Source organism: Cololabis saira, chromosome 10, assembly GCF_033807715.1.
Source record: "Cololabis saira isolate AMF1-May2022 chromosome 10, fColSai1.1, whole genome shotgun sequence".
Classification (NCBI taxonomy): domain Eukaryota; kingdom Metazoa; phylum Chordata; class Actinopteri; order Beloniformes; family Belonidae; genus Cololabis; species Cololabis saira.
In genome coordinates, this window is record NC_084596.1 from 44,353,313 (window position 1) to 44,482,722 (window position 129,410).

General features: G+C 40.0%; 2 protein-coding genes across 2 annotated transcripts; both read left to right on the top strand.

The window, feature by feature from the left end:
• The first annotated feature begins 2,306 nt into the window (after window positions 1-2,306).
• dis3l2 (DIS3 like 3'-5' exoribonuclease 2) lies at window positions 2,307-38,807 on the top strand. Its single transcript, XM_061732996.1, has 21 exons — window positions 2,307-2,376; window positions 4,084-4,787; window positions 13,831-13,961; window positions 16,393-16,446; window positions 16,527-16,628; window positions 17,173-17,338; window positions 18,139-18,203; window positions 19,094-19,323; window positions 20,613-20,786; window positions 20,897-20,976; window positions 23,242-23,354; window positions 23,471-23,578; window positions 25,319-25,552; window positions 27,992-28,071; window positions 28,192-28,375; window positions 29,301-29,387; window positions 30,970-31,117; window positions 31,983-32,113; window positions 32,835-32,939; window positions 34,894-34,998; window positions 37,906-38,807. Exons 2-21 carry the CDS (start codon window positions 4,109-4,111, stop codon window positions 38,005-38,007), a joined length of 3,078 nt encoding a protein of 1,025 aa, XP_061588980.1. The 5' UTR covers window positions 2,307-2,376; window positions 4,084-4,108; the 3' UTR covers window positions 38,008-38,807.
• A 7,833-nt stretch (window positions 38,808-46,640) lies between these two features.
• Window positions 46,641-107,795, top strand: LOC133453121 (unconventional myosin-VIIa-like). The gene is made up of 50 exons (XM_061732999.1): window positions 46,641-46,928; window positions 47,022-47,057; window positions 47,824-47,925; window positions 48,017-48,169; window positions 50,887-50,955; window positions 52,149-52,264; window positions 52,358-52,485; window positions 52,566-52,708; window positions 53,725-53,838; window positions 57,257-57,410; window positions 58,269-58,345; window positions 58,426-58,545; window positions 59,605-59,747; window positions 59,851-60,061; window positions 62,992-63,127; window positions 63,201-63,370; window positions 64,056-64,199; window positions 66,480-66,638; window positions 66,788-66,880; window positions 66,981-67,075; window positions 68,530-68,611; window positions 68,722-68,823; window positions 71,571-71,909; window positions 71,993-72,184; window positions 73,399-73,650; window positions 75,059-75,214; window positions 75,770-75,832; window positions 75,922-76,046; window positions 77,491-77,617; window positions 80,165-80,284; window positions 80,398-80,571; window positions 82,811-83,038; window positions 83,944-84,111; window positions 85,621-85,738; window positions 85,885-86,011; window positions 88,054-88,214; window positions 88,301-88,482; window positions 89,349-89,455; window positions 91,463-91,602; window positions 96,872-97,025; window positions 98,586-98,741; window positions 99,623-99,728; window positions 100,823-100,939; window positions 101,140-101,227; window positions 102,740-102,846; window positions 102,932-103,117; window positions 104,909-105,025; window positions 105,112-105,195; window positions 105,279-105,398; window positions 107,247-107,795. Exons 2-50 carry the CDS (start codon window positions 47,046-47,048, stop codon window positions 107,364-107,366), a joined length of 6,657 nt encoding a protein of 2,218 aa, XP_061588983.1. The 5' UTR covers window positions 46,641-46,928; window positions 47,022-47,045; the 3' UTR covers window positions 107,367-107,795.
• Window positions 107,796-129,410: the final 21,615 nt, after the last annotated feature.

The window sequence follows — 129,410 nt, forward strand, 5'->3', positions numbered from 1 at the left end:
ACAATAAAGGCGTTCTATTCTATTGTATAATAAGTATTTGCTGCCATCTGGAGGTTGGATCTTTATCCAGTGCCTCAGTTGAGGTGAGGATGAGGATGACACCATCACTGACACACGCAGGCCCCAGTTTAGACTAAATTCTTTAACAAAAATCTGAGCCGTTTACAGTTTAGGGTTGGTTTTTTATTTAGTTTTTTGGGGGGAGTCTTACAACAGTGCTCAAGGTTAGCCTGTCTGTTATTACCAAATACAGCAGGTGAAGGATATGGTGGCACCAATCCTTTTTACATGATATGTCAGACATGAGATGTTGGGATGTTTCTTTATTTTGGATTCCTGTCCATTTAGGTGAGCGTAATGAGGACGTTGAAATACACAAACAGTGAATGACTTGGATTGAGCGAATTACAATGAATTTGATTGAACTGAATTGCCTCTAATTGGACTGCATGCCTCACATCAAGAAAGACTCCCAGCAGGGCCCTTTTTGTGTGGAGTTTGCACTCTCAGATTATAAATTATTATTATGTTAGGATTTTATGAAATTGTTAAAAGTATGAGGTTTTTTTTCTATAAGATTGTACACTGATGGTTGCTCTCAGCGCAGAACCACCTCCTGTTTTCATGACCAGACTGATAAGCTGAGTTCTTCTTCAGGTGAGGACGGTGCAGAGGAACGGATGTTTAAGATTGATGGATCCCCTCCTGTTTTTCTCTGGGTTTTGGTTGTCATAGATCTTTGCTGGGTTGTCATGTCGGATGAGAGATTGACAACAGAAAATACATGGCTGAAAGTGTGACATGTTTAAGTTTCTTTCCCTGCAGTTTACCTGCAGATAAGGTTCAACAGATAAGGCTCCTATAATGTACAACACCTCCCTTTTTCAGTATAAATGTGACTGGATTGATGACCACAGTGTGCATTTCTCTCCTGGTTTGACAAAAGTGTACCCCCGGCTGGAAAACATTGTGCATGATATGATAAAAGCTTGTATTAACTTTGATTCTGTTCACTGGTTTTCTTATGGTGCACCAGACAAACGAACACGAGGATCTTTCAATTATTATTATTATTATTATTATTATTATTATTATTATTATTATTATTATTATTATTAATAATAATAATAATAATGATAATAATAATAATAATAATAATAATTATTATTATTATTATTATTATAAAATATAAATTTATTTTACTTTACTTTACTTATTTTCTTATCATTTTATTTATTATTTTACCTCCTTTTCTCATAATTTTATTTACTATACGTCTTGCTGCATTTAATGTCGATGTAAAGCACCTTGAATAACCTTGTGTTGAATTGTGCTATACAAATAAACTTGCCTTGCCTTGCCTTACCTATAATAATTATCATACATTGAAATTCATGCCGTTTAATAAAAGATGGGTAATAGGATTTAATCATTTTAAAAATAATGTTGACAGATAAGCAGGTGGGACACTATTTCAAAGCAATGAACACAAAATAAAATAAAAGAACAGACCTGGAATACAAAATGATGGGAGTATGTAAAAGGGACTAACTAAATCAGTGGTCTTCATTCCTGGTTTCTCGAGAGCTGTTGTGCTGCATATCTTAGATGTGTCCCTGCTCCAGTAAACCCTGATACAGATGACTAGTCACCGACAGAACTGTGCAGACCAGTTGGTGATGACCACTAATTAGAATCAGGTGTGTTGATGCAGGGAGACATCAAAAACATGCAGGACAGCGGCTCTCGAGGACCAGGAGTGAGGACCACTGCACTGCTGCGTTCCATTTACCTCGGAAGTCTGAACTCGGAACTGGGAATTACGTCACAGCCGAGTTATCAGCGTTCCAGTTACAAAGTAGGTAAACAAGTTTGTAGTTCGCATATACCACATTAAAAATGTAAATTACACTATAGCAGCATATATATGCCAAACAATACTTGTATACGACTGATTTATTGTGACCAAAACTAGAATGAAGTGCTACGGATTTTTACAGAGCTCTCTTCTACTGTTTACAACCGGGGCAGCCATCTTGGAATGTGAACTCGGGGGTGGTGAAGCTTCTCCCACTTTCCCAGTCGGAAATCCTACTTCGAGGGGCGTTCCAGTTGAAAATTCCGACTGGGAACTGGGAAATCCCCACTTCCGAGGACAAATGGAACGCGGCATAATATGCCGCGTTCCATTTGTCCTCGGAAATGGGGATTTCGCTGATTTGTTGTTGAATTGGCCGCGGTGCGCCGCTCTCCCCAGCAGGGGGCGGTAATGCTAATACTCGCTGTTTAGCGGCTGCAGAAAGAGTCAACCAGAAGAAGAGCGAGCAGGAAAACAGGAAAGTTAGCTTTTACACAACTCACGCCGCACTGGAATAGGTAACGTTTTTGTCCTTGGGAGTTTTTACAATGTGTTTTTACCTATTTAACACAAACGAGCGCAGTGTTTGTAAGAATGTGTGTTCCATTAATCCTGGTCGTCGGGTGTTTGTGGCTGCTGTTAGCAGCTGTTGTAGCGGCTGAATCATGTAACCATGAAATCAACGGTCGTTAGAAGAAAAACGGCTGTTAAAATCATGGGATCATTATTATTAATCGGTAACGACCAGTACTCGAGTTGTAAAATAAAAATCAGGGGGGATGGTGGATTTTATCATATGGGGACAGATAATTTGTGCTGATTACAAATAATATAATATATTACAAATAATAGCACTGACCAAAACACCTGCAGAAATACTGCAGGAATGACATAGCAGCAGTTAAATGCAGCCTTCTGTAAGCTTTAAATATCCACTGGGCTTACATTAAATACATCAAAACACAACAATAAAAAACACTTTTCTGAACTTATCAATATGACTCTGTCCTTCACAGGATAAGTAAAATGGATCACTGCAAAAACTCACAATCTTAACAAGAATATTTGTCTTATTTCTAGTTAAAATGTCTCATTTTAGTAAAAAAATCTAATTACACTTAAAACAAGACTCATCACTGGAAAAAACAACAATTTTCACCTGTTTCAAGTAGATTTTCACTTGAAATAAGTAGAAAGATCTGCCAGTGGAACAAGATTTTTTTGCTTGTAATGAGAAGATAAATCTTGTCCCATTGGCAGATTTTTCTACTTATTTCAAGTGAAAATTTACTTGAAACAGGTGAAAATTGTCAAATAAGTTATTCTTCTGGTGTTATTTTTCTGGTGATGACTCTAAATGTTGAAATAGCAGTAAAACCACATTCATTGATGAAATGACATAAGGGATGGAAAGGAGGGATGGAAGTTTTACAGGGGGGATGATTTGGACCGTTTTTATTTCAGGTGGGGATTCCATCCCCCCTCATCCCCCCCCTCAACTCCAGTACTGGTTACGCCCAATGCAGAGACTCAAAGATGCTGAGCTGTTGGGTGTTTATAAAATAAGATAAGATAAGATTATCCTTTATTTCTCCCTCAATGGGGAAATTCATTCTGTGCAGCAGCAGTTCTATTTTAACATGTAATGGTTAAGTTTGACTATCCAGAATTAACATAGCAGATATCTACAACTGCATTTTGACTAGTCGTAATGTCATTTTGACTAGTCAAAACTCTAATTCAAGATATCTGTAATTACATTTTGACTAGGCAGAATGGAAGTTGAAGATATCTCCAATTTGAGATTTCTCTAATTAAAATTCACTTCAAGATATCTATAACTTGTTTATAGATATCTAAAATTAAATTATGACTATTCGTAATTCCAGTTTGAGATATCTACAACGTCATTTTGACTAGTCATAATTCCAGTTCAAGAACCTTGTTATTGCTTTTTTACGTCTTGTGTCAAATTTCCCAAATAAAGTATCTTACAAGATTTGGGAATCTCGTATCCTATTATTTTTCTTAAACTCCGCCATATTTTATCCCAATATTATAATAAATTGTTATAAGCCTTATATATTATTACAGTAGTGTTCAGATTAACTATATCTTGCAATTTAAGTGTATTGTTTTGAATGAAAAGTTACATACAGTTTCCTTCCTAATTTGACTCCTGCTTAAACTGCAAACTCACAGTGTTTATTTTTTTGCCTCTACAGGGGCAGAACCCTGAACGGTTGCCTTATGGATCCTCCTCGACAGCCCAAGAACGCTCATCTGAACCGAGAGCCAAAGCGCAGCCAGAATCCGTCAGCCGCTCCCCCTCAGAAAGACGCGTACGCCAGGCTTCTTAGCCAGCACAATAGCAGCAAGTTTCATTTGTTCGTAGAACAATTTGCAAAGAACCCGCCCTTGCAGAGGGAGGGATGTGGTCCCGGCCCGATGCTGGAAGCCCAGAGCGACAGGCTGCACATACCGCCGCGGAAAAGGGACCAAGTGCTTAACGATGTCTCAGCTTCGTGTGATTTCTCCCCATCCTTCATGAAAAACAAAGACGAGAGCTCAGCAAGCGCCCCGCAAGAGGGTGAAAAGAGGCAAAGCACATCCGTGCAGCGACACGGGCAGAGAAGGGACACCGCCACCAGTCAGGATGGAGACATCGAATCTGGGGAGGAGCTCGGCTCTTTAATACCTAATCATTCCAAGAGGCATCAGAGGAAGAACAAGGAGTCCTGTAAAGAGACTGAAGCCACAGCTGGGCATCTGAAATCCCCAAAGAAAGTCAATGCTAGTGTGCAGGAGCAAGTCAAAATGAAGATGAAGAAAAAGGTCTCTCCGAAGCATCCGAAAGAGGAGAACCACAGAGAGGAAATGTTACAATCAGCAGTTGAATCTCAGATGTCAAAACCCAAATCCTCACCTGGTAAGAAAAAAGCAACACTGCAAAAACTCAAAATTTTAACAAGAATATTTGTCTTTTTTCTAGTTAAAATGTCTAATTTTTAGTAAAAAAAAATCTAATTACACTTAAAACAAGACTCATCACTGGAAAAAACAACAATTTTCACCTGTTTCAAGTAGATTTTCCCTTAAAATAAGTAGAAAATCTGCCAGTGGAACAAGATTTTTTTGCTTGTAATGAGAAGATAAATCTTGTCCCACTGGCAGATTTTCCTACTTATTTCAAGTGAAAATCTACTTGAAACAGGTGAAAATGACTCTTGTTTTAAGGGTAATGAGATTTTTTTGACTAAAAATGAGACATTTAACTAGAAATAAGACAAATATTCCTGGTTAGATTTTGAGTATTTGCAGTGAAGGTGTTGATAGCTTTGGGCCCCTTTACACTGCAGGGCCCCAGTGACCCAGTTCCATTGTTTTTTTTCTCAAGTGTCACGGCTGAGGTGTGGCCCGTGGCCACGTCAGCAGGTCAGGTTTTTCCCTTTAACGGGACTCAGATATTCCTTAAAATGCAGAGGCGAAGTAAACTACAGAGGGTTCAATAGAGGGAATGCACATGACGTCACAGATGCAACTTCACAGCGGGTTACAAACACTGAGTGTCAGAAAGACTGAGTGACAGCGTAAACTTTCAGTTTGAGCAACTCTAAAACATCTAAAATGGGAAAGAGCTGTTGTGCGATCGACTGTACTCATAGATTTAGCAAGAAATCTGAGTTATCGTTTTACAGACTGCCGAAAAATAAGCTTAAGAGAGACAAATGGATCTCTGCAATTCACAGAAACAACTGGATTCCAGACACCGAAACGTGGATTTGTGGTTCCCATTTTGTATCAGGTAATGTTGGATTTTTGGGTAGCTAACGTTAAACTGTCAAATCATAAAGTTCGGTGTCCTCATCACTTTAATTTCACCAACAAATCCTGCCTTGAAGTCGGACCAAGCTTCAAGACGTTTGTAAGCCTTCAAGCTTTGCTTCGTGTATTTCCCCAGCGTAGAAATTAAGTACATATAAATATCAGGAAACTGGATTTGTGGCCAAATATTAATGTCCATGGACCACTGGTTCTTGGTAACTGTACCAAATATTAATGTCCATGGACCACTGGTTCTTGGTAACTGTACCAAATATGAATGTCCATGGACCACTGGTTCTTGGTAACTGTACCAAATATGAATGTCCATGGACCACTGGTTCTTGGTAACTGTACCAAATATTAATGTCCATGGACCACTGGTTCTTGGTAACTGTACCAAATATTAATGTCCATGGACCACTGGTTCTTGGTAACTGTACCAAATATTAATGTCCATGGACCACTGGTTCTTGGTAACTGTACCAAATATTAATGTCCATGGACCACTGGTTCTTGGGGTAACTGTACGGGTCACTGTCAAGTCCAACTGACACTAATTTAAGCCGATAATTGGCTGTTATCCCGTCTTCTCCACTAGTTGCAGCTGTTTCTGCTGATGTTTTTCCACTGGGCTGGTCCAGTGGGGAAGTGACGTCAATGCAGACACTATTGTTACAGTACCAGTGGGTTGTTGAAATGTTTTCAAATTGACATCAGATAAAGATAAAGATAAAGTCTATTACTTAAAGAGCCGTTTCAGGGCTGTATTCCAGCCTGGGGAACGGTACCCCCGTCTCCGGATGACCGTTACGCAGTGAAACCCAACATTTAATGAGCGTGAATGCAGATATCAGAAGTGTGTTGCTGTTAATGATGATGTAACAGCTGTTAGGTTTAAACACAGCATTACATAAATTCATAATGAGAAAAGACACAGAGACTACCTTGGAATGGGTTTTAGCGAACTCCTGCAGGAGGGGGGAGAGCAGAGGAGTGCAGAGCAACTGCCCTCATTGAGAACTCCTGAGCTTCCCCAAGATCCTCCCTCTAGAAGATGCTTTTATTAAGAAACTTTGACAGGAATTGATCATATGGACAATGCATAGTAAACAGTAGACAGTAGACATTGGGTAGTGGACAATGGGTGGAAGTGATAACGTTTGATTGAGTCCTGACACTACAGTGGTGACCTGTCACAGGACAGTTCAAAATCTAGTAGATCAGGAAGTGGCTGATGTGGCTTCTGTTAGCCACTCATGTGACAGTTTCAAAATGACAAAACAAGTTCAAAGGTTGATTTTACCTCACATTTCCCTACTCTTGTCAATTTGAAACTTCAACTAAAATCCGTCCATTAGGCTTAGAATAATAGCCTCATAAACATTTAAGGTCAAACATTTGAGAAATAGCTAGGGCTTATCGCGTAATTATATGTCAAGGGAGAGGCGAAAACCCGATTATATGGGGCAAAATTCCTCTCCGACCCTCCTAGTGAGCAATCACTCTGGCCAAGACACATAAAAGCTTAAAACATTTCACAGTAAACAAAATGAAACAATCTATACTCCAGTGTTATCATAAACAGGTTGTCCTTAGTTAGAGTTTGATGGAGTTGTTGGCAATACTGGACTAACTTCCTTAGTCCAGTGGATGGTTGGATGGTTCTTTGGATCATTGCACTTAGACACAGAATGATACACACAGAACAGTACAATGACAGTAATAATCGAAATCATAATCTAGCCATTATGTCAGTCCAGGGGCCGGAAGTCAGCCTGGACCCAAAAGTGGTCTCCTGCTGAGCGTCTGTCTTCTGACACAACTTTGGCTAACTGACATAATTCGGCTATAGCTTTGGTAACATTCAGCTTCAGTTTATGAACGTACATCAGTGTAATCATATTACAACACAGCAATGCAAGTAAAGAGTTTAAGGAACAATTCCTAACATGTCAGCATGAGTCATTAGTGGAAAAGTTTCTTTCATCTCTCGGACTCCTCTCAAGTCTGTTGTCGGAAGTCAGTTTGGGCTAGTCATCTTCAGGCTAGCTTTCACTGCAACTGGTGGACGCATGTAGATCGTTCAGCCATCTTTACTGCTGTCGGTGTCCTGATCTAGACCACAAAGGGGCCATCCTGACGGGGTGATGACCATGTTTTTTCGTCTCACCAATCAAGATCTGGATCTGGTTTCAGCAGTTCCTGCTTAGAAGAGAGAGAGAGAGAGAGAGAGAGCAGAAACCAGCAGCCCACAAGAAGACGATTCTTATGTACAGTTCGACTAATGGCCGTCATTCAGGCCATGGCTTTCCTGAGCCTTAATTTAACAGGCCATTAGTTCACTCCAAGAACGAAATCCATATGAACAACTTCAAATGGATAGGTCCTTTCACGACACTGACCTCTCTTAGGCCTCATATTGCCTTGCATATTGTATCTGCAACATGTCGGAAAGACCCTACAAAAAATTTTTTAAAGGGTATTTAGTATTTAATTCTTTGTGTACTATACTATTCATCCCTGCTGTTTGAGCTATGGGACTTCCCATGGCTCAATTTATCCACCAGGGGGAACAGGTTTTCGTGTCACCTAGAATTTGAGTTGTATTGTCAACAGAGGTGGGGGTCTCGTTGTCATCGCTGCCGAGTCCTGACTTCTTCCCAGATAAGTAAGTGGTTCTCCCACTTCTTGACCTATGCACCCTGGCAAGTCGGCAAGTCTGACTTAATGATTGTTCTAGGGACGGTTATCTCTACGTCCCAGAGAGATCCCCCAGATCCCCTTAGATTAGAAGGGGGCAAAACCTGTTAAATTCTGTCTCCTATCTCAAGGACCACAGAACTCTCCTATTTCAAAATGTTCTCATTGCAATCCAAGTGGGTTATGGTTTAATGAAAGTAACACCACACAAAAACTGTCAGTGCAGCAACTCTCCTGCAACGTAAAAAAGTAGTCTTCAGTGAACTTATATATATATATATAAACAATAAGTCATTGTCACAAAACGTTTGATTAAAAGGAACCATTCTATCAAATAATGCCTTCTCAACTGTTGTTGAGCTCTATTGTAGCACGCCCAAAAGGAATACCAGAAAATTGTCTCCAGATTAATCATATAGTCTTCAGGAGATACTTAATCTTCTGTTTGCATGCTGTAATGCAAATGCATGCTCTTCTATGAAAACTTATAGAAGTCTTAAGAATTTTGTGGGATAAATTCTGATGTGTAAACTAAGCAGACAAAAACCCACTGAACTTTAAACACAAACTTCAGATCATCTGCATGTGGGTTTTGTGTATTAGTGCATATGTGGAAATTACTTCTCCTCAAACTACACTAAGCAAACTTAATTGGTGCATTTCAGATGAACTCCAAACCTAAATGGTAGCAACACTGATCACAAATGTACACATTTTCAGTGTGAATAGGCTAGTATGCACTCAGAGTTCTTCTTTTCTAAAAAGATTGTTCAACGGGTTTGTTTTTTCTCCACACACTCCTTTCCGTGTAAAATGTCACTGACTGGCAAATGACAATAGGCTCATGAACACGCCTCACTCCACTGTATCAAAACACAGCGGCGCCCATTTTACGGGACGAAACTAGGGCTGAAACGATTCATCGAATAATTCGAGTAATTCGATTATAAAAGATGATCGAGGAATTTTCTCTGCCTCGAGGAATCGTTTAATTTCACCATCTCAAAGCCTCGTATTAGATGTCACTGATGCACCAGACTGATACCGAGGCCCTTCACCATCAGCCGAACCTGACAATTTACCCTCTTGAATTAAGCTTAGCTTTCTATGCTGCAATTCCAACTTATCCCTCTCAGTCTTTTGCCTCATCTCTTCCAAAGCCAGTTCTAGCTGCCATTCATGTTTTTGCTTTAACAACAAAAGTTCCTTTTGTTGCTCAAAACTCAAAACAGTATCTGCAGAAACTGAAGAACGAGTCCCCACACCAGGTTTAAGAATTCCTTTCTCCAACAAAACTGCCTTCACACTTTAACAGACTCCTTTAATTTTCTATCTGCTACTTCAAGCTCATACTTCTCAGCAATTAGCAGCAACTGGTCCTTAGTACACTGATCTAATAGTGCTGCTGACAGTGAATCAACAAATTCATCCACTACAGATGCCATGCTACACTATCTACACAAAGTGACAAAGAAAAAATAAATAAATCAATACTTTAAGTGTTGGAACCACAAACAAAGCCTGGGGGAAGAAATAAACAAGGAAAAAAGGTAAACCCAAAAGTAAAGAACCAAAAGGAGATGGAGATCCCGGCCAAAAAGAACAAAAGAGGGGTAAGCACAGGGCCAGCCGCGCAATGGGCCGTCGGACCATGCACTTTCCCCACTAAAGAAAAACCAGGTAAATCTATAACCTTAAACAAAACCGATAACAGGACTACCGGCAATCTCCAACTCAAACTAAAATAAGAAAACTCTGCCAATATGGACAGAGGAAAACACACCTTCCCCAAGACCAGTCTCAAAGTTCCAACCCTCACCTTATTTATTGCAACCAAAGCATTACAAACCACAAAAACAAAACTTAAGGACAAATGCTCTACTACTCCCAAACTCCACCGACCAAAAACCTCCTTCAAAACTGAAAATCTGGAAGAGAAGAATCACATGTGGAACTCCCAACACTGGCACCTAACTAATTGGCTTCAACAGGTGCTACCAATAAGATAAGATAAGATAAGATAAGATAAACCTTTAAATAACTTCAAATACAACTACGGCCAAACTAAAATTCCTAACAGGAACACAAACCTCAAACATCAAAAACCAATAGTCAGACCAAAGGGCGAGCCCCCATTTTGTCACACACTGGGCCAGTTAGTGACAAAGAGGGAGTCCACACATGAGTCACCAAATTCAAAAATGTAATTTATTAAAGTAAAAATTAAATCAAAACAAACCAAAAGTATATGTAGGTTTAAATGTAGAGTGTCAGTCATGTATGCTGTGTGTGGGTGAATGAAGTATGCTGAGTGCAAGTATTGTGCAGGAGGAAAGAATACTTAGTTCCCCATTGGCAGGTGGAAACCCAGAACCAGCCCCTAAATACCCTGGCTCCCACACACACACACACACACACACAGGTGAGGCCAATTGGGATGACGACCTGCACCAACTTCCATCCAGGAAGCAGAATGGCCAATCAGGAGGGAGAGGGGCAGGCCGTCACAGGCCCCGACTACATTTAATGCAACACAACATGCTGACGCTGCGTAAAGGGGGGAGAGCTTAAAGGGGGAAGAAAGAGGCGGCAGGCATGTTTGATTTTTATAACATGCCATGCTCAGGCAGTCTGTAATGGCCCTGACGGGAGACACATGTAGCTCAGCGTTTAACTTTTATTTTTAATCCACGCTATATTCTTCTGGTCTCTTCTCCTATGTCCCCCCTCTAAAGCCAAAATCATTGTCCCGCATTAAATCGACCCAGAGCCTACGCCGCAGCCTACGCCGCTCTCTGGCAAGGGCGGAGAGCGCCGGTCCGGCTGGCGGTGCTGCGCTGCCATGCAGGCTCTGTTGCCACGGCTACGCAGCGATGCGCCCCATTCTACGTTGTTGTAACGTGGAACCATAGATCAGCCCTTACCCGGTACATAGACCTCTGTTCCCGCTACAGTTTTAATTAAAAGAAAAGGCAGAAAATGTCAGACAAATAAAAACGTAATAAAGCTAAACTGGGTAGTTTTCAATTTTAGCTCTGTAATCATTCATGGATAAAACAATTAGCGCTGGTGCCTAATGTGCTCCAATACAGCAGGTCTCATAATTTTATTTTGAACACTGCCAATACTCTCACTTAAAACTTAACTAGAACATAAAATTAGCTTGACACAAATGAAAGTTCAATTGAAACACGTGGAAAAAACACCCAACCTTTTAAGTTATGTGTGACACCAGGTGCAATGGCATTTCTAGGTTAGAAACAAGGACATTTCTTGATAAGATCCACAGCCCTTTGAGTGAAGGCAGTGAACCCAGTCAACGTGTCAAGTTCAGGGTCTTCAAATGCACAGCCATGAACCCACTGTACCACATAACTTAGTCTTAGTGATGTCAACTAACATGTAACAGCTTATGTATATTTATAATTTTTCTTTAACTAAACAAAAATATGTTTTATCCGATTACTCGATTAATCAATGGAATTCTCAGTAGAATACTTGATTACTAAAATATTCGATAGCTGCAGCCCTAGACGAAAACACATCCTGATGAAGCTTTGAATCATCAGTATGTGACTTCAAGACAGACAAAGTAAAGACAAATTATTGATTTGTTTCACACTCATGTCACAGTCACCTTTCCATACGATTAAAACATACAAAGACCAAAAACAGTATTACAAAAGTGATCTGCAATCATTCAACAGTGAATTAACCCCATTTGACAATTCTACATCACTACACCTTCATTCAGGGCTTAGAATGATAGAAAACTATATTACTCAATTTCTCTGCCTCCTCAAGAGGGGAGTTTCTCACTTGAAACACTAAACAAAACACCCTCTGAAGCTCTTGTGTTGTCCAGCTTACAAAAAGTCTCCTTTTGCAGACACAGATCCAAATACAGTTATTTGTATCATTTCAACAAAAACTTCCCCATAGAAAATTTAACACTCACCAGTCTCCAAATGAGAAGACACTCCCTCTGGATCCACCAAGCCTCATCCCATGCAGCTTCTCGTAGCACTTCTTACACAAACAATCTGATCTGCAGCTGATTACACACAGACACTGACCTTTGGCCTTCTGCAGCCTTTTGCAGCAGGCTCTCTCATCAACTTCCCAATTTCCCATCAAATCACATTTCTTATACCATTCTTTTTCACAACTTTCATAATTGTATTCTTTTTCTCTTGCTTGCATTTTGAACATTTTGATCAGTTTTTTCTTTTAGCCTTAAATTAATTGATTTTCAATCTTTTAAAGTTCCCTTATATTATTTTGCACAATATTTTGTCACAAGTTTTTATTTCCTAGTTTTTTAGGGACGTCCCGTAGACTAAGCATTTTTTAGAAATTATTTTAGGCATAAGTTTCAGTTTAACCACGCATCTGCTATTTTAGCCAGCTATTTTTCTTAACTTTAAGTTTCTTTTAGCTCATAAGTTTCCCTTTTTGACAGTTTTGCACTGATCTTTTCAGTAAACAATTGAAACTTGACTTCACAATTTTAGAAACCACAACATTGTCCATAAACAGTTTCAGTCATGAACATTAAACAAGAACATTGAACAAAACACACATTGGCCAAAACAAACATACACAAAAAACCTAAAACCCCATTCCAATAGAAACCTCCTCTCGTTGGGTCCCCAGACCCGTGGGTGTTGGTGAAGTCCATGACTTCTCCACAGTGGTCCAAGACCACAGGCTAACCCCATTAGCCCCATAACCCCATCTATTAAAGTAACACATTTAAATACCCCAGGTATTTATCGAGAGGAGCATTTCTTACCCAGTCCCAGTGCCCCTCCCTGGCTCGAGGAACCCCGTCACCGGGCATCGTCCTGACGCCTCAGATGTAGAGGTCTCGGGTTTCGGGCACCAAAAATGTTAGGTTTAAACACAGCATTACATAAATTCATAATGAGAAAAGACACAGAGACTACCTTGGAATGGGTTTTAGCGAACTCCTGCAGGAGGGGGGAGAGCAGAGGAGTGCAGAGCAACTGCCCTCATTGAGAACTCCTGAGCTTCCCCAAGATCCTCCCTCTAGAAGATGCTTTTATTAAGAAACTTTGACAGGAATTGATCATATGGACAATGCATAGTAAACAGTAGACAGTAGACATTGGGTAGTGGACAATGGGTGGAAGTGATAACGTTTGATTGAGTCCTGACATTACAGTGGTGACCTGTCACAGGACAGTTCAAAATCTAGTAGATCAGGAAGTGGCTGATGTGGCTTCTGTTAGCCACTCATGTGACAGTTTCAAAATGACAAAACAAGTTCAAAGGTTGATTTTACCTCACACAGCTCATGGAAAACTTAACACATGGACAATGAGTTAGACCTGCAGTGTAAAAGCTCCGATCCTCCAAGAAACTACAGCGAGGTACTTTAATACTTTACATAGAGTCCTTATTCACTGAATGATCTTTTTCAGCTCCGATCTTCAACTCACACGCTGACGCGGCTAAGAACAAAGCCGGCAGGGGATCGAAGAAACAAGTCTTTGAACCTTACATGACCTTGGAGGAGGTTTCCCACGGCCTCAAAAGAGGAGAGCTTATTCAGGTAGGAGCTCCACGCTTTCACATGAGGCTGCAATTTTATCATCTACAATCATTGTGTAAGAGGGTCCTGTTATTTGTAATTAAAAAAAACACATTTTCATGTTGAAATTAGACTTATAACATCTGCAGCGAAACATAATCATAAAGTTGAGCTGTTAAACTGTCTGGGAACTGGAAGCAGTGCTTGCAATAATCCCGCTGGGACAGAGCGGCTGACGTTGTTTTGTTTTGTCAAAACCGGATAGCTGCTGCAAGAATATTGTCATTTTTAGGGCTGGCAAACGATTCAAATGTCAAGAATCGATTCGATTCCGATTCTTAAGATTCAGAATCGATTATCAAGATTTGATTTGATTCCAATATCAATTTGTGTTAGTGTTATTAAAACTGTTTTTTGAACTGTTGTACGAATTATATGACTGTAGTTCTGCAACATATTAATACTAGTATTATATTGAGATTCAACAGCAAGTATTGCAGCTAATGATGCTGTAAGGACCAATCAGCTCCCAGAATGCTGATAGAACTGCTTTCAGAAACATTTTTAAACTTTAAACTTTATTTATTTATATAGCACTTTTCATACAGGTAGAGTGCAACACAAAGTGCTTTACATTAAGTAAAAATCTTGTGGGTCAGAATTATCAAACAGATCCAGGGCAGCAAACAGGACGAATGAAATCGGTTTTATTTTTTCCCACATTCCGTTTTAATTCTTTCCATTTTCTGTCTTTTTCGGTTTTTAATTTTTGAGAATTTGTTTTAGCATTTTATGAAAATGTAACCCCAAGAGAGTATATAAAGCAATGATAACTGAAAACTTTAATGTTTTCATACTTTTAAACATATTTAAAGGCAAAAACATGGCACCAGTTATTCTGGTGTCCAACAAAACATCCTTTTTTGTGCATAAACAAAAAAATTCCAAAAAGTTATTTGTATGAAATAAATAACTAAGAAGTAAATAACTCAAATATGCCTTTCAATATCCATTTAAAGGAGCTGTATGTAAGAGCAATAATAAAACGAATCATAAAATGACCCCGATATGTCAACAGACATTTAAAAATCATGTTCATTTCAAATACTTATGTCACTGACAACAGCACTCAAGCCAGGATATTCCAGTTTAAAAAGAGGAGTTGCAGCCCTCAACTGATGTTTATGTTGTCATTTTTTGTTTTGGCCTGAAGCTCCACCCTCCACCTATCTCCCAATCACCAAGTCAGTATTGTTTCTGAAGCTCCACCCTCCACCTATCTCCCAATCACCAAGTCAGTATTGTTTCTGAAGCTCCACCCTCCACCTATCTCCCAATCACCAAGTCAGTATTGTTTCTGAAGCTCCACCCTCCACCTATCTCCCAATCACCAAGTCAGTATTGTTTCTGAAGCTCCACCCTCCACCTATCTCCCAATCACCAAGTCAGTATTGTTTCTGAAGCTCCACCCTCCACCTATCTCCCAATCACCAAGTCAGTATTGTTTCTGAAGCTCCACCCTCCACCTATCTCCCAATCACCAAGTCAGTATTGTTTCGGCATCCGGGTTACCAGCTCGGCTCTAATTATCACAGACATGGCAGCCTACGTTCCTGCTGCATTCTGCAGCCTACCTGGCAACCTCTGGTCGGGGGGAGGAGGGGGAGGGTACACGCCGCTCAACAATATTTTGAAAGTAACTGCAGTACCAGTTTTGGACATTTCTTACAGACAGCTCCTTTAAAGTGCAAAAAAAGAAAGAAATTGCAACAGCTCAACAGCGCATGTCTGAATGAAATGACTTGACCACTGGGTTAAAGTTCATCGGGCGAAAATGTAAAGGCTGAAATACGCTTCTGCGTCAAACTCACGCAGAGCACACGCCGCAGCCGTGACGCCGTGCTGAACCCTTCGGACTTCTCCGTCTCTCCATTTGGTCGCGGTGCAGTACCCCCCCGCGACCACTAGTTAGCGATCTTTTTCTGAATGGTTTATCCGACTTTTTCCGGTCACAGTAAATCAAAGAAATAAGGACAACTATTGTGCAAAAAACAAAAAAAATCACACATAAACGAAGAAAAGAGCGCTGAAAGTTCACTACTGATTAGAACTGGAAACCGGAAATGCTTCGCTTCCAAGCGAACCAATCACAGCCCTCTCGGTCTGCGTGTGGTCTGCGTCTCCTCGACGCGTAGTTACAATTTTCGGGAGGTGCACGTCAGTGACGGCGCAGGTGACGGCGTGTCCTCTGCGTCGATCCAAACCACACGCCGTAGGCACGGCGCCATTTTGACGCAGAAGCATAATTCAGCCTTATTAATGAAAAAAATCGATCTTTAGACATACAAATCGATTTTTAGGAATTATGAGAATTATTATATTCAGAATGGGGAAAATCCTTTTTTTCAACACAGGCCTATTCATTTTAAACTCATACGTATTTCCGCCACAGGGACAACTAAGGATCAACCCCAAGAAGTACCACGAGGCTTTCATCCCCTCTCCTGTAAGTTGGTAAATCCTGGTTTCTGTCAGTAAAACAAATGAAGTTTGCTTGTGAAGAACACATGTGTTTCATGCTCGCAGGACGACACGTGGGATATATTTTTGGATGGGATTGTCGCTCGCAACAGAGGGCTGAACGGAGACATAGTCGTGGTGCAAATACTCCCTCAGGAGCAGTGGAAGGTAAACGCTTGTCTGCCCGCACTTCAACACTCAAAATACTGAAATGCATCTCAGCCAGCATAAAACAAAACACACATAACAGTGTATTTTATTTTTTTTTATTTTTTTTTTGCATATTTACGATAGATTTACTGCATAATTACGACAGAGAATTAAGGCCAAACTAAGACAAGAATAAAAATTGGAAATTACGAGAATAAAGTCGTAAAATTACGAGAATAAAGTCGTAAAATTACGAGAATAAAGTCGTAATATTTAATTTAATATATAATATATATAATATATTTAATATATAATATATATCATATATATTTTAATATATCATGTATATTTATTTTATTAATATATTTTATTAAAAAAAAAATATATATGTATATATATATATATATATATATATATATATATATATATATATATATATATATATATATATATATATATATATATATATATATTATTATTATAACAGTGTATTTGAGGTAATTCCAGAGAATGAGCCTCTGCTCGTGAGAGTACCAGAGTGTGACTGATGGTTTGTCTGCAGGTTGTGAAGTCTGATACTGATTGTGAAGGTGCCAGCGAGTCGGACACCCAGGCTGAGCTAAGAGCTCAGAAAAAGTCCCAGCGGCCCGACGTCATGGCGGAGAAGCGGCGTGGAGACCTGAGTGAACTCATCAGCAAATGTCAGAAGACCTCCCTCTCCGACCCGGGTACTGTGAACATCATAGAACTGCAACTTAGAAAGCACAGAATGAATGAAGCTTTTGAAACTCTGAGCAGATTAACAGTTCACAGAGACAGAAACGGTCCAAAAGGTTGTTGGGTAAATGTTTCATTTCATTTCATTTTTATTCTTTATTTCATTCATTAAAAGAAAAACAAAACAGTTCAATATAATTACAACAGATCTCTTTCCTTGAATGAAAGGGAACAGAAAGAAGACGAAGCTTATTTTATCTGTCCCTTTTTCCTAAGAAATCAAATTTCAATTAATGTAATAATAAAAAAACAAATTTCAAATTATCCAATTAAAATAGCTGTCGTCAAACACAGATAGTCGTATTCTTTTTTTGATTCAAAGAAAAAAAAATGACAATGATGCCAAAAAGAGAGAGAAAAAAGAAAACCCACCTAACTTAACAATTATCATGATATTTCTTCATAAAACTGGCTTTTATTATTCTTTTGAATGTAATGTTTGATTTGCATTATTTGGCTTCTGTATCCAGATTGTTCCATAAACTGATACCTTTTACAGAAACACAACGTTCCATTAATTTTGTCCTGAATTTAGTTTTTTTAAAGATCTCTGTTCCTTTTAAGTTATATTTATTTTCTCTTTTTTCAAAATTTTTCTGTATATTTATTGGCAATATTTTCTTATGAGCTTTCCACATAATTTGCAGAATTCTGTGGCCCACTAATTCAAGAAATGTCAACAGTTTTAACTGAAGGAATAATGAATTTGAAGGATGTAAATGTTAATGTTGACACTGTCTGGTGGCATTAGGGGAACGTCTGGAAGGTTGCTCAACATCCCAGAGCAGCGAGGGAATTCTCCAGAAGACCGCTAAAGTGAGATCTTCATCTTTCTTTGCACAGTTTTTTCTTCACATGACCAAAAGGTTGCTTAAAGCTCGATGTTTATTTTTGTGTAATTCAAGAACGGACATTTTCTCTGCAAAGGGAATGTAAATCTTTTTTGAATCCAACCAAGTGATGACGGGATCCCAAGATCATGTGTACGGAAGAGTATTAGGGCCAGGCAGGAGAAAAATAAAAATGATATTATAGAGGAGGAAGATTTTTTTTTTTTTCATTATGCACTTCAAGAAAAAAGTGGAAATGTTGAGATTAATGTTGAAGTACAGTTTTGATAAAAAAAAGTCGAAATGTTGAGAAAAAAGTCGAAATGCCGAGAATAATGTTGAAGTACAATTTTGAGAAAAAAGTCAAAATGTTCAGGAAAAAAGTCAAAATTTCGTGAATAAAGTTGAAATGTTGAGAAAAGGGCGACATTTCGAGAATAAAGTACAAACAAACAAGGTATAATATTGTAGAGGAGGAAGATTTTTTTTTTCATTATGCAATTCGAGAAAAAAGTCGAAATGTCGAGGAAAAAGTCGAAATGTCGAGATAAATGTTGAAGTAGAATTTTGAGAAAAAAGTCAAAATTTCATGAATAATGTTGAAATGTTGAGTAAAAAGGCGAAATTTCGACTTTATTCATGAAATTTCGACTTTATTCTTGAAATTGTATTTCAAAATGAATCTCGACATTTCAACTTTTTTCTCAAAGTGCACAATAAAAAAAATCTTCCCCTCTCAAATATTTTTTCTCCTGCATGGCCCTAATACTCTTCCGTACATGTGGTCTGCTTCATTTCACGTGTTCTTAAGAATTTGTGGCATTTCTGGTGAGGATTCCAGCGGTCCTAACCCTCCGTTACCGGTTCCCTCCCCAGGTCGTCTACATCGTGGAGAGGAAACACTCCCGAGCCGTGACGGGCTTCCTGAAGTTCTTACAGGACAAGCCCTTCGCCATGTTCTCCCCCGTGGACCACCGGGTTCCCCGGGTGAACGTTCCCCTGCGTGACTGCCCCGCAGACTTCTGCTCCCGGCCCGGGGACTTCCTCAGCACCCTGTTCATCTGCAGGATCACAGACTGGCCGGCCGACAGCAACTACGCCGAAGGGTCAGTGTGCATTTTGTAATAAACGTCCAAAATGTAATAACTTTTTCATTTCATTTTGTAATAAAGCCGCATTTTGCAATAAACTGCCCCATTTTGTAATAAATTTTGTTATTGCATTTTGAGAAGATTATTACAAAATGCACTTGCAACTTTTTTATTTTCTAGGAAATGTAATAACATGGTGCATTATGTAATAATACCTATTATTATTGTTGTTTGTTTATCAATTAATTTATACAGGAGTGGCTTTTGTTGTTTTTTATGCAATTTCCCTTAGAGCTATGTAGCCCAATACATCTATGTATAATACTCCAAATATGACTTTAGTTGCCTATTTGAAGTTTGGAATTATATAGGCCAATAACAAACAAATAAACTATGTTTTAGAATTGTTGTTACATTTTCTAGAGAATAAAATTTGCAAGTGCATTTTGTAATAATCTTCTCAAAATGTAATAACTTATTACATACTGCGGCAAAATCTATTACAAAATGCGTTGGGGTAGTTTATTACAAAATGCGGCAGTTTATTACAAAATGAAACGAAAAAGTTATTACATTTTGGACGTTTATTACAAAATGCACCCTTGTTACAAAATGTGGCTCAACAGGGCTGCTTACTTTTAGATTTAGATTTATTTATTTGCACATTTTTGAAAGAATAAAAAAAAAAAAAAACAATATAAAAGAAAATGTGCTGGAGAGGTCAGAAACCTGAGAGGCTTATCGAGTGTCCTCCCCTCTATGATTCACTTCAGACAGTAAAACAAGAAATACTGAATATTGGATTTTATACAGAAGTATTGTTGGAAGTGGAGTGGTAGTGATGGGCTTAAATACAGAATGTTGTAAATAAAAATAGAGATTTGCATTTTATTGATGTCAAAAATATTCATAATCTTGAGTTTAGACAAAAGGGGAACAGATGGGGCCTGGAAATCTGACCTTGTGACTGTTCTAACAAATCTTTTTTGAAGTAAATAAAGTTTGTGGAGATATGTGTGACGGCTGCCGCCCAGACAACATTACAATACAGAGATACGGATAAACAAGACTGGAATACAGAGTTATCAGGCAGGATCTATTGAGAACAAGGCTGATTTTCTTAATGATTCCTATCGACTTCGACACCTTTCTGACCACAGAGTCATATGATCTTTCCAACAATATTTTTCGTCAACAATTATGAGTATAAAATGAAATTAGTTTTTTTTTTATATTAAGAGATAATTTCCTCAGTTGGAACTAGTTTGAAATGGCTGAAAGACTGTCCCGATTGTTTTCCGCAGCCGCCTTGAGAAGAGTCTGGGCCAGGCTGGAGAAATCGAGCCGGAGACTGAGGGAATCCTGACCGAGTACGACATCGATTGTTCCGACTTCCAAGACGACGTCTTGGACTGCCTTCCCAGGAACCTCCCCTGGACTATCCCGCCAGAAGAGATGAACAAGAGGAGAGACCTTCGGTGAGACTCGGGACCCTTCTTTGTGGGAACATGCAGCATCCCGTTTGAATATTGCACCTCTGTCATTTCTGTTCAGTGGTTTTTCACACCGTGCTGTTTATGACGTTTAGGAAGGAGTGCATCTTCACCATCGACCCGGCGACTGCCAGGGATCTGGACGACGCCCTGTCCTGTAAACCACTAGCAGATGGTAAGCTGGTCCCTCAAAGATGCTGCTCACGGTTACAAACACGGGTTGAATCAGGGGTCGGCAACCCAAAATGTTGAAAGAGCCGTATTGGACCAAAAACACAAAAAACAAATATGTCTGGAGCCGCAAAAAATGAAAAGTCTTGTATAAGCCTTAAAATGCAACACATGCTGCAATATATTTGTATATTAGCTATATTAGCTATTTTTCATTATGCACATCGAGAAAAAAGTCGAAAAGTCGAAATGTTGAGAAAAAAGTCGAAATTTCGAGTAAAAAGTCGAAATGTCGAGATTAATGTTGAAGTACAATCTCAAGAAAAAAGTCGAAATGTAGAGAAAAAAGTCGAAATGTCGAGATTAAAAAGGAAAAAGGGAAAAAAGGAAAAAAGAAGAAAAAAAAAGGTCAAACATTTTTGAAAAAGCTCCAGGGAGCCACTAGAGTGGTGCTAAAGAGCCGCGGGTTGCCGACCCCCGGGTTAAATGGAAGTACAAACTGATCGCTAACCGTTTGCCATATATTAGTGAGGCTGACCTTTAATTCTCTGTCAAAATAAGTTTAATTTGCACTCAAGTGCCACGGCTTTCACTATGTTTTAAATTTGATCATATTCTACTTTGCTCTAAACTAAAATATGTACATTATTCTAGCTTAACATACCGTATTTTCACGACCATTCGGCGCGCCGTGTGGAAAGGCGCACCCTCAGTTTTGTGTGTCACTCTGACCTGGACACACTGGGTTCATGAACGGAGTTTGAGTGGTCAGATGTTTGCAGGCAAGGAAAGTTTATTTGTAGAGGACAATTCAACACAAGGTCATTCAAAGTGCTTTACATCAACATTAAAAGCGGAAAGACACAATTAAACAGTAAATAACAAATAAAATTATAAGAAAAGAGGTCAAATAGTAAAAAGCACAAGTTGTTAAAAGTAAGGGCAGTAGATCCAGCAGGTACATCTCATTCTTACAATGGCAAGAATTACGTTTCTATACGGTTAAAACATAGAAAGACCGGGTCAAATACAGTACTACTAAAGTAATCTGTGCCGATTCGTGTGGTGAATCAAATCAATTTGACAATTCTACGTCACAATGCCTGCATTCAGGACTTATCCATACCTTCACGCGGTTTTAAAAAATGTATTTAAAAAAGTATTTAATTTAAGAGTACGCTTAAATAACAAATAAAATGAAATAAAACGATGAGAAAAGAGGTAAAATAATAAAAAGCACAAATTGTTAAAAGTAAGGGCAGTAGAGTCCAGCAGGTAAGTATTTAATTTAAGAGTAGCTTCAGTAAACAGTCATGTTTTTAGGCCTGATTTATTTTTTTATTTTTTATTTGCATTTTTTTGAAAATAAAAGGACAACAACAGAATAAAATAAACAACAAAACACACACACGAAAAAAAAAAAAAAAATCTATCAAACAAAATTAAAAACATTATACATTAGGGGTGTGCAAACAAGGGTACCTCACGATTCGATTCGATTTCGATTATTGGAGCTTCGATTCTTCCATTCTTCGATTATAACGATTGTCGATTTGATTTGATTATTGGTGCCACGATTCTTCGATTATTGTGATTCTTAATGCTTCTTTCCATACAAGATTGATTTTGTCTTCATCTGTGGCTACATTTGTAAATAAATAGCCAATCAATTAACTCAGTTCCTCTAACAACACTCATTAAGTAAATAACAAGGTTTTTTCAAAGACACAAAATAATTTATTTTATGACTATGTAAACATTTGCTCTTTGACTTACTTAACTTTGACCAGAGAAAGCTGCACTTGCATGAGAGCGCCCTCTATTGGCGGAAAACACTGAAAACCCTGGATTTAATTAATAGTTAAAGAGTTCATTAACTCAAGTAAACAAGATACAGTATGTACTTCCATCAAATTTATTTAGTGTAAACATATCTGCCATATTTCAAGTGAACAATAAGAAATGTGCATTCTTGAAAATGATATTCAGCAGCTTATTCAGTCTGGAATCTGGATAGGATAACTTAAAAAAAAAGATTTTTTTTTTTTTTAATTAATCGATTCCAAATCGTCACGTGACGCATCGCGATGCATCGACACATCGATGAATTGCACCCACCTCTATTATACATACTGTATATATCATTTTGTCAATACATATAAGATTTTGTTCAGAGGCCTGATTTAAAGAAGACTTGATGGATTAACAACAACCAAACTCTGGTTGCAGTCATGAAAGTGTTAACTCTGACGGCGTGTTCTGAACGCAGGCAACTTTGAGGTGGGCGTGCACATCGCTGACGTGAGTTACTTTGTGGAGGAGGACAACGCTCTGGACGGGGTGGCCCGCCAACGAGCCACCAGCGTGTACCTGGTTCAGAAGGTGAGCTCTCTTCCAGATTGGAACTCTAATGTTCCTGCATATCTTTTAGTTTCTCTGTCAACAAACCCTTCATGTGTTGAGTGGTGTCTCTCCGTCTGTGCCCTGCCCCCCCCCAGATGGTTCCCATGCTGCCCAGGCTGCTGTGTGAGGAGCTGTGCAGCCTGAACCCTCTCACCGACAGACTCACCTTCTCTGTCATGTGGAAGATCACTCCTGAGGGGAAGGTAGGACCCCTCTAAGTTCACTCTGACGGGGATTGTTGTTCAGATGAAGTTTCCTGTAGATCCCTCTTTTTTCTTTTTTTTTTTTTTTTTGATATGTCATTGGCCACAGTTACATGATGTTTTTTAATTCGGAATTATTTTCTGGACTATAAGCCGCAACTGCATATAAACCGCATCCGCTCTATTTTTAAAAAATAATAAAAAAAAGATATACAAGCCGCACCTGCATACAAGCCACATCCGCTATATTTAACCCATATTTATGTTGTTAGATTAGATATTTACTACATGTACAGAACAATTTTGAACTGTCAATGATATACCGTATTTTCCGCACTATAAGGTGCACCTTCAATGAATGACGTATTTTAAAACTTTTTCCATATATAAGGCGCACCACATTATAAGGCGCTACAGTAGAGCTGGGGTTAGTTCTGCATCCATTAGACCAAGGGTCTCAACCCGCGGCTCTGGAGCTGCATCCGGCTCTTTCATCCTTATAATGCGCCTCAATATTTATATATCCATATCTAAGGTGCACCGAGATTATAGGCTTTTAGGTGCGCCTTATAATGCGGAAAATATGGAACATGTTTGTACCTACCGTATTTTCTGGACTATAAGCCGCTACTTTCTTCATAGGTTTTCAACCGTGCAGCTTATACAAAGGTGCAGCTATTCTTCCACCGCTACTCTTCCACCGCTCAGGGCGCTCTAACCGGAATTAGAATCAAAACTAAGACAAAATAAATGCAAAGAAGAATATGCTACTTCTTCTTTAGCAGATAGAAGTAGGTGGAAGCAGATTTCAAATAGATAAATAAATACCAGTTATTTTCTCTTGGTTCTGTCCCGTTTTAATCAGCAAAGTTGCTGCCGTGTTAAAGGACACTGTTAGGAAAGATCTATTTAGGTACAAACATGTACATCATTTACAGTTCAAAATCCTTCTGTACATGTAGTAAATATCTAATCTAACAACAGAAATATCTGCGGCTAAATATCTTTTTTTTTTTTTTTAAATAGAGCGGATGCGGCTTGTATACAGGTGCGGCTTGTATGTCTTTTTTTTATTATTTTTTAAAAAATAGGGCGGATGCGGCTTATATACAGGTGCGGCTTATAGTCCAGAAAATATGGTAAATAGATTCTTTCCTAACAGTGTCTTTTAACACGGCAGCAACTTTGCTGATTAAAACGGGACAGAACCAAGAGAAAATAACCGGTATTTATTTATCTGTTTGAAATCTGCTTCTACCTACTAGTGGAGCGGCTAAGAGTGGATTTTAGGCAGAATCGTGCATTTGGTGATACAAGCATGAAAATTGGCATGAGCAGTCTTCATGGGTCACTTGACAAGAAAATTGTCCGGGCCACTTGAAATTTCAAGTTGGCGGCCATTTTTCAAGATGGCCGCCCCCTTGGTCGATTAATTAAGTGATGTAATTGTTTGGTTGGTGATAGAAAGTGTTTTTTTTAAATTGCGTAATTTGTCTTTTGTTTTTTTATTATTACATTAATTGAAATTTGATTTCTTAGGAAAAAGGGACGGATAAAATAGGCTTCTTTCTATTCCCTTTCATTCAAGGAAAGAGATTTGTTGCAATTATATTGAACTGTTTTGTTTTTCTTATATAACATATTTATGAACTTATATTACAATGTTATTTCTGAATATATATTCCCACTGTGATTTGAACCAAGTATTAACTAATAGTTTTAATCGTGTCCGTGTGTCAGATCCTGAGCGAGTGGTTCGGCCGCTCGGTCATCCGCTCCTGCGTGAAGCTGAGTTACGACCACGCCCAGAGCATGATCGACCAACCACAGCGGTTATTCTCCGCCGAGGAGCTGCCGCCCGTGGACCCCGAGCACCCGATCGACGAGATCCACCGAGCCGTACTCGACCTCCACTCCATCGCCAAAAACCTGCGGGCTCAGCGCTTCTCCGGAGGAGCCCTCAGGCTGGACCAGGTCGGTACCGGCACCTGTGACCAGTACAAGCGAGTGATTATGTACATTCACTAAGTGAATATTATGAAAGTAAAATATATATTTCTCGCTAGAAATGTAATCAAAACACATTTTTATGCAGAAACTAACTCAAATTAAAGCTGCAAGCAGCGATGAAAGGGCCCTCGCACCCCTGTGCACATTCAGGCTGCAGTGGAAGCTTGTATGACTTCCATGTAGATTCTTCAGAACTGGACATTTAGCAGATGAAATCACCCACGACTAGGGCTGAAACGATTCCTCGAATAATTAGAGTAATTCGATTACAAAAAATGATCGAGGAATTTTCTCTGCCTCGAGGAATCGTTTAATTTATTTATTTATTTTTTTTCGTTTAATTTCACCAGCTCAAAGCCTCATATTACGCCCGGACCACATTTAATGCGACACAACGCGCTGACGCTGCGGCATACATCCATGCGCTGCGCACGTTAAAGGGGGGAGAAAGAGGCGGCGGGTATGTTTGGTTTTAGTAACATGCCATGCTCAGGCAGTCTGCAATGGCCCAGACGGGAGACTAATGTAGTTCAGTGCTTAACTTTTATTTTTAATCCACGCTATATTCTTCTGGTCCGTTCTCCTACGTTCCCCCTCAAAGCCAAAATTATTGTTCCGCGTTAAATCGACGCAGAGCCTACGCCGCTCTCCGGCGAGGGCGGAGAGCGCCGGTCCGGCTGGCGTTGCCACGGCTACGCCGTAGCATACGGCGTAGGGTACGCAGCGACGCGCACCATTCTGCGTTGTTGTAACGCGGAACCATAAATCAGCCTTTACCCGGTATTTAAACCTCTGTTCCCGCTACAGTTTTAACTAAAAGAAAAGGCAGAAAATGTCATAAAAATAAAAACGTAATAAAGCTAACTGGCTAGTTTTCATTTAATTTTATCTCTGTAGTCATTCATGGATAAAACAAGCAGCACTGGTGCCTAATGTGCTCCAATACAGCAGGTCTCATAATTTTATTTTGAACATTGCCAAAACTTAAAACTTAACTACAACTTAAAATTTGCTTGACACAAATGAAAGTTCAATTGAAACACGTGGGAAAACACCTAACATTTTAAGTTATGTGTGATATCAGGTGTAATGGCATTTTTAGGTTAGAAATAAGAACATTTCTTGGTAAGATCCTTAGTTTTTTGAGTGAAGGCAGTGAATTTGGTCAAGTGGTGTAAGTTCAGGGTTTTTAAATGCACAGCCATGAACCTACTGTATTATATAATTTAGTCTTTAGTCAATTAACATCTAACATCTTATGTATATTTATAATTGCTCTTTAACTAAACAAATATATGTTTTATCCAATTACTCGATTAATCGATGGAATTTTCAGTAGAATACTCGATTACTAAAATATTCGATAGCTGCAGCCCTACCCACGACTCTATATCAAACCATTCAAAAGTTATGGAAGAAAGTAGGAATTATCAAATATGACCAATCAGATGAAGTGTGGTGCGCTTTTTGGCGCCTAACGTCGCCACAGTAACGCTTTTGATTGGGAAAAGTAATGCGCGTCGTCGCAGGATGGAGACGCACATTTTGATGTATAACACACCTGGGTGCACGTTACAGTTCGGGCGAAGAAGCACGTTTAATTCAAAATGGCCGACTTCCTGTTCGGTTTCGGCCATGGCACCAATAGACTTTTCTTTAAGTTGTGACATGATACAGGTGTGTACCGATTTTCGTGCATGTACGTCAAACCGTATTGTGGGGCTTGAGGCACAAAGTTTTCTAGGGGGCGCTGTTGAGCCATTAGGCCACGCCCATTAATGCAAACCATTAAATATCACATTTATCACCAGACCTGGCTTGGTGCAAAATTTGGTGACTTTTGGGGCACGTTTAGGGGGAAAAAAGGCCCTCATTTCGTCTGAAGAAAGAAAGAAAAATTCCTACAGATACAACACTGTAAGTGCTCGGGCCCTAAATATTGATTTTATTCACAAAAAAATGAGAAATGTCCGCCATGTTATTTTGTTTGATTCAGTCTGCAAATGATGACGTAAAACATTCTGGGAAATTTTCTCAGGCCCTCGGTCAGCGAGTCAGCATCTGAAATCCCTCGCTGTGAAGGGCTAGATTCATACACACTAGCCCTCGTTATGTCCACTAGCCCTCGTTATGTCCACTAGCCCTCGTTATGTCCACTAGCCCTCGTTATGTCCACTAGCCCTACATGCAGAGAGGAATTGGGACACCACTACCCTCAAGGGAACGCGCAAAATTTAGGGGTAGTGCTGAAAAGTAGGACTAGGGGGGGATTGGGACTGGCCCTAAGTCAGCCTTCATGGGTTATACAGTTCCCAGATTAATGGAAGGAATCTAAGGGTTTTTATATAGACCTACTTCTTATTGTATTTTATTTTTTGCACATAACAATTTTTGTTTTCTCAGATTAAACTTTCTTTCAGCCTGGACAAGGAGACGATGATGCCTCAAGGCTGCTACATTTACCAGTACAAAGACAGTAACAAGTGCGTAGCCTCACCCTCTCTGCTTTTATTCACCTGACAGATTTACACAACTTTAATAACACGAGCTGTTGAATTTCTCTAGACTGCTTAAAAACCTCCCGTTCTTAAACTGTTCCTCAGATTGGTGGAGGAGTTCATGCTGCTGGCTAACATTGCCACGGCGCACCATATTTATCGCAAATTCCCCAAGTTGGCGATGCTGCGATGCCACCCTCCCCCCAAGGCCAAGCTGGTGGAGAAGCTGCAGGAGCTGTGCAGCCAGCTGGGCATCCACGTGGACCTGTCGTCTGCTGGGGCCCTGCATGTCAGTAGCTATGGTGACGGGTGTGAATTGACTGTGTGAAAGCGCTGAGATGTTCTTCAACAGTCTGAACGCTCCATCACACAGATATGTACGGAAGAGTATTAGGGCCATGCAGGAGAAAAAATATTTGAAAGGGGAAGATTTTTTTTTTTATTGTGCACTTCGAGAAAAAAGTCGAAATTTTGAGAAAAAAGTGGAAATGTCATGAATAAAGTTCAAATTTCGAATATAAAGTTGAAATACATTTCAACTTTATTTTCGAAAATTGTACTTCAACATTATTCTCGACATTTCGACTTTTTTTTCGTCATTTCGACTTTTTTCTCAAGATTGTACTTCAACATTAATCTCGACATTCTGACTTTTTTCTCAAAATTTTTACTTTTTTCTCGACATTTCGACTTTTTTCTCGACATTTCGGCTTTTTTCTCGAAGTGCATATATTTTTTTTTTTTTTTTTTTTTTACATTTTTTATTTTTATTTTTAAAGTCGAAATGTCGAGAAAAAAGTCTAAATGTTGAGAATTAATGTTGAAATACAATTTCGAGAAAAAAGTCGAAATGTTGTGAATAAAGTCGAAATTTCGAGAATAAAGTTGAAATACATTTCAAATTGTATATACAAATTGCATATACAAATACAATTTTTGGAGAAAAAAAGTCAAAATGTTGAGATTAATGTTGAAATACAATTTCAAGAATAAAGTAGAAATTTCATGAATAAAGTCGAAATTTCACCTTTTTTCTCAATATTTCAACGTTATTCACGAAATTTTGACTTTTTTCTCGGAGTGCATAATGGAAAAAATAATCTTCCTCTAAAATAGGATTTTTATTTTTCTCCTGCCTGGCCCTAATACTCTTCTGTAGATATGTGTCTTCCTCTGAGACTAAAATCTCCTTTCCTCACATCTCCTACCAACAGAAGAGTCTGAACACGGTGCTTGGTGATGATGAGTACACCAGCGCTCGGAGAGAGGTCCTGACCCACATGTGCTCCAGACCCATGCAGGTCAGAACTCTGGCTTTTACATTTCTTTACGGCTGCTACTAACGTTTATTTTCTTGTCAATTAATCTGTCGATTATTTTTTTTTTTTTAGATTCATTTTATGGTGATTTTTAAAAATAAATAAATATATATATATGTATATGTAACAATTCGTACGGTGAATTAAACCAATTTGACAATTCTACGTCACAATGGCTGCATTCAGGACTTATCCATAACTTTGCGCGGTTTTCAAAAATCATGAGTATTTAATTAAAGAGTACGCTTAAATAACAAATAAAATAAATAAAATGATAAAAAAAGAGGTAAAATAATAAAAAGCACAAGTTGTTAAAAAGTAAGGGCAGTAGAGTACAGCAGGTAAGTATTTAATTTAGGAGTAGGTTTCAGTAAACAGTAATGTTTTTAGGCCTGATTTAAAGGAGCTGATGGTTTGAGCAGACCTCAGGTCTACAGGAAGTTTGTTAGAGGAAGAAGTTTAATTCGATGAATGTCCACCACTTGTACTGGCCGTTGTCCGGGTGTCGGGTGTTGATGTGATGCCTGATGTGACCAGCAGAGGGCAGCACCTCGTCACATGACTCCGCTGTGCGTTGGGAGGCCCGAGATGAACAAGAGCAGCTACAGGCCAGCTTTTCTGGAAGCTGTTCGTTCGTACATTAAAGTTTGAGCACCAGCTCATCGTGGATTAAAACTAGGGTTTCCAACCGTCCTTTGAAAAACAGAATGGTCCCGTATCTATAAACTAAAGTACGCGTCCCGTATGGAGCTGAAAAGGGACACACTTTGTCCCGTATTACTGTAAGAGTCAGAAAATAGTCATAAAATGCCAATGGAAAATGGCATTGAGCTGTTGAGTTCATAAGTTATTTTGTTCTGTTTTACTCCAACTGTAGCTACAGTCATGGCCTTTGAGGCACAAATATGTTTACAAGTTTTCTACACACTTTCTGTTTGCACTAAAAATGTGCACTATTACAGAATGGATGTTCTGCTTTCTTTCTATTGTTTTATATTAATTTATACAATTTTAAGTTAAGCAGGACAGGTTTCTGTTTAAGAAAGATACTTATTTTATTCAGTTCATTTTATTATTTTGTATTAAAGTGAATTACTGGATAATAATTTGTTTTCCATGTGTTCATGGCATTCAAAAATATGCATCTAATTCAATTCAGGTTTGAGTCAAATAGTTAAAAAAATTGTTTCACTCACAAGAAAAGGGGGTAAAAAAATTCACCACACCAGGAAGGGTGAAGGTAATCGGGTTGGCTGGCCCTGCAGATGAGGGGTCCCTTATTTATTTTTCAGGGAGTTGGCAACCCTGATTAAAACCAAGTGTAATCCTTTAAAACTCAAACAACACATTATGTACACGCGGTATGCAACTCATCGACGCACTCGACGCACGCCACGTAATCAATGGCGTTGCAACTCTACATTTCATACATGTTTTGACTTATTTCCAACATGAGCTCTCACTGCCGTGTTCTGATGGAACATTTAAACTAATAAAGGATGAATGAAGGGATGGATAAATGCTTGTTCAGGTTTAACACAGGAGATTCTCATGTGTTTCCCAGATGGCCTTGTACTTCTGTTCCGGTGCAGTGAAGGAGGAACAGTTTTTTAAGCACTACGCGCTCAACGTTCCTCTCTACACGCACTTCACCTCGCCCATCAGGCGCTACGCTGACATCATCGTGCACCGGCTGTTGGCGTCTTCACTGAGTATGTATATTTTCTTTAAAGATCACATAATACAGTAATCCCTCGTTTTTCGCGGGGGTTACGTTCCAAAAAGAAACGTGATAGGTGGTAACCTTTTATTATTTATTTTTTTACAATTATTATACAAGGCTTCATACGGAATAGTATTAGGGCCAGGCAGGAGAAAAATAAAAATAATATTTTAGAGAAGGAATATTTTTTTTTCATTATGCACTTCGGGAAAAAAGTCGAAATGTCGAGAAAAAAGTCGAAATGCCGAGAATAATGTTGAAGTACAATTTTGAGAAAAAAGTAAAATCAGCCTTCTGATACTATAACAAACAAACAAGGTTCAGAATACAAGAATTGGCTTTACGATATTGATTTGAAACACATATCACACAAATGCAGTTGCATAACTTCAGAAACTTAACGTTCCACTCCAAGTACAGGATGTTAGTTAGTTAGTTAGTTAGTTAGTTAGTTAGTTAGTTAGTTAGTTAGTTAGTTACGGCTGCTGCTACAGAGCTGTCAGTCACTCTGCTTAATGGATTTGATGGAAAGGAGACATTTCAACTTTACTCACGAAATTGTATTTCAACTTTATTCACAAAATTTCAACTTTATTCTTGAAATTGTATTTAAACATTAATCTCAACATTTCAACTTTTTTCTCGACATTTCAACTAGTGCAAAATAAAAAAAAAATCTTCCCCTCTCAAATATTTTTTCTCCTGCATGGCCCTAATACTCTTCTGTAGCTTCATATCGCAGAGATCAGTGCCATTGTGTCTGCATTTTCTCCTCCCACGTTGAAGGAACGTGTGTGTGAAGGATGGACTGTTTGGGTTCATGCTGACATTCCTGTGTGTGTGTTTGCTCTCAGACTGCGGGCCTCATCTAGGGCTGTCCACGGAGGAGATAAGGAAACAGGCGTCTCATTGTAATGACAAGAAGACAGCGTCCAAGAGAGCCCATGAACTCAGCACCGACCTCTTCTTTGGGGTGTTTGTGAAGGTGGGGATCTCCTTTACAGCAAACCATGAAGTTAGATACAGATGTACCGCATTGGCCCCAATATAAGACCACCCTGATTATGAGACGACCCCCCTCTTTTTCAAGACTCCAGTTTGAAAAAAGACTTTTTGAACACCAAATTCAATTTTTATACAGAAAATAATTACAGTACATCTGAAACAAATGATTATAACAACATATTGGAGACAAAAAGCATGTTATTTTCATTCAAATCATCATCTTGAAGTTTGCATCATAACTTCTCCTCAGCTGCCGGTTAACCTGCCGATCTTCCACCCACTTTTCTCCTGATTGTCGCTACGTTTCTCCATTTTCTGTTATCTCTTCTCCTATTTTCTTCTCTTTTCTTTCTTACCGCTATTTTTCTTCTTCGTGATAGGGGTTGGCTTTGGCCTTTAAAGATATCTGGCACCATCTAGCGTTGTGGATGAGTATAATGTCTAGACCCCGAATGTAAGACCGCCCCCACTTTTTCAGTCTTATTTCAATGCAAAAAAACACCCTCTTATATTCGGGCAAATACGGTACTTCAAATTAAATATATGTGTTGCTCTTTTACGCCTTGTTGCTGTCAGGCCCTCATGGTTAGACGAAGTTAAAGAGTTGATTGATTTAATGACTTGAAGTGCAAAGTGTGCCATGTTTATTCCTAAAAAATGTGTCTCTCCAAGCCGTTGCTAAGTACCGGTCTGCTCCACAGGAGTGTGGCCCGCTGGAGTCGGTCGCCATGGTGATGGGGGTGCTGGACCAGTCCTTCGATGTGCTGGTTCACCAGTACGGGGTGCAGAAGCGCATCTACTGCAAGGTCAGATCTAAACGCTCCTCTGAAACATGTTTAGTTTTCAAAAGTATTCACACCTCCTATTTGGTTTATCTGGAATCTGAAACAAGTTTAGTGATTGATTGTTACGGACCTGCAGGTAGTTGTCCTCATTGATCAAAATGAGATTCAAATTCTAAAAAGTAAGCTTCAACAAGCAAAAGAAAAGCACTACATGATTGAATACCTGGTAGTGTTGAAGTGCTAAAATCTCATCTGATCATGGCTCTGGTCATTAATCAAATCATATTTAAAATATTTAAAAGAATGGCAGTGCAAGAGGCAAGGCAAGTTTATTGTATAGCACGATTCAACACAAGGTAATCCAAAGTGCTTTACATCAACATTAAAAGCAGCAAGACACAATTAAACAGTAAATAACAAATAAAATGAGATGAAATGATAAGAAAAGAGGTCAAATAGAAGAAGCACAAGTTGTTAAACAGTAAAGGCAGTAGAGTCCAGCAGGTAAGTATTTAATTTAAGAGTACGCTTCAGTAAAAATGTTTTTATCCTGATTTAAAGGATCTACAGTTGCAGCAGACCTCAGGTCTACAGGAAGTTTGTTCCACCGGTGAGGAGCAGAATAACTGAACGCTGCTGAACCTTGCTTGGTTCTGGTTCTGGAACCACAACAAACCAGATCCAGATGAAGCTCAGGGGTCTGGGAGCTTCATAGGAACTAACAGATCCAGATGAAGCTCAGGGGTCTGGGAGCTTCATAGGAACTAACAGATCCAGATGAACCTCAGGGGTCTGGGAGCTTCATAGGAACTAACAGATCCAGCATGGATTTCTGTCCAAGACCATTCAGGTCTTTGTAGACCAGCAGTAGGATTGTAAACTCTATCCTTGGACTCACTGGAAGCCAGTGGAGTGATTTCATGACCTCCAGACTGCTCCACATGTATTTTGAGCTGCAGAGGACGGCCAGCCCACCAGAACTCTCCGTCCAGAGCAGCAAGGAGACTGAGCAGAATCCCCAATGAGCTGCAGAGCTCTGCAGACCAGTCTGGCCATGTGACCACTGAGATTGGGGGAAGGTGGAGCAGTCTGGAGGTTTCTAGCAACATTTCGTTTGTTGGCGCCAGACATTAGTTTCATTTCAGACTCTTTTGTCACTTTTCCCCTGTTACCTACTCAGCTCTACTCATTTCGGCTCGACTCAACTTGGCCAAGTTTCTTTTCCATAACAATTCAGCATCTGGATCAGAAGTAGGAGGTTGGAGCGAAGCTGCTGCTGCTTGTGTTCGAAATCAAGTTAAAAAACAAGAGTGAGAGAAGCTTCAAGCGGCGACGCTTTTTAATGGTTTTTAGTTTGTCTCTGCGCTGCTGAAAAGTCAGCTGGAGTCGTGAGCAGCTATGAAGAGAGAGAGCTCCTGGTAGATCTGGTCGTTCCTTATCTCCCGTCTAGATCCCTTTTTAATTCTCTCCTCAGCACCAGGTTTATGAACATCTGACCCTCAGAGTTGGATCATGAAACAGACTTTTGCTGCCGTTGCTGGTTGAATAAAATGAACCAGAATCCGTCAGAGTCTCTTTCTCTGATTTCCTCCTCCTGACTCAGACGTCTGACTCCAACCCCCCGACCAATCAGTGGCCTGTAGTGTGATGATGTCAGATACAGCCGACTCAGCAGCTTAGAACCTCGGCAGAATAGTTACAGAAAATTATCTACTCGGCACGTTAGACCCCTGGTGGAAAAGAACCAAACTGAGTGGAGTCGAGTCGGGCTGAGTAGGTACTAGTGGAAAAGCGCCATTTGTTTCCGATGTAATTGTGACTGGAAACAGTCATTTATCCTATAAAGCCTGAAAAACTCTTTGAGAAGGACTGAAGGAGATGGTGGGAGGAGTGGGAGGAGTGGTGGCGTGGCGGTGCAGGTGAAGCGAGTCTGGGATTGTTCTGACTCTCTCCAACGTTCTGTGTCCCCCTGTAGTCCGTGGACGGCCTGCTGTCCTTCCAGCACCGGAAGGTGGGGATGAGGTCGGAGATCACCCTGGTCTGGGCCCCGGAGGACCTCGAGGACCCCCCGGTGGAGCAGGTGAGGACCTCAGACTGTCCCCTTCACAGTACAAGCACCTCAGACCGTCCCGTCGGGGGTGTCCTCTGTACCCCGTCCGCCATCCACCCCCTGCCGTGTTTCCACGGAGGACGCCTCGCCGTCGGGCTGTCCCGTCTGTCTCGTCCGTCTCGTCCGTGTCCCATCTGTCTGTATGTCCGTCCGTGTCCCATCTGTGTCCTGTCTGTGCCATCTGCCGTTTCCGTCTCCGTCCCCGCCCCGCCCCGTCCCGTCTCAATTCAATTCAATTGTATTTATGTAGCGTCTATTACAACAAAAGTTGTCTCTAAGATCTTTCCAGAGACCCAGAACATGAACCCCCGAGCAATTATTACATAAACAATGGCAGGTAAAAACTCCTCTAGTGGGAGAAACAGCTTAAGCCAAACAGTGGCAAGAAAAACTCCCCTTTAGGAGGAAGAAACCTGGACCAGGACCTGGATCATAAGGAGAAACCTGGACCAGGACCTGGATCATAAGGGGGGACCTCCTGCTGGAGGCCAGACTGGGGGGTCGGGCACGTCAACAGCACACAGCAGGCAGGTGGAAGCAGCAGTGGGATGATCAGAGGGGGGACTGCAGGTCAGCATGCAGCTCCTGAAGCTCCGGCCTGCAAACTACACAAAAGAGGCAAAAAAGTGGCCAGCACAAAAAACTACAGGAACGATGGACAGAAATGATGGCTATGAGATAGTTAAAATAAATAAAAATGGTAATGGAGAAGAGAGGAAGGAAAGAGGAGAAGAGAAGAAGGGTGAGAGGCACCGCCCAGCGGATCATGTCGGTGCCCCCCTGCAGCATAGGCCTATAGCAGCATATCTACCACCAAGCTATATTTGAGACTAACTATTATAGTCTTGTTCTATAGCTGCAACTATGACTACTGACTCTAACACACTAGAGTTTACACTAACTAGAGGTTTATTAAACACTAACTAGAGGTTTACTAACACTAACTAGAGGTTTACTAACACTAACTAGAGGTTTACTAACACTAACTAGAGGTTTACCTAACACTAACTAGAAGTTTACTAAACAGAAATGTTTTAAGTTTAGTTTTAAAGGTGGAGGTGGTGTCAGCCTCCTTAACCCAGATTGGAAGTTGGTTCCATAGTAATGGTGCCTGATAGCAGAACGCCCGCCCTCCAAATCTACATTTAGATACTCTAGGAACTACGAGTAAACCTGCACTCTGAGAGCGGAGAGCTCTGCCAGGAACATAAGGCACTATCAGGTCTTGCAAATAATGCAGAGCTAAGCCGTTTTGGGCTTTATACGCAAATAATAAAATTATGAATTGGATTCTGAATTTTACGGGTAGCCAATGGAGCGACGCTAACACTGGAGAGACGTGGTCTCTCCTGCTAATTCCTGTCAGTACTCGTGCTGCTGCATTTTGGATCAGCTGGAGCCTATTCAGCAAATTACTTGGACATCCTGCTAACAACACATTACAGTAATCTAGTCTAGAAGATACAAACGCATGAATTAGTTTTTCTGCATCACTCTGCGAGAGGATTTTCCTAATCTTTGCAATATTACGGAAATGGAAAAACGCTATTTTACAAACCTGATTAACATATGGTTTAAACGACAAATCCTGATGGAAAACAACACCAAGGTTTCTCACAGTTGCACTGGAAGCCATCGCAACACCATCTAATCCCTTCCTAAGATGCTCTGGACCAAGAATGATAACCTCTGTTTTATCTGAATTTAGAAGCAAGAAATGTCTGGACATCCAGTCCTTGATGTCCCTAAGACATGCCTGAAGTTTAACTAACGGTTCTGTTTCATCCGGCTTCATAGACAAATAGAGCTGCGTATCATCAGCATAACAATGAAAGTGTATGCCGTGATTCTGGATTATACTTCCCAAGGGCTGCATGTATAAACTGAACAAGACTGGCCCTAGCACTGAACCTGCGGAACACCATAACAGACCCTTGACTGTTCTGAAGAAACCTCATGTACATGAACAAACTGGAACCTGTCAGATAGATATGATTTAAACCAACGTAGAGCTGTCCCTTTAATCCCAACAACATGCTCTAACCTGTGCAGTAAAATGCCATGATCTATAGTGTCAAAAGCAGCACTGAGGTCCGGTAGAACCAGTATGGAAACTAATCCCTTATCTGAGGTCCAGTAGAACCAGTATGGACACTAATCCCTTATCTGAGGTCCAGTAGAACCAGTATGGACACTAATCCCTTATCTGAGGTCCAGTAGAACCAGTATGGACACTAATCCCTTATCTGAGGCCATAAGAAGGTCATTCGTAACTCGAACAAGTGCTGTCTCTGTGCTATGATGCATTCTGAACCCTGACTGAAAGACTTCAAACTGATCATTTCTATACAAATAGTCACATAACTGGCTTGAAACTGCCTTTTCCAGAATTTTAGATACAAATGGAAGGTTGGAAATTGGTCTATAATTAGCTAAGGTGTCTGGGCCAAGAGAAGGTTTTTTAAGTAAAGGTTTGATTACTGCCACTTTGAAAACCTGTGGTACATGTCTTAAGTTTATGGATGAGTTGACTTGGCTCTATTGATAACTGGAAGTCAGCTCAGGGAGGTCTATAGGATCAAAACAGTCTAGAGTCAAGTCAGAGCCTAGGGAAGTCGCTAAAGCTGAAGAAACGACCACAACCGGCTGGTTGATTTCTTCTCTAATTCTCGTGATTTTACCGTTAAAGAAGCTCATAAAGTCTTCACTACTGAGAGCTGCAAGTCCCAGTTTCCGTCCCCTCTCCGTCCCCACCATGTCCCCTCTCCGTCCCCACCATGTCCCCTCTCCGTCCCCACCATGTCCCCTCTCCGTCCCCGCCCCGGTCTCTGTCCCGTCTGAACAAGCGTGAGCAGACGTCTCCGTCTCTGTCCGCAGGTCATCTCCATCTTCTCCCTGGTGGACGTGCAGCTGAAGGCGGACGCTGCTCCTCTGAAGTACAAGGCCGTGCTCAAGAGGCCCGAGGACGTCCCCTCCTAGAGGACGTCCCCTCCTAGAGGACGTCCCCTCCTAGAGCACGCACACGTGCACAGAAACGGACGTTTGGAGTTGCACTTTTTCTTTTCTTTTTATTGTTACTTTTCAGAAATGAAACCCGACTTGACAGGCAGCCCGAGGGCGGGCAGCGGAGCCGCCGCGGCTCTAGCCGCCGCGCTAGCCGCTGCACAGGCGCAGAGATTCCAGTGAATGTAGACCTTTCCGTTTACACTTTGCCCCAACACACGTTACATGACAGGGTTTCATACACACTTCCTCTCATTTCTGAAACATGTCCAGGTTTACAGACGGCCCCCGCCAACCGCTGACGGTGTCCCGTCTGTGCAGGTTGCTGCTTTCTTTCAGAAATATGTAGTGTACCGCGTCACGGCTGCCCCTGCAGCGTCCTGCGTACTGACAGCTTGAGTAGTGCAATATTTCTGTGATTGGGTAGGGAGTTCTGGCTCAGGTGTAAAGGTGAAGAACCGAGGCAGCAATGGCTTTGATTTTGCTGTTGATTTATTGACCCAATGAGGTCCGTTTTGATGTGATATAATTGTTCCACACAGTCTGTGCGTGAAAACTGATTTTTAAACTTTCTTTTTAGCTTAGTATAGGTTATATATATATATATAGATGACCGGCTTCCTCAGATTGGACTGAGGAGGCGGCCACGTTTCTGTTTTATTCGCTCCAAAAACTCAAAATCTTACCAGGAATATTTGTCTTATTTCTAGTTAAAATGTCTATCTCATTACACTTAAAACAAGAGTCATTACCAGAAAAATTACTTATTTGACAATTTTCACCTGTTTTCAAGTAAATTTTCACTTGAAATAAGTAGAAAATCTGCCAGTGGGACAAGATTTATCTTGTTCCACTGGCAGATTTTTCTACTTATTTCAAGTGAAAATTTAATTGAAACAGGTGAAAATTGTCAAATAACGAGTTATTTTTCCAGTGATGAGTCTTGTTTTAAGTGTAATGAGATTTTCTTTGACTTTAACTAGAAATAAGACAAATATTCTTGTTAAGATTTAGAGTTTTAGCAGTGTTGCTTTTACGATGCGTGAGGGGCCCTGGTTCCTGTCAGGGGAAACTCTTTCCACTCTCAACAAGTAGTAGCACCAGGACACCAGCGCCCCCCTTCCTCACATCTATTTCTTCCTTCTTCTGAGCTCATAAGCTGAAGTGAACGATGTTCAAGAAGCAAGAAATCCCGCTGCTTTCTACTTTTACTAAGCATATACATTAACACACTGCAAAAACTCAAAATCTTAACACGAATATTTGTCTTATTTCTTGTTAAAATGTCTCATTTTAGTAAAAAAAAAATCTCATTACACTTAAAACAAGAGTCATCACTGGATAAATAACTTATTTGACAATTTTCACCTGTTTCAAGTAAATTTTCACTTAAAATAAGTAGAAAAATCTGACAGTGGAACAAGATTTTTTTGCTTGTAATGAGAAGATAAATCTTGTTCCACTGGCCGATTTTTCTACTTATTTCAAATGAAAATTTACTTGAAACAGGTGAAAATTGTCAAATAACCAGTTATTTTTCTGGTAATGACTCTTGTTTTAAGTGTAATGAGATTTTTTTGACTAAAAATGAGACATTTTAACTAGAAATAAGACAAATATTCCTGGTAAGATTTAGAGTTTTTGCAGTGCATTCACATAAAAAAAGAGTATTAGCTGCTTCTTGTTTTTGTTTACATGTCAAACTGGTTTAAAGGTGCAGCTCGCAGGACTTTTCTTTGATTTAAACTCTTCAGAGTGGGATGTTGATGAATTCTTGCATTTTTAACAAGGCTACATGTTTATGTTTAGTGTATTTAATGTGCGAGTTCTTCTCAACTCATTCTTTGGACTGTAACATGGGGGGGGCTTGAAAGGGAACTGCTGCTCAACCGTGGCCTTGAGCTCCTCATGAATTTTATTATTTTACATTTGCTTCCAGTGTCTAGTTTGCTATTTGCTCTTATTTGATTTGTGCTGACTCATGACTTAATGGACCTCAACGATATCAAACGTGAATGTCGGTTGACATGTGGTGCCACATTAGCTCCAACCATCAGCGTCACCGGGTGGAGTCGTGCCATGCCAAACACGGCCCGAGTGCCGTGTTTGCTCTTAAGTTTTACTCTTTTTTTTTTTTTTTTTTTAAAGGTCTTGTCACACTCATACCACACGATCTTAAGCCGAGTTTTAAACATGACATAATCCTGCACTGCAAAAACTCAAAATCATAACAAGAATATTTCTTATTTCTAGTTATAATGTCTCATTTTTAGTCAAAAAAAATCTCATTACACTTAAAACAAGACTCATCACTGGAAAAAACCACAATTTTCACCTGTTTCAAGTAGATTTTCACTTAAAATAAGTAGAAAAATCTGCCAGTGGAACAAGATGTTTTTGCTTGTAATGAGAAGATAAATCTTGTCCCACTGGCAGATTTTTCTACTTATTTCAAGTAAAAAAAATTAACTTGAAACAGGTGAAATTGTCAAATAACATTTCTGGTGATGAGTCTTGTTTTAAGTGTAATTAGATTTTTTTGACTAAAAATGAGACATTTTAACTAGAAATAAGACACATATTCCTGGTAAGATTGAGTTTTTGCAGTGTGGAACTAGCCTGTCGTGACGTGTGTCTCTGTGATTGATGATGGAAGAATTTGTCTCTGTCCTTAAGCAAATACACACAGTACCCCAGAGTGTGCGTGTGCGTGTTTTTATTGTTGTTCTCTCCCTCCGTGACCACTTCCTGTTGGGAGGCACTGCCTTGGAAGTGGAATTAAAGTCAAAGTCTAATCAAACACTGGTGATTAATTGCCCTCATAATGAACTTTGTTGGCTTTATCCGTTTCTGTTTAGTTTCTGTAGCGAGTAAACAGATAAGCTCTGCTTATTGCCTGGGAGTGTCAGCGATAACCAGAAGCAGCAGCTCCACACACGAGACCACACTTCTGCACAATACACTTACCTAAGGGACTTATCTGTCCAGCAGGCCTGGGGATCCATTCAAATGTCCAAAATAGATTCCATTCCCATTCTTTACATTCAGAATCCATTTATCAGGATTCGATTCCGATATTGATTTGGATTAGTGTTATTAAAACTGTTTTTGTATTCTGGCATAATGTTATCCAAACAATGGAGGAAATTCTAAATCTAAGAATACCTAAAAAACCCATGCACTGTATATCTGGGACTTATCCCTTCTGATGTAATTGAAAAGAGAGACATCTAACTCTTCAAAATATTGACGGTTGCTGCTAAGAAGGCCCTGACAAGACTGTGGATGAGAACAGTCCCCCAGCACTGAGACAATGGCTAGATATTGTTGAAGAAATACGCCATGGAAAAATGGACTTTTTGCTTCAGAATTAGAAGAAGGGATTTTGCTCAAAAGTGGCAAAAATGGTCTACATTTAAGGTAAAATCCCAGCCATGCTCTTAAAGAAGGGAAAGAAAACAATGGCAAAATATTACATCTCCCCCAGGAAGTTTTGATGTTATAATTGTTACTATCATTTTTTATTTTTTATTTTTTATTTTTTTTTAATTATTTTTTATTTCTTTTCTGTGAAACTTGAAAAAGACAAAATAAAAAGTATAAAAAAAGACAAACTGTTTTTGGAGCTTGTTGCATGAATTATATGACTGTAGTTCTGCAACATATTAATACTAGTATTATATTGAGATTCAACAGCAAGTATTGGCAGCTAATGATGCTGTAAGGACCAATCAGCTCCCAGAATGCTGATAGAACTGCTTTAGGAAACATCGTGGGTCAGAATTACCAAACAGATCCAGGGAGGAAACAGAGGACGAATGAAATCGATTTTATTACGTTTTTATTTTTTCCTTTTTCTGTTTTTAATTTTTGAGAATTTGGTTTTTAGAATTTTATGCAAATGTAACCCCAAGAAAGTATATAAAGTATTGAAATATAGACAATTTATGCAATTATAACTGAAAACTTGTTGTTTTCATGCTTTTAAACAGATTCGAAGGCAAAAACATGGCACCATTTATTCTGGTGTCCAACAAAACATTCCTTTTTTGGGCAAAAACGAAAAAAATCAAAAAGTGTATGAAATTAGTAAATAAGAAATAAATAACTCAAATATGCCTTTCAATATCCATTAAAAGTGCAAAAAAAGAAATTGCAACAGCTCAACAGCACATGTGTGAATTAAATGACTACTGGGTTAAAGTTCACCGGGCCAAAATGTAATAATGAAAAGAAATTAATCTTTAGACATACGAATCGATTTTTAGGAATTAATATGAGAATCGATTCAGAAATCCATTTTTTTCAACACAGGCCTACTGTCTCTTCAGCCGCTTCAAACCACAACGCCTTTAAAAGTACGCTGCTGTGGCTGCGTCTTGCGTTACTTTTTTATTATTTATTTAACCTTTATTTAACCAGGAAGTCCCTTGAGATTAAAATCTTTTTTTCGAGGGAGACCTGGCCAAGATAGCACACCATTACAGAGTTACAAAAATTAAAAACAGACAAAGAACAACAGACGCATACAACAAAATCCAGATTAGAAATAGCAATTGCACTCTTCAGTTCCAGTTTTTTATCAGAGCTTTGAACTCTCCCAGGGAGAGCAGATCATTAAGCTGTAATGTTCTGAAGATTGTTCCATGACCAGGGCGTAAAATAGGAGAAGCTTCTCAAGCTCTGTGCAAATCCTTGGTACCTGGCAGAGCGGCTATCTAGGTGAACGGAAACTATTACAGCTGTTGGTGAGTGATACTGTAGGAACAGAAGAGTATTAGGGCCAGGCAGGAGAAAAATATAAATAATATTTTAGAGGAAGATTTTCTTTTCATTATGCACTTAAAGAAAAAAAAGTCGAAATGTCGAGAATAATGTTGAAGTACAATTTCGAGAAAAAAGTCTGAACATATTTCAACTTTATTCACGAAATTTCAACTTTATTCTTGAAATTGTACTTCAACATTAATCTCGACATTTTGACTTTTTTCTAGAAGTGCACAATCAAAAAAAAATCTCCCCCTCTCAAGTAATATTTTTTCTCCTGCATGGCCCTGATACTCTTTCGTAGATACATGTAGGAGATTACAGAGATATGAAGGAAGTTTACCCAGTATGGCTTTGTACATAAAAACACACCAATGCTGCTTAATGAAGGCCAGGAAACCAAATCATAAAGTACACAGTGATGTGTCTGGGACACTGAGTTGGAAATAAAACGTAAAGCACTGTGATACACAGTCTAGGGAGCGAGGTGTAGAGGAGGCAACATCCATGTAAATAATATCCCCATTGTCTAGGACACTTAAGAATGAAGCCTGTATAAGTGTTTTCCTAACTGCTAAATTAAAGCAGGCCCTATTTCAATAATACGTGTTACTTGATTTGAAATTGAAATTTTATTTCGGACATGAAACAGTAGTAAAAACAAAACAAAACAATAATAGTCAATAATAAATAAATGTAAATAAGAAAAAAGAAAGACAAATATAAATAAAAACATGCATCCATCATAATTAACATGCTCGAAAAGGAGTGAGAAGAAGTAAAAACGTATTAAATCCTAACCCCTAAACTCTTATTTCATTATAATCAAAATTAATTTAATTTCTTGAGGGCAATAAAATAAAAAAATAAGATTGACAATAGAAATATCAATATTTCCCCCCTTTTTTTTACCTTTCATAACAGTAATTAAACAAAAAAGAAATAATAATAATAATAATAGAAAAAAATAGAGAATAAATAAATAAATATAAATGAATAAATAAATAAATACAACAACACACCCCTCTCCCCTTCCCTCCCTCATATGGTCAATAGATGACATCATTCAAAATCATTTAGCTTCTTTTCACATATACATATCAATATACATATCAATACTGGAACAAATGAATAATAAAGTAAATAATCAAGTCCTGCAAAAACACATTCATTAATGCAGTAGATGATTCAGATCATTAGCTATGTATAGTCCAAAAGGGTCCCCAAATAAGGTCAAAGTCTCTAGGTTATACAGTATTTTTTCTGGAGTGCTACAGTATATGATACAAGTTCACTGATCCACTGATGCTGGGGGTTTTTCTGATTTCCAGTTTTTTTAAAATACAGTTTTTTGCCGCGAGCAGGATGAAGTACTTTTTATGATAAGTCATATTATTATATTTGTATAATGAGAGATGCTGTCACTGGGCTGCGGTCCAAGGCCATAAAAGTGTTTGTTAGTGAATCAGAGCAGGGCGTGAAGGTTTCCTCCCTGCAGGGCCTCAGCACCGCAGCACGTGCAGCCGGAGTGGGGCAGGGCTGCAGGCTCCACTTTGACCACTTTACAGGGAATTCCTTATCAGACATGCACGCACTGACGTCAGAGAATAATCAGCAGCGTGGCCGGGGCCCTCCCGGCCACGCCAGGACTGGGATTTAACAGCAGACGCTTCCTTGATGCTTTGCCTGGAGGATTCGGGCTTGAGAGTCAATTCAATTTCAAATCAATTTTCTTTATATTAGATTAGATTATCCTTTATTTTCTCCCTCAATGAGGAAACTCACTTTGTTCAGCAGCAGTACACTTACAGTAACACACACATGCAGGGGAGGGGTAAAAAAGTAAAAAAATATATAATTACGATAGACAGTATATACATTGGAATGAAAATAAAAGTAGTGTGAAAAAACTGCAAAAAAAAGCAGGTAGGATGTGTGTGAGGTAGACGGACAGATATTGCATAGATTGCACATATGGTTATTGCACATTTTGTGTGTGTATATATATATACAGCATCTACTACAACAGAAGTTGTCTCTAGGATCTTTCCAGAGATCCAGAACATAAACCCCCGAGCAATTATTACATAAACAATGGCAGGTAAAAACTCCCCTAGTGGGAGAAAAGCCTTAAGCCAAACAGTGGCAAGAAAAACTCCCCTAGTGGGGGAAAAGAAACCTTGACCAGGACCTGGATCATAAGGGGGGACCCTTATGATCCAGGTCCTGGTCCAGGTAATTCACACCAGGTATACCCAAGGTATTAGCACAAATAGTAGTAGTAGTAGTTTATTTTGGTCATTTACATTGAAGATATTTGCCTATACACACTGTATATGTATGCACACAGGTATATACTGTATATATATATATATATATATATATATATATATATATATATATATACATATATACACACACACATTTCTTTTTTTTTTTAGACCAAAAAGGTATAGGCTGAAGCCTCATTACTTATTTTGCCTATCCTTTAAAAAAAAAAAGCAGACGACAGAAAAGGAACTAAAAAAGAAACTAATAAAAAGAAAACGAAACGAACGAACAAAACAGACAATGAGCAAAGAATAAAAGAAAATAAATGTGGTCACTCACGATGAAGATAATTTATATTAGTCTTCTATATTTATCTATTATTTTAGATTTATAATTTTTTTTAAATTTGTAAATTGAGCTACTTTTTTTTTTAGTTCCTCATCCAGGCGTCACAATATGTCTGTGTGAATTATCAACAAGGGTCAAGGAGCAACATATAGTGTCTATTACAACACAAGTTGTCTCTAGGATCTTTCCAGAGACCAGAACCTGAACCCCTGAGCAATAATTACATAAATATAAAATAAACAGTGGCAGGTAAAAACTGTGGCAAGAAAACCTCCCCTTTAGGAGGAAGAAACCTGGAAAGTTGTCTCTACACTGCAAAAACTCTCTTAACAAGAATATTTGTCTTATTTCTAGTTAAAATGTCTCATTTTTAGTCCAAAAAATCTCATTACAATTAAAAACAAGACTCATCAAAAAACAACAATTTTCACCTGTTTCAAGTAGATTTTCCCTTAAATAAGTAGAAAAATCTGCCAGTGGAACACGATTTTTTTTTGCTTGTTATGAGAAGATGAATCTTGTTCCACTGGCAGATTTTTCTACTTATTTCAAGTGAATATTTACTTGAAACAGGTGAAAATTGTCAAATAACAAGTAATTTTTCTAGTAATGACTCTTGTTTTAAGTGTAATGAGATGTTATGACTAAAAATGAGACATTTTAACTAGAAATAAGACGAATATTCCTGGTAAGATTTTGAGTTTTTGCAGTGTAGGATCTTTCCAGAGACCAGAACATAAACCCCCGAGCAATTATTACACAAACAATGGCAGGTAAAAACTCCCCTTTAGGAGGAAGAAACCTGGACCAGGACCTGGATCATAAGGAGAAACCTGGACCAGGACCTGGATCATAAGGAGAAACCTGGACCAGGACCTGGATCATAAGGGGGTAGAAACCTGGACCAGGACCTGGATCATAAGGAGAAACCTGGACCAGGACCTGGATCATACGGGGGGACCAGAGTCGGGGCAGCAGCTCCGTCACCGACGACCCACACGGAACCAGAACTTTCCAACAATACAGCCACACAATAAACCCTTAGTGAGGAAAAAAGAACGTGTTTATTGCAGTGACAGTAAGGCCTCAGCTGAGCCTCACAGTTACGCTGTCACGGTCCAAAGGCTGCACATAAACTCATCACCACTCTGACCCTGACACGGAAACACTGCTTTATAGCCCCGTGCACAGATCTGTGAGGATCTGAGCTGGCTAACAGGTTTACAGGAGAGAGCTGCAGACCAGGGGGTCCCATCAACACACATATTTCTGCTAAATCTTCCTTTCAGCTGGAGGACACTCCCCTGAAGGGGTGAGAAGGGAAGGTAAGACGTGATTCAGGCTCCAAGTGAGTTTCACTTCCTTGGCGTCACAGTCGGTCCAAAGTCGAAGAGGCCGTAAAACCTGGGCCAGCCTTACAGTTTTCTCCTTCCTCATACCGAGTCGGACTCCGAGCCACATCCAGACCGGTCCCAGGGCTTGAAGAGGACCACGGATGAAACGATCGTGAGGTCAATCCCTTCCTTACTCTGTTTATGCTGCAAATAATGGGGTTTTTTTTAAAGCAAAAGTTGGTCAACCGCCTTTATTTGTTTTTTTTATAGGCATCAGGAAAAAAACGGATCGAAATGCTGAGAAAAGTACGTTTCTCATGTCGAATTAGTTTTGATGTTTGTTGCCTGTTTTTTTCTTTATTATAAATCAGAGGTCGGCAACCCAAAATGTTGAAAGAGCCATATTGGACCAAAAACACCAAAAACAAATATGTCTGGAGCCGCAAAAAATGAAAAGTCTTGTATCAGCCTTAGAATGAAGGCAACACATGCTGCATGAATCTATATTAGTTAGAACTGGGGGAAGATTTATTTTTTCATTATGCACTTCGAGAAAAGTCGAAAAAGTCGAAGTTTTGAGAAAAAAGTCGAAATGTCAAGATTAATGACAATCTTGAGAAAAAAGTCAAAATGTTTAGAAAAAAGTCAAAATGTTGAAAAAAAAGTCAAAATGTCAAGATTAATGTTGAAGCATAATCTTGAGAAAAAGTCGAAATGTCGAGAAAAAAATCAAAATGTCGAGATTAAAAAGGAAAGGACAAAGGAAGAAAAGATGAAAAAAAGAGAAAAAAAGGAAAAAAGATAGAAAAAAGGGAAAAAAAGAAGAAAAAAAAACAAAGGACAAAGAAAAAAGGGAAAAAAGAAAAAAATGAAGAAAAAAAAAACAAGAAAAAAAGGAAAAAAAAATGTCAAACATTTTTGAAAAAGCTCCAGGCTCTAGAGCCGCGGGTTGCCGACACCTGTTTTAAATTAAAGCTTTGAAACAAATCTGTAACTTTTGAGCTCCGAGGTTAATGTTAAAAGAAACAGTTTGATTGATTTTCTTTCTCTCGGCTGCTGCTCGTGTCCTCAGGGGGAGTGGGTGTGGGCCGACTCGGACCTCGGGGTGCCCATCGGCGCCAGGGTCAGGGAGACGTCCAGGGGTCACCGGCTGCTGGTGGACGACGATGGAAACGTAAACGCTCTCCGCCGCTGGAAGGAAAGGCCGGATTGGTTGCTGGCTCCAGCTCCAACTGTGATTGGTTGTGCTCTTCTCCTCTGCCCAGGAGCGGAGTCTGACCCCGGAGATGGAGCCCACCCTCAGGGTCATGCACCCCACGTCCGTGGAGGGCGTGGACGACATGATCAAGCTGGGGGACATGACGGAGGCCGGCCTGCTCCGGAACCTGCTGCTCAGACACAAGCGGAGCCTGATCTACGTAAGCCCTGCAGGATCACCCCGGGAACTAGTGCTGCCACGGCCCCAAAGATCCAATTCAGTTACATTTTATTCATTTAGCGTCTATTACAACAGAAGTTGTCTCTAGGATCTTTCCAGAGGCCAGAACATAAACCCCCGAGTAATAGAGGGAATGCATTAACGTCACTTCCCCACTGGACCACGGCCCCTTACTGCACTGAGTGGTAAAAATGGAACTAGTGGAGAAGACGGGATAACAGCTGATTATCAGCTTAAATTAAAGGCAGTTGGACTTGACAGTGACCCGTACAGTTACCCCAAGAACCAGTGGTCCATGGACATTAATATTTGGTACAGTTACCAAGAACCATTGGTCCATGGACATTAATATTTGGTACAGTTACCAAGAACCAGTGGTCCATGGACATTAATATTTGGTACAGTTACCAAGAACCATTGGTCCATGGACATTAATATTTGGTACAGTTACCAAGAACCAGTGGTCCATGGACATTAATATTTGGTACAGTTACCAAGAACCAGTGGTCCATGGACATTAATATTTGGTACAGTTACCAAGAACCAGTGGTCCGTGGACATTAATATTTGGTACAGTTACCAAGAACCAGTGGTCCATGGACATTAATATTTGGTACAGTTACCAAGAACCAGTGGTCCATGGACATTAATATTTGGTACAGTTACCAAGAACCAGTGGTCCATGGACATTAATATTTGGCCACGAATCCAGTTTCCTGATATTTATATGTACTTAATTTCTACATCGGGGAAATACACGAAGCAAAGCTTGAAGGCTTACAAAAGTCTTGACGCTTGGTCCGACTTCAAGGCAGGATTTGTTGTAGAAATTAAAGTGATGAGGACACCGAACTTTATGATTTGACCTTTTAACGTTAGCTACCCAAAAATCCAACATTACCTGATACAAAATGGGAACCACAAATCCACGTTTCGGTGCCTGGAATCCAGTTGTTTCTGTGAATTGCAGCGATCCATTTGTCTCTCTTAAGCTTATTTTTCGGCAGTCTGTAAAACGATAACTCCGATTTCTTGCTAAATAGTACAGTCTATTGCACAACAGCTCTTTCCCATTTTAGATGTTTTCCAGTTGCTCAAACTTAAAGTTTACGCTGCCACTCAGTCTTTCTGACACTCAGTCTTTCTGACACTCAGTCTTTCTGACACTCAGTCTTTCTGACACTCAGTCTTTCTGACACTCAGTCTTTCTGACACTCAGTCTTTCTGACACTCAGTCTTTCTGACACTCAGTCTTTCTGACACTCAGTCTTTCTGACACTCAGTGGGCGTAACCCGCTGTGAAGTCGCATCTGTGACGTCATGCGCATTCCCTCTATTATTACATAAACAATGGCAGGTAAAAACTCCCCTAGTGGGAGAAAAACCTTAAGCCAAACAGTGGCAAGAAAAACTCCCCTTTATTCAGGAAGAAACCTGGACCAGGACCTGGATCATAAGGGGGTAGAAACCTGGACCAGGACCTGGACCATAAGGGGGGACCTCCTGCTGGACAGAGCAGGAAAAGAGAGAACAGCCAGAGAAGAGAGAAGTCCTACAGCTCCCTGTCAGGCTCACTACTGTATCAGGGCATAATAGGAAATATCTTGTGGACCTTTGCAGCCTCAGATAAACAGCCACACGTGACATGAAGCGCAGTGTCAGTGTTTACGTCACACACCTAGGCGGCAGCGTGGATGTTCCACTCCGGGTTCACCCGGGTCCACAGGGGCTGCTGGTCACGTGCACGGGGATTCCTGCTCACTATTACGGAAGAGTATCAGGGCCATGCAGGAGAAAAGATAGTTGAGATGGGAAAAAAAAAATGTTATTGTGCACTTCGAGAAAAAAGTCGAAATGTCGAGAAAAAAGTCGAAATGTTGAGATTAATGTTGAAATGCAATTTCAAGAATAAAGTCGAAATTTCGTGAATAAAGTCGAAATTTTCCCTTTTTTCTCAACATTTCAACTTTATTCACGAAATTTTGACTTTTTCTCAACATTTCGATTTTTTTCTCAACATTTCGACTTTTTTCTCGAAGTGCATAATGAAAAGAAAATCTTCCTCCTCTATATTATTTTTATTTTTCTCCTGCCTGGCCCTATTACTCTTCCGTACATTACTAAGTCTAAGCACCTCTAGAAAAGCAAGTACTTTGCTAGTACTGAGCGGTGGGATGTGCTAACACAACGCCAAAGAGGAAAGACATCGGCAGGCCTGACCAACAGCAGATTTATGAAGCCATTTTGAAACTATTTTAAGTTTATGTTTTTACAATTACTATTATTATTATTTAGACAGGTAAAAACTCCTCCACAAAAATGTGAGGGATGAAAACATCAAACTTTCATCAAACAACTGCTGAAAGAGCTTCGAGACAGAGGGGGACACGTACTTTCACACACTAGTTCTGCGTGTTTTGTTTTGTTCTAGCTTGTAATCAGTTGATATTGACAGATAATCTTCTGTGGTCATATTGACCCAATATTACAACCCTTTTATGACCAGAAGATATCTATTGTGTCCTGGTACATAAAACCCTCAAAGTTGTACTTCCTTTTCCCCTTGGCTGTATTTCAGCTGTTTATTTCCTCTGTTTTTGATCTCATAATGGGTCTGAGTTGAATTCAGCCTGTTGTAAAAGACTACAGACTGAAGTTGTGTGTGTGTAAGTGTCTCCTCCTGTTCTGACCCTGCAGACCTACGTGGGCTCAGTGCTGGTGGCAGTCAACCCGTACCAGGATTTCCCCATCTATTCGGAGGAAAAGGTGCGTTTCTGGACACGTCTTAACTAAGGTTGGGGATTCAAATGTCAAGAATCGATTCGAATCCGATTTGATTCCGATATTGATTTGGGTTAGTGTTATTAAACTGTTTCTTGAGCTGTTGCATGAATTATATGACTGTAGTTCTGCAACATATTAATACTAGTATTATATTGAGATTCAACAGCAAGTATTGCAGCTAATGATGCTGTAAGGACCAATCAGCTCCCAGAATGCTGATAGAACTGCTTTCAGAAACATCGTGGGTCAGAATTACCAAACAGATCCAGGGAAGAAACAGAGACGGAGGAAATCGCTTTTATTTTTTCCAGTTTTTGAGAATTTGGTTTTTAGCATTTTTTGCTAATGTAACCACAAGACAGTATATGAAGCAAAGAAATATAGACAATTTATGCAATTATAACTGAAAACTTTAATGTTTTCATACTTTTAAACAGATTCAAAGGTAAAAACATGGCACCAGTTATTCTGTTGTCCAACAAAACATTCCTTTTTTGGGCAAAAAACAAAAAAATTAAAAAAGTTATTTGTATGAAATAAATAACTAAGAAATAAATAACTCAAATATGCCTTTCAATATCCATTTAAAGCGCAAAAAAAGAAAGAAATTGCAACAGCTCAACAGCGCATGTGTGAATTAAATGACGTGACTACTGGGATTAAAGTTCACCGGGCGAAAATGTAATTATGAAAAAAATATCGATCTTTAGACATACGAATCGATTTTTGGGAAATTAATATGAGAATCGATTCAGAATCGGAAAATTTATTTTTTTCAACACAGGCCTACTGTCTCTTCAGCCGCTTAAAACCACAACGCCTTTAAAAGTACGCTGCTGTGGCTGCGTCTTGCGTTATTTTTTTATTTTTTTTATTTAACCTTTATTTAACCAGAAAGTCCCTTGAGATTAAAATGTTCATATGTTCATATTTAAAGGCAAAAACATGGCACTAGTTATGCTAGTGTCCAACAAAACATTACTTTTTAGGGCATAAACAAAAAATACCAAAAGTTGTAATGTAATGATGGAGAAAAAAAAAATCGATCTTTAGACATACGAATCGATTTTTAGGAATTAATATGAGAATTGATTTAGAATCGGAAAATCGTTTTTTTTCAACACAGGCCTAGTCTTAACTGATGTGCTCCATGCGTGCGTGCTCTTGTTCCTCAGGTGAAGTTGTACCACGGCCGGAAGCTCGGGGAGCTCCCCCCGCACATCTTCGCCATCGCCGAGTCCTGCTACTTTAACATGACCCGTCATCTCAGAAACCAGTGCTGCATCATCAGGTCAGACTCAGCCGCCCGTTTGACTCGGACGCAGTCGGTGGTTTGTGCTGTGCAGTCGTTCAGGGATCCGTCTCCTCTGTCTCTGTCTCTCAGTGGGGAGTCCGGTGCCGGGAAGACAGAGAGTACCAAGCTGATCCTGCAGTACTTGGCAGCGGTCAGCGGGGAGCTGTCCCAGCAGCAGATCGAGCAGCAGATCCTGGAGTCCAACCCCATTCTGGAAGGTAACGCATCAGCACAGCAAGTACACAAGTGCATGGCATCATTTCTGGGGGAAAGGGACCAACTTTGGTGTCTTTGGCAGCTTTTGGAAATGCCAAAACAATCCGTAACGACAACTCCAGTCGCTTTGGGAAGTACCTGGAGATTTTCTTCAACAAGGATGGAGTGATTGAAGGCGCTCGCGTGGAGCAGTATCTCCTGGAGAAGTCTCGCGTCTGCCACCAGGTGAGGACTCTGTCTAGCCCGAACCCCGCTCTCTGTCATTTTCCCTCAGAATAGAGGGAATACGCATGACGTCACAGATGCGACTTCACAGCGGGTTACACCCACTGAGTGGCAGAAAGACTGAGTGTCAGAAAGACTGAGTGTCAGAAAGACTGAGTGTCAGAAAGACTGAGTGTCAGAAAGACTGAGTGTCAGAAAGACTGTCAAGACTTTTCAAGCTTTGCTTCGTGTATTTCCCCGGAGTGGAAATTAAGTACATATATATATCAGGAAACTGGATTGGTGGCCAAATATTAATGTCCATGGACCACTGGTTCTTGGGGTAACTGTACCAAATATTAATGTCCATGGACCACTGGTTCTTGGTAACTGTACCAAATATTAATGTCCATGGACCACTGGTTCTTGGTAACTGTACCAAATATTAATGTCCATGGACCACTGGTTCTTGGGGTAACTGTACGGGTCACTGTCAAGTCCAACTGACGCTAATTTAAGCCCATAATCAGCTGTTATCCCGTCTTCTCCACTAGTTGCAGCTGTTTTTGCTGATGTTTTACCACTCAGTGTGAGTAAGGAGGCTGGTCCAGTGGGGAAGTGACGTCAATGCAGACCCTCTATACAAAAAGAAAAGTCCTATCCGATTTGGTCTAAATGGACTGAGTACATTAAGCCTGTAAGATCTGACTTCATTTGAATCTGTGTTTTTTGTGATGACCTGCTCTCTGTTCCCAATTTCATTGGGAACAGGTGGTTGAACTTTGGAGAAAGACATTGCAATGGTCCAAGGAGTGAATGTAATACAGTATATGGAAACAATTGCTTTTTCAAATGAATAGAAAATAAAAAAAACAAACCCCGCTCTCGTCTCTGACGTGTAAAATCTTCACATCCCAGAATGTCATCTTTTCCAAGTGTGTTTAACATGCCGTGTTTTAACATGCCGTCAGTCATTCAGTGTTTTTGTCATGTGGAGCATCTTGGGTTCATCTTTTGATGTTTTCCCTCGTCCCCAGGCCTCAGAAGAGCGAAACTACCACATATTTTACTGCATGCTGGCAGGAATCACAGCAGAGGAGAAGAAAACGCTGAGGCTGGGGACTCCTGAGCAGTACACGTTCCTCACCAAGGTGAACTGATCCACCCTCTACACACACCACTACATACACCACTACATACACCACTACACACACCACTACATACACCAGCTCATACACCACTACACACACCACTACATACACCAGCTCACACACCACTACACACACCACTACATACACCAGCTCACACACCAACACACACACTACTACACACACCACTACATACACCAGCTCACACACCACTACACACACCACTACATACACCAGCTCACACACCAACACACACACCACTACATACACCTCTACACACACCACTACATACACCTCTACATACACCAGCTCACACACCAACACACACACCACTACATACACCTCTACACACACCACTACATACACCTCTACACACACCACTACATACACCAGCTCACACACCAACACACACACCACTACATACACCTCTACACACACCACTACATACACCACTACATACACCAGCTCACACACCACTACACACACCACTACATACACCAGCTCACACACCAACACACACACCACTACATACACCAGCTCACACACCAACACACACACCACTACATACACCTCTACACACACCACTACATACACCAGCTCACACACCAACACACACACCACTACATACACCTCTACACACACCACTACATACACCACTACATACACCAGCTCACACACCACTACATACACCACTACATACACCAGCTCACACACCACTACACACACCACTACATACACCAGCTCACACACCAACACACAGAACAGACTCTAAATCAAATCAAATTAAATCAAAGTTTATTTAGACGGGACAATGCATATTAATGAACACTACATTGAGCAGTGTAAATACACCGGATTTTAGCAGAAATGCTGGTTTCCACCCGCAGTCCCCACAGAAAACATAAAAACAATTCAGTCAAACAAGACAATCAAACGAGGGAACAAACATAAAACATACATAGTAGCAAAAATAGATTTAGCAGCATTTAAAAGCAGTATGGATTGTATCTAAAGTGACTTGAGTTTAAAGTGACTTGAGCAAAAAATGCAATTACAATAATGAAATACCAGCGATGGTAATATTATGGTACTGAGAGTATCCAAGTTGTGTGACATACGAAGTGCGTGTTGCATTGTACATTGCCCTAGTACGTACAAATTAAAACACATAATTAACATTAAGACAAATTACACAAGTTTAAGCCTGGTTGTGATAACAGTGTTGTTCCTCCAATAGCCAGGATTTCAAATGTTTGGTGAAAGAGGTCAGAGTGGGAAGTTCACTCTAATGTTTTATTAGACAGTATCTTTTAGCTTTGTTCCAGGAATTATTATTGTTGTAGCATCAATTAAACAGGCTTCATCAAAACAGCAATATTTATTTTCATGCAGCGTTTCACTCAAAGATCTTTTGTTGATGATCTGGCTCAACACCTGGGTCATGAGTTCTCCGGGGCAGGTCAAAGGTCTGGACTCTGTCGTGGTCGAGTGTCTGAGTGTGAAAGTGATGTCTTTGGTGTCCTGCACCGCTGTTGCTCTATCAGGCCCGGAGGATCCGGATTCCGTGATGTTGGAACATGCAAGCAAACAAACTATTGATGGAAAAGCCTGCTCACTCAGGAATCAGGCCGTCAGCTGACCTCATTGTTGGGAACATTTTCAGACACAGCTGAATCCACCCCGCTGGCGCCGTCGCTGCGCCGTCGCTGCGCCGTCGCTGCGCCGTCGCTGCGCCATCGTTGTATCAGTTGGGATTGTGTTGTTTTACTTCCTTTTAACACTCACTGATTTGTGGCTTTCTTCAAGCCTCGTCACGATTTAATCACATGACCTGGAGTTCTCTCTTAAGCAGTTTGTGAGTTTGTGAGCAGGAGATTTTGAGCGTGACTTTTTGAGCGGGAGTTTTTGAGCGGGAGTTTGTGAGCGGGAGTTTGTGAGCGGGAGTTGGTGAGCGGGAGTTGGTGAGGGGGAGTTTGTGAGCGGGAGTTTGTGAGCAGGAGTTTGTGAGCGGGAGTTTGTGAGGGGGAGTTTGTGAGCGGGAGTTTGTGAGCGGGAGTTTTTGATGGTGACTTTTTGAGCGTGACTTTTTGAGTGGCAGTTTTTGAGCGGGAGTTTGTGAGCGGGAGTTGGTGAGCGGGAGTTGGTGAGGGGGAGTTTGTGAGCGGGAGTTTGTGAGCAGGAGTTTGTGAGCGGGAGTTTGTGAGTGGGAGTTTGTGAGCGGGAGTTTGTGAGCGGGAGTTTGTGAGCGGGAGTTTGTGAGGGGGAGTTTGTGAGCGGGACTTTTTGAGCGGGAGTTTGTGAGCGGGAGTTTGTGAGCGGGAGTTTGTGAGCGGGAGTTTGTGAGCGGGAGTTTGTGAGCGGGAGTTTGTGAGTGGGAGTTTGTGAGCGGGACTTTTTGAGCGGGAGTTTGTGAGCGGGAGTTTGTGAGCAGGAGTTTGTGAGCGGGAGTTTGTGAGTGGGAGTTTGTGAGCGGGAGTTTGTGAGCGGGAGTTTTTGATGGTGACTTTTTGAGCGTGACTTTTTGAGTGGCAGTTTTTGAGCGGGAGTTTGTGAGCGGGAGTTGGTGAGCGGGAGTTGGTGAGGGGGAGTTTGTGAGCGGGAGTTTGTGAGCGGGAGTTTGTGAGCGGGAGTTTGTGAGCGGGAGTTTGTGAGCGGGAGTTTGTGAGCGGGAGTTTGTGAGCGGGAGTTGGTGAGCGGGAGTTTGTGAGCGGGAGTTTGTGAGCAGGAGTTTGTGAGCGGGACTTTTTGAGCGGGAGTTTGTGAGCGGGAGTTTGTGAGCGGGAGTTTGTGAGCGGGACCTTTTGAGCGGGAGTTTGTGAGCGGGAGTTTGTGAGCGGGAGTTGGTGAGCGGGAGTTGGTGAGGGGGAGTTTGTGAGCGGGAGTTTGTGAGCGGGACTTTGTGAGCGGGAGTTTGTGAGGGGGACTTTGTGAGCGGGAGTTTGTGAGCGGGACTTTGTGAGCGGGAGTTTGTGAGCGGGACCTTTTGAGCGGGACTTTGTGAGCGGGAGTTCGTGAGCGGGAGTTTGTGAGCGGGAGTTTGTGAGCGGGACTTTGTGAGCGGGAGTTCGTGAGCGGGAGTTTGTGAGCGGGAGTTTGTGAGCGGGACCTTTTGAGCGGGACTTTGTGAGCGGGAGTTCGTGAGCGGGAGTTTGTGAGCGGGACTTTGTGAGCGGGAGTTTGTGAGCGGGAGTTTGTGAGCGGGAGTTCGTGAGCGGGAGTTTTTGCAGAGCTTCTGCGGAGTTTCTCCTCAAGATGTTGAGTATCCTTGATGCAGACCAAGAACCTGACCTTCCTGAAACGGAGGAGCATCTTCTCACAACCGTAGGAAGTCTCTTTCAGGACTGAGCAGCTCCCCACACACCCATGGGAAACTTCACATGCACGTTAATACTGGTTCTTCTTTGTCTTCTGTGTGCTTTAGGGGGACTGCATTGAGTGTGACAGCCGGAACGATGCCGGAGACTTCACCCGCATCCGCTCAGCTATGAAAATCCTGACTTTCTCAGAAGACCAGTTTCAGGAAATCCTCAAGCTGCTGGCAGCTATTTTACACCTGGGAAACGTCTGCTTCCAGGGTACGCCGCTTGCTTCACAGATCCACTAAATGTGACGGATTACAGAATCATTTTCTGTTCACTGAGTGTATTTTAGATATTTATTGTCGTTCCCTCAGATCTGTGAAAAGTCAGAGACAGAAACGGAGGGAAAGAGTCAGAACCAAAGGAGAGGAAGGCAGAGAGAACCCTTTAAGATTTAAGATTTAATTTCTTTATTTCATTCATTAAAAGAAAAACAAAACAGTTCAATATAATTACAACAAATCTCTTTCCTTGAATGAAAGGGAACAGAAAGAAGACTAAGCTTATTTTATCTGTCCCTTTTCCTAAGAAATCAAATTTCAATTAATGTAATAATAAAAACACAAAAAACAAATTACACAATTAAAAAAAAAATCACTTTCCAATAAATGTAATAAAAAAAAAAAAGCTACAACAAAGTTATAAAATAACACAAAATAGCTGATGTCAAACACAGATAGTCGTATTCTTTTTTGATTCAAAGTAAAATTACACTTAAAACAAGACTCATCACTGGAAAAAAGTGAAAATTTATTTGAAACAGGTGAAAATTGTCAAATAACAAGTTATTTATGTGGTGATGACTCTTGTTTTAAGTGTAATGAGATTTTCTCCAGGATTCTGATTGGCTAGCATGACTTTATCTTCTCGTTACACTGCCCCCTGTAGGTTTGGATGCTCATAGCACCTTAACAGTGTATTTATGCGGGTTCGTGTAAATGATGGTATTTTTCAAAACGTAGAGCGGGAAATATCAGTTTTTGTAAATACCCGGCTATGTGGAAACGTGGCCTAAATACATCCTTAACTAACTTCATGGCTGCTGTTCTTTGTTCTGTTTGTTGTCCAAATCAGCCTCCACCCAGAATAACATGGAGACGAGTGGCGTCAGCAAATCCGAGGACTTCTCCGTTTCTGCGTCCCTGCTGGAGGTTTGGCGTCCTTCACCTTCCCAGATTAGACGAGCTTCAGTCGGACGCGTGGCCCACATCCCTTTGTTGGTGTGTTGCAGGTGCAGAAGTCGTCTCTGGCCAAGAGTTTGACCCAGCGGTCTTTCCTGACCAACAAGGAGCGGGTGACCAAACCCCTGGACGCGGAGCAGGCGGCCGACTGCAGAGACGCCTTCGTGAAGGTAGCGGGGCGGGCGGGGCGGCCCAGCCGTATCTATGTCTAGTTCTTCCCACAATGATTAACGGCATCCTGGAAACGAGGAAGAAGTGTCTCCGTCAGCTCATATCACTCGGAGCATGACGTCAGGGCAGCCTTTGATTTTAGAGAACATCATTTAGAGCCTGCACTGATGATATATATATTGGGCCTGTTATATCATATTTTTTTCATAATTACATTTTCGCCCGGTGAACTTTAATCCCAGTAGTCACATCATTTAATTCACACATGCACTGTTGAGCTGTTGCAATTTCTTTCTTTTTTTGCACTTTAATGGATATTGAAAGGCATATTTGAGTTGAGTAGTTATTTATTTCATACAAATAACTTTTTGAATTTATTTTTTTTTGCCCAAACAAGGAATGTTTTGTTTGACACCAGAATAACTGGTGCCATTTTTCTGCCTTTGAATATATTTAAAAGTATGAAAACATTAATATTTTCAGTTATAATTGCATACATTGTCTATGTTTCATTTCTTTATATACTTTCTTGGGGTTATATTTGCATAAAATGCTAAAAACCAAATTCTCAAAAATTTAAAACCGAAAAAAAACACAGAAAATGGAAAAAATAAAATAGGAATGTGTTAAAAAATAAAAGCGATTTCATTCGTCCTCCGTTTCCTCCCTGGATCTGTTTGGTAATTCTGCCCCACGATGTTTCTGAAAGCAGTTCTATCAGCATTCTGGGAGCTGATTGGTCCTTACAGCATCATTAGCTGCAATACTTGCTGTTTAATCTCAATATAATACTAGTATTCATATGTTGCAGAACTACAGTCATATCATTCATGCAACAGCTCAAAAAACAGTTTTAATAACACTAACCCAAATCAATATTGGAATCAAATCGGATCAAATCAAATCCTGATAGTTGATTCTGAATCTTAAGAATCGGAATCGAATTGATTCTTGACATTTGAATCGATCCCCAGCCCTAATATATTTGGTTCTCCGTGTTTTTACTTTAATTTTGTGCTCATGAAACTAAACTGCAACTATAAACTCAATCTTCTCAGGCAATCTACAACAAGCTGTTTGCGTGGATCGTTGAGAAGATCAACGGCGTCATCTACAAGAAGATGGCCGGCAGCCCCAAGTCGTCCTTCCTGTCCATCGGCCTGCTCGACATCTTCGGTTTTGAGAACTTCGGTACTAACAGGTGGGAGGGTTTCTCTGCACGAGCTCTACGTTAATCCTGTCACCAGACAGATGCACCAGATCCGGGGGGATGCGTGTCATTTTATTCCTTGTTTGTTTCACAGTTTTGAGCAGCTTTGCATCAATTTTGCCAATGAAAAGCTGCAGCAGTTCTTCGTGGGCCACATCTTCAAGCTGGAGCAGGAAGAATACCTGAAAGAGGACATCGTGTGGAGTAACATCAGTTTCAGCGACAATCAGGGAATCCTGGACCTTCTGGCTGAGAAGCCGTGTAACCTGCTGGCCCTGATCGACGAGGAGAGCAACTTTCCAAAGGTAAGGATTGTTGCACCCTATAATGTAATCATTTCCTATAATGTAATCATTTCCTGAAAATGTAATAACGCCTGAAAATGTAATAAAATTTGCACTTAGCTCAATCGAAAATGTAATAAAATCCAATAATGTAATAACTTCACCAATAATGTAATAAAATATCCTGACTGATATTGTAATAACATTTTTACTGATAATGTAATACCTTATTACATTATTGGGAATTTATTACATTTTGAGATGGGTCTTTTTTTTTTCTCCAAAACTGATAATGTAATACTTGACAAATAATGTAATATATATGTTTTGTTTTTTTATATGATTTTCAGTCCAGAGTTCTACATTTTGTGTTTTAAGAATCTAAGAATGTTATATACACTGGATTTGAAACACCAGAATGACTATTGGGTTAAATTGCAGACTTTGAGTAACATGTAATAAATTCCCAATAATGTAATAAGGTATTACATTATCGGTAAAAATGTTATTACAATATAAGTCAGGATATTTTATTACATTATTGGGGAAGTTATTACATTATTGGATTTTATTACCTTTTCGATTGAGTTAAGTGCAAATTTTATTACATTTTCAGGCGTTATTACATTTTCAGGAAATTATTACATTATAGGGTGCAACATGGATCCATAGAAGCTGTGCCTCCTGATTGATTATTATTATTTAGTCCCTGTCCTGCTGTTATAGCAGAACATAACCTGCTGCTATAGAGTTCAATTCAATTCAATTCAATTTTATTTATATAGCGTCTAATACAACAGAGTTGTCTCTAGACGCTTTACAGAGACCCATACCCAGAACATGACCCCCGAGCAGTTATTACATAAACAATGGCAGGTAAAAACTCCCCTAGTGGGAGAAAAACCTTAAGCCAAACAGTGGCAAGGAAAAACTCCCCTTTAGGAGGGAAGAAACCTTGAGCAGGACCAGGCTCATAAGGGGGGACCCTCCTGCCGAGGGCCAGACTGGTGGGTCAGGGACGGCAACAGCACAGCAGGCAGGTGGAAGCAGCAACGGGATGACCAGGGGTGGGGACCGCAGGCCAGCACGCAGCTCCCGAAGCTCCGGCCCAATCAGCAAGTCCCAGGTTGGGGTGCAGGGTCAGGGAAAGACTTGTGCTCCGTAATGCAAGCTACAAGCCACCCACGACCACCTGCAGGACAAAAGAGAGAAAAGGGAGGAGAAGGGGGGGCCAGCAACGGGATGACCAGGGGTGGGGACCGCAGGCCAGCACGCAGCTCCCGAAGCTCCGGCCCAATCAGCAAGTCCCAGGTTGGGGTGCAGGGTCGGGGAAAGACTTGTGCTCCGTAATGCAAGCTACAAGCCACCCACAACCACCTGCAGGACAAAAGAGAGAAAAGGGAGGAGAAGGGGGGGCCAGCAACGGGATGACCAGGGGTGGGGACCGCAGGCCAGCATGCAGCTCCCGAAGCTCCGGCCCAATCAGCAAGTCCCAGTTTGGGGTGCAGGGTCAGGGAAAGACTTGTGCTCCGTAATGCAAGCTACAAGCCACCCACGACCACCTGCAGGTTCCGGGGTCCGCCAAAGGATGCTGCAACATGGACAAAAGAGAGAAAAGGGAGGAGAAGGGGGGGCCAGCACAAGAAACTACAGGAGCGACTCTGACACACTAAAGTTTACACTACCTAGAGATTTACCAACACCAGCTAGAGGTTACTAAACACTAACTATAGGCTTTACTAAACAGAAATGTTTTAATATTAGTTTTAAAGGTGGAGGTGGTGTCAGCCTCCTTAACCCAGATTGGAAGTTGGTTCCATAGTAGTGGCGCCTGATAGCAGAACGCCCGCCCTCCAAATCTACATTTAGATACTCTAGGAACTACGAGTAAACCTGCACTCTGAGAACGGAGAGCTCTGACAGGAACATAAGGCACTATCAGGTCTTGCAAATAATGCGGAGCTAAGCCGTTTTGGGCTTTATACGCAAGTAATAGAATTTTAAACTGGATTCCGAATTTTACGGGTAACCAATGGAGCGACGCTAACACTGGAGAGACGTGGTCTCTCCTGCTAATTCCTGTCAGTACTCGTGCTGCTGCATTTTGGATCAGCTGGAGCCTATTCAGCAAATTACTTGGACATCCTGCTAACAACACATTACAGTAATCTAGTCTAGAAGATACAAACGCATGAACTAGTTTTTCTGCATCACTCTGCGAGAGGATTTTCCTAATCTTTGCAATATTACGGAGAGTAAGAGTTGCGGCCCTTATTTTTTAACAACTTGTGCTTTTTATCATTTTACCTCTTTTCTTATCATTTTATTAAATTTTATTTGTTATTTAAGCGTACTCTTAAATTAAATACTTTTTGAAAACCGCGCAGTTATGGATAAGCCCTGAATGCAGACATTGTGACGTAGAATTGTCAAATTGGTTTAATTCACCGCACGAATCGGCACAGATTACTTTGTAATACTGTATTTGACCTGGTCTTTGTATGTTTTGAACGTATAGAAACATAATTCTCGTCAGTTGTTTGAAATAAGACCTGGAAACAGGCATTGTGGCATAGAATTATCAAATTGGTTTGATTCACCGTAAGAATTGTTACAGATTACTTTGTAAAACTGTATTTGACCCGGTCTTTGTACGTTTTGACCGTATAGAAACGTAATTCTTGCCATTGTAAGAATGAGATGTACCTGCTGGATCTACTGCCCTTACTTTTTAACAACTTGTGCTTTTTATTATTTTACCTCTTTACTTATCATTTTATTTCATCTGTTATTTACTATTTGATTGTGTCTTGCCGCTTTTAATGTTGATGTAAAGCACTTTGAATTACCTTGTGTTGAATTGTGCTGTACAAATACGTAAACTTGCCCTGCCTTATATTATATTATAGATATGAGTTTTTTCATGTTAAAATCTCTCTGTCCCGTATAAGGGTTCAGACATCACCATGCTGAGGAAGATGAACGCGCAGCACAGTAAGAACAAGGCTTACCTCGCCTCCATGAGTGAACACGACACAGACTTTGGGATCTGCCACTACGCGGGCGTGGTTCACTACGACACCAGTGGTACGGAAACCTCCGGGGGTCGTCTGGGGCGCGGGGTGAGCCAGGGAACTCACGACATTGTGTTTCCGTTCAGGATTCCTTGAGAAGAACAGAGATGCTGTCAGCTTTGACATCCTGAAGATGATCGGCACGTCCAAGAACAAACTCCTGGAGGAGATCTTCAAAAGTGAGCTTTCAAACAAAGCACCGACGATGGCCAAAAACAACAAAATCATCATGACGCCCCACAGCTCCATTAAATCGGTAAATCCTCCATTCATTTTAACAATCCACTAGCCAGACACCAGATCAACCTGATCTCACAAAAATCTGTGAAATGCCCACGACCTCTCACCACTATTTTCTGTGGCACCAACTCGGAAATGGTAAAATCCGTGTGTGCACCACGGATATTGTACCTATACGAAGTCAATGGGATCCGTTGTCGTGATATATACACGGATTATTACATTATTATTATGCATATATTATTCTTTATTATAGTGGCTAAGTTATGAGTTTTCAACGCGCAAGTTACTGTTTGTTACTGTCAGTTTGTAAAAGCATGTTTTTAACGCTGTTTTTACAGTGTTTAAATGGTGTTTTGATGATTTTTAACAGTATTTTGACGGCCAGTATTTAACCGTGTTTTCTAGTATTTAACGTAAATTCGAGTATTTAACCATGTTGTTTGCTGTCGCCATGACGACGGAGGTGGCGTAAGTGATGTGAAATTATTATTTTTAGCAAAAACCACAAGCGTTTCCTACTTCTAACCAATCATAAGTGGTGCATTAACCTAACCAGACCTTAACCAGAGCGTCGTCCAGCCACAAAATATCATTTTTAATTGATTTTGAACCAGCGTAAGGTGGCTGCTATGCCGTATCTAAGTGAGCACAATTCTAAGAGTCGGTTTCTAAAACGAGGCGTCTCGTCTCTTTCTCAGCAGACGAAGGGTGAGACGCGGAGACACATGCCGACGCTGAGCGGCCAGTTCCGCCTGTCTCTGGATTTGCTCATGAAGGCTCTGTCCGCCTGCCAGCCTTTCTTCATCCGCTGCTTCAAACCCAACAATGACAAGCAGTCCCAGGTGAGCAGCCCGGGTCGCCACGGCAGCACAGTGGAGGTTAACGCCACGCAATAAACGCTGCTGTCGTTGGAAATGCTGAACAGAATAAAAACATTTCCTTTGAATCCTGTTGGTCTCGGTGTAACCAGGACGTCAGCTTCCCTTTCTGCAAATGTTTCTTGCATTATTTCAATTCAATTCAATTCAATTCAGTTTTATTTATATAGCGTCTACTACAACAGAAGTTGTCTCTAGGATCTTTCCAGAGACCAGAACATAAACCCCCGAGCAATTATTACATAAACAATGGCAGGTAAAAACTCCCCTAGTGGGAGAAATCAGCCAATCATATCTACCACGAAGCTAAGTTTGACACTAACTATTACACTAACTAGAGGTTTACTAACACTAACTACAGGTTTACTAAACACTACCTAAAGGTTTATTAACACTAACTAGAGGTTTACTAAACACTAACTAGAGGTTTACTAAACACTAACTAGAGGTTTACTAAACACTAACTAGAGGTTTACTAAACACTAACTAGAGGTTTACTAAACACTACCTAAAGGTTTATTAACACTAACTAGAGGTTTACTAACACTAACTAGAGGTTTACTAAACACTAACTAGAGGTTTACTAAACACTAACTAGAGGTTTACTAACACTAACTAGAGGTTTACTAACACTAACTAGAGGTTTACTAAACACTAACTAGAGGTTTACTAACACTAACTAGAGGTTTACTAACACTAACTAGAGGTTTACTAACACTAACTAGAGGTTTACTAAACACTAACTAGAGGTTTACTAACACTAACTAGAGGTTTACTAACACTAACCAGAGGTTTACTAACAGTAACTAGAGGTTTACTACACACTAACTAGAGGTTTACTAACACTAACTAGAGGTTTACTAACACTAACTAGAGGTTTACTAACACTAACTAGAGGTTTACTAACACTAACTACAGGTTTACTAACACTAACTAGAGGTTTAATAACACTAACTAGAGGTTTAATAACACTAACTAGAGGTTTAATAACACTAACTAGAGGTTTACTAACACTAACTAGAGGTTTACTAACACTAACTACAGGTTTACTAACACTAACTAGAGGTTTACTAACACTAACTAGAGGTTTACTAACACTAACTAGAGGTTTACTAACACTAACTAGAGGTTTACTAACACTAACTAGAGGTTTAATAACACTAACTAGAGGTTTACTAACACTAACTAGAGGTTTACTAACACTAACTAGAGGTTTACTAACACTAACTAGAGGTTTACTAACACTAACTAGAGGTTTAATAACACTAACTAGAGGTTTACTAACACTAACTAGAGGTTTACTAACACTAACTAGAGGTTTACTAAACACTAACCAGAGGCAACATTATCTTTATTTGGTTTTCAAAATCCTTCCCATGATACACAACAATAAGAGAGCTCTAACATAAAAAGGAAACATCAAGGGCAGCTGAATTATTGTCCAGCATTCAAATCGTATTTCCTTACAAGTCAGATATTTATGAGATATCATAAAGCAACACTCAATTTAGTTTTAAATGAGAAAAGGAAAGAGAAAAAAGAAAGAAAGAAAAAATAAATAAATAAATAAATAAAACCCCAAACAAAACAAGAAAGTAACAAAAGTCAAAACAACAAAGGTTTCTCTGTTTTTCAAGGCTTAGCCCAAAGTATTTCACCATTGTGCATAGTTCAGAAATATAAACTCGACTGTTCAATTTACACAGAATAAAGAAATTAAGTATCAAAAGAAAGGAAATTATTTTAGAACACTGCAGAGGATCACTGGTAACTACGCCTCATCCCCCCACTCCCCACACCGCTTAAATCCACACTCTCCATAAATTCAATAAAAAGACCCCAAATGTTTTGAAATAATGATAGTTGGCCCTTTATAATGTGAGTAAACTTTTCCATAGGTAAAGTTGTAGATATTTTCTTAATCCAGTTAATGAATTTTGGTTTACTGGTACTCTTCCATGACAGTGCTATGACTGTTGTTCATGTTACAAACTTATTTAAAATCTTGGAAAAGCATCATGATCAAAGACACTTGGACTTTTGTTTTTTTTTCGTTTTTTTTTTTTTTTATCCACCTTTCCCAGTCTCATTGGGAACTGGTGGTTGAACTTGAGAAAGACATAGCAATGGTCCAAGGAGCGAATGTAATACTCTATGTGGAAACAATTGCTTTTCCAAATAAACAGAAAATTTCAAAAAAAAAAAAGATAATTGACCTATGACCTGTGACCTGTTCCCCTCCAGACGTTTGACAGAGAGCTGTGTGTGCGCCAGCTGAGGTACTCGGGCATGATAGACACCATCCGAGTCAGGAAGCTGGGATTTCCTGTCCGACACTCCTTTAAGGACTTTGTGAAGCGCTACAGGGTCCTCCTGAAGACGACCGCCTGCAACCCCAAAACCGTAACCCACTCTGCTTTTGTCTATCGTTGATTTTTACAGAGTTGTTGTTGTATTTTGTTAGATGCTGCTTCACTGAACGCCACCATGGCGGACAGACAGAGGGACGAATGTGCTTGAATGCTTAAACAAACGCTTCTCCGTGTCTGCAGAAGAGTGCGGTGGACTGTTGTGAAGCCATCTGCAAAGCTGTGATTCAGGAGCAGGATGAGTGGAAAATGGGCAGGAGCCAAATCTTCCTGAAGGTGGGAAGAAACCTGAAATTGAGACCACGTTGTGTCACCGACCGTGTCGTGTCACAAGATGTTGTGACATGAAGCGAATTAAAATGAATATTTTATCTAGGATGCCCATGATGCTGTTCTGGAGCGGCTGCGGGAGGACGAGCTGAGCAGGGTTGCCGTGGTGATCCAGAGAGTTATGTTAGGACATAAAGACAGGTGAGGGTCCGATCAAGACTTCAGTGGAAATAAGTGAAATTTCTTCGTGTCTCTCAGGCCACGTTTACACATAGCCAGGTTGTTTTGGGAGAAAATCACTTACAGAGGCTCGAGAGTGGTCGGCTGCGCAAAAATGAAACACACACACTCGCTTTAGCTATAATATATATGAATACATTTATTAGCCAGCAGTGGATATAGAAAGACTCACACACAATTGCTCTTTGCTAGGATAACTCTGTGTCAAGTTATCCCCCGCAAATGGCAAAGCAACAGACAATTACACAGGGGCTAGGCCTTGATAACTCTTACCTCGACACAGAAGGACTGGAGAGCCGGACAGTCCTGGCAGAGTAGCCGAAAACCAGCTGGGCGTCGTGCACTAGACCCGCAGCTGACTCTGACCTGAACTTCCGGCTATCTCCGTCTTTATACAACATCTCGCGGAGGGGGTTGAAAGGGCCCCTTCAACCCCCGCCCGCAAGCTCTCACGCTAAGTCTTGGTTCACACGGGAGCTCTCCCGTGTGAACGGAACACGGGAGCTCTCCCGTGTGAACAAGCGCCTCTCTCACAGTTACAATAATACTAAACAGCAGGTGCAGACTGTGTTTTGGGAATTCAGGGCATTTAGGGACATAAAACATATTTTTTCTCCCTTCACGGGTATTTACAAAAACTGATATTTCCCCTCTACATTTTGAAAAATACCATCATATACACGAACCTGCATAAATAGCTGTTAAGGTGCTATGAGCAGCCAAACCTACAGGGGGCAGTGTAACGAGAAGATAAAGTCATCCTAGCCAATCGGAATACTGGAAAAAAACATCAACAAATGACACGAGTAACTTCCAGTTACTTCCAAGATGAATGAGAGTCTTTCGTTTGGAGTGACAGAGAAGTGGAGTTACTACAAGAAAATATTGACAGTGGCCAAACAAATTGTAAACACAGGTCGCACACATGACGCTGGGGACGTTTCTGTCTCATAATGTGACGTTCTGAACCCTAAATGTCTGTTTCCTTCCGTTTACAAGCAAACGTGAAGTCTGAGTTTTTGCAAATCTCCACTTTGGCAGGAGTTTTCAGAAATTGTCGTTTTTGGTGACTTTGAGCTTAATTTTCATGTAAACAAATGGCCAAAACACATGAAAACACCACCGTTTTTCTACGTGTAAACGGGGCCTCAGCTTTATCTCCCTGTAAGGTCTGGTGCAGGTCCCAGCTGCAGGTGGTGTTGTTTTACTGACGCACCTGCACCCGCACCTGCACCTGCACCTGCACCTGCACCTGCACCTGCACCTGCACCTGCACCTGCATCTGCACCTGTACCTGCACCTGCACCTGCCCCTGCACCTGCCCCTGCCCCTGCACACCTGCACCTGTGGAATGCTACATCAGAGACGGTGTGCTTGATTGAGGAAGCTGTTGGTTCAGTTGTATACTTTTTCAGGAGAAACTTCCTGAACAAACGGAGAGCAGTCATGGTGTTGCAGAAGAACTGGAGAGCTTTTGTCGCCAGGAAAGAGATTATGGTGAGATGCTCGCCTTATACGTGCTGACACGGTGACTGAACCTCTACATTTAAGGGAAACTGATCGGCTCTGTGAATCCTGTCCTTGTTCCACATGCCTGCTCCAACCAGGTCAAGCATCGCTTTGAACGTTTGGTTTCAAAGATCCACGGTCGAAAACTTCAGCATCAGTACCAGAGACAGCAGGCGGCAGCACTCACCATCCAGACCCAGGTACGTGGCTTTTCTTGTTTTATTGTTTTTCAAAAGGGAAATGCATTGTTTCAGCACAAATTGTTGAGAGTGACTTGGCAAACCATCAAATAAATCGAAACATATACATTTAATCCGTTTATGAACTCTCAGAAAATGGTAAGTGAGGTAGTGAAAGAGGCGTGGCCTGAATCTCCAGAGATGGCCTTGAATGCATGTGTGGTGTGTTTGTCGTCGAGCAAGAGCCAAGATCATAACGTCAGCTGCAGTATCAATAGGTAACAAAGGTAAACTCTTGTTAGTCTGAGTCTCCCGCCTGTGGGTTCAATATCCAGGCTGAATCAACACTTCCTTATTGGAACATGTCCAGGACTGTGCTGCGAGTTGTTAAAGCACTAAAAGTCCTTCCTTTACTTTCCCACTGCAGTCTCTGTCTTCAGGTATGGTCTGAAATTCAGTTCAATTCAATTTTATTTATATAGCGTCTATTACAACAGAAGTTGTCTCTAGGATCTTTCCAGAGACCCAGAACATGATCCCCGAGCAATTATTACATAAACAATGGCAGGTAAAAACTCCCCTAGTGGGAGAAAAACCTTAAGCCAAACAGTGGCAATAAAAATTCCCCTTTAGGAGGAAGAAACCTGGAACATAAGGGGAGAGGTTTTTACTAACCCTAACTAGAGGTTTACTAACCCTAACTACAGGTTTACTAAAGACTAACTAGAGGTTTACTAAAGACTAACTAGAGGTTTACTAACCCTAACTAGAGGTTTACTAACCCTAACTAGAGGTTTACTAAACACTAAATAGATGTTTACTAACCCTAACTAGATGTTAACTAAACACTAACTAGAGATTTACTAACACTAACTAGAGGTTTACTAACACTAACTCGAGGTTTACTAACACTAACTAAAGGTTTACTAACATCAACTAGAGGTTTACTAACACTAACTAGAGGTTTACTAACACTAACTAGAGGTTTACTAACACTAACTAGAGGTTTACTAACATCAACTAGTGGTTTACTAACACTAACTAGAGGTTTACTAACATCAACTAGAGGTTTACTAAACACTAACTAGAGGTTTACTAACACTAACTAGAGGTTTACTAACCCTAACTAGAGGTTTACTAACACTAACTAGAGGTTTACTACACACTAGCTAGAGGTTTACTAAACACTAACTAGAGGTTTACTAACACTAACTAGAGGTTTACTAAACACTAACTATAGTCTTTACTAAACAGAAAGGTTTTAAGTTTAGTTTTAAAGGTGGAGGTGGTGTCAGCCTCCTTAACCCAGATTGGAAGTTGGTTCCATAGTAACGGTTCCTGATAGCAGAACTTCCCGTCTTCCAAATCTACATTTGGATACTCTAGGAACTACGAGTAAACCTGCACTCTGAGTGTGTGTGTGTGGTGACTTGAGTCTCACGTGACTCAAGATGGCGAACGAGATTTCGTCTCATCCAGTGAAAACAGGCTCGGAGGCTTTATGACCAAGACAAGAGTGTGTGTGTGTGTGTGTGTGAGGGGTTAGTAGGAGAAGATGAGAGGTGAAAAGTAAAACCCACAATACTAAAATAATTTCTCACCACCAGAAAACCAAGTTCCTCTGATGTTTCTTACGCAGAGACGCACCAATGTGAAACTAACTTCACAGGTGCTCTCTGGTCGTTCAACTGGGAAATGAGGAAGGGCTTTGTTTTCTGTTGTGGAAGAACATGTCATCAAGATCCAGCAACGTGGATGCAACAGTAGACAAACGATAAAATAAACAAACACACTTAAACTAATAAACACAGTTGTGACGGGATCAGCAGTCCGGCTCACAACGTAAAACTAAACTAGTTAAATGTGTTAACTAAGTTTCTCTGCCCAGATACAAAACAGCCTCTTATGTGGATCTTTGTAAATGAAGAAAAAGGTGGTTTGGTCTGGCCGGTCAGCGTTCCTTGGTGAACAAAGGTGGTTACCCTCCCAGGGTGATCCTGGTAAAGAGCGGCTCTGTCTTTCCCTCCTGTTTTCCTTGTCTCCGTGTGGAGGAGGGGATGCAGCACGGGCCTCCTTCAGCTCCAGGTCGGTCCGAAGGCGTTCACGTCGAGGCCTGCAGGGTCCCTGGTTCCGCTCCTCTGGGGCTCGGAACATTCATGGTTCACTCGTTGCTGCGCTTTCAGACAGACGCTTCTTCGGTCACGATCATGGAGGAGGCCGGTCCGTAGCTAGTCGCTCTTCATGCTAAAATAGGAGTTGTGGCGTTAGCTCACAGAGAACTCCATGGGACAGTGGACAGGTCCGAGGTAGCAGAGACCTGGAGGAAGGGGACAGAAAAGAGAGAAGAGAAGAGGGAGGGGGGGAGCTTGCTCTTTATAGCTGGGCCCAGGAAGTCAATGCGGCCCCCCCTGTGGCTTGGGGTCCAGGCCCAATGAGGGGGCTCTTCCTTATCACTGAAGGGCATAATGCAAATCCTGCTTGGACCTTGAGCCACCATGGGGTTCCTTTGTTTCAAACATGCAAAGGAAATCAAGGCTGGTCTCAGAGTTAGGCCTCAGAGTTGACTTAAGGCCTCCACTGTTCATATAATCACATAATCCCATAGTTCACATGGGACCAATACAGACAACTTTCCCAGCCACTGTCACTCGCCGAACACCAATGTTTTAAAACGTTAGAAAACTTGATTTATTCCATCATGTTGTGTTTGAAATACTTGTTGGACGTTTTGAACTCTGTGTCAAACTCTGCGGATGAACTGGATGTAGGTACGAGGATACCAGGCAAGGAAAGACTTGAAGAAGAAGAAGAAGGAGGCGGCCATGCTGCTCCAGGCCCAAGCCAGAGAAGCCGAAGCCAGAAGAGCCAGAGAAGCCGAAGCCAGAGAAGCCGAAGCCAGGGAAGCCGAAGCCAGAGAAGCCCGAGCCAGAGAAGCCCGAGCCAGAGAAGCCCGAGCCAGAGAAGCCGAAGCCAGAGAAGCCGAAGCCAGAGAAGCCGAAGCCAGAGAAGCCCAAGCTAGAGAAGCCCGAGCCAGAGAAGCCCGAGCCAGAGAAGCCGAAGCCAGTGAAGCTCGAGCCAGAGAAGCAGCTCAAGCAATGAGAAACGACGTAAGTTTTAAACGTAGTGAAACAACAGCGATGTCTTGTGCTGCATATGTACTCCGTGTGAGCCGCTTCTTGTTGCTCTCCAGCTGAGTCCCGGGCAGGATTCTCCTCCGCACATGCAGAACGAAAGCGAAGACATGATCGCTCTGGAGCTCCAGCAACGGCTGGAGGAAGTTATTGCCCTGCAGATGGAGGCCAACAGTGACTGGGACTCCCAGGAGAACGTACCAGAAATCGTTGTAGTGGACTACAAGGAACAAAACACACCAGGATCCAAGGTTAGCTGCTTCATCTATGCCGCCGATTTTCTTTGACAGTTTACTGGTTATTGTCAGGTTCAAACTGACACCCTCAGCAACTTGGCTAAGTCTGCTGAATATTAACAAAAATGCCCTGGTTACACGAGCACGAGCAGCATAAGGGTGGGGGTTAAGGCTGCTCATGCAAATGTGGGAAATTATTAGCTCACAATAGAGGGAATGCGCATGACGTCACAGCGGGTTACGCCCACTGAGTGGCAGAAAGACTGAGTGGCAGCGTAGACTTTCAGTTTGAGCAACTTGAAAACATCTAAAATGGGAAAGAGCTGTTGTGCGATCGACTGTACTCATAGATTTAGAAGGAAATCTGAGTTATCGTTTTACAGACTGCAGAAAAATGAGCTTAAGAGAGACAAATGGATCGCTGCAATTCACAGAAACAACTGGATTCCAGACACCGAAACGTGGATTTGCGGTTCCCATTTTGTATCAGGTAATGTTGGATTTTTGGGTAGCTAACGTTAAACGGTCAAATCATAAAGTTCGGTGTCCTCATCACTTTAATTTCACCAACAAATCCTGCCTTGAAGTCGGACCAAGCGTCAAGACTTTTGTAAGCCTTCAGGCTTTGCTTCGTGTATTTCCCCGGCGTAGAAATTAAGTACATCAGTAAACTGGATTCGTGGCCAAATATTAATGTCCATGGACCACTGGTTCTTGGTAACTGTACCAAATATTAATGTCCATGGACCACTGGTTCTTGGTAACTGTACCAAATATTAATGTCCATGGACCACTGGTTCTTGGGGTAACTGTACCAAATATTAATGTCCATGGACCACTGGTTCTTGGGATAACTGTACGGGTCACTGTCAAGTCCAAATGCCTTTAATTTAAGCCGATAATTGGCTGTTATCCCGTCTTCTCCACTAGTTGCAGCGGTTTTTGCTGATGTTTTGCGCGAGTAAGGGGGGTGGTCCAGTGGGGAAGTGACATCAATGCTTACCCTCTATAGTAGAAGAATATTAGCAGTCAGTTAATATCTTCAGTCCAAGATGCAGTAAGGCCTCCCCTTCCTCTGGCACCTGGCTGTTGCCTTCCTGCTTGAAAGAACGCTTTCACACACACAAATGGCACGTATGGCATAATCATGAAAACTTCAACTAACTTCAACATTTATCTATATTTATATACAGAATTATTCCTACAGTTATTCTCTCTCCACGGTGCAGATTACCCCCGAGCCAGGAGAGGAACCCCGGGAGGTCCCGGGGCAGGGCTTGAGGGTCTTGGCTCCAGCCTCCAGGTCAACGACCCCCACCTCTCCCATGGAGGAGGAGGACGACAACTTTGACCACGAGACTGACGAGTTTTCCTTCTCCAAGTTCGCTGTGCGTAACTTCCAGGACGACGCCGACCACAGGCACACCCCTCAGAGACTCAAGAGCCCCCTCCTGGCCCACGATGACGAGGGGGACGCTCTGGTGAGACCGCCGAGAGACAAGAGCGCTCTTCCTGTCCGCGCTAGGCCTGAAAAAATCGATTTTCCGATTCTAAATCGATTCTCATATTAATTCCTAAAAATCAATTTGTATGTATAAAGATCGATTTTTTTTCATCATTACATTACAACCTTTGGTATTTGTTTGTTTATGCCCAAAAAAGGATGTTTGTTTGGACAGGAGAATAACTGGTGCCATGTTTTTGCCTTTAAATATGTTTAAAGGTATGAAAACATTAAAGTTTTCAGTTATAATTGCATAAATTGTCTATTTTTTATTACTTTATATATACTGTCTAGGGGTTACATTTGCATAAAATGCTAAAAACCAAATTCTCAAAAATTTAAAATTGAAAAAGACAGTAAATGGAAAAAACTTTAATGGAATGTGTTAAAAAATTAAACTGATTTAATTTTTGTTTCTGAAAGCAGTTCTATCAGCATTCTGGGAGCTGATTGGTCCTTACAGCATCATTAGCTGCCAATACTTGCTGTTGAAATCAATATAATATTAGTATTAATATGTTGCATAAATACAGTCATGTAATTCAACAGTAGGGCTGGGGATTGATTCAAATGTCAAGAATCGATTCGATTCCGATTCTTAAGATTTAGAATTGATTGTCACACTTTGATTCGATCCGATATTGATTTGATTCCGATATTGATTTGGGTTAATGTTATTAAAACAGTTTTTTGAGCTGTTGCATGAATTATGACTGTGTAGTTATGCAATATATCAATACTAGTATTATATTGAGATTCAACAGCAAGTATTGGCAGCTAATGGTGGGTCAGAATTATCAAACAGATCCACGGCATTAAACAAATAAATCACTTTTATTTTTTCCCATTTTTGAGAATTTTTTTTCTAGCATTTTTTGCAAATGTAACCCCAAGGCATTATATAATGCAACGAAATATGGACAATTTATGCAATTCATTATTATAACTGAAAACTTTAATTTTGTCATACCTTTTGACATATTTAAAGGCAAAAACATGGCACTAGTTCGTTGCTCGTGTCCAACAAAACATTCCTTTTTTGGGCATAAAAAAAAAGAACCAAAAGTTGTAATGAAAAAAAATCTAATAAAAATCGATCTTTAGACTGATTTTTAGGAATTAATATGAGAATCGATTTAGAATAGGAAAATTGGAAAATCTATTTTTTCAACACAGGCCTATGCAACAGCTCAAAAAACAGTTTTAATAACACCAACCCAAATCAATATCGGAATCGATATCGGATCGAATCAAATCTTGATAATCGATTCTGAATCTTAAGAATCGGAATCTAATCGATTGGTGACATTTGAATGGATACCCAGCTGTGGTCCGCGCCCAAGGCTTCCTTCTCACGTCCAGCCTTCTCCCTCTCCCTCCTGCAGGCGTGCCTGACCTTGTCCTGGATTATTCTGCGCTTCATGGGCGACATACCGGAGCCCAAAGCAGCGGACTCCATATCTATGCTGTCGACCCCCGTCGTCCGCGACGTGCCGCACAGGCAGAACCGCCGGCTGAGCAGCCTGGTGGGACTGGACCAGGTACGTTCCTGCACAAGTCCAAGCATTTAAAGTATGGAGCTAGAACAGTCTCATAATTCGCAAATGCACACACCGTTTCACAAATGCACAGGACAAGTTTCACAAATGCACAGAACAATTCACACGTGCGTAGGACAAGATATACAAATGTATTTTTGATGCACACACAAATATAACCTGATTTACAAACGTTTTTTTGTCTGTGAGCTGCGCTGGATTTGTGTGTGACTTTTGAGATTCCTCTGACGTGACTCCATCCACAAATACGTTTTTTTTAACACAGAAGGATCTGCAACCAATCAGATGTCTTCCTTTGTTTCAGCCAATCATCGGTGTGTGCATTTGTGAATTTTGTCCTGTGCATTTGTGAAACGGTGTGTGCATTTGTAAAACTTGTCCTGTGCATTTGCGAAGCGGTGTGTGCATTTGTGAATTTTGTCCTGTGCATTTGTGAAACGGTGTGTGCATTTGCGAATTATGAGACTGTTCTAGCTCCATATTAAAGACACCAGACACTCATTGCCTAAACTAAACAAGCGTCTCACTTGTGAACAGAAAATACTGAGGAAGAACAAGAAGAAGCTCGGAGGCAGGAAACCGTCTGCAATCCTAGAGGAGGTTGGAACCTGTCCTCCTCTCATCACGTCTGCGTTGATGCACAGTCTGCAGTGTGTTAATCGCTTCCTGTCATTATTGTCTTCATTTAGCCGGAAAATCTGACAGAGGATGAAGACCTTCTGGTTGGAGAAGGCCCGACGTTGGACCGTCCCCTCACGTCTCTGGAGAAACTGCACATTATTATTGGATATGCTCTATCAAGACGAGACATACGGTAAAAAAAAAAAACAGAGAAAATGAAGAATCTGCTTTTTGCATCTTATTCCCTAAAAAAGATGCAAAAAGTCTCCTATTCCCCTATTTGTCACTAAAATCAACTAAATTAATACCACAAGCTTTAATCTTGTCAACCCTTGACTACGGCCCAGTGGTCTGGTCAAACGCCACAGCAGACATGATAAACAAACTCCAAAGAGTGCAAAATAGAGCAGCTCGCTCGGTCCTTGGTTGTGATTTCAGAACAAATGTATTTAAAATGCATAGAAATCTCTGCTGGTTAATGGTAAGAGAAAAACTACTTTATTCTTTATTAACATTTGTAAGAAATGTATCCATATCAAAAACCCAGCAAGTTCTAGACAAAAAATGATGTTACAATTCAGATAATCCGAGCTACAGCACAAGACATGCTCTGAGGTAACTTTTTACTGCCAAAAATAAAGAAATGATGGTAAAAGAACGGTGATGTACAGAGCTACAGTATGTCTGCATGGAACCCACTTCCCAAACACTTTAAGCAAACTATTAACATAAAAGAATGCAAATTTTGGTAAAGAAACATCTCCTGAATAGATATTTATATATAAAACTTATTTAATTATTATTAAATAAATGAGTAATGTAGATAATAAATGGGTATGTATGTGTGTGTGTGTATATATATATATATATATATATATATATATATATATATATATATGTATATATATAGGCAAGGCAAGGTTATTTGTAGAGCACAATTCAACACAAGGTAATTCTAAGTGCTTTACATCAACATTAAAAGCAGCAAGACACAATTAAACAGTAAATAACAAATAATATGAAATAAAATGATAAGAAAAGAGGTAAAATAATAAGCACAAGTTGTTATAAAGTAAGGGCAGTAGAGTCCAGCAGGTTCATCTCATTCTTACAATGGCAAGAATTACGTTTCTATACGGTCAAAATGTACAAAGACTGGGTCAAATACAGTATTACAAAAGTAATCTGTAACAATTCATGCGGTGAATTAAACCAATTTGATAATTCTATGCCACAATGCCTGTTTCCAGGTCTTATTTCACACACAGACGAGAATTACGTTTCTATACGGTCAAAACGTACAAATATACATCTTATTTATATAATATAAATAAATGAATATTTATTAAAAATGGTTATTGGTGCAAACTATGATAACTATACATTGTTTGAATTTGTTGATGTTATAAAATGTATGAATATGTATTGTTTTTATTTATATCTACCGGTAAATGTTAAATGGAATGACTTTTTCTTTTTTCATTATTTTCAGTTTTTTATTTCTTTTTTTTATATGCTACCTCTTTAGTTTTGCTTTTAATTTGTTGTTGTAATGTCCTGTGTAGTATGTGTCGCAGCTGCAGTTTAGCTGTAGCTTACGGGCATCCAAATCAAACTATGAACTGTTCCTTTTGCAGAGATGAGATCTACTGCCAGATCTGCAAGCAGCTGGTGGACAACAGGAACCGGGGCAGCCGTCGGCAGGGCTGGATCCTCCTCTCCATCTGCCTGGGGATCTTCCCTCCCACACACCTCTTCGTCAAGGTGGGTCTGTGTGCAGGATCACATGATCTGCTGCTTTTATTACCAGGAAACGTAACAGGAGATTAGAAACGCGGCTGCTTGAAGCCGCCGTTCTCACCCGGCGTGATGATAAGATCCCAAGACGATAAAGATGAAAAGCCTGAACGCACCATCTTAATGTGGTACATGGAGACAAAAATAGGTGATAAGAGGCGTCTTATGAACCACACGTCATTCCTTTTATTGCCAGAGATAAAGTACAAGTACACAGATACATAAAATAGTACATTGCAGAAGTGTTTCCACATTGATGTTGCTGCATGTTATTTATTGTCTATTGTTGGCTTTATCTTGAACAACAACCAATCACCATCAAATTAAAATATCATCAAAATATCAAAAAAAGCTAAATAATTTAACAGTCTCATCCAGAAATAAAGAACAGCAGCAAAATAATGTGTTGGAGAGGGAACAGGAGGAAGCAGAACGCTTGTTTAGCCCTGTCCTTTCCTCACAATATCATATCATATACGCCATAGAAAATATAAAAATTAAAAATTAAAATAAGGAAAGAAAGAGGAATAATAAAAGAAATACATACAGAAGGTAAATTGACTTCTTTAGAGGTCCTTATTTTTATATTTGTCAAGAATAGTTTTCTTGTATGTGTTTTTAAACTGTATAGAGTTAGTGCTTCGTTTGATTTCTTCATCAAGACCATTCCACAAAGTTCCCCCACAGACTGATATGCACATGCTTTTAAGAGCAGTACGTACACAAGGTTGTTTAAAATGTAGTTTTCCTCTTAGATGATATTTTCCTTCTTTATCTTGAAATATTTTTTGAATGTTTTCGGGCAGTGCATTATTTCTTGCTTTGAACATTTGTGTGTGCACATGCTGCACATGCAGAGTAAGATGAGTTGTTATTGTTGTAAGAATGAGTGAAATGGATGTTCAGAACGTTACAAAGATGAATTCTGTTCAAAGACCATGAACCTTTGACCAGGTTCATGTGAAGATGCCGCTGCAGAAATCCCCTTCAGGAAGGCCTTTGATATGAAAGAGGGGCATCAAAGATGGCTTTGTTTGGTTTTTAGTGTAATAAAGTTTTGTGAGCTTTTGACTTCATCACTAGTGAGGAATCTGATGAACGTTTTTATTGTACTTCATCATAAATGTCACATCAGAGTTCCGAAGTTTCAACTTGAACAGTTTCCTCCTGAGCAATGATGCTTCCCATATGTGGACACGCAGAGTGTTGTTGGTGTATTTCTTTGAAAAACCTAATTTCTTTGAAAAAGGCTGACGAGGCCTCTGGGAACCTGGCTCAGGAAGGAACCTGGCTCAGGACACTCGTTCAGCAAGTTGAACATCCATTTATAGACGCCTAACATGCTGTCTGTTGTTCACTGTCATATACTCAATAAATATGAAATTTTAAACTTTGAGAATCTAATGGAGCACTCAAATGTCTGCTTACTTTTTAAAATGATCCATAATGCTGCAGCTCCCCCCTTGAAAAAATGTGTTATCATTCTCCTGTATTGTATGGAGGTAGATTTGTGTCTTAATTATTCAATCAAAAAAAAGATTGCTTCAATCAAAAAATATATTTTCAATTAAAAAAAAAGAAAGAAAAAGAAAAAAAGTGTTTGAATGTAAACAAATATGTGAGACTCAAAAAAAATGCATTTGAACACTGTTTTTCTTTTATTGGAAATGTTTTCTTTGATAGAAGTGAAGTTTTTTTAGTTTGAAGCAACTTTTTTGATTGAAGTAGTGTTTTTTTTGTGTTTGGGCCATATTATGGGTAGGACATTTGTGTCTTTATCATTTAATCAAAGAAGAAGTTGCTTCAAAAAGAAACAAATATTTTCAATTAAAAAGAAATCACTTCAATAAAAAAAAAAAAACGTTTTTAATCAAAGAAAAACGTGTTTGAATGCAAAATATTTTTAAATATTTTAAAATATTTTTTTTCGATTTGAACTGATTTTTTTTTTGATTGAAGTGAAAAAAAGTTTTGAAGTCTTTTTTTTTTTTTATTGAATCATTTGGACACAAACATCCTGCAGTGGGCGGATACTTCCCCATTGCTCAGACATGTTTGAGTGACATGCTCTGTTGAATCTGCTTCCATGTTTCTATTTTATCCATTGTCTCTTTGCTTTGTTCTGCTCTTTTTTGGGCTCTAGTGGCCCTTTATTCATGTTGCAGACAGGAAGGGGTTAGAGAGAGAGCAAAGGTGCGCAGGCCGGGACTCGAACCCGCGACCGCTGCAGGAGGACTGTAGCCTCAGTACATGAACCGCTTGCTTAACCCACTGCACCACCGAGCGGCCCTGCTTTGTTCTGCTCTTTTGCTTATTTTTTCTTTTTCTATACCATCTTTTCTGTACTATTCCATCAACCTGCCCAGGGACTACAGGTGGAAAATAGCAAGCTTTTACAACCTGGCACAATGACCATTCTCTTGTACAAGATGAATGTCTTATCGTGCACGGTCCCTGTTTTGAAATAAATAAATTAGAAATTACCCCTCCCAATGGTCTCCATGCCTTCCACAGTACCTGCAGAACTTTGTTCAGAGAGGCCAGCGAGAATACAGAGAATACTGCACGGAGCGCCTGCGCCGCATCCAGGCCAACGGAGAGAGGAAGGAGTTGCCGTGTTGGATAGAGCTGCAGGTACGACCCCCTCGAGATGCCCAGCCGTCCTCGTGTCGTCTCACCTGGTGTTGTTGTTGATAATAAGAATACAGAGAAAAACAGTTTTTATTTTCCACAACCCCCTCCAACAGGCTGCCAACACCAAGCAGCCCATAGACGTGTCTGTGACACTGATGGACGAGCGTCAGATCAGCGTGCAGATCGATTCAGCCTCCACCTCGGCTGAAGCCTGCCAGGCCGTGGCGCGCCAGATAGGACTCAAGGACACCTACGGCTTCTCCCTGTACATCAGCATGTTGGATAAGGTAAACGCTTCCTAGGACCAGTCCGCCTCTGCCGTTTCCATCCTTACGTTTCACAGCGCTGATAACCGGCGGGAAAGCTGGGGACGGCCAGGGGCGGAGCTTCAGGGGGGGCTGGGGGGGGGGGGGGCGGTACTCCCCCACCCATGAGGCAGCAGGCCCCGCCCACCAGATTTGTATGTTTTGTGGCACCACTTGGTTCATATTTACGGAAGCGTATTGCATTCACTTGAGAAAAAAAAAATCTGCTCTGTTTTTCTGAATTAACAAGATAATTATCTCAGAATTCTGGGAAAAGTTTTAATTAAAAAAAAATTTGCTCCATTTTTCTGAATTAATGAGATAATTATCTCAGAATTCTGGGAAAAGTTTTTATTTAAAAAAAAAAATCTGCTTTGTTTTTCTGAATTAACGACATTATCTCAGAATTCTGAGAAAAGTTTTAATGAAAAAAAAAATGCTGTCTGTCTGAACAATCGCAAAGTCCTGAGGTGCCTGCGCAAAGTCGACAAACTAATAACAATACCATCTATATAACTTAAAGACAAGAGTATCTCCCAATGTTACAAACCAAAAAGGCAAAATAACACTGCATTAAACTGAACAGGCAGGACATGTTTGCTTCCATGAAATCCAGCTCTCAAGTGAATGACAGCTTCTTGCAAGTTTTGAGGTATCTGGTTAATTCAGAAAAACAGGGGAGATTTTTTTTTTTCATTAAAACTTTTCTCGGAATTCTGAGATAATTAACTCGTTAATTCGGAAAAACAGAGCAGATTTTATAATATGTTGTGCTGATATTCTCACACTCACAGTTAACATTAAAACAAAAATTGCAAGTGAATCTCCAAATGTATTTTGGGTAAAATCGTTCGTTAACAGCCGTCTATCAACGTCATCATCGATCACTTCTCAACAGAGCACAGTAATCCTATAGCCTAAACATGAGCAAACATCAAATTATGCTACCCCTGAAATATTGATGTAAAATTGATAATATGGGATGTTGAGTATTTGATCCTTCAAAATACACTACCCATGACATGAATTGCATTACACTTTGTGAACATTATACGATAAAGAGACAAAAAAAAAACAATTCTATCGCTTTATTTGATATTCATTGGCCTTTATTTAACCAGGCAGGTCATTAAGAACATTCTTAATTACAATGACGGCCTGGCAAGAGACAAGGACCACTTGGGGGAAAAGGAAGTGGTTTAGGGAGTAAAACACAGTAAAATTGTAGCTCTACTGGTGGGAATTCCTTAAAGTAGCTAAAGTTTCACTTTTTCCATGCGACCGTACACCCATATGGAACAACGCAGACATCCTGAAAAATGACAAAAAGATGGCCAACTTTGCTCAATGGAGAGACCAAGGAATACGGTATCTACATGTAATCATAGGTGGACAGTTTGTACCTTTTAATACACTCACTGTTCAATATGGAATTAGCAGTAACACATTTTTAGAATACCAACAACTTAAGGCCATAATAAATAAAAAATAAAAACTTAACCAATTGGATCTACATCTTCCCGCCAGGATAATAGAATTATTGAACCTAAGCACTCTAAAGTTGTTATCAAACTTTACAGGTTAGTGTCTAAAATATATAATTCAGTCTCTCTTCCGATTTCAAAATGGGAAGTGGATCTCTCTCTTAACACCGACCAGATTTCTTGAGCACAAATATGTTTAAATACTTTCACTATGACTAAGAACCCAAACTTACAATTTATACAGTACAAAGTTCTTCATAGGATACATTATACAGGACAAAGGATGTTCCAGATGGGCTTTGTCACCTCTAACATCTGCTCACAGTGCACAGAGAACACCCCTGATAATTATATGCATGCTTTATGGTTCTGCACACCGGTACGGAGGTTCTGGACGGAGATTTGTGAGGATTTATCCACATGGATCAACCACAGAATCCCAGTGTGCCCCACGATATGTATATTAGGTCACCTGGGAGATAGTCAAATGGAATCTAACTGGACACACCGGGTTCTCACTGCCAGCTTATGTATTAAACACTTTAGGAATCTTCTATCAGATCATATTAGTAGTGAGATAATGAACTGCATTCTCTCTGGTCCCCGATTATAGGCTTCATTACCTAGTAAAAAAAAAAAATTGTAGCTCTACAAGGTAGAAAACCATTAGGTAGCATTTTTGGACAAAGCAGCAGAAAAGGACAGAACAGCGGTCTCACGGCTGTCTCCGTATGCAGATGTGGTCTCTGAGCAACTGTGGGAAGCACGTGCTGGACGCCGTGTCCCAGTGCGAGCACGAGATGAGGAGGCAGGGCAAGCCGGAGAAGGATACGCCCTGGAGACTCTCCATACGCAAGGAGCTGTTCACGCCGTGGCACGACTGCTCCCGCGACCGCGTCAGCACCGACCTCATCTACAAGCAGGTCATCAAGGGACTCAAGTCTGGCGACTACACCAGCGAGAAGGTGAGGCCCTGGACGCTCTGGAGGTCTCACACCAGGTTACCATCCCACAGGAAACCCAGCAGCTGCTCACTATTCAGGATCTTTATGTTGCTTTGAAAGTTCAAGAAGAACAGTAACAGGTTTATCTGACTTCTGTAGAAGTGTCTGCACCATGACGACTGGTTTTCATTTCCAGTTTCCTCCATCAGCTTTCATGAGAAAAACACCCAGAATGAAGGAAATCCTGCTCTACGGAAGAGTATTAGGGCCAGGCAGGAGAAAAATAAAAATAATATTTTAGAGGAGGAAGATTTTTTTTTTCATTATGCACTTCGAGAAAAAAGTCGAAATGACGAGAAAAAAGTCGAAATGCCGACATTAATGTTGAAGTACAATTTCCAGAAAAAAGTCAAAATGTTGAGAAAAAAGTCAAAATTTTGTGAATAAAGTTGAAATGTTGAGGAAAAAAAGCAAAATTTCGACTTTATTCTTAAAATTGTATTTCAACATTAATATCGACATTTGGACTTTTTTCTCGAAGTGTACAATAATAAAAAATGTTCCCCTCTCAAATATTTTTTCTCCTGCATGGCCCTAATACTCTTACGTAGCATTCAGCGCTGCTTGAGAAGGTTTTGTTTCATGCGTTGCATGATATGAATGAGCTATTTCTAAGTGAAATGTTCTAACTCCAGTGCAACATCTCTAGAAGGAGAACGAAGGTTAAAAGTTGGTGCTAATGTCCTCGTGTCCCTCTGTGGACGTGCAGACGTGCAGACGCACAACCATTTCAGAGCAGTTAGTTTATCCTGCGTTAGTTTATCCACACATTTTCCCCACAGCACGCTGAATAATATCGCCGTCTAATGCAAAATAAGACAAGCAAATGTATTTACCGAGTCCAATAAAGCGCTTGTGGGTCTCAGGAGGATGAATATGTGCAGCTGGCGGCGATGCACAGCTACATCCGGTTGGGCTCGGCCCCCGGCCGAGAGGAAGTGCGGAGGGTGGTGGACGAGTGTATCCCCACCACGCTCATCGAGAACAAGTCCATGACCAAGTGGATCCAGCTCATCACGTCAGCGCTCTCCGAGGTGCGTCCCCGTCCTCTTACACCTCATCCTCTCCTCTGCCAGTGACTTCTTTTTTTTAATGAAAATTCTGTCAACAATTACAGTGTCAGGTTTTACTTACTTCATAAAGCAATTATAGAGAGTATGCATTGACGTCACTTCCCCACTGGACCAGCCCCCTTACTCACACTGAGTGGCAAAAACAGCTGCAACTAGTGGAGAAGACGGGATAACAGCTGATTATCGGCTTAAATTAAAGGCAGTTGGACTTGACAGTGACCCGTACAGTTACCCCAAGAACCAGTGGTCCATGGACATTAATATTTGGTACAGTTACCAAGAACCAGTGGTCCATGGACATTAATATTTGGTACAGTTACCAAGAACCAGTGGTCCATGGACATTAATATTTGGTACAGTTACCAAGAACCAGTGGTCCATGGACATTAATATTTGGTACAGTTACCAAGAACCAGTGGTCCATGGACATTAATATTTGGTACAGTTACCAAGAACCAGTGGTCCATGGACATTAATATTTGGTACAGTTACCAAGAACCAGTGGTCCATGGACATTAATATTTGGCCACGAATCCAGTTTCCTGATATTTATATGTACTTAATTTCTACGCCGGGGAAATACACGAAGCAAAGCTTGAAGGCATACAAAAGTCTTGACGCTTGGTCCGACTTCAAGGCAGGATTTGTTGTAGAAATTAAAGTGATGAGGACACCGAACTTTATGATTTGACCGTTTAGCGTTAGCTACCCAAAAATCCAACATGACCTGATACAAAATGGGAACCACAAATCCACGTTTCAGTGTCTGGAATCCAGTTGTTTCTGTGAATTGCAGCGATCCATTTGTCTCTCTTAAGCTTATATTTCAGCAGTCTGTAAAACGATAACTCCGATTTCTTGCTAAATCTATGAGTACAGTTGATCGCACAACAGCTCTTTCCCATTTTAGATGTTTTCCAGTTGCTCAAACTGAAAGTTTACGCTGACACTCAGTCTTTCTGACACTCAGTCTTTCTGACACTCAGTGGGCGTAACCCGCTGTGAAGTTCCATCTGTGACGTCATGCACATGTCCATGTCAATGTCCTTATTGTCCAGTGGTGATGGTGCTGTTTTGCTTGTAATAAGAAGATAAATCTTGTTCCACTGGCAGATTTTTCTACTTATTTCAAGTGAAAATTTACTTGAAACAGGTGAAAATTGTTGTTTTTTTCCAGTGATGACTCTTGTTTTAAGTGTAATGAGATTTTTTGACTAAAAATGAGACATTTTAACTAGAAATAAGATAAATATTCCTGGTAAGATTTTGGGTTTTTGCAGTGGATGCATGACCTTCCTGCATGACAGCAAAGCTTTGTACAGGGTTGAGATGACTTTACATGTTTTTCCTTCATACGCTTTCAAAAACACATCACTAGAAACCACAGCTTGAACGGTGTGTGGTGTAGCGGTGGTATTGTCTGGTGTAGCGGTGGTGTTTGCTCCTAACTCCAGCGCCCTGCTCTCACAGGAGCCGTACGCCGGCGGGAAGCAGGATGCAGAGAAGGTGAAAGGAGCGCTGGTGGACGCGTCGCGGCAGAAATGGCCGCTGGACTTCTCAAAGTTTTTTGATGTCACAATGACGTCAGGTCAGTGGGAGCACAGCCGTTTGACACGGATGCCTTTTCTTTTGTCGTCCTTGGTTGAAGAACCATCTCAGATAATCCCTTTGTAGTTTCTGGTTGCACTTTTTCGAGCGTGTACCAACCGGTTGCATCCCCACGTTTGTCCGCAGGACCGCCGCTGCCCAAGAGCAGGTTTATTGCAGCTGTGAACTGGAGTGGCATCTTCTTCATGGAAAGAAGAGACAAGAGATTTCTGGAGATCCCCTACCTGGAGGTGAAGAAGGTCAACATGGAGAGGTACGGGTAGCTTTCCTGGTTTTTCCCCTTTCTTATGGCGCTTTTCCACTAGTTCCTACTCAGCCTGACTCGCATCGGTTTGGTTCTTTCCCACCAGGGGTCTAACGTGCCGAGTAGATACTTTTCTGTAACTATTCTGTCGAGGTTCTAAGCTGCTGAGTCGGCTGTATCTGACATCATCACACTACAGGCCACTGATTGGTCGAGGGGTTGGAGTCAGACGTCTGAGTCAGGAGGAGGAAATCAGAGAAAGAGACTCTGACGGATTCTTGTTCATTTTATTCAACCAGCAACAGCAGCAAAAGTCTGTTTGATGATCCAACTCTGAGGTGCAGATGTTCATAAACCTGGTGCTGAGGAGAGAATTAAAAAGGGATCTAGACGGTGATAAGGAACGACCAGATCTACCAGGAGCTCTGTCTCTTCATAGCTGCTCACGGCTCCAGCTGACTTTTCAGCAGCGCAACAAACAAAAATTAAAAAGCGTTGCCGCTTGAAGCTTCTCTCACTCACATTCATTTTATAACTTGATATCAAACACAAGCCACAGACCCAGCAGCACATCTATCATCTCCTCCAGCTTCTACATCTTTAGTGCTGTTGTCTTCTTCCTTTAGATCAGGGCTCGCCAACCTGCGGCTTAGCGCCACCCAAGTGGCTCCTGGAGCTTTTTCAAGAATGTTTGACTTTTTTTTTCCTTTTTTTCTTCTTTTTTGCTTTTTTCTTTTTTTTTCTTTTTTTTCCAATTTTTTCTTCTTTTTTCTTCTTTTTTTTCTTTTTTCCTTTTTTTCTTTTTTCTTCTTTTTTTCTTCCTTTTTCCTTTCCTTTTTAATCTCTTTTTTTTTTTTTTTTTTTTTTTTTTTTTTAACCTTGTCTGCACACATATTATTGATTGATACCATGACGGTAGAAACCAAAAGTGTATATATGTGCATTATTACTATATTTAATATATATACATATATATACGCACACAAATGCGTACACATACATAAATATACACATACATCCACTGCCAATCCAGGAAGCAGGAACACACGGAGACACACGTCAAGCACTGGAAATCTGCAACAAAAAAAAAAAAAAACACAAACAAAGCACGAAACCGGCACGGAGCCAACCAAAACAATAACAGCAATCGACCTAAATCTTGAGATCTGATCGCAGTCTGAGCTAAGCTATCGCTACCGCTACCTAAACCCAAAAACTAGAGAGCCAGCATGCAGGTGAACAAGCCAGTGTGTATGTCTATGTGTGTGTGTGTGTATGTATATGATCATGTGTGTGTGTGTGTGTGTGTATATGCATGTGACTAAGTGACTGTGTGTGTGTGTGTGTGTGTGTGTGTGTGTGTGTGTGTGTGTGTGTGTGTGTGTGTGTGTGTGTGTGTGTGTGTGTGTGTGTGTGTGTGTGTGTGTGTGTGTGTAATAAACCAAACAAAGCTCCACCTGAAGTGTATCTATAGTGGGGGAGGGGGGGGAGCAACCCCGCCACCCGCGAGACCAGAGGCCGACACGGAAGAGCCCGGAACCCAGGCCACCGGCAACCCCACAGAGGGGAGAAGTTCCTTCCTTTTTAATCTCAAGATTTCGACATTTCAACTTTTTCTCAACATTTCGACTTTTTTCTCGACATTTTAACTTTTTTTTTTTCATGCATAATAAAAAAAAAACTCCCCCCAGTTCTAACTAATATAGCTACATGCAGCATGTGTTGCCTTCATTTTAAGGCTTATACAAGACTTTTAATTTTTTGCGGCTCCAGACATATTTGTTTTTTGTGTTTTTGGTCCAATATGGCTCTAAAACATTTTGGGTTGCCGACTCCTGGTTTAGATCATACAATCAAATACGTCACAGCAGCTTCGCTCCAACCTCCTACTTCTGCTCCAGGTGCTGAATTGTTATGGAAAAGAAACCAGGCCGAGTTGAGATGAGCAGAGCCGAGTAGGTTCTAGTGGAAAAGCTCCATTAGAAGACATGTGCAGGTGTTTAAAGGGCAGCTCAACATGAAACTGATGTTTGTGATGTGACTCTGAGCAGTAGCTTCAAAGGCCAGTCTCTGAGTCTGAGCACGGTCCGAGGAGACTTCGTCCTCAAGTGTCCGGAGGCGGCAGACATGGAGGACCTGATGAACAGCAACCTGGAGGGGCTGAAGCAGCGCTCGGTGTACGCAGTGGCTCAGCAGGACGACAGTAAACCAAGTAAGACTGCAGCGTGTTTCCGTGTGCGGGGGCTCCACAGAACCAGTACCACAACCCTGGCCTTCCTCTGCTCTCCTCCTCCTCAGACGACCCCATGTTCCTGGTCTGTAAGCGAGGTGACCTGCTGATGGCGAAGAAGGATGAGGAGAACTCCCCGGAGGAGAACTGGGTCCGAGCCGTCAACCAGAGGACTGGGGACAGCGGTGCGGTCTACAAGGACACGCTGCAGTTCCTCCCCACCCTGAGCAGGCCCACCGACGACATGCTGGTAGGTTCCGCTACACTGCAAAATCTTACCAGGAATATTTGTCTTATTTCTAGTTAAAATGTCTCATTTTTAGTCAAAAAATCTCATTACACTTAAAACAAGAGTCATTACCAGAAAAATAACTTGTTATTTGACAATTTTCACCTGTTTCAAGTAAATTTTCACTTGAAATAAGTAGAAAAATCTGCCAGTGGGACAAGATCTATCTTCTTATTACAAGCAAATAAATCTTGTTCCACTGGCAGATTTTTCTACTTATTTTAAGTGAAAATCTACTTGAAACAGGTGAAAATGTTGTTTTTTCCAGTGATGAGTCTTGTTTTAAGTGTAATGAGATTTTTTTGACTAAAAATTAGACATTTTAACTAGAAATAAGAGAAATATTCTTGTTAAGATTTTGAGTTTTTGCAGTGCGGTCAGGTCTGAAACTTATACACTACTGTACCTGCAATGTTGTGCAAGTTCATACTTCTCATGAACTAGTTCAAAGTTCAGTTCACATAGTTTAAAAATGAATAGTTCATGTTCATAGTTCACTATTTTCACTTTGAACTAGTTCAAATTCAGTTCATTTCAATATTTTTAGGTGAGAAGTTTGAATGAAACGCCCCCCTATCCTAAAACTGTTCACCGTATATAAATGTGCGCGTCGCCCACTGGTGAAATGAGAAGGATTATTCCGTAATAATTGGACCTAAACAGTGAAGCTGAAACTCACATAATCTGAACAGTTCAAGTTCCAGTTCCTGATCTGCAGAATGAACAAGTTCATGTTCAACTTCTTTATTTGCAAATATGTTGCGTTCAGTTCAACGTTCTCACAGAGACTGGTTCATGCACAACACTGACTACCTGTCCCTCTGCAGGAACTGCTCACATTGCAGAAGAAAACAAGCCTGTCAAACAACGCCGCTTTTGGAGAAGAGACGGTGGCTCCTGTTTCCTTAAAGGAGTTTGCTCTGGAGAACTTCAGGTAACGGTGGGAAGGTTTGAGCGTTCACCTGTTGGTTCCACCGTCGGCGCTGATAGCAGTGATGCCGACTGCTGCCAGCCTGGCTGGTTCTTTTAGATTTGTAGATTTCATTTATTTGCACATTTTTGAAAGAAGAAAAGAAAAAAATACAATGGGACGCATTTAGAGTAAATAAAAAAAAGTATAGGCAACAATATAAAAGAAAATGTGCTGGAGAGCTCAGAAACCTGAGAGGCTTATCGAGTGGCCTCCCCTCTATGATACACCTAGGGCCTGATTTACTTAAGGTTTGCGTGCGTAAAAACGTGTGCAAACTTGACAGCACCCGCAAACCAAAGTGCCAGCTGATCTACTAACAGCGTGCAAAGAGGATTGCGCCTCTCAAATGAGCAAAATAGCACACGCTGTTCATTTAGTACTTTTGCCCTGATGAATAATCAATATGGGGCGTACCCGCCAGAAATCCTAAATACTGGGAGGGGAAAATGCAAATAGGTTCATTTACCACACGCAATGAGATTTACCAAGCCTGAAAGTTATTGCGGGGATTGTGATTGCGTCTGTATTTAATACGTTGGAAAGGAAGGTGCTAATCTGCCCAGCATTACGCACCGATGGCTGCTGTTATTGTGGCAAGGAGGCGACATCGCCAAAATCAAAGAATACGCAGAGAGAGAGTCTTTATTCTGCTGCATGCTATTTTAAAAATGGCTGCACAAGTTTTATTAAAGGCCACTTTTTCTTTAGTTCTTCGCCTTATATCTTGCCACCTTCTTTTAACCTCATCTGCCGTTCTTTTTGTGTTACCAACTGCATTTATTCTATCGCAGATTTTCTCCCATATTGCGTTTCTTTTGGTAATGTTTAAATTTCTTTGCTGTAGTTCATGAATGTGTTTATTTGCCTCTTCGCGCTTGCGACTATCCTGCTTTCCATCCAGACTCTCCATGGCGCAAACCTTAAGACACGCAACACCTGATTTAAATACTGAGGTTTGCACCTGTTATCAATTGCGCACGCAATCTTAGTTGATCACCTGCAAAACACACAACAACAGCACGTGCAAACTTTTTCAGTGCACACGCAATTTAGTACTCTTTATTTAGGATCTTAGTAAATCAGGCCCTTGGACAGTAAAACAAGAAATACTTTGGAAGATAATTAAATAATAGTTCAAATAGACATCATAAAAAATATGATAAAAGGAGCAGACTGTAGCATAAACCTAAACAAAGAGCATCTGGATATCTAGTATATACAGTGTACTTGTATGTAAATGTAGAGACACACGAGCTACAGCAGACGTTGATGGTACTGGGTCAGCAGCTGTTACATCTCAGCTAGGAGTTTGTTTTTTAATCTTTTTCTGACAACAAGGAGGGACGGAGTGCTAGGTACCAGGTTGGAGATGTTACTCCACAGGGAAACCGCTGTGTATTTAATATTATATTGCCCTCTACACTGCAAAAACTCAAAATCTTACCAGGAATATTTGTCTTATTTTTTAGTTAAAATGTCTCATTTTTAGTCAAAAAATCTCATTACACTTAAAACAAACATCACCAGAAAAATAACTTATTTGACAATTTGCACCTGTTTCACTTAAATTTTTCATTTGAAATAAGTTGAAAAATCTGCCAGTGGAACAAGATTTATCTTCTCATTACAAGCGAAAAAATCTTTTTCCACTGGCAGATTTTTCTACTTATTTTAAGTGAAAATCTACTTGAAACAGGTGAAAATTGTTGTTTTTTGAGTTTTCAAGTCTTGTCTTAAGTGTAATGAGATTTTTTTGACTACAAATGAGACATTTTAACTAGAAAATAAGACAAATATTCTTGTTAAGCTTTTGAGTTTTTGCAGTGTACTGATGCGACATCAGGGTGGATGGAGGTGAGATGCTAATCCAGTTGTGAATATTGGATTTTACACAAATGTATTGTTTGAAGTGGAGTGGTAGTGATTGGCTTGAGAACTAATTTTGTAAACGTGTCCCCTCCGTCCCAGAGCTCCCAGTAAAGCGGCCGCCAAAGGGCTGGGCAAGGAGAAGCTGTGGGCCAACTCCAAAGAACCGCTCAAGCAGCCGCTCATCAGGACTCTGCTCAGCAACTCGGAGCTCAGCAGCCTGGCCTGCAACGCCTTCACTGATATCCTTCAAAAACACGCAGCCCTGCTGCACTCATGCTTGTTTCTGGAATATTTATTGCATTTGTTTTTTTTTTTCCTTTTTTTTGGGGGGGGGGTGGGGGGGGGGGTGTCGTCTGTGGGAAATCTGTCGTAATGGATTCAGTGTCAGTCACCGTTACAGTACACTGCAAAAACTCAAAATCTTAACAAAATATTTGTCTTATTTCTAGTTAAAATGTCTAATTTTTAGTCAAAATAATCTCATTACACTTAAAACTGGAAAAAAACAACAATTTCCACCTGCTTCAAGTAGATTTTCACTTACATGTATAAAAATCTGCCAGTGGAACAAGATTTTTTTTGCTTGTAATGAGAAGATAAATCTTGTCCCATTGGCAGATTTTTCTACTTATTTCAAGTGAAAATTTACTTGAAACAGGTGAAAATTGTCAAATAACAAGTTATTTTTCTGGTGATGACTCTTGTTTTAAGTGTAATGAGATTTTTTGACTAAAAATGAGACATTTTAACTAGAAATAAGACACATATTCCTGTTAAGATTTTGAGTTTTTGCAGTGTATGTTTTACACTTCACAATTGTGGGAAAGTTCTGGTCCATTATGGTCTTTTCATTATGTTTTTGAAACTTTCCATAACATGAACATGTAAAACTAGTTTCTCTGGTATCTCTCCTTTAAAACTTGAGTCATGAAATCTATTAGTGTTGAGTGAAAAACTAGAGTTTTTACCATTTAAACTTGGCATTATCTAGAATAGCCCACATGCATGAGGTTCACAATATTTAGCACCATTATATCAAGGAATGGATAAGATAACCAAGAACAAATAAAGTCCAATCTCTGGGGGTACAATCTCTGCACAAGTGCCTAATTACGTCCCCATTACCAGTGCTGCACTGCTTACTATAACCATGGCAGTGTTGTGTTCATTTTCAATGTTAACACAATTATACGACGGAGTATTAGGGCCAAACTAAGACACAAAAAAAATGGAAATTACGAGAATAAAGTCGTAATATTATGAGAATAAAGTCGTAATATTATGAGAATAAAATCGTAATATTACGTAATGAGAGCAGTCTTCTCCCTGTGTTAAAATGAGGAATATTGAGCATCTTGTGAAGTTATACTTTGGTATCGGTTTCACAAAAAAGGAAATACTTAATCTTTTGACACATCAGCATGGAATTATTATCAGTATAAGGACTTTAAAACGATTGTGCAAACGACTTGTGTTAGAGAAAATCTTTATGATCATCCTCATTGTTTCCTGAGAAACAACAAAAACTCTATACCATAGTATACTATACTATACTATACTATACTATACTATACTATACTATACTATACTATACTATACTATACTATACTATACTATACTATACTATACTATACTATACTATAGCCTTTCTCAACCGGGGTGTCGCGGCACCCTGGGGTGTCGTCTGACTGCTTCAGGGGTGTCGTCAAAAAATGACCTATTCTGACATTTCATATATTAATACCGTATTTTCGCAACCATACGGGCGCCGTGTGGAAAGGCAGAGTCACTTTCCGTGCCGTGCGGCGCCTAACAAAAGCCGGCATTTCCGAGGCGCCGCACAGCACGCAAAGTGACTCTGACAGCGAGGAATTCGGACTGGCACAGCTGATTTAGCAGAGCTCTTTAATGCAGAAACAGAGGATGAGTTTTGCCCCCGCTCTATTTTTAAATATGCACACTTGTGTGCTTGTGTGTGTTCTGCGGCGCGTGTGTGTGATTAAGGCGGCGCTCCGTGTGTGTAGACGGCGCCTTTTTTCGGTCAGTATTTAACGCCCGTATGGTCGCGAAAATACGGTATTAATATATGAAATGTCAGAATTTATTCACTTTTGAAAGGTGTCATGACTGAAAAAAAGTTGAGAAAGGCTGCTATACTATACTATACTATATTATACTATACTATATTATACTATACTATATTATACTATACTATATTATACTATACTATACTATACTATACTATACTATATTATACTATATTATACTATACTATACTATACTATACTATACTATACTATACTATACTATATTATACTATACTATACTATACTATACTATACTATACTATATTATACTATACTATACTATACTATATTATACTATACTATACTATACTATATTATACTATACTATATTATACTATACTATACTATACTATACTATACTATATTATACTATACTATACTATACTATATTATACTATACTATACTATACTATATTATACTATACTATACTATATTATACTATACTATATTATACTATACTATACTATACTATACTATAATATACTATACTATACTATACTATATTATACTATACTATATTATACTATATTATACTATACTATACTATATTATACTATACTATATTATACTATACTATACTATATTATACTATACTATATTATACTATATTATACTATACTATACTATACTATAATATACTATACTATACTATATTATATTATACTATACTATACTATACTATACTATACTATACTATACTATATTATATTATACTATACTATACTATACTATACTATACTATAATATACTATACTATACTATATTATATTATACTATACTATACTATACTATACTATACTATACTATATTATACTATACTATACTATACTATACTATATTATACTATACTATACTATACTATATTATACTATACTATATTATACTATACTATACTATACTATACTATACTATATTATACTATACTATATTATACTATACTATATTATACTATACTATACTATACTATACTATACTATAATATACTATACTATACTATATTATACTATACTATACTATACTATACTATACTATACTATATTATACTATACTATACTATACTATATTATACTATACTATATTATACTATACTATACTATACTATACTATACTATACTATACTATATTATACTATACTATATTATACTATACTATATTATACTATACTATACTATACTATACTATATTATACTATACTATATTATACTATACTATACTATACTATACTATACTATACTATACTATATTATACTATACTATATTATACTATACTATATTATACTATACTATACTATACTATACTATACTATACTATACTATACTATACTATACTATATTATACTATACTATATTATATTATACTATACTATACTATACTATACTATACTATACTATACTATACTATATTATACTATACTATATTATACTATACTATACTATACTATATTATACTATACTATATTATACTATACTATACTATACTATACTATACTATATTATACTATACTATACTATACTATACTATACTATACTATACTATACTATATTATACTATACTATATTATACTATACTATATTATACTATACTATACTATATTATACTATACTATACTATACTATACTATACTATATTATACTATACTATACTATACTATACTATACTATAATATACTATACTATACTATACTATATTATACTATACTATACTATACTATACTATACTATACTATATTATACTATACTATACTATACTATACTATACTATACTATACTATAATATACTATACTATACTATACTATATTATACTATACTATACTATACTATACTATACTATACTATATTATACTATATTATACTATACTATACTATACTATATTATACTATACTATATTATACTATACTATATTATACTATACTATACTATACTATACTATACTATATTATACTATACTATACTATATTATACTATACTATATTATACTATACTATATTATACTATACTATACTATACTATACTATACTATAATATACTATACTATACTATATTATACTATACTATATTATACTATACTATACTATACTATACTATACTATATTATACTATACTATACTATACTATACTATACTATATTATACTATACTATACTATACTATACTATATTATACTATACTATATTATACTATACTATACTATACTATACTATATTATACTATACTATATTATACTATACTATACTATACTATATTATACTATACTATATTATACTATACTATACTATACTATATTATACTATACTATACTATATTATACTATACTATATTATACTATACTATACTATACTATACTATATTATACTATACTATATTATACTATACTATACTATACTATATTATACTATACTATACTATATTATACTATACTATATTATACTATACTATACTATATTATACTATACTATATTATACTATACTATACTATACTATACTATACTATACTATATTATACTATACTATACTATACTATACTATATTATACTATACTATACTATACTATACTATACTATACTATACTATATTATACTATACTATATTATACTATACTATACTATATTATACTATACTATACTATACTATACTATACTATACTATACTATATTATACTATACTATATTATACTATACTATACTATACTATACTATACTATATTATACTATACTATATTATACTATACTATACTATACTATACTATACTATACTATATTATACTATACTATATTATACTATACTATACTATACTATATTATACTATACTATATTATACTATACTATACTATACTATACTATACTATACTATACTATACTATACTATACCAGACAGCTCCTCTTCCACAAAAGACATATGTAGCTCTTCCTGTTAGAGTTCTCATAAATTACCACTTTATTCTCGTAATATGACGACTTTATTCTCATAAATTACCACTTTATTCTCGTAATATGACGACTTTATTCTCATAAATTACGACTTTATTCTCGTAATATTATGACTTTATTCTCGCAACATTATGACTTTATTCTCGTAATTTTACGACTTTAATCTTATATTATTATGACTTTATTCTCATAATTTCCAAATATTTTTTTGTCTTAGTTTGGCCCTAATACTCCGTCGTACAATTACACCAATCAACAACAACATTGAAATGAACAACAACCATCTCAGTGTGCCACACCACACAAACTGCTCCAGAACAGCTTGAAGAACAGGAACAGAACAAAGAGCCTAAGGTGTCCACCTGCCCAAAAATCCAAATGAAATGAATGTAAAAATGATGATGTTTGATATTATTATTGTATATGTGGGTTTGTGAGGCCGGGGTGTGGTTTTGATGCGGTGTGTGTGAGTCCTTGACCTGGGCTGCCACCCATCCTGAAGTACATGGGCGACTACCCCATCAAACACGCCCGCAGCCCGCTGGAGCTCACCGACCAGATCTTTGGGCCGGCCACGCAGCACGAGGCCCTGCGGGACGAGATCTACTGCCAGATCATGAAGCAGATGACCAGCAACAGCAACCTGTACGCCTCCGTCTGCACCATTCTGTTGGCTCACTAATGGAGCTTTTCCACTAGAACCTACTCAGCTCTGCTCATCTCAACTCGGCCTGGTTTCTTTTCCATAACAATCCAGCACCTGGAGCAGAACACTGCAAAAACTCCAAATCTTAACAAGAATATTTGTCTTATTTCTAGTTAAAATGTCTAATTTTTTTGTCAAAAACTCTCATTACACTTAAAACAAGAGTCATTACCAGAAAAATAACTTGTTAAAATAAGTAGAAAAAATCTGCCAATGGAACAAGATTTTTAAATCTTTATCTAGATTTTTTCTACTTATTTCAAGTGAAAATCTACTTGAAACAGATGAAAATTGTCAAATAAGTTATTTTTCTGGTAATGAGTCTTGTTTTAAGTGTAATGAGTTTTTTTGACTAAAAATTAGACATTTTAACTAGAAATAAGACAAATATTCTTGTTAAGATTTTGAGTTTTTGCAGTGATAGGAAGGTTGGAGTGAAACTGCTGAGACGTATTTGATTGTGTGATCTAAATGAAGAAGACAACAACACTAAAGATGTAGAACCTGGAGGAGATGATAGATGTGCTGCTGGGTCTGTGGCTTGTGTTTGATATCAAGTTAAAAAATAAGAGTGAGAGAAGCTTCAAGCGGCGACGCTTTTTAATTTTTGTTAGTTTGTCTCTGCGCTGCTGAAAAGTCAGCTGGAGCCGCGAGCAGCTACACTGCAAAAACTCAAAATCTTAACAAGAATATTTGTCTTATTTCTGGTTAAAATGTCTCATATTTAGTCAAAAAATCTCATTACACTTAAAACAAGAGTCATTACCAGAAAAATAACTTATTTGACAATTTTCACCTGTTTCAAGTAAAGTTTCACTTGAAATAAGTAGAAAAATCTGCCAGTGGGACAAGATTTATCTTCTCATTACAAGCAAAAAAATCTTGTTCCACTGGCAGATTTTTCTACTTATTTTAAGTGAAAATCTACTTGAAACAGGTGAAAATTGTTGTTTTTTCCAGTGATGAGTCTTGTTTTAAGTGTAATGAGATTTTTTTTTAACTAAAAATTAGACATTTTAACTAGAAATAAGACAAATATTCTTGTTAAGATTTTGAGTTTTTGCAGTGTATGAAGTGATAGAGTTACTGGTAGATCTGGTCGTTCCTTATCTCCGTCTAGATTCCTTTTTAATTCTCTCCTCAGCACCAGGTTTATGAACATCTGACCCTCAGAGTTGGATCATGAAACAGACTTTTGCTGCCGTTGCTGGTTGAATAAAATGAACCAGAATCCGTCAGAGTCTCTTTCTCTGATTTCCTCCTCCTGACTCAGACGTCTGACTCCAACCCCCCGACCAATCGGTGGTCTGTAGTGTGATGATGTCAGATACAGCCGACTCAGCAGCTTAGAACCTCAACAGAATAGATACAGAAAAGTATCTACTCGGCACGTTAGACCCCTGGTGGAAAAGAACCAAACCGAGTGGAGTGGAGTTGGGCTGAGTATAACAAACCAAAACAAAGACATGACACTTGTATTTCCTCTCTGTTTCCCTCAGGCTGAGCGTGGAGCGCGGCTGGCAGCTGCTGTGGTTGTGCACGGGTTTGTTTCCGCCTGGCCCGGATCTGAAGCGGTACACGCAGCGCTTCCTGGAGTCCCGGCCCAGAGACCCGCTCTCCTCCGGCTGCCTGCAGAGGCTGCAGGAGATCTGCAGGTCAGTGGGGGAGAAACAGGGATCTGTCGTCAGGAATGAAGTGCCTACGGAAGAGTATCGGGGCCAGGCAGGAGAAAAATTAAAATAATATTTTAGAGGAGGAAGATTTTTTTTTTATTATGCAAAAGTCGAAATGTCGAGAAAAAAGTCGAAATGTTGAGAAAAAAGTCCAAATTTGATGACAATATTGATTTGAAACACATATCACGCATATGCAGTTGCATAACTTCAGAAACTTAACGTTCCACTCCAAGGATGTAAGTTAGTTAGTTAGTTAGTTAGTTAGTTAGTTAGTTAGTTAGTTAGTTAGTTACGGCTGCTGCTGCAGAGCTGTCAGTCACTCTAACTGGATTTGATGGAGAGGAGACATTTACACTTTATTCACCAAATTGTATTTCAACTTTATTCTCAAAATTTCGACTTCATTCACGAAATTTTGACTTTTTTCTCGAAATTGTATTTCAACTTTAATCTTGACAATTCGACTTTTTTCTCGACATTTCCAGTTTTTTCTCGAAGTGCAAAATAAAAAAAAATCTTCCCCTCTCAAATATTTTTTCTCCTGCATGGCCCTAATACACAGAAAATCTCGCAGACGCTGCTAGATTGAAAACAAGAGTAACAGAATGCATGTTGGTAGTTCTAATTATTTTACTTAGTTTTCTAATTTTTTAATTGTTAGTCACACAAGTGAAATTGCTCGAGCAATTTACTGCAGTTCATTTTAATTCGGTGCAAAGCATATCACTTCTGAAAATGTTAAAACAAATCCCTGCGCCTGCTAACTCTGAGAGCAATCTATCTTTATATGTGTGATATTTTAGGTTTCTTTGTAATCTGAAAGGTTTGTGCAGTAAATGAATGTGTGGTTTGTCCGTCAGTAAGACGCCCAGGAGCCTCCCTCCCCACCAGGCAGAAGTGGAGGCCATCCAGCAGAACAGCCCGCAGATCTTCTACAAAGTCCACTTCCCAAATAAAACGGATGATGTAAGCAATACTGGGGATGAGGGGGGATGAGGGGGGGTGAGGGGGATGAGGGGGGATGAGGGGGATGAGGGGGGATGAGGGGGGATGAGGGGGGGTGAGGGGGGATGAGGGGGGATGGGGGGGGGGGGGGGGTGGCATCCCCCCTGAAATAAAAACGGTCCAAATCATCCCCCCTGTAAAACTGCCATCCCTCCTTTCCATCCCTTATGTCATTTCATCAATGAATGTGGTTTTACTGCTATTTCAACATTTAGAGTCATCACCAGAATAATAACACCAGAAAAATAACTCATTTGACAATTTTCAGTCAGTCCGATTTTTCTACTTATTTTAAGTGAAAATCTACTTGAAACAGGTGAAAATTGTTGTTTTTTTCCAGTGATGAGTCTCTGCGCTTCCTTGTAGGAACATAGGAGAACTAATGAAACTTGAGATCTCTCTACATTTAGTTTTCTTTTTTCTATATTTGCTACTGAAATAGCCTTTTTTGGTAATTGTCTTTTTTTTTTTTGGTATTTAATCTTTACGCCCAACTGGCCCAGCTGGTTTCCACGTTGTAACTAATGAAATTTAACAATTTGCATAAGAAGATTACAGAAGAGTATTAGGGAGGAGAAAAAATATTTGAGAGGGGAAGATTTTTTTTTTATTGTGCACTTCGATAAAAAAGTCGAAATATCGAGATTCATATTGAAATACAATTTCAAGAAAAACGTCGAAAATTTCGTGAATAGTCGAAATTTCACCTTTTTTCTCAACATTTCAACTTTATTCATGAAATTTTGACTTTTTTCTCGAAATTTTTCTCAAATGAAAAAAAAAATCTTCATCCTCTAAAATATTATTTTTATTTTTCTCCTGCCTGGCCCTAATACTCTTCCATAGAAATAACCTTTTTCGGTAATTGCCATATTATTTTTTGGTATTCAATCTTTATGTAAACGCCCAACTGGCCCAGCTGGTTTCCACGTTGTTACTAACTAATTAAATTTAACAATTTTAAAAAGAAGATTGATATATTTTGCAAGAAAAAGAAATTGTCTGGTGGAGTCTTGGTGCCAGATATGAGGGGATGTGATGTTGTGACTGTGCAGATATTTGAAGTGTCGTCCACGACCACGATCAAGGACCTGCGCTGCAGCATCGCCTTCGAGCTCAACCTGAGCTCTCCGGACGGATACGGCCTCTACATGAAAACCACCATGGAGAGGGTGAGGGACGCTCAGAGTCCTGGAAACATGTTAAACATAGTATATATGTACATATAATAAAATGCAATTTGATATAATGGCGGTAATGTACTAAATGTTGTTTAATTTGTATACAACGTGACCCAAAACATAGCAACTCTTTGTCTTAAATGACTGAATATTGAAAATAATAATAAGAAGTCATGTTGTGAATGTTGAAGGTTACGAGCCTTGATGAGCAGAAGTATTTCTTTGACAACCTAAGGCAGCCCTCGGAAGTCCCTAAAAAAGCCAAAAAGACGAAAGAAGGTAATGTATTATGAAGGTACTCTTGGTTGTCACGTGTCGGAGCTCTAAACAGTCACAAATCCATTCTTTATGGAAGAGTATTAGGGCCAGGCAGGAGAAAAATAAAAAGAATATTTTAGAGGAGGAAGTTTTTTTTTTTTTATTATGCACTTAGAGAAAAAAGTTGAAATGTCGAGAAAATAGTCGAAATGCATTTCAACTTTATTCTCGAAATTTTGACTTTTTTTCTCAACATTTCGACTTTTTTCACGAAATTTCGATTTTGTTCTCGAAATTGTATTCCAACTTTATTCTCGACATTTCGATTTTTTTCTCGAAATTGTATTTCAACATTAATCTCAACATTTCGACTTTTTTCACGAAATTTCAACTTTATTCACGAAATTTCGATTTTGTTCTCGAAATTGTATTCCAACTTTATTCTCGACATTTCGATTTTTTTCTCGAAATTGTACTTCAACATTAATCTCAACATTTCGACTTTTTTCACGGAATTTCAAGTTTATTCTTGAAATTGTATTCCAACTTTATTCTCGACATTTCGAGTTTTTTCTAGAAATTGTACTTCAACATTAATCTCAACATTTCGACTTTTTTCTCAACATTTCGACTTTTTTCACGAAATTTCGACTTTATTCACGGAATTTCGACTTTATTCTTGAAATTGTATTCCAACTTTATTCTCGACATTTCGACTTTTTTCTCGAAATTGTATTTCAACATTAATCTCAACATTTCGACTTTTTTTCTCAACATTTCGACTTTTTTCACGAAATTTCGATTTTGTTCTCGAAATTGTATTCCAACTTTATTCTCGACATTTCGATTTTTTTCTCGAAATTGTACTTCAACATTAATCTCAACATTTCGACTTTTTTCACGGAATTTCAAGTTTATTCTTGAAATTGTATTCCAACTTTATTCTCGACATTTCGAGTTTTTTCTAGAAATTGTACTTCAACATTAATCTCAACATTTCGACTTTTTTCTCAACATTTCGACTTTTTTCACGAAATTTCGACTTTATTCACGGAATTTCGACTTTATTCTTGAAATTGTATTCCAACTTTATTCTCGACATTTCGACTTTTTTCTCGAAATTGTATTTCAACATTAATCTCAACATTTCGACTTTTTTTCTCAACATTTCGACTTTTTTCACGAAATTTCGATTTTGTTCTCGAAATTGTATTCCAACTTTATTCTCGACATTTCGATTTTTTTCTAGAAATTGTATTTCAACATTAATCTCAACATTTCGACTTTTTTCACGAAATTTCGACTTTATTCACGGAATTTCGACTTTATTCTTGAAATTGTATTCCAACTTTATTCTCGACATTTCGATTTTTTTCTAGAAATTGTATTCCAACTTTATTCTCAACATTTCGACTTTTTTCTCAACATTTCGACTTTTTTATCCAAGTGCATAATGAAAAAAGAAATCTTCCCCTCTCAAATATTTTTTCTCCTGCGTGGCCCTGACACTCTTCCGTACTCGTTGCTCCTCAGTACATCAGGGTAACATCCCGTGCGTGGTGATGTTCAAGAGGAAGCTCTGGTTCAACGTGACGCCCGGCAAGGACTTGGTTGCAGACCTCACCTTCCACTACCCGCAGGTATCCGTCTCACTCACAGTCGGACTCCCACTCCCTCAGTCCCTTTAGTCCAGTTTGAAACGCTGAGCCGTCTGGTTCCGTGCAGGAGGTCTCCAAGTACCTGCGGGGGTTCCACAACTGCACCAAGGAGGACATGTGCAACCTGGGCGGGCTGCTGTTCCGGGTCACGGTGGACTCCGACAGGTCGCAGTTCGTCATGATCCCCAGGATGCTGAACGAGCTGGTTCCAACCGACCGGCTCAAACTCATGTCTCCTGAGGAGTGGAAGAAGGTAAAGGCAGTGGGACGGAAGCTGCTGATAGAGGGAATGTGCATGATGTCACAGATGAGACTTCACAGCGGGTTACGCCCACTGAGTGTCAGAAAGACTGAGTGTCAGAAAGACTGAGTGTCAGAAAGACTGAGTGACAGAAAGACTGAGTATCAGAAAGACTGAGTGTCAGAAAGACTGAGTGTCAGAAAGACTGAGTGTCAGAAAGACTGAGTGTCAGAAAGACTGAGTGACAGAAAGACTGAGTGGCAGAAAGACTGAGTGTCAGAAAGACTGAGTGTCAGAAAGACTGAGAGGCAGAAAGACTGAGTGTCAGAAAGACTGAGTGTCAGCTTAAACTTTCAGTTTGAGCAACTGGAAAACATCTAAAATGGGAAAGAGTTGTTGTGCGATCGACTGTGAACATAGATTTAGCAAGAAATCGGAGTTACACTGCAAAAACTCAAAATCTTAACAAGAATATTTGTCTTATTTCTATTTAAAATGTCTAATTTTTAGTCAAAAAAAATCTCATTACACTTAAAACAAGACTCATCACTGGAAAAAAACAACAATTTTCACTGGCAGATTTTTCTACCTATTTCAAGTGAAAATGTACTTGAAACAGGTGAAAATTGTCAAATAAGTAATTTTTCTGCTAATGACTCTTGTTTTAAAGGAGCTTGAGGCTCCTTTTAAGAAATGAGACTCTCTAGCGCCACCCTTCACCACGACGGCCGTCGGGGGTACTGCAGCCAACAGTGAAGCCGGCACGGGAGAACGGGGAGAACGCGCATGCAGCGTCATGTGACGTCACATCCGCAGCCCAGCGCGGGAAACTCGGGACCGAATTGCAGCACATTTTGCAGCACACAGCCTGTTCAAGGCAACGGAGAGATACACTAGAGGAATCATTCTTTTTGGTTTGGAACGCTTCATCTGACATTATTACTAGAAAACTTAAAACGTATACGGATTTTTTTCATAAATCTTGCCACAATCCGGCCTCAAGCTCCTTTAAGTGTAATGAGATTTTTTCACTCTTTGACCTTTTAACTAGAAATAGGACAAATATTCCTGGTAAGATTTTTGAGTTTTTGCAGTGCATCGTTTTACAGACTGGTGAAAAATAAGCTTAAGAGAGACAAATGGATCTCTGCAATCTGCAAAACAACTGGATTCCAGGCACCGAAACGTGGATTTGTGGTTCCCATTTTGTATCAGGTAATGTTGTATTTTTGGGTAGCTAACGTTAAACGATCAAATCATAAAGTTCGGTGTCCTCATCACTTTAATTTCTACAACAAATCCTGCCTTTAAGTCGGACCAAGTGTCAAGACTTTTGTAAGCCTTCAAGCTTTGCTTCGTGTATTTCCCCGGTGTAGAAATTAAGTACATATAAATATCAGGAAACTGGATTGGTGGCCAAATATTAATGTCCATGGACCACTGGTTCTTGGTAACTGTACCAAATATTAATGTCCATGGACCACTGGTTCTTGGTAACTGTACCAAATATTAATGTCCATGGACCACTGGTTCTTGGTAACTGTACCAAATATTAATGTCCATGAACCACTGGTTCTTGGGATAACTGTACAGGTCACTGTCAAGTCCAACTGACGCTAATGTAAGCTGATAATCGGCTGTTATCCCGTCTTCTCCACTAGTTGCAGCTGTTTTTGCTGATGTTTTTACCACTCAGTGAGAGTAAGGGGGCTGGTCCAGTGGGGAAGTGACGTCAATGCAGACTCTCTATTACTCCATTTAAAACAAAACGAGTTTCCTCTTATGTCTTCCTTCCGTTTACAGAACATAATCTCTGCGTACAACAAGCAGAGTGGCATAACGGTGCAAGAGGCCAAAATCGCCTTCCTGAAGGACATCTCAACCTGGCCCACCTTTGGTTGTGCCTTCTTTCTCGTTAAAGTGAGTTTCTAGGAGGAAGGGGAGACCAGATTTGTAAACAACAACATGGGGAAACTTATTTTTCCGTTTTTTTATTTCATTTGCAGCAAACGTGTGAACCTAGCTACCCAACTCAAGTTATGATCGCCATCAGCAAGCAGGGTGTCAACTTGATAGACCCCGAAACCAAGGTATGCCCGGCAATAAACTTGTATTCATTTACATTTATAATGTAACTGGTACCAAACAATCTCAATAACATCCACGTGTGTAGGAGCTGCTGGTGTTGCACCCATTCAGCCGCATCACTGACTACTACAGCAGAGGTAACATGTTCCAGATGACCATCCGCACCCTGGTGAGGGGCTTGAACTTCGTCTGTGAGACCCCACAGGTGAGGAGGGGGGGATTCTGAAAGCTGGTACTGGACTTGATTTGATTTGAAGATTTTATTTCGAACATGCATGTTAAAAAAAGAGTACAAACAAGTATAAAAACAGAATACAAATGCTGTACATATATATTCAATTCAATTTCCAATTCAATTTTATTTATATAGTGTCTATTACAACAGAAGTTGTCTCTAGGATCTTTCCAGCGACCAGAACATAAACCCCCGAGCAATTATTACATAAACAATGGCAGGTAAAAACTCCCCTAGTGGGAGAAAAACCTCAAGCCAAACAGTGGCAAGAAAAACTCCCCTTTAGGAGGGACGAAACCTGGACCAGGACCAGGATCATAACCCTAACCCGAAGCTCTGGCCCAATCAGCAAGCCCCAGGTTAGGTTCAGGGTCGGGGAAAGGTTGAGAAGGGGCAGGGCCAGGGAGAGTCTTGACGGACAAATCTCTCCCCCGCCTGCCCGGGCCGGTACCCTGCCCCTCTCACTCCCACACTGCAGGTTCCGGTGTTTTGCATTCAGAGATGCTCTTCTCCACCGGCAGAGGATGTTGCAACATGGACAAAAGAGAAAAAAGAGAAGAAAAGGTTTTCTTGTATGTGTTTTTAAACTGTATAGAGTTAGTGCTTTGTTTGATTTTCTTCATCAAGACCGTTCCACAAAGTTCCCCCACAGACTGATATGCACATGTTTTTAAGAGCAGGACGTACTCAAGGTGGTTTAAAATCTAGTTTTACCTCTTAGATGATATTTTCCGTCTTTATCATGAAATATCTTTTGAATGTTTTCAGGCAGTGCATTATTTCGTGCTTTGAACATTATTATTGCTGTTCTAATTTTCACTAAGTCCATACATTTCCAAATCTGTCATTTAAGGAATAGAGGATTGTTGTGATGGAGATACCCAGCATGATTTATTATGCTTACTGCTCTTTTTTTGGAATGTGCATATGAATGTATGACCTGGTGCAGGTCGGAAAATGTCCAACTGTACCATCACATTTGATTTGATTTGAAGATTTTATTTTATGAAGATGCATGTTAAAAAAGAGCACAAAAAAGTTTAAAAAAAACGAAGTGCTTTACATATGTACAGCACTTGTGCAGACCTCACGGATCCACCAACATGCTGGAAACGGAGTAGGAATGAAGTAAACACTTATCCAGTCCTACCCCTGAATCTACATACATTCTTACATATAACAAGAGTTTCATTAAGCTTACTTATAAAACACCCATACCTACTTTAATAACTGTTCTATACAGTGATATAATATTCAATTATATGAATATATAAATATAGTCAAAATCAAACAAATCAAGGCAAACAAAAGAAAACAAAACAAACGGCCAGCATTTAGTTGTGCTACTATGTATGTATGTAATAATAGAAGTAATTATGATGCATAGTATTACATTATCATTACTTTACTATAATACTACAATATAATAGAGAACAATAGACAGCAATGGTATAACAATATACTTGAATAACTATATAAGAGTAGATATGCTATATATACTGGTTCATATATTTACCTCCAATTATATACATAAAAATTACTATAAATCTATATATCGACATATAACTATAAATCAATATATATTAATAGAGATATAGATATACAAATACTGTACGTATAATACAACTCAATATATCCATATACATACTTACATCTAACATATCTATATCCATAATATACATATATATATATATATATATATATATATATATATATATATATATATATATATATATATATATATATATATATATACATATGTTCAGAGCGATAATAGTCTGTAAATCATATTAACTATTTTACCGCTTCCTTTTTCAGGCTTTCGCAATGGAGGACCTCGTTACATCGTACGTGAAGATGTACGAGGGACAGAAGCAGGCCTTCCAGCCCAGAAACCAAATCTTTGCCAGAAGCCTCTCCAACAAAATGAAATACTGACACGCTCAGGTTTCTATTCATTTTGTCCTGGTGTCTTCACAATGAGCCATTTGCTAAAGATTAGATGATGAAACTCTCCCAAATACAGATTCTGTCTATTAAAAAAAAAAATCCCAACTTTTAAGTGTAATATTTCAATTTAGTTGTATTGTTTTGATGTTTTTGATTGCATTTGTTCACATCTGCTGTTGTAAACCACAACCATGAGTTAGGTATTATGTATATTTTATTTAATTTCTACATGAACTATCTATCCAATAAATTAAGCGTATGTAAAACTGGCTGTATGGTTGGCAGTACACTGCAAAAACTCTTACCAAGAATATTTGTCTTATTTCTAGTTAAAATGTCTCATTTTTAGTCAAAAAAAATCTCATTACACTTAAAACAAGACTCATCACTGGAAAAAACAACAATTTTCACCTGTTTCAAGTAGATTTTCACTTAAAATAAGTAGAAAAATGTGCCAGTGGAACAAGATTGTTTTGCTTGTAATGAGAAGATAAATCTTGTCCCACTGGCAGATTTTCCTACTTATTTCAAGTGAAACTTTACTTGAAACAGGTGACAATTGTCAAATAAGTTATTTTTCTGGTGATGACTCTTGTTTTAAGTGTAATGAGATTTGACTAAAAATGAGACATTTTAACTAGAAATAAGACAAATATTCCTGTTAAGATGTTGAGTTTTTGCAGTGTACAGTGATGAACCATCTTGTGTACGCAGATGATTGTGTGATTTTTAGCCCGAGCTCAGCTGGTTTGCAGCAGCTCCTTAATGTGTTTTCTGTGTACGGGGAGCAACAGGATGTAAAGTATAACAAGTCAAAAAGTGTTATTACGATCTGCAGAACCGTGAAAGACAGACATATGACTTTCCCTGACTTTAAACTGTCAGGTAATGTTCTGAATATCTGTAGTGAAGTGAAATATCTCGGCCACATGATCACAGATCGACTGACAAGATGAAGAGGACATTTATCGTCAGTGTCGTGCGTTGTATGTGCAAGCAAATGTATTGTCACGTAAATTTGGTTGTTGTACTGTTGGAGTGAAGTTGACTCTGTATTGTTCGTATTGGCGTATTGTTCACCTCTGTACACGGCACATCTGTGGCTGAACTATAAAAAAGCCTTCAGGGACTGCAAGTGGCATACAATGATGCTCTGAGGAAACTGTTAAAAAGGCCCAGATGGACGAGCGCCAGTGAGATGTCTGGAGTGAACACACTGCAATCTGTTTTGAGAAATGTAATGTACAGGTTTATCTGTCGATTAAATCATTCTGATAATGGAATTGTTGTGGTACTGGTGAACATTATGTACAGTGCCACGCGCTGCACGTCTCAGTTTTGGGAGCATTGGTATGTCTTTTAAAGTGACTTTTAAAATGAGTCATTAGACATTAGTCATTTTTATTTCTGTGTTTTTTAATCTTTTGTATTATGTGTTTTTGATTGTATTTGTGTATGGACCTTGAGTCTAGAATAAAGCATATCTATCTATCTATCTATCTATCTATCTATCTATCTATCTATCTATCTATCTATCTATCTATCTATCTATTTTAGTGATAATAAACCTTTCAGTGTATTAATCTGAGTTTTTTTTCTAAAAGTGGTGTATGTTGTGAAGAGAAAAAAATAGAAATTAAAGCTGCAAGCAGCGATGAACGGGCCCTCGCACCCTTGTGCACGTTCAGGCTGCAGTGGAAGCTTGTATGACTTAATGTAGATTCTTCAGGCCTGGACATTTAGCGGATGAAACCACCCACGACTCTCTATATCAAACCATTCAAAAGTTATGGCAGAAAATGGGGACTATCAAATATGGACCAATCAGAAAAAGGAGCGGGGCTAATTTGCACCAATTTTGTTCAAGGACTCAAAACTGAGTCCGATGACACCACCCACAAGTCTTTATGTGAAACCATTCAAAAGTTATGGCAGAAAGTAGGAACTATCAAATATGGACCAATAGGATGATGGGGGGGCGCGATTTTTGGCGTCTATCGTCGCCACGGTAACGCTTTTGACTGAGAAAAGTAATGCACATTGTCACAGGATGGAGACGCATATTTTGATGTATAACACACCCGGGTGCACATTACGGTTCGGGCCGCATTAACTGCCGAAGGAATGGCATAAATTGTGCCAAAATTACACGATTAATTCAAAATGTTAAAAATGGCCGACTTCCTGTTGGGTTTCGGCCATGGCGCCAAGAGACTTTTCTTTAAGTTGTGACATGATACAGGTGTGTACCGATTTTCGAGCATGTACGTCAAACCGTATTGTGGGGCTTGAGGCACAAAGTTTTCAAGGGGGCGCTGTTGAGCCATTTTGCCACGCCCATTAATGCAAACCATTAAATATCAAATCTTTCGCCAGGCCTGGCTTGCATGCAAAATTTGGTGACTTTTGGGGCACGTTTAGGGGGGAAAAAGGCCCTCCTTTCGAAGAATAAAGAAAGAAAGAAAAATTCCGACAGATACAATAGGGCCTTCGCACTGTCAGTGCTCGGGCCCTAATAATGGTTTGTAAATAATGGAGTTTTGGAATTCGCATTTATGGATGTGAAATTTTCCTAATAAAATATAAAGATTGACAATACTACATAACTTATTTTCTTTGAATTCAAAATAAGTGATAATGTTCTTCCCTTCAATGTTGATTTTACGTGTTGTTTTACAGAGTATATAGCTCTCAAGTTCTTTCCAAAATGTGCTGCTATAAGAGCAACCATAAAACAAGTGAGTTATACTTTTGGGTTCAGTTTTACAAAAGGTACATTCGTTATCAATGTTAAGGAATTTTGAGATATACAGTATGTGTTAGATTATGTAATGTTTTTTAAATTTAACCTCGAACACTCTTCCTCATATCCTGTCAAAACTACTGCCGTCACCATGGAAACCCCGTGACTGAAAAAATACTGGAATACCACAGCCAGGCAATATTATTATTATTGTCTGTCCCGCTGATGCAATCTGACTGTAAAGAGCATTGGGGTTTGATGAAAAGGGCACATTAGACGAGGCTGAAAGTGATTTATTTGAACACAAACATGAGTGCAGGACTGCAGGAGGGGCGCAGGGAGGAATTCAAGTCAAATGTAGGCCAAGTTTTTTTTTTTTTTTTTTTTAAACAAAACTTTATTAAAATTAAAGCTGCAAGCAGCAATGAACGGGCCCTCGCACTCACGGCCACCGCCCCCCATAAGTATCAGAAATGACACCACCCACGACTTCCTATGTCAAACCATTGAAAAGTTATAGCAGAAAAAAGGGACAACCAATCAGAAGAAGGGGCGGGGCTAATTCAAGCCAATGAAGGTCAAGGACTCCATACAGAATCTGATGACACCACCCACGACTCTTTATGTCAAACCATTCCAAAGTTATAGCAGAAAATCGGGACAACCAATCAGAATAAGGGGCGGGGCTAATTAGGGCCAACGAAGCTTAAGGACTCATTACAGAGTCCCATGACACCACCCACGACTTCCAATGTCAAACCATTCAAAAGTTATAGCAGAAAAAAGGGACAACCAATCAGAAGAAGGGGCGGGGCTAATTTAAGCCAATGAAGGTCAAGGGCTCCATAAAGAATCCCATGACACCACCCACGACTCTCTATGTCAAACCATTCCAAAGTTATAGCAGAAAATCGGGACAACCAATCAGAAGAAGGGGCGGGGCTAATTAAGGCCAACGAAGCTTAAGGACTCATTACAGAGTCCCATGACACCACCCACGACTTCCTATGTCAAACCATTCAAAAGTTATAGCAGAAAAAAGGGACAACCAATCAGAAGAAGGGGCGGGGCTAATTTAAGCCAATGAAGGTCAAGGGCTCCATAAAGAATCCCATGACACCACCCACGACTCTCTATGTCAAACCATTCCAAAGTTATAGCAGAAAACCAATCAGAAGAAGGGGCGGGGCTAATTAAGGCCAACGAAGCTTGAGGACTCATTACAGAGTCCCATGACACCACCCACGACTTCCTATGTCAAACAATTAAAATGTTATAGCAGAAAAAAGGGACAACCAATGACAAGAAGGGGCGGGGCTAATTCAGGCCAATGAAGGTCAAGGACTCCATACAGAATCTTATGACACCACCCAGGACTCTCTATGTCAAACCATTCCAAAGTTATAGCAGAAAATCGGGACAACCAATCAGAAGAAAGGGCGGGGCTAATTAAGGCCAACGAAGCTTAAGAACTCATTACAGAGTCCCATGATACCACCCATGACTTCCTATGTCAAACCATTCAAAAGTTATAGCAGAAAAAAGGGACAACCAATCAGAAGAAGGGGCGGGGCTAATTAAGGCCAACGAAGCCTAAGGACTCATTACAGAGTCCCATGACACCACCCACAACTCTCTATGTCAAACCATTCAAAAGTTATAGCAGAGAAAAGTATTCTAGGGGGCGCTGTTGAGCCGTTAGGCCACGCCCATTAATGCAAACCATGAAATATGAAATGTATCGCCAAGTCTGGCTTGCATGCAAAATTTGGTGACTTTTGGAGAACTATCAAATATGGACCAATCACATGAAGGGGGGGCGCGCCTTTTGGCGTCTAGCGTCGCCACGGTAACACTTTTGAAAGAGAAAAGTAATGCGTGGTGTCGCAGGATGTACACGCACATTTTGATGTATAACACACCTGGGTGCACGTTGCGGTTCGGGCTGAATTAACTGCCGAATGAATGGCATAAATTTCGCCAAAATGACACAATTTATTCAAAATGGCCGACATCCTGTTCGGTTTCGGCCATGGCTTCAAGAGACTTTTCTTTAAGTTGCGACATGATACAGGTGTGTAGTGATTTTCGTGCATGTACGTCAAACCGTATTGTGGGGCTTGAGGCACAAAGTTTTCCGGGTGGCGCTGTTGAGCCATTTTGCCACGCCCATTAATGCAAACCATGAAATATCAAATTTATCGCCAGGCCTGGCTTGCATGCCAAATTTGGTGCCTTTTGGGGAACTATCAAATATGGACCAATCAGATGAAGGGGGGGTGCGCTTGTTGGCGTCTAGCGTCGCCACGGTAACACTTTTGAAAGAGAAAAGTAATGCGTGTAGTCGCAGGATGGAGACGCACATTTTGATGTATAACACATCTGGGTTCACGATACGGTTCAAGCTGAATTAACTCTCGAAGGAATGGAATATATTGCTCCAAAATTACGCGATTAATTCAGAATGTTCAAAATGGCCGACTTCCTGTTCGGTTTCGGCCATGGCGCCAAGAGACTTTTCTTTTAGTTGCGACATGATACAGGTGTGTACCGATTTTCGTTCATATACGTCAAACCGTATTATGGGGCTTGAGGCTCAAAGTTTTTTCTGTCTGAACCAATCAGATGAAGGGTGGCCGCGCTTTTTTGCGTCTAGCGTCTCCACGGTAACGCTTTTGAAAGAGAAAAGTAATGCGTGGTGTCGCACGATGGAGACGCACATTTTTATGTATAACACACCTGGGTGCACGTTACGGTTCGGGCTGAATTAACTGCCAAAGGAATGGCATACATTTCGCCAAAATGACACGTTTAATTCAAAATGGCCGACATCCTGTTCGGTTTCGGGCATGACCCCAAGAGACTTTTGTTTAAGTTGTGCCATGATACAGGTGTGTACCGATTTTCGTGCATGTACGACAAACCATATTGTGGGGCTTGAGGCACAAAGTTTTCAAGGGGGCGCTGTTGAGCCATTTTGCCACGCCCATTAATGCAAACCATTAAATATCAAATTTTTCGCCAGGCCTGACTTGCATGCAAAATTTGGTGACTTTTTGGGCACGTTTAGGGGGGCAAAAAGGCCCTCCTTTCGTCAGAAGAAAAAGAAAGAAAGAAAGAAAAATTCATACAGATACAATAGGGCCTTCGCACTGCAAGTGCTCGGGCCCTAAATATACAAACTCTCCCCCTCTGTGGGGTTGCTGGTGGCCTGGGTTCCGGGTTCTTCCTGGTTCCGGGTTCTTCCTTGTCGGCCTCTGGTCTCGCGGGTGGCGGGGTTGCTCCCCCCTCCCCCACTATAGATACACTTCAGGTGGAGCTTTGATAGGATTTTTACACACACACACACACACACACACACACACACACACACACACACACACACACACACACACACACACACACACACACACACACACATACATACATACATACATACACACACATAGCCACATAGACATATACACACACACACACTCATGCACACACACACACACACATACATATATTCATACATGCACGCACACACACACATAGCCACACATATACATACACACACACACACACACACACACTTAGCCACACATACATATACACGCTCACACACACACACACACACATACAGCCACTCAGACATATACATATACACACACACATACACACACATACACACAGCCACACAAACATATACATACACACACAAACACACACATACACACACACACACACACATAGTCATATACATACACGCACACACACACACACACACACAGTCATATACATACACGCACACACACACACGCAGTCATATACATACACACACACACAGTCATATACATACACGCACACACACACAGTCATATACATACACGCACACATACACACACAGTCATATACATACACGCACACACACACACACACACACACACAGTCATATACATACACACACACACACACACACAGTCATATACATACACGCACACACACACACGCAGTCATATACATACACACACACACACACACACAGTTATATACATACACGCAGACGCAGCTCGGCTTGCTCTCAAATGTACATCAAGGTCTAATGTTAATGAGATGCATGTCAAGCTCTCCTGGACAAAAGTCACGGAGAGGCTGACAATTGCTGTGTTCGAAATCGCCCCCTATCCCATATATAGTGCACTACATAGTGTGCACGCCATTTTGTAGTGCTGTTGGAATTCTCTACACTAATGTCACTCCTTGTGTTCTTAAGGAAATTAGATTGTCAAAACATCCCATTTGTCTATATAATCAACTTACATTATGTTCTGACACACATACTTAAAAAACCTGACATGCCACAAGAGGTTTTGCACCAACTGCCTAAAGCAAAAAAGGACGCTATGCAAAGTAGTGTGTTGTATCGAGCTATGTCATCATGGAATGCACTGCCAGAAACCATCACCAAAGAAAAAACAAAACTGGGTTTCAAGAGGAAATGTCATCTGACAGCCCATAGGTAGAAGGCACACGACGAGGGCACGAGCAGAAACACATACACATACACACTCACAGATGATGATGATTAAGATTGTTGTTACTGTTTTATTTTGTTTTATTCCTTAAGTTGATGTATGAGATAATTATTTCTGTTTCATTTTATTTATTTATTATTATTATTGGGTACTATTTTTTTCTTGTTGTTTCTGTTTTTTTTGTTTTGTAATTTTACTTAATTGTTATCATAGTTTTAATTATTGCTGCAATGGTTGCTGTCATCATTAGTGTAAGCTTTTCTTTATCATTATCATTTGTATTTTAGTTGAACTTTTTCAGCACTATGTGAACTTACGGGTGGACCCCAGGAAGATTAGTAGCTGCTGTGCAGCTGCTAATGGGGATCCAATCAAATAAACAAATACCGGTAAACAAATAGACATACACACTGGCTTGTTCACCTACATGCTGCTCTGTAGTTTGTGTTTTGTTTGTGGTTTTTGTTGCAGATTTCCAGTGCTTGACGTGAGGCCTCAGTGTGTTCCTGCTTCCTGGATTGGCAGTGCAGACAAGGTAAAAAAAAAATTAAAAAATATACAAACTCTCAAAGAGGATAATGGACAAATATCAATTTAAATGCAATATGAAAAGAAAGGAAAATAAAAATAAAAAAGGGGATTCTTGTAAGGAATACAAAAAACAAGGCGCTCTAAGAATTAAAAGGTGCATATGAATAACAAAATAAATTAAGCATTTAAATTCACACAATGGAGCATATAAAAGGAGAGGAATTATTAAATTAGAATAACAAATAGCGAGTAATGTCTAGACTTATTTTACTTGCATTTTTGTTTTCTACTCTTTTGAGACATGTGAAAAAAATCGTTAAATCGTTAATAAAAACCCGGAAGGAGGGTTTACAATTTCTCCATTTGGCACAGTGAATATGGTACTTACCCAGTAACAAAATTATATTAATAATACCAGAAACAGAAAATTCCAAATCATCCATGAAGAAAATAATATGGCTTAATTCAAAAGGTGGAACATTATTCATTTTAAGAGATATCCAATTGTGTAGGTCTGTCCAGAAACAATGAGACAAAGGACATTGATAAAACTAACGATCCACTAGACAGGGTTGTCCTCTATCTCCCTCATTATTTGCAATATTTATCGAACCTTTAGCAGCAGCTATTAGACAAAATCAAAATATTAAAGGTATACAATGCAAAATATTAGAGCACAAAATAAGTCTTTATGCAGATGACGTACTCCTCTTCCTCCAGAACTCACGATCTTCACTATAACAGACAATCGCACTTATAGAGGGATTTTCATCTCTGTCTGATTATTCTATTAATTGGTCTAAATCCACTGTTTTGTGTGTGAACTGCAATTTTAGGAATATAACCAATACTCAATTACAATCAGGGAACATTAGATATTTAGGCATAAACATCTCCCCTAGGCTGTCAGAGTTAATAAAATTAAATTATGTTCAGCTTATAAAGAAAATAGAAGATGATCTTTCCAGATGGAGCTCTCTCCCCATTTCGCTCATGGGTAGAATAGCCACCATTAAAATGATGGTTTTACCAAAAGTAAATTATTTTTTCTCAATGATACCATGCAAACCCCCTCTTTCCTGGTTTAAATCGTTGGACTCATATGTATCAAAATTTCTGTGGAAAAATAAAACTCCACGCATTAGTTTAAAGACATTGCATAAATGTAAAGAATATGGAGGTTTAGAGCTACCTAATTTTCAGTATTACTTCCTTGCCAATAAATTACAGTATATTGTAAAATGGTCAAAAGATCATCCTTTAGATAGTCAATGGCTGGACTCAGAGCAAGTGTTTTGCAACGAACTAGAAATCTCAGAGTTACCATTTATTAGTCAAAGTATCAATGTCATCAATGTTTCAAAAGCATTAATATTAGCACAACTTTATCAACTTGGTGGGAATTTCTTAAAGTAGCTAAAATTTCACCTTTTCCATGTGATCGTACTCCCATATGGAACAACCCAGACATCGTGAAAAATGATAAAAAGATGGTTAATTTCGTTCAATGGAGAGATCAAGGAATACGGTATTTACAGCACGTAATTGTAGGAGGACAGTTTGTACCTTTCAATACACTTATTGTTCAATACGGAGTTAGCAGGAATACATTTTTAGAGTATCAACAACTTAAGGCCATAATAAATAAAACATACAAAATTAGTCAATTAAACTTACAACTTCCCGCTAAGATAATAGATTTATTGAATCTAAGCACTTTAAAGTTGTTATCAAAACTCTACAGGTTAGTGTCTAAACTGGACGATTCAGTCTCTCTCCCGATTTCCAAGTGGGAGGCGGATCTCTCTCTTAATACCGACCAGTTTTCTTGGTCACAAATATGCTTAAATACGTTTACTATGACTAAAAACCCAAACTTACAACTTATACAGTACAAAGTTCTTCATAGAATACATTATACTGGACAAAGGATGTTCCAGATGGGCTTTGTCACCTCTAATATCTGTTCACAGTGCACAGAGAACACCCCAGATAATTATATGCATGCTTTATGGTTCTGTACACCGGTACAGAGGTTCTGGAAGGAGATTTGTGAGGATTTATCCACATGGATCAACTACAGAATCCCAGTGTGCCCCACGGTATGTATATTAGGTCACCTGGGAGACACTCAAATAGAACCTGATTGGACACACCGGGTTCTCACTGCCTTATGTATCGCAAAGAAAACCATTCTAGTAAATTGGAAACAAAAATCCAGTTTATGTATCAATAATTTTAGGAATCTTTTATCGGACCATATTAGTAGTGAGATAATGTCTGCCTCCACTGAACAACATTCGGCTGAATTGCACTCTCTGTGGTCCCCGATTATTGGCTTCGTTACCTAGTGGGGGCGGGGGGGGTGGTGATCTCGTAGCCCTTGGGGTTGGGGGTCGGCTTGGGGGGTCTGGGGCGCCGGCCTCTGGTGGCCCCTGGGGGGCGGTGGGGGGGGCCGTGGGGCCCTGTCCCTGGCCGGTGGGGGCCTTGGGGGCCTGTGGGGGGGGTTGCCTCATGGCGGTGGGGGGGGGGTGGCTGGGGGGGGCTCGGGCGGGGGGCTGTGGCTTGGGCGTCTCCGGGTCTCCCGGGGGGGGCTGGGCCGTGGACGTGGGGGCCCCACTCGGAGGGCCCGGCCCTGCCTGGGTGGGGGGTGGCTGTCTGCGCTGGGGGGGCATTGCTGCCTTGGTCCTCCGTCGCTGGGCAGGGGCCGAGTGCCCCTGCGGATGTGGGGACTCCGTGACCCTTGGGGTGTCCGCCGGGGGGGCCTCGGGGGGGGGTGGGGCCGGGTCCGGGGATCGGGCCTCCCCTGACCGGGGGGTGCACGGGCGGGCGCAGCGGCGGGGTGGAGCCATTCCCAGGTGTCTATGTCTTATGTTGTCAGTATGAATGGGAGGATGTTGGACCGTTTCCCCCTCCGTCTGGGGGCTCCGGCGGCGCCCGTGGAGGTACGGTGGGGCCCTGGCCCGGCTCGGAGGGCCCCCCCCCGTCTACTGGATGGCCGGTGGGGGGGCGCGGGTGTCTTATCAGGGCCAGCTTTGCTGGTCCTGCTTCCTGGCTTCGGCCTCCGCTCCCCCTCCTTCCCCCCCTACACGATTCATACGCACATAGGCAAAGGGCGGGGGGTCCGGGTCGTGGGGGGCATTGTCCCGCGTGGCCCGGCACTCCCCGCCTCACGGTTTTAACAGCAAAATAGACACTGCACATTCAACACTTAATAAATACATTTGACAAGGACACGTAGTTCGGGAGGGGGCGGGTCGGTGTCAAATCGATACTTGGCCCTCCCCCTCCCTGTTTTCATGGCATTAATCACATGCACTCAACACCAGGGGCGGGAGGGGGTCCCACATCACCCTCACCGGCCTGGGATAGGTGGGTCGGGGTACCCGGGCCCGGCGGGGCTCGCCGTGCAGCCTGGGGTGCCTTCTGGCGGTGCAGGACCCCCCCGGGGAGGGGGAAACGGTGCGTGATTGTGTGTCTGTGTCGGTGAGAATGCTGTATGGAAGGGTCCTGCCATGGAGGATTTGAGCCTCCATTGGCAGGACATCAAAACTTAATAATGTATCAATATTATATTATACAAAGATGGTTATTATTATTATTATTATTATTATTATTATTATTATTATTATTAGTATTATTATTATGTATAGTATATCATATTATTATTAGTATAGATATCGGATAGGTGAATGGATGAATGAATGGGATGCCTGGGTCTGGGGCCCTCCGTTGTCGGGCCTGCACGTGTGTCGCCTTGTTGGGGGGTTCCCTCTCTCCGGGCCCGTCTCCGGTCCCCCCCGCTGCCTCTGCGGCGGGGCGCCCCTCTGGTCTTGGAGGGCCACTTTCGTGGGGGGCGGCCTGCCCGCATCGGCGGCCGGGGCGGCTCTGTCTCTCCGGGCAGGCTGGCCCCCTGCCGGGTGGGGGTCGTTGGCCTGAAGGGTGAGGGCCTCCTGGCCGCGTGTCCGGCCCGGACCGGGTGGCCGGGGATTGCCTGGGTCGCGGTCCGCTGCCGCGGGATCCCTGGCTGCTTCTTCCCGCGCCGTGGGGGCCCCGCCCGCAGACCCCCTCGGCCGCTGCCGGGGGGGGGGGGGGGGGGCCTCGCAGGCGGTGGGTTGCCTCCCTCCTGCTTCTCCCCTCTGTGGGGTCGCCGGTGGCCTGGGTTCCAGGCTCTTCCGTGTCGGCCTCTGGTCTCGCGGGTGGCGGGGTTGCTCCCCCCCCCTCCCCCACTATAGATACACTTCAGGTAGAGCTTTGTTTGGTTTATTACACACACACACACACACACACACACACACACACACACACACACACACACACACACACACACACACACACACACACACACACACACACACACACACACATATAGCCACTTAGTCACATGCATATACACAAACATACACAGCCACACAAACATATACATACACACACACACACACACACACACACACACACACACACACACACACACACACACACACACACACACACACACACACACACACACATAGACATACACACTGGCTTGTTCACCTGCATGCTGGCTCTCTAGTTTTTGGGGTTAGGTAGCGGTAGCGATAGCTTAGCTCAGACTGCGATCAGATCTCAAGATTTAGGTCGATTGCTGTTGTTGTTTTGGTTGGCTCCGTGCCGGTTTCGTGTTTTGTTTGTGGTTTTTTGTTGCAGATTTCCAGTGCGTGTTTCCATGTGTTCCTGCTTCCTGGATTGGCAGTGGATCTGGGACCTGATGATTGGGCCGGAGCTTCGGGAGCTGCGTGCTGGCCTGCGGTCCCCACCCCTGGTCATCCCGTTGCTGCTTCCACCTGCCTGCTGTGCTGTTGCCGTCCCTGACCCACCAGTCTGGCCCTCGGCAGGAGGGTCCCCCCCTACGAGCCTGGTCCTGCTCAGGGTTTCTTCCCTCCTAAAGGGGAGTTTTTCCTTGCCACTGTTTGGCTTAAGGTTTTTCTCCCACTATGGGAGTTTTTACCTGCCATTGTTTATGTAATAACTGCTGGTCATGTTCTGGGTATGGGTCTCTGGAAAGCGTCTAGAGACAACTCTGTTGTATTAGACGCTATATAAATAAAATTTAATTGAATTGAATTGAATTGAATTGAATTGGATGTCGTCACCCCCGCCCCCCCGCCCAAAAAAAAAACCCTGGGTTTGTATGTGTATATTTATGTATGTGTACGCATATGTATGCTTATATATATGTATATATATTAAATATAGTAATAATGCACATGTGTATGCTTTTGGTTTCTACCGTCATGGTATCAATCATTAATATGTGTGCAGACAAGGGAGAAGAAAAAAAAAAGATAAAACTAACGATCCAGTGTCTCTTCAACCTTTTTGCAGAAGGAACATTGATCTACCTCAAATTTAAATCTTTTTTTAAGAAATTCTGCCACAGGATAGACCTTATTCATAATTTTAAAATGTACTTCTTTAACTTTAAGCCATTTAAATGTAGGCCAAGTTGGGGAAAAGGAAGAGTACGATCTGCTTTTGCAATCTGGCAAAGGCATTTTGATGCACTGCACCAGATTTGGAACAAAAGACCTTCTAACCTCCATCCTCCCACCTGCACCCCCTCCCTGCAACTTATATTTCCAGAATAAAAAACAAAGGGACGAGCACTTCTGTCAAACTTACATTTCTGTACGTGGTGTACTTACGGCAGTGTTTACTGTACCTACATGTATTTCATCGTGTCAGAAACTGTATTTGTTTGTTAATAGACACCAACGTGTGCAGCGTTCCTGAGGACAGTGTTTGTCACTTCCCTGCCCTCTTTTTTTTTAAATAAATCTTTATTGACAAAGATCACAATATAATAAATATAAATAAAGATCACAACGTACAGTGAACAGTAAACAGGTGGAACAGAGAACAGAAGAGCCAGGGGTTACAGTTAATATATAAAAACTTTGGAGAGGCTGCATATATTCACAGTCTTAATAGCCTTTTGATTAGAAGAATCAATAAGAGATTTAAAATACATTTCCATTTCCTTCTGAAACACAACAAAACAAGGTTTTTTGTTAATTAATTTACTTTTATGTATAAAATGTTTTGCCAAAGTTAAAAATAGATTTAAATTTAAATTCAAATTTAGATTTAAATAGTAACATTTTTCTTCTTCTCTAGGATTTATTAGGAAGCCAAACATAACATTTTCCCAAAACAAAGAAAAATCTTCGGTGAGATGATCAATAATAAATCTACCGAGGTCTGCCCAAAATGTTTCTCCAATGTTTCTTTATCCAGTTTCTGGATAAAGGTCCCAAAATGAGCAGTTTGTATTCATGTTTTTTTTTTTAATTTCTGCACATAATGACTGGCCGGGTAATACTTATGGATAATTTTGAAGGAAACCTCCTTAACCTTGTTTACAATTAAACATTTATGAGGGAGCATCCACACATTCTTCCAGTTAATATTTGTAATAGATTGATTCCAATAAGCAGTAACATAAGGGATAGAGACAATGTCTCTTTGGAATAGAGCACGTGTTTTCCTGTTAGTATTTCGGGGTGTAATGAGAAACAGGTTTTGCCTCTGGAGAGTCAATTGAACTGAGAAACATGTCCAAGCGAAGCATGTGTTTACTCTAAATAACATCAAGGTGCCTGTTGGAATGGCATTAATAACAACAGCATATTCCTTTGGGGTTACTTGGAGGTTGTATCTAGTTAAAGTTTCCCTGCCCCCAGCACAAACAACTTTCTTTTTTTTGTATTGATCTTTTTAGAAAGAACAACACACAATGGTAACATGGATACATAATAATCAAAGACACATTATACATTGTCCCTTTTTTTTTCTTTTTGTTAACACACAAAACCTAACTAAGGAACAGAGTTAAGTAATAAATAAACAAATGAGTAACAAATGATCAATGGAGGAAAGTAATGGATGAGCAAAAGTGGCATACAAAAAACAAATACAGTGGTAAATGCAAATGCTTATGAACAACTTTCGGCCATCTTTCTTTTTCCGTTGTGTTGTGATGTTTTCACCCAAACGAGAGGCTGCTGTTCTCAGGCCGCGGCGCGCAGAGACTCGCGGCGGCGCATGGGGCCCCAGACCGCGGCGGGCGAAGGCGCGCGCACCCCAACCTCGCGCCAGCTCTCGCCGTAGTCTCGCGAGAGCCTCGCCTCCTCCGCCCCATTGAGCGCTGAGCATAATACATCCATAGCGCTGAGCCGTACGTCAACGTTGCCGCCATATTGGATGTTCAAGACTGCGCTGTAAACTAAATGTAAATGGACTTATTTTCATAAAGCGCCTTTCTACAAAGAAATTTACGTTTTACGTCTCATTTATTCATTCACACACGCACTAATATACTTGGGAAACAGTTAGGCACCAAATATAATATATTTAATTTTTTCAGATGGCAAAAATACAACCTGATCTCACAAAAATCCGTGAAATGCCCACGACCTCTCACCACTATTTTCCATGGTAACAACACGGAAAGTGGTATAATATAAAGTGGTTTTAGCAGTGTTTTATTGAGGTTTTAATGGGAGCACCACGGATATAGTACTATGCGAAGTCAATGGGATCCGTCACCCGATTTGACTGCTGTCATACCATTGAATGAAGGACAAAACGATAACAATCATCCCATAGATATGGGCCAGTAGGGCCCTACTCTACCTACTAGTAGGCGCAGGAGGCTGTTATCGCCCCTTTCTATGGCTAACCCCATGTTATTAATGCTCAGTAGGCACAGAAGTTTTGTTATGAAGCTCACACCTCACCTCCCTTTATTATGTATTTAGCTAGAATTTTAAAACCTGAACAATAGAATTCAACGTAAAATGCCGGATCTTGTCCATTAAAAACAATACGTTTTGGAACATAGTGTAACGACCACAGATAGATAAGGCCTGGCCCGCCTGGGCAACACTTCAGCATTTGGCCGACTGGTTAGTGCAGTTGAGACTGTGGTTCGAGACACACTCTGGGCACGACTTGTTCGCCACAGTATTTTCCTCATTGTGTTATGGTTTTCTTTTAATATCTTTAACATTTCTAAACACAAAAACACGAAATTCAATTCAATTCAATTTTATTTATTTAGCGTCTAATACAACAGAGTTGTCTCTAGACGCTTTCCAGAGACCCATACCCAGAACATGACCCCCGAGCAGTGTCCTTCATAATTCAAAAATACAATAGGTTCATGTTAAGGACATCCGTTTTAATTAGTTCTCCTTCGATTATGACAAGTTATTAATGCTTAGGGTGTAGAAACTTATAGAGCCTCCTGACTAATGGTATGGGGCCTATTTTGTGTCTTTTTTTGCACAGTTCACTAACGCTTTGAGCTAGGAGGCTGAAATTCTAGACTCTGTATCAGGAGGTGACTCTCATCCACTGTGCCGCGTTTCAGATAGGATAGTTGGGGGTCCTGCTCCAGGGCCTGGATAGTTGGGGGTCCTGCTCCAGGGCCTGGATAGTTGGGGTTCCTGCTGTCCTGGCCTGGATAGTTGGGGGTCTTGCTCCAGGGCCTGGATAGTTGGGGGTCCTGCTCCAGGGCCTGGATAGTTGGGGGTCCTGCTGTCCTGGCCTGGATAGTTGGGGGTCCTGCTCCAAGGCTTTATAGCCGTTGTGTGGGCCCCTCTCTGTCTGGGTCCGGGGGGGCTCTGCGGCGGCGTCCCCTGTAGTCATGGGCTTGGACAGCTCTCGGTGTGGTTGGCTCCCATAGGACGGTGTTTCCTCACCTGGTCTATCAGTGCTCAGCCATACTCCATTTTTATCACAAGGGTGGGGGTGCCGGGTGGGTCTGCATCTGTATAGTATGCTGTGTGTATGTGTGTGTATGTCTTATGAATGAGGGTACGGGGAGTGTGTGTTTGTGTGTGTGTGTGGGGGGGGGGGGGGTCAAGGGAGATTGTTTTTTTATGTATCTTTGTAGAGCACTTTGTGTTGCACTCCAGTTGCATGAAAAGTGCTATATAAATAAATAACGTTTAAGTTTAAGTTTAAGTTTAAAACAGCGTTAAAAACATGCTTTTACAAACTGAAAGTGAAAAACAGTACCTTGTGCGACAACAACTCAAAATTCAGCCACTATAACAAAGAATAATATGTAAATAATAATAATGATGTAATAATCCGTGTATATATCACGACCACGCCTCCCATTGACTTTGCATAGTACTATATCCGCGGTGCTCCCATTAAAACCTCAATAAAACACTACTAAAACAGCGTTAAAAACATGCTTTTACAAACTGACAGTAACAAACAGTACCTTGCGCGACAAAAACGCATACTTTAGCCATTATAAAAAATAATATATAAATAATGATAATGTGATAATCCATGTATATATCACGACCTCGGATCCCCTTGACTTTGCATGGTACAATATCTGTGGTGCCCACACGGAATTATACCGCTTTCCGTGTTGGTACCACGGAAAATAGTGGTGAGAGGTCGTGGGCATTTCACGGATTTTTGTGAGATCAGGTTGCAAAAATAAGAACTTAATAGGGATTGGTCGTCTTGACGTCATCACCTGGCGGAGACGCCATATTAGATGCTAGCTTAGCAGCTCTTCGGACCACTGCGCACTGTGTACAGACGTTTATACTAACATTGATCATACAGAAGGACTAGATGCCTTATCACATTATTTGGAAGAGAGGCATCCAGAACAGATGCCCCCTACTGCCTTTATCCTGCAACTGGCTGAATGGACTTTACATAACAATGTGTTTCTATTCCAGAATCATTTTTTTAAACAAAGAAAGGGTACAGCAATGGGAGCCTGTTTTGCACCGAACTATTCGAATCTGTTTATGGGAGTATGGGAAAAAACGTTTGTTTACTCTGACCTTAATGTTTTTTTGGATAAAATCATTTGGTGGGGAAGATATATTGATGATATCATTTTACTCTGGTCAGGTTCAAAAACTGAACTTCTTTCATTTCATTCATATTTAAATAACACCAACAGAAATTTAAAACTCAGTCTTGATTTCTCCCCATCCGAAATAAATTTCTTAGACCTAAAAATCTTTAAAGATGACAATGGAGATTTACATACCTCCATCTTTAGAAAACCAACTGACCGCAACACAATTCTTCGAGCAGATAGTTTTCATCCTCCTTGGTTAACAGATAATATTCCTTTTGGTCAGTTCCAGAGACTAAAGCGTATATGTGATTCAGAAGAAGATTATGAAAAAAATGCTTTAGATATGACCCAGAGATTTAAGGCAAGGGGATATCAACATAAAACTATATCCAGAGCTTACAACAAAGCAAAATGTCTCCCTAGAGAACAACTGTTAGCCCCTAAACAGAAAGAACAACAGAATTCTGATCAGGTTTATTTTGTGACACAATACAGTGATCATGCAAATGCAATTAAACAAATTGTCAAAAGCAATTGGGACATTTTGAGAAGTGATAGTCTTAGAGAAGCTCTTCCAGATTCTCCGACTATTAGCTTCAGAAGAGCTCCTACTCTGAATGACAAACTTGTGAAGAGTCATCTCCCTCCTGTATCACAGAAAACCTGGCTTTCAACCTTAAAAGGTAATCACAGGTGTGGACATTGCAATCACTGTAACAATATGATAAATGCCAATTATTTTACTGATGTGACATCGGGTCATACATTTGACATAAATACATTTATTAATTGCAATACCTCTTATGTTATTTACAGACTTGAGTGCCCTTGTGGATGCTTCTACATTGGGAGAACAAAGCGTAAATTGAAGGCAAGATTGGCAGAACATAAACATGCCATTAGAACTGGTAATCCACAGTACCCCATGGCTGTTCACTACAAAGATGTAAGTCACGGTAGTTGTGACTCCTTAAAAATATCCGGCATAGAACACATTGAAGACTCTATCAGGGGAGGAGATAGACTCAAAAGACTCCTGCAAAGAGAGTCATTTTGGATTTACACATTAAAGGCCACTCATTATCCAGGGTTGAATGGAGAACTTGACTTTTCTCCTTTTCTGTGAGTGTATTACTTATTCTTTGACTATTAGTGTGTTTTGTTGGCCTTTAAGATTGACTCTGACGGTTCCTTAGTTTCTTTTTAGGCTCAATACCTATTTTGTATGCATTTTTGATTTATTTAATTGACTATAGGCAATGTTTAAATGTGCAATGTTGATTTATTTACTGTGATTTTGTTTTTTTCTTTCAGTACAGAGCCTCTCACCCTCTGCTTGTTATTGGCAGGTCTTGCTGTTCAGGTCATGTGACCTCCTACCTGCTCACACTGAGCAGCTGTTTGAAATCACCTATTTAATTGTGAATTGAGCTGTCTGACAAACATTTCTCTTTTGTCCTGACGAAGGCCAGTTTGGCTGAAACGCGTAGACACGCTTTTAAGAGACTAGCCATGCTATAATAAAGGCATTTTATTAACCTTACCCTCATGAGTGCCTCAGTTCTCTGTTTTCAACAATTTATGGATCTCCCTTGACTGAAGAGCACCTGAGGGATACTATTTTTGCTAATACCCAAGCAGCACTCCATGCACCGCGTTCCTGTCTAAAGATTTGAGGACTCTGGGAGTAGTCCTAAGCTGGAGTAGCTCCGTGTATTCAACGTTGGGAATTATTTGTAGGCTTCTCACCCAAACAATGGCCACTGGATATTTTTCCTACTCAAAAGAAGAAGGTGAGAGCATTATTCTTCCAGATACACTTTTTGATCAGAGCTCTGTACAGACGACAGATGCTAAAAGACTGTTTTTTGAGCTTAAAAAACTCTCAGAGAAAGACTTGAAATTGCAGCTTCATATGACTACATTATCAGATTACTGGAGAGAGAAAATGATACCAAGGGGACTAAGAATAAAAAAATTCCCATCTTTCGGTGCAGAAGATTCTGAGTTTAAAGACAAATGGGAAGCGATATTGAACAAGTGCTCCCTAGACCTTATGCTTCTTCTTATTGAAGAAGCTAAGAAGCAGAAAAGTCATACTCAGAATGAGATTGTCAACCTGAAAGAAGAGATCTCAAAAGGTTTTGATGAACAACAACCCCCCTTTGAAAAAGAGCTGCAAGAAGATCTAAATCGGCTACAGAAAGAACTTAAACAAGAGAAACTGAGGAAATTCAAAAGAGATCAATCAGACTACAAAGATAATAAAGTCTATCAGTGGAAACAAAGACAGAGCTACAGAACTCAGCCACAACGGAGAAGAACTGTTTCCTTCCGACTACCAAGCAGTGATGAGGACCACTCAGAGAAAGAAGTTCTTTCCTCATCCAGTTTTTTAGGCATCAAACCCAAAAGAAACAACAGATCACAAAGACAACAAAGCGCAAGACCAGAAGAGGAAGAGGAAGAGGCCGGTCCATCAGGAGCCCGACACACCAGGAGCAGAAGCAAGTTCAGGATGAACAAGATGAACAAGTAATCAACATCTCAGGTATCCCTCTTCTAACCAGCCATGTCTCAGTGCTCTCTAAAGGCCTCACTTTTGCCCCCAAGAACACAGCTAGGGAATTCCAAACTAAAGTGGATCTTTTTAAGTTCCATCGTAACCTCCAGCTGAAAGTTTGGTACCACACCACACCCAGCCAAGCTGCCTCTCGTTCATGGATACAACAAGATACTACAACTACTCCATTTAGACCCAAGTCCACTTTCACACCAAATGTATGTAATCACACCCTTAACACCTTCTATAGAAAAGTGACGTATGAAGTGGATCAGCTTTTTGCATCTAAGAAGAGAAAAAAGGAACACAACTTGACAAAAGAAGAAACAGAGGCATTGAAATGGCTGTCAACTAATGAAAACATCATAATAAAAAGAGCTGACAAAGGAGGAGCTGTGGTCGTGTGGGGTAGAAACCAGTACATCGCAGAGGCCATGAGACAGCTGGATAATCGTGAGTACTATGAACCTTTACGGTCTAACCCAATAGAACAAATGAAGACTGAACTTATGGAAATACTTTCACATGCTAAAAAAGAGATGTGGATTTCACAAAAAGAATATGATTTTTTATTTTGTAATAGCCCCAGAATTCCCTCGTTCTATATGCTTCCCAAAGTGCATAAGAACCTAGAGAATCCACCAGGAAGACCTATAATCAGTGGGAATGAGTCAGTTACAGAACCAGCTTCTCAATTTGTTGATTTCTTTATTAAACCATATGTTTCAGAACTTCCTTCTTTTATTCAAGATAGTACTCATGTATTGAATAAGATCAAAGACATTAAGAACATTGGATCTTCCCTTCTGGTTACCATGGATGTGGAGGCTCTTTATACTAACATTGATCATACAGAAGGACTAGATGCCTTATCACATTATTTGGAAGAGAGGCATCCAGAACAGATGCCCCCTACTGCCTTTATCCTGCAACTGGCTGAATGGACTTTACATAACAATGTGTTTCTATTCCAGAATCATTTTTTTAAACAAAGAAAGGGTACAGCAATGGGAGCCTGTTTTGCACCGAACTATTCGAATCTGTTTATGGGAGTATGGGAAAAAACGTTTGTTTACTCTGACCTTAATGTTTTTTTGGATAAAATCATTTGGTGGGGAAGATATATTGATGATATCATTTTACTCTGGTCAGGTTCAAAAACTGAACTTCTTTCATTTCATTCATATTTAAATAACACCAACAGAAATTTAAAACTCAGTCTTGATTTCTCCCCATCCGAAATAAATTTCTTAGACCTAAAAATCTTTAAAGATGACAATGGAGATTTACATACCTCCATCTTTAGAAAACCAACTGACCGCAACACAATTCTTCGAGCAGATAGTTTTCATCCTCCTTGGTTAACAGATAATATTCCTTTTGGTCAGTTCCAGAGACTAAAGCGTATATGTGATTCAGAAGAAGATTATGAAAAAAATGCTTTAGATATGACCCAGAGATTTAAGGCAAGGGGATATCAACATAAAACTATATCCAGAGCTTACAACAAAGCAAAATGTCTCCCTAGAGAACAACTGTTAGCCCCTAAACAGAAAGAACAACAGAATTCTGATCAGGTTTATTTTGTGACACAATACAGTGATCATGCAAATGCAATTAAACAAATTGTCAAAAGCAATTGGGACATTTTGAGAAGTGATAGTCTTCTTAGAGAAGCTCTTCCAGATTCTCCGACTATTAGCTTCAGAAGAGCTCCTACTCTGAATGACAAACTTGTGAAGAGTCATCTCCCTCCTGTATCACAGAAAACCTGGCTTTCAACCTTAAA

What these genes read in the sequence shown, in the direction of transcription:
- LOC133453121 (XM_061732999.1), top strand. An exon ending in GAGAACTTCGGTACTAACAG is followed by an intron (nt 59,748 to 59,850) that starts GTGGGAGGGTTT and finishes TTTGTTTCACAG; the next exon opens with TTTTGAGCAGCTTTGCATCA. An exon ending in AGCCAAAAAGACGAAAGAAG is followed by an intron (nt 101,228 to 102,739) that starts GTAATGTATTAT and finishes GTTGCTCCTCAG; the next exon opens with TACATCAGGGTAACATCCCG.
- dis3l2 (XM_061732996.1), top strand. Translation starts at nt 4,109, where the DNA reads ATGGATCCTCCTCGACAGCCCAAGAACGCTCATCTGAACCGAGAGCCA. An exon ending in AAAGAGGAGAGCTTATTCAG is followed by an intron (nt 13,962 to 16,392) that starts GTAGGAGCTCCA and finishes TTTCCGCCACAG; the next exon opens with GGACAACTAAGGATCAACCC. An exon ending in TGTGCTCCAGACCCATGCAG is followed by an intron (nt 29,388 to 30,969) that starts GTCAGAACTCTG and finishes TGTGTTTCCCAG; the next exon opens with ATGGCCTTGTACTTCTGTTC.